The sequence below is a fragment of the Cibotium barometz genome, chromosome 4, assembly GCF_041138505.1.
Source record: "Cibotium barometz isolate CiBa-2024 chromosome 4, ASM4113850v1, whole genome shotgun sequence".
NCBI lineage: Eukaryota > Viridiplantae > Streptophyta > Polypodiopsida > Cyatheales > Cibotiaceae > Cibotium > Cibotium barometz.
The window spans coordinates 30,861,555-31,005,733 of record NC_141049.1 but is presented as its reverse complement, the minus strand read 5'-3'; the positions used below and the strand labels follow the sequence as shown (position 1 = coordinate 31,005,733).

Here is a 144,179-nt window from a genome sequence, read left to right as displayed (position 1 = left end):
GATAAAATCCTCCACAGAGGGCAACTTGGCCGTACAATCCGAAGTAATAAGTTCCTTCTGTATGTTCGGCATCTCAAGATCACTGATCATGTATGTCATTGTTGGCCATGACCTTGATCCCATACAATGTTGTTTCGTACACCTCTGTTTTGTTTTTTTTCTGTCAGTTTCTGCAAGATAAAATCCTCCACAGAGGGCAGCTTGGCCATAAAATCTAAAGTAATACATACCTTCTCTATGTTTGGCATCTCGAGGATCAATGATCTCGTATGTCATTGTTAGCCATGAGCTTGATGCCATACAATGCTGTTTTGTACACCTCTGCCGTCAAAAATTAAATATGCATTGAATCTAGGAGCAAATGCTGTGTGGTTTCATGCTTAAAAGGCTGATGCTGTGATTGACACATAACGGTGACCAGAAAAAACCCTCATTTGCAATGGTCTGGTAAGCTATTATCATCTAGATTACACCGGCCATCCTTCCATGGAAACTGCTGTGTGGTTCTATGCTTAAATTCCAGAGCCATACGGTTTATTCAAATGATACAGCACATAAACCCTTGTTTCAATGGAATGCCAAGGTTTATGTGGTATGATCAACCTCATGTGGATGACATGCCAAGGATTATGTGGTATGTCAAATACATACTAGTAACCATATAAAACCCTCATTTGGATTGTCTGGCATGCCATTAATAACAGACAACCCTCATTAGCATGTCGTGCGAAGTGATCAACACATACTAGTATGCCAAGGTTAATGTGGTATGATCAACATATACTAGTACGTATAGGTAACCCTCTTTTGGATGGAATGCCAAAGTTTATGTGGTATGATCAACTCGTACTAGCAGCCATAGGTAACTCTTATTTGGATGGCATGACCAGGTTAAATCAACACATAATAGTAACCACAGAAAACCCTAATTTGGATGGTATGGCATGCCATTAACATCTGAATCATGCCATTCATCTTTCCACAGCAACTGCTGCGCGCTTTCATGCTTGAAATCTGGAGCCATGAGGTAGGTTACATACTAGTAACTACAGAAAACCCTAATTCGTGAAACATGCAACATCTATGAAGAAAACCGTGATTTGCGACAACAGTGCCCTTAATTTTTAACATGTAGACAGGCTTACCTATACGGGTTCTTCTGACCCGCATTCTCACACTTCGAAGTCTTTTGCCACCCAAACCTATCTTGAGTGGTAAGTGTATTGCATTTGTTTATTTTATAGCATTATTTCTAACTTTTGTTTTTTATAAGGTTGCAGGTTCACACTCATTAATGAGTGGGCGGCCTCCTCAATATTTTATGGTGCCCTTTGTAGGGTGGGCACCCATTATGGGCCCCCACACATGGGCCATTGTGGGGAGGGAAGCGCTCCCTTAATCGTGTGTGTGGGGGTGGGTACCCACCCCCCCTTGGGAACCTTGGAACTGGCCACCCCCATGCAAAGGGTGGGCCGGCCAACTGTTCGAGGGGTGCCCCCACCATCGCTTGGCGCCTCTCTCTTGCTTGCACACAAGCAGGCTACACACAGGCGACGCCTTCTTTCCCACAAGCGGGCAGCTATAGGTGACTCGCTTGCATTTCATGCTATCGGGCAGCTGCTCTGCAGGGCGACCTTCTCTCTTGCACACAAGTGGGCAGCTGGCGACCTCCTTCTCTTGCCCACAAGCGGGCTGCACCTAGGCGCCTCCTTCTCTTGCCCACAAGCGAGCTACACACAGGCGTCTTCCTCTCCCACAAGCGGGCAGCTACTACAGGCGTCCCTCTCTACCACGCAAGCGACTGCAGCTGGTTCTCTCTCTCTCTTGTGGGCGGCTAGCAACAGCAGCAAATTTGCCATCTCCTCTCATGCGTCGGTGCCCAGCTGTATTAGACTCCCAGACTACATCATAGGGAGATCACAGAGATACGGGCTCGACATTAGCACCATCTCCAAGAGTGGCTAGCTCACTTACACTCACACCCAGAGATCATGCTCCGAGGTATTTTTGCCTCGCCATCGCCTATGTATCACATATTACACCCCCATTATGGTACTGGTTGTGCAGCTGGATAGATCTGCATTGCATTCTTGTATACGCTACGCATATAGGTTGCATACTGAGCCTCTAGCAGTAGTGCTCCACACCCCCCCACTAGCTCAGTACTTTCATAGTTTATTTCATGTTCATTTTGTCCCTTTTTTTTCTGGACATCCAGACGACATTGACAATTGTACATTGATTTGTCTCATAGGTCGAGCTCGGCCTCTAGTAGACGTTAATACGGCTATACCTTCCCTGATATCCTCCATTCTTTTCAACAAACCTGCAATTGAGGAAAATTGCAAACTCAAGCAAGAGGGAATGTTACAAGAATATATTTTAAGCTCTCTTAAAAATATTATTCTACCCTCAGGTAATTCGGGGTGCTTGGATTATCTTTGCATCATGACAAATCATGGGTGATGCCATTATAAATATTAATGCGTTTGGTATACATTGACGTATGGTTGGGGCTCCCAATGTTTATTACAGTTAGTTTGTATAGAAGGGTAACTCCTGGGTTACTTATGCTTGGCAAACATGTGTGTGGTGATGGTTTGTATACTTATGAAATATTTGTTTACCAATTTGTTGTTGGTTATTTTATAGGTGAAGAGGATTTAGAAGATTGAAGAGAATACGAGTAATATTATTTATTGGCACACATTTTTGTAAACAAGCTTTGTATATACATGTGCTAGCTTGTGCACATTTTAATTTATTTTGGAAAGCTTTAATTTATCAAGCTTAGACTTGAACTTTAATATTTTTGTAAAGCGTGAGATGCTTTAACCCTAGCCTCAATTTGTGGACACTGTATTTTGAGCATAAGAGAGTGCCGTGTAAGTAAAAGCACTTTTTTTGTATTTTTGGAGGCTATGACCTATTTTGGAATGAAGAATTACGAAAATACTCATGTGTGGCCACACATGAGGGGGGATGACTGCACCTAACGTTTGAGTTGTTACCTTGAGCTAGTATTTTGTTTGTTATTCATTCAATTCTTGAATATGTTGAATTTGTGTACTTGATAAGTTATTTGGGTTGAATAATCTATTTTCTTGCAAGTTTCTATTTTCTCTATTTTCTTAGAATTAGATCCGTGTTATGAGCAAAAAGAGATTCAGAAACAAGTACATGAATTATTAGAGAAAGGACTGATGCAATTCTCCATTTGGTGCTCCAGTTCTTCTTGTTAAAAAAAAAAGAATGGGACAAATCGAATGTGTATCGATTATCGTGCTTTAAACAAGATTATTGTGAAGAACCGATATCTGATACCATGAGTGGATGACTTGCTAAACAAGCTCAAGGGAGCACAAGTTTTTAGCAAAAGTCTAGTTACTATTAGATTCATATGAATGAAGGGGACAATTTCAAGATTGCTTTTAGAACCCAAATCGGTCACTATAGGTTTTTAGTTATGCCATTCGGTTTGACTATTGCTCCAGTTACTTTCGAAAAAATGATAAACAGAATATCCTTGAAACATCAAAATTTTGTTGTAGTGTTTTTTGATGATATCTTAGCTTTCAGTAAGAATCTTCAAAAGCATAAACAACATTTGGAAAAAGTGTTGTCACTTCTTCGAGAGAATTAGCTCTATGTCAATCCTGATAATAAAGAGCGACTTCTTTCAAGAGGAAATTGAATACTTAGGAAATATTGTATTTATTGATGGTATTCAAATGGACCCTAGAAAGATTAAGCAGGGAAGAAAAATGTTGTGGTAGATGCTTTAAGTATATGTCCTAGTGTTCACAACATCTCTGTGATGATTGAGAGTGAACCTTTGAGTCCTATGAGAGAATCCTATGAGGATGACTCTAATTTCTCTTAAGTTTGGATCAAACTTAGAGACAATGATTGGAACCCTATTGGTGACTACTTGTGTCATGATGGTTACCTTTTCTTTTAGAAGAGACTGTGTTACACAACCTTTCATACATTTTATATTGGAGGAAATGCATCAACCACCATACATGGGTCATCGAGCTGTTTTTGGTACTTTACAATTAGTTTCTAGAGAATTATTATGGCCTTATCTTAAACAAGATGTAGCAAAATTTGTGGCTTAAATGTTCTATTTGTCAGAAAAATAAAAGCTATAAATGTAAGATCCAATGAATTCTCACACCTTTACCTATCCCTAATTATACTTGGGAACATATGTCACTGGACTTCATCACGGGATTAGCTACTACATCTGTTCATATGACATGATTTGGACTGTTTAAGTAAGTAAGCCTATTTCTTACCTCTTGTAAAAAAACATTGACTTCTCAGTAAGCTGTGATTATCTTTATCAAGCAGATCTTTACGCATCACGAGTTGCCAAAGGTCATTGTTTTTGAGAGAGACTCTATATTTTATAGTAATTTTTGGATCACTCTTTTCTCCAACTTAGGTACTGAGATAAAATTCTCCATCGCTTTTCATTTGGAAATGAATGGACAAACTAACGTTACCAGTAGTACTATCTTGGATCTACTTAGAGCCTATGTTTCCTAACAACCTAATTCATGGGACAAGTACATTCATCTTCTATAGTTTGCATTCAATAATACTCTTCATTTGGCTACTAGTCGAGCATATTTCAAGATTGTGTATAGAAAAGGTTTGCCTATTTCGGCTATTAGACTTTTCCACTTTCAAATTTTTAGGATAAAGGATCTATAATGATTTTCACTTTTGATGGTTGTGGTCTTTTATATCTATTTTTGTCTTAATTGGGAGCTTAATAGAAGCTCTTTTGGTTTGAGGTTAGGTTATACAATGTAAAAATAAAATAAACTGAATTACTTTCAATATACCCAAAATTTAAAAATCATATAAACATACAATAATGGATGGCTACCTATCAATCTAGTAGCTTTGATTAAATGGTAAAATGAAGATATAATTTAATGAAATTCTTTTAACTATTAAAAATTAAAATCCTATAAGTAATTGGAATGAGATTAAAAGACATTGCTAGAAAGAGGTTTAGATGAAATAAGGCCGAAATGTAGAAATTTTGGTCATAAGATTAAATGGTTAGCGGTTATAGGTAGCTAGGTTGGACTTGAGGTTTGTACAAGCTTTAAAGAAGAGTTACAATCATGAACTTTTGTGTGCTAACAAGGTTCCTCTTGAGAATCCACATTTTGTGTAAGCCTCGTGTAAGCCAAGATAACAGGTAAAGGTTAGAACCTCCTTTACATGCATTGCCCCACGCTACGTTAGAATTGTCTTTTGGTCCTTTACTATTTGTTCTGTTATATATAACAGGTTATTGAAGGATCAAATTCTACCAGAAGACAATGAGATGCCTTTGGACCGTTCACGAGCAAAAGAAATGTTTCACTCAATAGTGATGGACTATAACACACACCATGCTTGTCCGAATAATTGTATTCTCTTTTGGCATGAGTACGCCACTCTTTACGAGTGTCCATAGTGTGGTTCATCGCGATATAGTGTGGTCCCTGCTAAAGTTTTACAACACTTCCCCATCATTCCACGTATTCAAACAATGTTCAGATGCCATCTTTAATGACTTGGCATTAAAACACTAGATCCATAGATGACATTATGCGTGTGCCCGTCGCTGATTCTCCAGCATGGAGGCATATCGAAGAGAAGTGGGTGGACTTTGGGAAAGAGCCTCGTCATATTTGTCTTAGATTAGCAATGGATGGAGTCAATCCATTTGGCTTAGAAGTTCATCATGGAGTACATGGCCTATTTTCCTAGTGAATTATAACATGCCACCATGGTTAGCAATAAAGAAGGGGCACCTTTTACTTTCCTTGATAGTTCTAGGGAAGTACAAGGTTAAGAATATGGATGTCTACTTGGCTCCATTAGTTGATGAGCTACGCACGTTATGGGATGGTATCCAAGTTCATGATGCGTCTAAGGTTTGGGGAAAGGGCTAAAACAGTGAATACTTATGTGGACCATGCATGATTGGTCGGGCTATGGAGACTGCTCTGGTAAGTTAATTATTCTAAGATTTCTTGATCTGATTTAATTTTATGATTTTGATATTTTTGTGTTATTTGCATATCTCATCACAATTATGAGCATGTTTGGCAGGGCTTTCAATATGTGGTTATAATGCATGCTCTATATGTGGGTATGGATAAGAGGCTCGATACTCAACAACTTTGAGCAAGGTTGTCTATGAGGGCCACAACTCCCCGACAACCATGAGTCGAGAGAGATTTCGAGGGAGGCCTCCTTGTGTGCTTAAACCAAGTGATTGGAGGAGGGCATGGAAAGTGGATCCAAGTTGTTCACCCCCCGGAATGAAGCGGCTATCCATCTTCCATGTACTCCCATACTGTAGTGATCTTCTAGTCAATCATCTTCTTGACCCTATGCACATTTTCAAGAACATAGCCGATATGCTTTGGAAATCCATCACAGGTGCTAAAGAGAGCAAGGCACAAAGGGATGATCTAAAAGAGGTCGATCGATGCAGCACTTATGGACACGGAGTAGACCTGATGGGAAGGTGATTCTCCCTAGAGCACCTTGGGTCTTAACCAAAGAAGAGCAGTGACATGTAAAGAAGTGCATCAGTAAGTTTTTTACTCCCACTCGTTGAATGCATTGCTTGAAGGGAGCATTCACAAAGGATGAAGGAGTGGCTTGAAGTCTCATGACTAGTACGAAATTTTATAGTTTGTGCTACCAATAGCCATTAAGGTTGCCTCAGAGCGAAGACATAAGAGAGCCACAATATACAAGATTAGTACAGTGGTATGGTGGATATCAAAGAAGGAGATTAGAAGAAATACGTTGGAAGCAGCTTGTCTAAACTTCATTGAAGCAGTACAATGGCGAAGAAATTCTTTCCACCAACAAGTTTTCTGACCATTCAATTGCACCTACTTGTTCATGTGGTTGACGAGGCTGCTATAGCAGGTGTTCTTCATAGCCGATGAATGTTTTTCCTTGAGAGATTTAAGAAGACACTGAAAGGTTTTGTTTGTTAAAAAGCTTGCCCTAAGGGCAGTATGGCAATGGGATGGCTTATTCAAGAATCTCTTGTATACATAACGTAATTTCTTAGTACGTTAGACCCAGATATGCCACAATTATGGACATAAGAAGAGGAAGATCGGCTCGTTGGGGAAGAGCCTCAAGGACAAGGGCTTTAGAGAACGATGGATATGGCATTGTCAAAGAAGATTAATGAATTTTGCATCCTTAACTTAAGTGCTATGGAGAAATGGATCGAGAGGTATAACCTAGCAAAGAGGGAAAGAGACCGAGATCGTTTGAATTTTAGAAAGATTCAAAGAACTAGAGCATTTCCATACCCAGATTCACTCGCTCAACTTCCAAAATTTCCTTCTAGTAGATGGATTCACAGCAAACCATACAACAAGCAAAGAAGAGTGGTGAGGTTATAACAAGGAGGAGCTTGCATATGGTTGTGATTACCATGTAAGTGAGTTTTTATATGTACACAAGAAATCGAAAGACATAGTCTTGTATAAGTTTTTGTTCTTGATATAATTTCATGATCTTCTTTTGCTTGCAATATTGAAAATTTGGTGCACTTTGGTCACGTGGTCATCACTTTCGAGTGGAGCGAATAGATAAGGAGAGAATAACATTTGATTTTGGTGTCAAAGAAAATTTCATGCAAGAAAGTCGTTCAAGTGCAAGTGATCTAAGTAGTGAAGTTGGCATGCTTAATTACTGTGAAACGATGTAAGACATTATCATGATTGGGTTCAAAAAGTTTTCTATATTCATTTTTTATGTGAAGTGGTTCAAGATAGTGACTCAAGGACCACAAGCAACCATGCGCAGAGATAAGAGCGAATTTGTTCAAGTAGACTCCACAAAGATATGGACAAATCAAAGGGATACATTTGTGCTACTAGAACATTGTGAGCATGTCGTCTTCAAGGTAGACCCGAGAGATCATATGTGGTTGTTTGTAATCCAAATTGATCCGTGTAGTATAAACAAATATTTGAAGATATGAAAATATCAGATGAAGTAGAGGTTGAGGAACCCACTCAAGAAGCACAAGAAACAGATATTGATCTAGTTGAACAACTAGAAGAAGGATCAAATGAAGGTATAGTACTTTAACAATTATTAGCACTTGAACCAGAAGCAAACACAATAACTAATCCAGAATTTGAAGAAGAAATAGAAGAACAACTTTCAACACAACCACCTTTAATGCCCGAAATAGAAGAACAACTTTCAACACAACCACCTTTAATGCCTGAAATAGAAGAACAACTTTCAACACAACCACCTTTAATGCCCGAAATAGAAGAGGACAATACGGAGGCTATACCCATTGACGAAGATGCAGATGGAGAGGTATTTTTGGAAATAGATGTATTCAGAGCCAAGGATCTAGCTGAGGATGAGAGAGTTGATGATGAACTATAACATCTTATTTCATTTCTATTTACCAAGAAATACTTGGTTCTTGTCAATGTTTTTTTTTTGCATACTTGAATTTTTTAAGAAGTCACAATTTTTTTTTAAAAAAAAATTGACACGCTTTTCGACGCTTATACGGACCCTTATTTCGATGCACATTTTGACACTTATTTCCACGTTCATTTTCACCTGTTATTTCGATCATTTTGACGTTTTTTCCAACGTTCATATCGATGGGTATTTTGATGACTCATCCACCATCAAAACTAGGTGTTAGAAATGGGTCACCCTGTAGTACTGACTTCAACTTAAAAGAACCCAAGCAACTCCACAACCATGACTACCACTTGCACTATTCATTTCCTTGGATGCACCTCAATCACTACACTTGAATGAAGGAAAGCTCATGGATACCCTGATGTGTGTTCCCCCTAGTGACACCTTGTGATGACTGTTATTCACCAACAAACCTTGGAAATCAAATCTATTTATATTGGCAAAACATTTCAACCATAGAAAAGAAAGCCCTTATACTTAGCCCCCCTAGGCAACGAGGGGTAAAGCTCCTCATTGTCACTGAGGTCGAGTAGGGTAAGTTTTTTGCCTATAACCATTGACAACATGCTTAAGTGGAGTGCCAAACTGTATGCACCATTGTTTAGCCATTGTAGTAAGCATGCACAACCTTGAAAGGACCTTCCCAGCTCACCATAAGCTTGGCATTAACAATTATTAACCTTGCTATCATATGTGAGAACCACCAAACCCTCCTCAAAGTTCTTTTTCTTCACCTTGATATTAAAATGCTCTCTTTTCTTCTGTTGAGTGAAAATTGGACCAAGAAGCATACATGGTTTCATCCAAGGCTTCCAACTAAGCAAAAAGCCTTTGTTGCACACCTTTAGAATCACCCAAACCTCATTGCATAGAAAGCCTAAGAGATTTGATTTCTAACACTACTGGAAAAAAACCTCAAAATCACAAGTTAGCTAAAAAGGAGTAAAATCTAGTGATTGCTTATGAGTAGTTCGATAAGCCCATAAAGAAAAAGGTAGCCCGTTGATCCCGATCCCTCTTCTTTTGCTGGGTTAGTTTAGTGATGATTTTGACATTGGTCTTCTCAAAAAGACCATAACATTGAGGATAATAAGGAGAATAATGTCTATGTTTGTACCTTGCGTCAAGCCAAACCCTCAAAACATTCCCTCTCAAGCCTAGCCCCCAATCAAAAAAGGATTTCCAATGGGCAACCAAAATGAGTATAGATGTTGGATCAATAAGAAAAAACTTAACCACAATCTTCTCCTTAGCATTTAAGGTGGCTTTGGCCTAAAACTTAACCAAAATATTCTCCTTAGCATTTAAGGTGGCTTTGGCATAATCCGTGGCAACAAGAACATGTACCTTTCTTGAAGGCCTAGGAAAAGGACCAATGAAATCAAGACCCCACTTCTCAAAAGGGCTAAAGTCTATAATAGCACACATAGGATCACTTTTTAAGATACGTTGGCCAAAACATTGGCAAGAATCAAAGCATGATATCCTTGTGCATACTTGGTCACCAATAGTACCCTACAAGTGAGATCTTTCTTTGTGTGGCTTCTTGAGCATAATGACCTCCATAGAGGTCCTCATGAAGACAGGCTTCCATGATCTTCTTAGCTTCCTCTTCATTGACTACCCTCCTCGAAACACCATTACTACCTTGTGTATATACATGACTTCATCTAGCATAGTGCACTCTTTCACCATTTTAAGTAAATAATTCTTTTGAGACATCTAAATCAGATGGTAATCTTCTCGTGCTTAAGAAACGAGCAATATTATCCATTTGAAAAGGGGAAGATCTAACTTGACCGCCCTCTTGTAGACTTGAGGCAGCCAAAAAATTGAGCTGCCGAGATTGCTTCATTGTCTTTCTTTGGTATAAAACAAATAACCCAATGTGGAATTAATGATGTTTTCTCTATTACATGACCATACAAGTACTCAAGTGTATACATGTTTGCCTACCAAGTACCCTGCAATTGTTGTACCACACTGACAAGGCATCACGAGGACGCTTGGAAGTCCAACAAATAAGACCATTACTTAGCTTTATTATTAGTGTGGAAATATTCTAACCTTGGCCTACTTATCAAGCACCTTTGAATTTGAATTTTTAAGCACTACCCCAATGCTACCTTTACCCTTACCCTTTGGAAAATCCCCCTCAAAATATAAAACATATGCACCTTCCATATGTTCCTCTTAACTATTAAAAGACGAGTTCTTGCCCTTACCCTTTAATTGCACTTCTTCTTGAATCTCCTTATGAGAAAGAAGATCGGCGAGAGTGGCTGTAGTTGATCATTTAATGAAAGAAAAAAGGTCATGCTCCTAGATCTCTACTAGCCATTTGAACAACTAACCATGAGGTTGAACTTTCTTGGCTAGAAAATGCATAAGAACTCAAGAAAATAAAATGCTTAGAAAATAAGTAAGACCAAAATTTCCTTATAGTAAAGATCATTGGAAAACCCATCTTTGTTGCTATGCCTAAATAGTGAAGCTCATGATCTATCATCTTTCTGCTAGCAAAGAAGATAGGCTACATATATCCTCCTTATCCTAGAGTAGCACCAATTACATGAGTGCCCACATTGAAACTAACATAGAAATTATCAAACCAATTAGGAGGACTCAATACAAGCTTTAGAAACTAGTTTCGTAGTTTTCTAGAAAGGCAACTTGATGCTCCTCTTCCCACACAAAAGCCTTCCTCTGGTGAGTGAGTTGATGAAGAGAATGAATTGCATGAGCTAACTCATACAAGAAACGACCAAGATAATTAAATTTATGTAACATGGACTTGAGTTGTTTAGTAGTGGGGGTGGCTCTAGAGCTAAAATAGCCTAGACTTTGTTAAGATCCATTGTAATACCTTCTTGAGACATCATATTCCACAACAAGGTAACCTTCTTCTCCCCAATGTGCACTTCTCAAAGTTTAAAGAACCCAAAGCATCATCCAATGTCTTCGAAGCAAGGTAAAGCTTTTCCATATGAGTCAAGATTAAACTATAAACACAAAAGTCCTCAAGCTAAACTCATATGGACTTACCCATCCAATTTTTTAACCTTTGGAAAGTGGTTGTGGTATTGGTAAGATCCAATTTTTTAACTTTGGAAAGTGGTTGTGGCATTGGTAAGACCAAAAGGCATTACCTTGTAAGCAAATGTTCCCCAATGTGTCACAAATGTGGTTTTTATTTGATTCTCCTTAGCAATAAAAATTGAAAAATACCCAAAACCACCACACATAGTATACCTTTTAGCAACTTCATCCAAGATCTTATCCTAGAATGGAAAAGGAAAAATTGTCTCTCCTTGTATAAGAATTGAGTGGTTTGAGGTCAATACAGATTCTCCACTTTCCTCCCTTCTTGGGAGAAACCACTATAACTGAAACCCATTCAGAATCCTCCATTGGGAGGATAAACCCTACATTCAAAAGCGTGTTGACCTTCTTCTTTAAAGCCTCTCACCTTATTGGTCCCAATCTCCTCAAATTTTAAACTAGAGTTTTGAAGCCTCCCTTGAGATTGATGTGATGCTCTGCTCACCCCTCAAATCCTCATATCTAGTGACAAAAATCCTAGGAAAACATTCCAACACATTCACATACTCCTCTTTCTCTTGGTGAGAAAGGTCTTCACATAGCATCTTGTCATACATCTTCTTTCTCTTCTTAACAGGATGCCTTATGATGAGCATACAAAGAGATTCCATAAACTTCTTAGATCTAGAACCATAGTTAGATTTTGAGTCATACCTAAAGGAAGAATCTCCATCAAACTTCTTAGTATTGAATTGCCTAGCTTGGTACACCTGCTTCACATCACACTCTAACCCTACACTTTCCATTATCTCTTTAGTCATGTCATTGATTTCTATCTCTTTAGTCAAGCCATTTATTTTTACACCTCCATCTCTTAACACCCCTCGCACCCATACACCAGTCACATGCACATCAACAATTGGCACTACGTAAGATAATGTTGGATTAACCTTGCCTCCCCTCTTCTCCTATACTGACCTCTTTTACCTCTATTTCTCTAACCTTCTCTTTCTTCTTCCTAGCACTCAAAAGTCTAGACATCTCTCTCCTAAGAGAAGAACTCAAACCCAAAAGTAAAAGCTTGATTAGCATAAAATCTTCAAAGGTTGTTAGAGGGAGGGAGGGTATACCAATCATGGGGTCCTTGGGGTGATGAAGATCACTATGAGGTTCTCTTGGTGATGAAGATCACTATGGTAGCCTCATTATAGCAAGATGAGGTGGTAGCACTTGAAACTACCAAGTTGGCATTACTCTTCAAATCAAACTTAGAGGTGGTAAAGGTTAATATATAACCTTAGTGGTATACAATAAAAAGTACTTCTAAAAGGGGTGGTTCACACACTCACTCTCTCGGCTTCATTTGTCATTGTGCAGGTATTTGTAGGAGGAGGGAAGAGGTATTGCAAAACTAAAACATGAAGATACACAAAAAGCAGCACCTCTAGGCTCGAGGAACATCATCTCCCCTTCCTAATCCTTAAGGCTAGATCCGCCCAACTCCATCCTAGCCAAAGGCCAGAGCCACCCAACTCCATCCTTAAGGCCAGAGCTGCCCAACTCCATCCTAGCCAAAGGCCAATGGTTAGTAAGCACATCAGTGATACACAGGTCGGGCAGATGATGTGAAATCTCAATGGCCTGCCCCTATATAGCAGTGAAAACCAACTCTATGCTCTACTCCATCCCCTATGCTTCAATCAGGGGGGAGGAGAAGATCATTGCTCCACTCTCTAGGGTGGAAGGCTTGGAGTGGTATAACATGACACAAATGTGGATGGGAGAGCCATCCACATTTGTGTCATGACACAAATGTGGATGGGAGAGCCATCCCCTATATAGCAGTGAAAACCAACTCTATGCTCTACTCCATCCCCTATGCTTCAATCAGGGGGGAGGAGAAGATCATTGCTCCACTCTCTAGGGTGGAAGGCTTGGAGTGGTATAACATGACACAAATGTGGATGGGAGAGCCATCATCTCCTCGAGCATGCCAGCTCCATCAGTAGAGTGAGGCATCGAAAAAAATGTAGTCGACTAGTTATCCCAACACCCTCGAGGGGCCACCTGGCAACTTGTGAGGGAGAGACTGGACTAGAGAGGAAGCGATGGTCATCTCTACTAGCGCCAAAAAATGATGAATCAACCAGCGCTAGCCATCCAACATAAGGAGCTAGCCGGCTGTAGCTCTAGATCAAGCGCAATACGAGTGCTCTAAAGAGGCTTAGGGGGGGAGGGAGGGGGTTCTAGTACTGCCAGAGAGTAGAGGGAGCTAGAGGAGGGAGAGTTGGAGCAAACGACAGGGAGGGGGAGGAGGCGCGATGGGGGGGTGGGATGGGGTGGCAGAGGGAGGGGGGGAGAAGGGTTCTCCTAAGTAAGGGGGGAGGAGATGGCTACAAGGCCAGGCTTGCTACATGCTATGGAGAGTCAACGATCCCCACAGGAGGCTCAAAACCTAGAGGGGGTCCCGATGAGGTAACGGTCTCCAAAAGGGAGGGGTGGGGGAGTGGGTTCCTTGAAGGAACAAGTTTGCCCATCACCATCGGGGAGCCATTGAGATAAATGCTCAAAATGGTTCTTTGACACAATCGTATCCTCCTGGATCCTACAAGGTTGATGTGCCTGCCAATGATGTCACTCAACTCTCAATGTCGAAGACTGATGATCCCGCCTCAGGATAATAGTCTACCACTCTCCTACATGTCGGCCTCAACTGGGGCCTCGAGCTTTGGTACCTGGGGGCCTATGTCCTACGCTCCTCAGGAGGGTCTTAACGGGGGGTAAGTAGAGGCGGCCTCCTAGACTTCCAAGTGAGGGTAGACTCTAGTGAGGTGCCCATCTAGCGACAGATAAAACTTTGGCCTAGGAGGTCAATGTACCCAACTCTTTGCAAAATCGGGTCTGTCCATAGACTAGGTAACGAAATAGTGTGAGGAACCAAGTCTAGGGAGGTGATGCAGATATGAAGGGATGGAATCCCAGCCATCTATGTAAGAACCAAAGTGCCGGTGGGGAGGGGGGGATTCCATCAGCCTCCTGATCGCACCACCTATCACCGGGAGGAGAGAAAGGTATTCCTTCCTAAGACCTAGAAAGCAGATTGTCACAAGAAAGCTTGAGATGCTAGCCAAAGGGTGGAATGCTGGGTTGAAGAGTGTCGGAAGAGACTTGCAAAGCTGAAAGCTGATGAAGACTCTACAAAATTTGCTACTTCTACCTCCAACAACAAGAAGCATTAGCCATATGAAAAAGAAAACATAGTCCATGATGGGATTTCTAGCCACATAAAACACTAATAGTGATTTTACTGATTACTGATTACTATGGGAATAAATGAGTTCTAGGTGGGAGGAATGTTAAAACACTAATAGTGATTTTGATTACTATGGAAATAAATGAGTTCTAGGTTGTTGTGTAAACAAGCACTCTAGTGTGTGTAAGGTTAGGCTTTAAATAAAGCAGTTCTAATGTGTGTGAACAACCACTAGTGTATGTAAGTTCTTTGTGGGGGAACAACCTCTTAAAAGGATCTTATGTAAGCAATGATGTGTGGAAAAATGACACCTATTAGGGACACTTTGCATCATAATTTTATATGTGGCACATGTGTATGCACCTTGTAAAGGGGGTCTCTCCTATAAAGGACCATTATCATAATGATTAAGTGTGCCTAATCTTTGAGTTTATGTTAAGCCCCCTCTTGCTAATCACTCTTGTTTATCCTTGTGATTAAACCCTAATACCTAACATGTTAAAATAACATCGTTCAAAATGAATCATGTCAAATAGTCATCTCAGCTTGCACTCATCTAGGAATTCACTCCGTATATTGAGGACTCAATACGTGGTCTAGTGTCACCAATCGGTCATAAGCCCCATGATTATGGATTACAAATTACGAATTATGCCTATGAGAGTTTCACATAGGATAGTGATCTAGTTTTCCATGTTGGGGATGATTCATTGAAGAGACCTGTCTAGAGAGGTATCCACTCTTGACAAGTATCCATGTTGGCATTGACCCATGGATTGGTTTCGTTTTCCGGATTGGGAATCACATGTAGAAGAGACGATGGGGTCATGTTCGGATTAGCACACTCTGGAAATGGGAGATTGTCTTGTCAACATTGCCATTTTGTGCATGTTTTCTTGAGAATGGCATGCATGAGTGAATTTGTTTTCTTGAGAATGGCATGCATGAGTGAATTTGTTTTCCAGTGTGTGCATTGCCTATGAATGTCCATAGGATTAGAGATGCCTAGAAACCATTGTGTGCATGTATGGATGAAGTTGTTTAAGGCCAACCACGTGTATTTCGAGAGTTTTGTGGTGGATAATAAGTATCGCCCCCTAGGCTCATTTTATTATTTGAAGGTTTGTGTAAGCTGCATGTTCACATGATAATTAAATGAGGGTGCACAACCCCAATTTACATATGACACTAGACAGCTTAAATAAAAGTGGTAAACCAATCGCATATTAAATTCATGTTTAGAGACATAAGGGGGACACTTGCCAAATGGTACAAGCGGTGGCCTAAACAATGCTATCTATCATTTCACAACACATGGGCATTCCACAACCAACCATGTGAGTCCATTCTCCATGGTTCTTGCTAGGGTAAGTGGAGGGCTTCACAATTTTGGCATTCTCACACCTCGAGCTACGGCTGTATGAAGCCTTGATTTGCTAGGGTAAGTGGAGGGCTTCACAATTTTTGGCATTCTCACACCTCGAGCTACGACTGTATGAAGCCCTAATTTGCAGCTGTACAAAAACCCATATTTGTTGCTTTATAAAAACCCTACTTTGCTAATGTATAAAAACCCTAATGTTGAGGTGCTCGTGTCACACCAACTTGATTTGGAATTGTTTGGGCTATTTTAGCTGGTGACCACTATCACACCGACTTGATTTGGAGTTGTTTGGGCTATTTTAGCTAGTGACCACTATTAGATATTACGAAGGTTAAGTGCAAAGCTCAAGGTGTGTGGATAGTGGCATACATCAAAAATAGAATAGATATAGACAAGAGTTAATTGATCTCAAGGCAAGGCAAATTTAGACTTCTATTAAGTATGCATAGACCATATAAAATCATTGTTAGAAGCCAAGACAAGTCTTATAGCTATTTTGGGTGCCAGTTGTCTTGGGATGAATCTTCTTTTGTCTCTGAGGATGATAGATGGGCTTTAGTGTGTAGCTTGCTTAATGGAGGTTGATTATCTGTTGATGATGGGGCTGACTGTGGTGGGGTTGGAAGGATGCAATGTAAAATTTTTCTTTTTTTATAATATATATATATTATTGGTCAAAAAAAATAAAAATAAAGGGAAGTTTCCCTTTCCATAATCCGCAACACTTCATCTTAGAACTTGTGCATACTCTAATTGTTAATCTCAATTAAGCCTTAAGCTCGTTTTTGGTTATTACAATAATCTCCCACTCCATGGGTTTTTTCCAAGCTTTTTTATCCTGGTTAGCCTGTAAATCCTAGCAGTGATATAAAGGTAGGCTAGATCTAGGTTATATTCAGTTTAGCATCTCTATACTTTCTCAATCAACATCAATTTTGGCTTAATTAGAGCAGTCATTAGTCCTTTACTCTTCCCATTTTGGTAACAGCAAAGCACAAGTGTGATGTGGTACTCTTAAAAGCAACAAATCCGGGCTACACACAAAGCAAGAGGCTGGCCTTCAGCACAAGCATTATCTTGGTTTCCCGGAGCTTAGCACAAAGACCATTGTAGCCAGGGAAAAATCACAATAACCGCTTTTTTTTTGCTACGAAGCTCTTAACCTTAATATATTAACGTTTAAAAACAAAAATTAAGCCTTATTAAGAAGCCATCCATCTCTCGGCGTAGCATCGTGTTTAGCAAAACTTCTCGAGCAAGAGGTGCTTTGTCTTCAGGTCATTTTTTTTTTTCGTTTTATCAGACTTATTTTGTAAGGTTAATACAAGGCTTATTAAACCTTAATCACCAGAATTATTGCAGCGGTCAAGGTGGTAACAATCATCCAGCAGCACCTTAAATCTGACAAACCTCCAGTAGACGGGCACAAGAGCATGTCAATTGTCGGGAGAATGTCGTAGTGTTTATTTCCGTTGGTATTGTTGGGTGTGCTTTACGATTTGCCTTTCCAAGGTTAAAAGCTGCCCTTCAGCCTTTTTTTTCCAAGGTGGTTAATATGCCAAAAAGCTACACACTATTTTCTGTGCTTTTTTCATTATTTTGAAGCTCCTTAACCCTTTACACATTGTTTTTAGCAATGGGGGCTTGTCTCGATGGGGTGGTCCTTGGTACTACCCATCACTTGGATCCCTATTAAATGTGTTGAAATCTCAAAAGATCTCAACTATAATCAACACAACAAAAACCTCACCACACTTAAGATGCAACAAGCAACAACGAAGAAGCCCAACCTCAAGTACCACCATAAGATGTGGGACCCGTACACTAACACACCAAAGAATTTCAGACCACCATCAGTAATAGCCAATCAAATGCAATTAATCCTGACACAAGAATCCACAAAGCAAAGACCCATCGGACCCATTCTACCTTTTTCCTTCTCTTAATGGGCCCAAACCACTTACAACCTCGAAGACGAGGCCTTGCATCAAGCGTTTCCGTGGAGCACCCTTGAGCTATATTGTTAGATCAACACCATGACCTTGCTCATCACCTATGAAATCTGTGATGATAAGACAGTGGAACCTCCCTTGAATCTCATAATATCCGGTGCACCTACATATGAAGTGCTCCTTTGACTCAATCTCCTGCTGGCATACAGTGCATCTCCTCTCCTCACAAGGAATCTGCATGGCTCTCCTTGTCTCTATCCTCAGGCGGTGTGATCACACCCACAATTGGCCCATTGGCAACCTGCATAGCATATGACATGTATGTGTCAAGATATCTGTCCCTCAGTATTAAACCATCCTTTGTAAGCCTCATGAAAGTATCCATGTAGTACTGTTGTTTATGTGAGAGCGGCTCATATGTTGTGATCCATGTATCCTATATGTATAGTGCCAATAAATCATATTTTATCACCCAATTCTTGTCATCCTGAGAGAGCTTGATGAATAAGGATTTTGGGTCATACTAGAGTGGGGGGAGGCGATCCATCCTGAGTCCTTGCCTCATGAACCAAGTGCATACTTGGCTATACCATGACTTGTGCCCATCTGCTCTGCTAGTTGTTGGGAGGATTGTAGGGTGAGCCTCACGAGTCTCAAGGGGGCCATGGCATTGATCCTATGAATGTAATAATGTGGCATCAGCATCAGCATTGACACTAGCATTAACTTCATTGGAGGACATGGGAGCCCTATCATAGTAGATGCTGCAGACACTAATTGGTAGCCAATAGGAATCCTAGTTAGTAGACAAGGCAACCAAGCATTAGCATGAAGGCCAAAAAGTTTGCGTACACATGAAGTAAGCGTTGGCATGTCATGGCATTGCATCTAGATGTTATTACATGTGCATGTCATTGCATGGTACTCCATGCCCTTTGCATGGTACTCCATGTCATTGCATGGTACTCCATGCCCTTTGCATAGTATTTCATATCATTGCATGGATTTATTATCCAATTGCATATCAATGCATGTATGTGCCAATACAATACATTGCATTGCATGGCATTTGAAGCCTTTGCATGTGACGGCATATCATTGCATGTGAGTACAATTAAAAAGGTGAACAATGTAAAGAATTATACATACAAGATAATTTCATTCTAGGTAAGATATCTACTATGCCTTGCGTACTGGATATTAAGAAGCAGTGAAGAATCTAAATTTATTAAGGTCAATAATTTTTCAATTATGATTGAGATCATGGTCTAATTATTTGAGAGGAAGAGGGAGAGAGAGAGAGAGAGAGAGAGAGAGAGAGAGAGAGAGAGAGAGAGAGCAAGAGGGAGAGAGAGGAAGAGGGAGTGAGAGAGATAAGAACATGACGACATTACATCCTTAGGATTGAAAATACCGCTTTCAATTATAGATAAAACCAAGTTCATTCACATACACCTTCCAAATACAACTCTTCTATCATAATTGTTATTCAAATCATACAACAAACCGAGAATTTGACATAATTAATCAACACAACAATAACAAAGCAAAAATTTGCCAAGGCAATTAATACAAAAGATAAGGTGATCTATAGTTGAGACTACTTTATTCCAAAAAAGGTTATTACATTTGTAACTACGTACTTATAAGGGCTACTGCAACAATCAAACATTGTTTAAAATTGATAACATACCATAACTACCTACGGTTCCTACACCTATATGCTTTTTTGGCTACTCTATTCTTTAAATCCTCTTGTAGGGGTTCCTTTGTCTCTTCGGCAATATACTCGTAACTTCGCCAAGTGCTGATAGCGCTTCCAATCTTCATGTTCCACACATACAAATATCCAGAATCAATAGGCTCATCCGCTAGCATCTTTGTCCTAAGATTGTGGGCCTTTGTTAAGATTTTCATGGCATGCACCTTTAGTTTATTTTTAGGGATCTTCTCTCTATTAAAGAAGATTTTGTAATAAGAATTTAAACGAGGAAGAAACTATGTTATGACTCTCGTTCGTTCTGTAAGAACTGGGGAAGAATATGTGTAAGTGAAGTTAGCGTGAGAGAAGAAGAAGATAAAGCACTTGTGTGTATTGAGAGGAGAGCGTGTGCATGTTAAAATATTTGGAGTAAGAGGACAACTTTCAACCATGCTATCTTGTGTGTGGTTAGAGAGTTCCAACAATTTGTCTCCAAAGCAACGACTTGGCTAGCTTGCAGAGAAGCTACTCGTCGTAAATTTGTTGCACCTATGATGATGAGTTGGTAAAGGAGCATAAGCAAAGGGTGTTGTGAAGGGGCTACCATGATGTTACGCAAAGCAAAAGCAAGGGAAATATAGAGGCTTTAAATGCATGCGCTAGTCTGAGAAAAAGAGAGACTGGGACCCCCCTCCAACATAGAAAGAGAGAGAGAAAACTATCGTCTATATCTATTCCCCTCCTTGCAATACCTTGTAGTGATCTCAAATGAATGTATGTGCTTTCCTTTTACGAATCCTAGGAGATCTCTTTATTACATGACACTATTATATATATATACTCATAAATGTCTTGCTTATCATACCAAGTCTTCTTATCAACCCTTCATCGTTTCTCTTTCCCCTTCTTTCCCAATTATTTTTTGCATCATGGGGTCATTGGGTTTTACTCTTACTTTGAGAGTGTGTGTGCATCTTGGCAAGGTTGTTACCTTTCAGTGAGGGAGTAGAAGGTGCTATAGAGGTCATGTTTCCCTTTACTGCCTTCATGTTGGTTCCCCCACAAAGGAGTTCTTCATCATGACAATCGTCAGTTTACAAGGCTAATGTTGGGTACTTCTTGCAAAGCAACTACACATATGGCATCTTCTCCAAATTGATTTTTATTCCATCATGGACAAGATGAAGAGAACATTGGTGAGTGGATCTTTCGTATTACACAATAATTTTGGCAAATTGGGATCATTGATGATTATGACAATGTTATTTATGCAAGTTGGTGGCTACAAGATTATGCAAGAGATTGGTATCAAAAGCAAGTTAAGAACATTTAAGATAATTGGGAACTTCTTCAACACAAGCACTAGTGGACGAGTTTGGCTTTGCACAAAGGTGGGAAAGATTGTGGTGGATGAAACTTAAAGACATGAAACAAGAAGACCAAGAGACCCTTGAAGATTACGAAGATAGAGTTGTATTGATGAGGGATCATTTGGTAGCATTATTTGGTGACACTTGATCATTTCTCTTTCCCCTTCCTTCCCTATTATCTTTTGTGTCAAGGGATCATTGGGTTTTGCTCTTACTTGGAGAGTGTGCGTGCATCTTGTCAAGGTTGTTTCCTTTCAAATGAGGGATTAGAGAGTGCTATAGAGGTCTTGTTTCCCTTTGCTGACTTCAATGTGTGTGTGTGTGTGTGTGTGTGTGTGTGTGTGTGTGTGTGTGTGTGTGTGTGTGTGTGTGTGTGTGTAAAGCTTACTAGTATTGCACCCACGCATTGCTGCGGCCAAGACCAAGGTTCCAGAAAAGAACTATTCTCTCTCTACAACCATCTCTCTCTCTCTCACACACACACACACACACTCACACACATGCACATAACCCTCTCCCTCTCTCTGTCGTCACGTACACACACTCTCAAATGTTAAAACTCTCTCTCTCTCTCTCTCTCTCTCTCTCTCTCTCTCTCTCTCTCTCTCTCTCACATGCACACACATATACACACCCTCTCTCTCTCTCTCTCTCTCTCTCTCTCTCTCTCTCTCACATGCACACACATATACACACCCTCTCTCTCTCTCTCTCTCTCTCTCTCTCTCTCTCTCTCTCTCTCTCTCACACACACACACACACACACATGCACACATGCACACACTCCCTCTCTCTTCTTACACTCTCCCACACATAGAAGCTTGAAAATTTCACATAAATCAAAGCTTACAAGCCTTACTAATTTTAGGCCTTAAAAGCTTAGTTATAAGTTTGTAACACTCTCAAATGTTGAAACTCTCTCTCTCTCTCTCTCTCTCTCTCTCTCTCTCACATGCACACACATATACACACCTGCTCTCTCTCTCTCTCTCTCTCTCTCTCTCTCTCTCTCTCTCTCTCTCTCTCTCTCTCTCACACACACACACACACACATGCACACACTCCCTCTCTCTTCTTACACTCTCCCACACATAGAAGCTTGAAAATTTCACATAAATCAAAGCTTACAAGCCTTACTAATTTTAGGCCTTAAAAGCTTAGTTATAAGTTTGTAAGTATTACAAGCTACATTTTAAAGATTCTAGCCTTAAAGCCTTTCCTTTTAATCTTAGCAACCATAGTCTTCTACTTTATATTTACATATATGCTTAAGTACTTATCCTTGCAAGTCTAGAAATTTAGTATAGACCACACTCAATAAAATATAAGGACAAAATATGTCTAATATGACAACTTATAAATTTTAGTTTTCAAATGAATTAGTGGCCTCTCTATCATCCTTCGTGATGGATTATGCAATAGAGTGAAAATTGAAGTTGTCCGAACCTTGTGTTTATAGTCTTATCAAGGCACATCGTTGTGTTGTTAGTCCCAATCCTTCTGAAGAACCATTTATGTAAGACTCAAGCCATCTATATTTCCTTGGGAATATGAGTGCTGATGGTTACTAAGAGACCTTTAAATAGACAGACTCATGAATTTAGGAGGTTTAACATATATTTCTATTTAAATTTCCTATAGTCGAAACCCCATAGGAACCAAAAGACAATTCTAATGTAGCGTGGGGAAATGCATGTAAAGGAGGTTCTAACCTTTACCTGTTATCTTGGCTTACACGAGGCTTACATAAAATGTGGATTCTCAAGGAACCTTGTTAGCACAAAAGTTCATGATTGTAACTCTTCTTTAAAGCTTGTGTGACCGTCCTATAACCGCTAACCATTTAATCTTATGACCAAAATTTCTACATTTTGGCCTTATTTCATCTAAACCTCTTTCCAGCAATGTCTTTTAACCTCAATCCAATTACTTATAGGATTTTAATTTTTAATAGTTAAAAGAATTTCACTAAATTATATCTTAATTTTACCATTTAATCAAAGCTACTAGATTGATAGGTAGCCATCCATTATTGTATGTTTATATGATTTTTAAATTTTGGGTATATTGAAAGTTATTCAGTTTATTTTCTTTTTACATTGTATAACCTAACCTCAAGCCAAAAGAGCTCCATTAAGCTCCCAATTAAGACAAAAATAGATATAAAAGACCATAACCACCAAAAGTGAAAATCATTATAGATCCTTTATCCTAAAAATTTGAAAGTGGGAAAGTCTAATAGCCGGAACAGGCAAACCTTTTCTATACACAATTTCGAAATATGCTCAACTAGTAGCCAAATGAGGAGTATTATTGTATGCAAACTACAGAAGATGAATGTACTTGTCCCATGAATAAGGTTGTTAGGAAACATAGGCTCTAAGTAGATCCAAGATAGTACTACTGGTGGTAACCTTAGTTTGTCCATTCATTTCCAAATGAAAAGCGATGGAGAATTTTATCTTAGTACCTAAGTTGAAGAAAAGAGTGATCCAAAAATTACTATAAAATATAGAGTCTCTCTCAAAAACAATGACCTTTGGCAACTCGTGATGCACAAAGATCTGCTTGATAAAGATAATCGGCAGCTTACTGAGAAGTCAATGTTTTCTTACAAGAGGTAAGAAATAGGCTGGCTTACTTAAACAGTCCAAATCATGTCATATGAACAGATGTAGTAGCTAGTCCCGTGATGAAGTCCAGTGATATATGTTCCCAAGTATAATTAGGGATAGGTAGAGGTGTGAGAATTCATTGGATCTTACATTTATAGCTTTTACTTTTTTGACAAATAGAACATTTAAGCCACAAATTTTGCTACATCTTGTTTAAGATAAGGCCATAATAATTCTCCAGAAACTAATTGTAAAGTACCAAAAACACCTCAATGACCCATGTATGGTGGTTGATGCATTTCCTCCAATATAAATTGTATGAAAGGTTGTGTAACACAGTCTCTTCTAAAAGAAAAGGTAACCATCATGACACAAGTAGTCACCAATAGGGTTCCAATTATTGTCTCTAAGCTCCAAACTTAAGAGAAATTAGAGTAATCCTCATAGGATTCTCTCATAGGACTCAAAGGTTCACTCTCAATCATCATAGATATGTTGTGAACACTAGGACATATACTTAAAGCATCTACCACAACATTTTTCTTCCCTGCTTAATCTTTCTGGGGTCCATTCGAATACCATCAATAAATACAATATTTCCTAAGTATTCAATTTCCTCTTGAAAGAAATCGCTCTTATCAGGATTGACATAGAGCTAATTCTCTCGAAGAAGTGACAACACTTTTTCCAAATGTTGTTTATGCTTTTGAAGATTCTTACTGAAAGCTAAGATATCATCAAAAAACGCTACAACAAAATTTTGATGTTTCAAGGATATTCTGTTTATCATTTTTTCGAAAGTAACTGGGGCAATAGTCAAACTGAATGGCATAACTAAACACCTATAGTGACCGATTTGGGTTCTAAAAGCAATCTTGAAATTGTCCCCTTCATTCATATGAATCTAATAGTAACTGGACTTTTGCTAAAAACTTGTGCTCCCTTGAGCTTGTTTAGCAGGTCATCCACTCATGGTATCAGATATCGGTTCTTCACAATAATCTTGTTTAAAGCACGATAATCGATACACATTCGATTTGTCCCATTCTTTTTTTTTACAAGAAGAACTGGAGCACCAAATGGAGAATTGCATCAGTCCTTTCTCTAATAATTCATGTACTTGTTTCTGAATCTCTTTTTGCTCATAACACGGATCTAATTCTAGGAAAATAGAGAAAATAGAAACTTGCAAGAAAATAGATTATTCAACCCAAATAACTTCTCAAGTACACAAATTCAACATATTCAAAAATTGAATGAATAACAAATAAAATACTAGTTCAAGGTAACAACTCAAACGTTAGGTGCAATCATCCCCCCTCATGTGTGTGGCCTCTCTCCCCACACATGAGTATTTACGTAATTCTTCATTCCAAAATAGACTACATCTTGTCTGAAAGGTTGTGTAATACATAATCACTTCTGGAAGAAAAGGTAAATATCATGGCATGAATAATCAATAGTGTTCTAATTATTGTCTTTAAGTTTAGTTCAAACCTCAAAAAAAATTTGATCAATATCATAGGATTCTCTCATAGGACTCAAAGGTTCACTCTGAATGACAGAAATGTTGTGAATGCTAGGACGTCTACTTAAAACATCTACCACAACAATTTATTTGCCTAGTTGATATTGAATTATGAGTTGGAAACTCTAGATAAATGAAGCCCATTTGATATGTCAGTCAAAAATCAATGATTGGGTCAACAAATGATAAATGCTTTGTTGGTCTATCTTGATTAAGAATTCAAATCCCATTAAATAATGTTTCCAAAGTCTTAAAACATGTGCAACAACAGCTAATTCCTTGTCATATGTACTATAATTTCTTCCTATTGGTTTAAGCTTATGACTTTCATAAGCAATGGGATGCCCATCTTATATGAGAACAACATACATCAATAACTACAACAAAGAATGGTCATTGAAAATTTGGTAGTGTAAGAACTGGCATGAGTCAATGCTTTCTTAAGCTCAGAGAAGGAATGGTCCTATCTACTAGTCCAATCAAAATATCCAGCTTTCTTAAGGAGAAGGATGTGCAATATATGCAAAATTTCTAACAAACTTCCTATTGTAGCTACACAATCCAAGAAAAGATCAGAGTTCCTGAATATCATGCGATCTAGGCCAGTTAGCAATGCTTTCAATCTTTTTGGGGTCTACTCAAATACCATCAACAGATACGATATGCCCTAAGTTCCATGGTATTGAATATTAGTTCTTGATAGTAATCTTGTTTAAAGCACAATAGTCGATACATATTTGATATGTCCCATTCTTCTTTTTAATGAGAAGAACTAGAGCACCAAATGGAGAATTGCTTGGTCTAATCGATTCTTTCTCTAAAAATTCTTGTTTAAAGCACAATAGTCGATACATATTTGATATGTCCCATTCTTCTTTTTAATGAGAAGAACTAGAGCACCAAATGGAGAATTGCTTGGTCTAATCGATTCTTTCTCTAAAAATTCTTCAACTTGTCTCTGGATCTCTTTTTTGCTCAAGACTCTTCCCTATTTGTGTTGGTGAGACTATACCCTTGTCGGGAGCTCTACAGGAGGCACCGGCAAACAATCTCTGATTGAGGAGCTTTCTTCGCGGGAGTAAAGCTATAGGGCAACTACACTATCCTATCGGACGAAATTTTTTGGGCCGAAAACGCGTTTCGGGCGCGTCAGGACCTCCATTTTTCAGAAAGCAGGCGATTTTGAGCGCTGCGGGTAAGTCATCGATTCTCTGCAGAAATCTGTTTTAAGAACTGCATGAAGACATTGGCTATGCAGACATTGTGGGTGCTGCAAAGAGGTCATCACTGGTTGTGACATTTAAGAGTACTACAGTACCGCTGCAGAAAATACAGCAGTTTGTGCAGGATAAACTAGAGTGCTATTTCTAGTAAATTTGTCTGTCTGGCAAGATGTCAAATGATGGCATAACCCAGATTGTGGTTGAGAAGCTTGATAAGAACAACTTCCATGCTTGGAGGTTCAGGTTGACGAATTTCCTGATGGGAAAGGGCTATTGGGACTACATAGAAGGTGAGCATGAAGAGGCACCGGAGATACCGGATCCGACTGCTGCAGATGTGAAAGAGTTTAAAGACTGGAACCAAGGAGCCATGAAAGTTATGTATTGGCTCTCAATTAGTATATAGGACACCATGATTGGGCACATTCAGGATGCCAAGTCCCCCAAGGAGGCATGGGACACCTTGGTAAAACTCTATGAAACAAATACCAAGGCACGTAAGACACAGTTGAAGAATGAACTTCATACTGTGGAGAAAAAGAGCATGTCTATGAATGACTATGCATTGAATATAAAGGATATTGTGGAATCCCTTGCATCTATTGGTGTGTCAGTAGATGATGATGATAAGGTGGAAGTCTGTCTACGTGGTCTCGGGCCACAATACAAGGCGTTCAAGACGTCTATTCAGACTCGGGAAAACATTCCCAACTTTACAGATTTGGTGTCTATGCTGATTATAGAAGAGAAGAGCTTGGGTGAAGACCAACAATCTTCACAAAACAAAAACAGTTCAGAGCAACAGGCCTTCTACACAAGTTCGTGAAGAGGATGAGGTAGAGGAGGTCGTGGACGCGGTCAAGGAGGTGGCCGAACAGGTAATCAGAATTATGGCCAGCAGCAGCAACAACAACAGTCCCAGAATACACAACAACAACAACATCAACAACACACAGGTGGAAGAGGCGAATTCAGAGGTAGGGGGAGTCAAAGAGGACGTGGAAATTGGCAAAGGCAATATAATGATGAACGTGAATGCTTTTATTGTGGTAAGCCTGAACATGTGCAGGCAGAATGTTATAAGAAGCAAGCTGACATGCAAAATGGGAAAGTGCAACAGAAAAACTATGCATCCTCAAGTAGAAACAATGAGGATAATGAAAGGTTGTTTATGTAGCATGTCGTGAATGCCATGTCTGAAAATGTTGAAGTAGCACAAAAAGATGATGTATGGTATGTGGATTCAGGTGCTTCGAACTACATGACAAGTCATGGGGAGTGGTTCAAGGAGATGAAAAACCTTGAAAGACCAGGTTTTGTGGAAACAGGGGATGACACTGCTCATCTAATTGCCCATGTTGGAGATATGCCATTGTCTATGCTGCAGGATGCCAAAGTGAAGTACATTGCAGATGTACTTCACGTTTCGAACATAACAAAGAATCTGGTTTCAATTGGCCAGATGGTTGAGGAGGGTTTACAGGTTCGGTTTAACCCTGATGGTTGTTATGTTGAAGACTTTAAAGACAAGTGCAGGTTGGTTACAAAAGGCAACAGAGTGGGCAGAATGTTTACGTTGAATGTAGACATGCCTGAAATGAGTGCTACGATGTTTGCAAATGGTTCAGGAATTGTTGCAAACACAGACATTTGGCATAAAAGAATTGGACATGTGAATGTGCAGCGAATGAAGTCTATGCAGACTAAAGGAATTGTGGCAGGGCTGCCAAAGTTTAAAGTGGAAGGTATGCAGAGAATATGTGAAGCATGCCAATTTGGAAAGCAAACAAAGCATGTATTTCCACGTAACAGATATGTGAGCAAAAATGCACTAGATGTTGTGCATTCAGATGTATGGGGTCCTACGAAGACCATGTCTATGGGAGGCTGCAGGTATTATGTGACATTCATTGATGACCACACAAGGAAAGTGTGGGTATATTTCATGAAGGAGAAGAGTGAGGTGTTCACTCACTTTCAGAATTTCAAAGTTTTGGTTGAAAAGCAAACAGGGAAATATGTAAAGTGCCTAAGGTCAAATGGAGGGGGAGAGTACTTCTCCAATGAGTTCTCTGAATTTTTGAAGAAGAATGGTATTCGGAGACAATTTACATGCAGATACACTCCGCAGCAAAATGGAGTCGCTGAGTGGAAAAATGGGCACATTGCTGAGATTGCGCGAGCATTGATGGAAGAGAAGAATATGCCGCATAGCTATTGGGCTGAGGCTGTTTCTACAGCAGTATACATCATGAACAGGACTCCAACTGCAGCCATACATGATGTAACTCCAGAGGAGAGGTTTACTGGGGCAGAAAACCTGATTTGTCTCATCTGAAAGTCTTTGGATGCATTGCATATATGCATGTGCCAGATGAGCTGAGAACTAAGCTGGATCCAAAAGCTGAAAAATGTGTGTTTATTGGATATTCCCTTGAGCAAAAGGGATACAGGTGTTATAACCCTGCTACACATGAGTTGAGGGTAAGCAGGGATGTTGTTTTTGATGAGATGAGCAGCTGGTATGCTGCTGAAAAAGAACTTGTTGGGGCTGATGTGAGTGGAAGTGTGGTTGCACAGAATGCAAGTCAGCAATCACAGTCTTTGAGTGGACCAAGAGAGTCCTCATCTAGTGGGTCTGCTTCTGATAGACCATGGAGTGGCAGGCTGCGTCATAATACCAGTCCTGCAAATGTGATTAGTACATCACGTAAAGGCAAAGAGAAAGTGGTTGAGCCCCTTAGTATGCCTGACATTTCTGCAGGGCATTCTCATGTTGATGGTTGGAGAGTCTAGTGGCTCAGAGATGAGCCTTGATGAGGAGCTTGGGATCCTAGCTATGAGAACACCTGGCATAAAGAAGGCTATGGAAGCCATGAATGAAAATCTGCGAAGATCTAGGAGAGTGAAAAACCCTGTGCAGAGGTTTACATATGATGGTTATGTGGCACATCACTATGCATATATGGCAAAGGTTGTGCAGGTTGTAGAGACCACATGCATTGATGAGGCTGTTGAAATGTGTGTTGGGAGAAAGCTATGGATGAAGAGATGAATGCACTATATGGAAATGAGACTTGGGATTTAGTGCAATTGCCTGAAGGCAAGAAAGCCATTGGCTGCAAGTGGGTGTACAAAGTAAAACATAACAGTGATGGAAGCATAAACAGGTACAAGGCTAGATTGTTAGCCAAAGTGCGCAATTGCCTGAAGGCAAGAAAGCCATTGGTGGATGCAAGTGGGTGTACAAAGTAAAACATAACAGTGATGGAAGCATAAACAGGTACAAGGCTAGATTGGTAGCCAAAGGATATGCGCAGACATATGGCATTGATTATGAGGAAAATTTCAGCCCAGACCAAGATGGCAACAGTGAGAGTTGTGATAGCAGTGGCTGCATCAAAGCAATGGTCTTTACATCAGATGGATGTAAAGAATGCATTCTTGCATGGGGATTTGCAAGAAGAGGTGTATATGTTGCAGCCACCTGGTTATGAGGATGTTGCAGCCACCTGGTTATGAGGATGTGGGTCACCCCGAGCATGTTTGCAGGTTGAAGAAAGCCTTGTATGGCTTAAAACAAGCACCAAGAGCATGGTATGACAAGATTTCTGAATATCTTGTCACTATTGGCTTTCATGTAGCCAATGCAGATTTCTCGCTGTATGTGAGACATGGTGATAGAGGGGTTGTGCTTGTTGTCATCTATGTAGATGACTTGATCATTACGGGAGACCATGATGCAGAGATCTTTGATGTAAAGATCTTGCTTAGACAGAAGTTTGAGATAAAGGATATGGGGGAGCTCAGATATTTCTTGGGCATTGAGGTGATTAGGTCACCACATGGTATTGGATTACTGCAGAGACAGTATGGCTTGGACATGTTGTCCAAGTATGGTATGACAGGCTGTAAGCCTATTTCCGTGCCATTGGATCAGAATGGCAAGTTGAGTGCAGATTCAGGAGAGGTCTTGGAGGATCCTACTATGTATAGGCGCATAGTAGGAAGCTTGATCTACATGACGATCACCAGACCAGATTTGAGCTATGCTGTTGGGTTGGTTAGTCAGTTTATGCAGGTTCCACGGAAGCCGCATTTGGATGCATTGAGACGCATACTGAGGTATGTGAGGTCTACTTTGCATTGTGGACTATTTTATGAGACTAGGACAGAGATATGTGTACATGGGTACACAGATGCTAATTGGACTGGTAGTATCTCAGATAGAAGATCTACTAGTGGCTTCATGTTTTCTTTGGAGAGTGCTGTTGTGACTTGGAGCAGCAAGAAGCAGCCTACGGTTGCTCTATCCAGTACAAAGGCCGAGTACAGAGGAGCCGCTATGGCAGCATGTGAGGTAGCTTGGTTGAGAAAGCTACTTGCAGATTTGGGTCTATCAGTGGGTAGACAAGTTGTCATTTTCTGTGATAACATTAGCAGTATACAGTTGGCCAGGAACCCAGTTTTTCATACTCGCACGAAGCATATAGAGGTCCACTATCATTTTGTCAGAGAGAAGGTCTTGGCAGGAGACCTTGACCTTGTTTATGTCAACACACAGGATCAGGTAGCTGACATCTTCACCAAAGCATTGGGTACAGAGAAGCTCCGCAGATTCAGGGCTTCGCTTGGTGTACATGAGATGGAGTTGAGCTCGAGGGGGAGTGTTGAGATATCGAGCTCATCTAGTGAGGCGGTGGACACTGATGACCCGCCTGGGGGATAGGCCCCACACTTATACCACTGGCATGGTTGGTGTGAGATCATGGGTGATATGCGGCCAGTGGGATGACAGGCTGTGTGACAGCCATTCTGGAGACTAGCATAGTTATAGCGCCAGCTCATTTAGTTGGGTTCACACTATAGAGAACCCTTGTATTATGTATTTGGTTGAGTACCTTTCATATTGTGTGTACTCTTATCTTGTATATGGTGTGTTGAGTGTTGAGTGAAGTAGAAGAAGATTTTCAGCCTCTCACCTTGTGCATTCTCTATTAGGGTTTTGTGTGTGTGTGTGTGCTTGCAAGAGCTCAAGCTCTCTTCCCCCCTGCATCTTTTCACTGATATCTCCCTCGGATCTCATAATAGACTATACATCGGCAAATGTAGTGTTCCTCTGTCTCTACCTCCTGGGTGGTAGCATAGCTGACAAATGCAGTCATCCAAGATCTAATGCACATATCGCCCTGTCTCAATCCGCAGCAGCAGCTGGTGTGATGAGGTCCGGATCTGTCCAATGGCACAATGTATCCCATGTGATAGGTGTACATCCATGTACGCCGGGCGGGTGATAAAATCATCCAGTGAGAGGTGTAGAAAATGGCTCTTGTAATGAGCCATTTTCGTGCCCAAGGGCTCAAAGGGGCTAGTCCATGTCCTCTCTGTGTCCACTCTGATGATATCCATCCTGATCACGTGGTGTTGCTCTGAACAGGTGAGATCCAAAAATGGACAATCTAGATTGTACTGAAAGGGTGGTAGTGCCTCTATACACAAACCATGTAGGTCAAACCATGTAGGTCAAACCATGATCTCATCTGAGCGTACCAACAATGAGTATCTCCATCCTCTGCCAACTATATGGATGAGGTTAATGCCAATCGGGAGTTCCTCTGCTGAGGGAGCTCCCATAGCTGCTGTAAAAAGGTAACTGCCTGGAATAGGGCCTCGGTTACTACTGGCGGTGGAGCACCCAACTCAGCCCGAACAATCTCATGTGGTACTGATGATTTTCTCCGAATCATGCGGGCAATCATCATAACCAGTGGTCTCTCCATTTTCCTCCATCCCTCATCTATCCCACTCTAAGATCTGTGATGTATACTGGGGCCCCCAAATTGGAGCTCCGTATAGGAGGGTCGGTGTGACAAGCGTATCAAATAGCCACAATTTGGTGCGTGGCTCCTAAAACTGTATGTGTGCACACTGCCTCTCAAGTGCCCCCAAGGCTGCATGCCCTCGAGCTAATCTAGCTGTTGCGGCCTCCTTCAGGGAGAAACGCGGTCCTCTGAAAGTAACTCCCAAGTAGACATATGACCTGACGTACTCTACCGACTCCCCTCAGAAAGTGAACTGAGGCTCTGATCTCATTTCACCCATGCCTGTGTGGTGTTAAACACCACAACCTTGGTTTTCCCAAGGCTCACTGTTATATCTCTATGTGTAGAGAAAGCCTGTAATGCATCCAGGTGTCTTTGTAATCCCTCCGGAGAGTCTGAGATTAGAACAATATCATTAGCATATAACAAGATGGGTATCAAAACCCCTGCCAAGCATGCCCATTGGCCTCCCAATCTGTCTACATAATCAGAGACCGCATCAATGTATAGTCCAAAGAGGGTGGGCGACAGCGGGCATCCCTGCTTCACCCCTATCGTGCTGGTCACCCTATCAGATAGTCCACTTGGAGCTCGGACTCTACCTGTCATAGACTTATACAAAGCATATATCCCCCACCAGTGCATATCCTCAGGTACCTCAATGTCATACAATCTGTGCATAAGCCTGGCACGTGGTACGGTATCAAAGGCTTTGCGGAAGTCCACAAAGCAGCAGTATATCCTTCTCTTCTGTGCCCTGCCCGCTTCAATAAGTGCCCGAAGTGTCTGTATGTGATCCAAGGTAGTAAATCCTCTCCTGAAGCCAACCTGTCCATGTGCTCGATGACCATGCCTCTCTGCCCATCGGCTCATAATTTGGCCAAGTAATGATCAATCATGATCGTCCTGTGGTTGCCTAGTACCATGGGGTCCCCACTCTTAAAGAGTGGTACAATGAGATGCTCTGTCCTGCTTGTCGGGAAACCCTCACAAATGGCACGATTAAACACATGTACGATGAGCGGAGCCAAAGTGTCTCATGCATATGAGAAGTGCTCTCCAACTAGCCCATCATGATCCTGTGCCTTTCCATTCTGTAACCTGTCTATATTGCATCTAGCACCATCCTCATAGTAAAAAAGGTGCTGCTAGCCGGTCTAGCTCCCAATAAGGGGGGGTGGGGGGCTATCCAGGTGCATCATATATCTCTCTAGCATAAGTATGCCATGCCTCAGGTGCAATAATCAGAGTACTAGGCTGTCTCTCCCGAAACATCTTCCATGCCCTCTTGCTGTCCCTCCCCACCACCACCAAGAAGAGTTGGTAGATCTCCTCCTCTAGCTTAGCCAGATAGGCTCATTTCTTCCTCCGCACAAGGCGCCGAAAGATCATCTTGGCCTGTCGATGCGTGTGAGACCCAATGGCAATCTCACGCTGTAGCTGTGCTCGTGTCTCATGACACTCATCATCATACCAACTGTTCTGTGGGGTAGTGCTGCGGGGGTGGGTGGAAGGGATCATAGTGCAGGGAAACGCATATGAGGTGGATGCATGTAGAGAGAGGCTTAGATTTAAAAAATGGATCTACCTTTAAAAATGTAAATTAAAAGCAAGAGCAAGCAACATGCATTTAGATACGATAATGCTTGTAAGCAACATCATTTAGACATGCATTTAGATACGAGAATGCTTGTAAGCAACGTCATTTAGCTCGTTTCTTTCCCATGATGGTTACTATTGCATTTAGATTTCACACTCATCATTTAGATTTCACACTCATCATTTAGACATGCATTTAGATACGAGAATACTTGTAAGCAATGTCATTTAGCTCGTTTCTTTGCCATGATGGTTAGTGCTTACAAGCATTCTCGCATCTAAATGCATGTCTAAATGATGAGTGTGAAATCTAAATGCAACACTAACCATCATGGCAAAGAAACGAGCTAAATGATGTTGCTTACAAGCATTCTCGTATCTAAATGCATGTCTAAATGACGAGTGTGAAATCTAAATGCAACACTAACCATCATGGCAAAGAAACGAGGTAAATGACGTTGCTTACAAGCATTCTCATATCTAAATGCATGTCTAAATGATGTTGCTTACAAGCATTATCGTACCGAATTGCGTGTCTCTATGCTATTCCTTCCTTAAATGAAATATGTACATATGTACATAGTAAAGGAATGCACAGGAACTAATAATTATGTATTGTTCTTCCTTATATATTACCATCACCTCTCTGCTTCGCTATGTGTAGGTATTGAGAAAAATGAAAGAAAACAAAGGATGCTAAAAATTATATGCTCATCTCATATGTGTGTCATTAGATGAATCTTGATCATTGTTTAATGTTTTGTCTTGAGAATTACATATATATATATATATATATATATATATATATAAAGTGTGTTGCTAGATGAATCTTGATCATTGTTTCATGTTTTATCTTGAAAATTACATATATATACATACATATATGTGTGTGTGTGTGTAAATCTTGAGAATTGCATATTTTTTAAATCTTCCTTGAGAATTGCTTTGGTTAGGGAAGTATATATTTTATCTTACTTGAGAAATGCTTTGGTTAGGGAAACACTTTCTTTGATGTTTAGCTAGACAACTATTTTTGTTCCAACTTACGTGTTCTTTGAAACATATACTATGCTTTTGATGTAGAAAATGGTTTTTACCCAGCTCAAGCAATGATTTAGTTAACCATGTATACTTTGACATTTATGTAGAGAATTAGTTTTGTTCATGACTAGCTTAAACATGCTCGAGTTGGACAATAGATAGATCAAGGCTTACGTAAATAATTGCTTTTGTTAAAATCTAACTTGAGAAATCCTTAAGTTGGACAACAGATAGATTAAGGCTTATGTAAAGAATTGCTTTTGTTCAAGTCTAACTTGAGCAATCCTTAAGTTAAGCAACACATGCTTAGATGTTTATGTTGCTTTTAAAATAACTATCTCAAGAAATGCTCAATTACTATATATATATATATATATATATATATATATATATATATATATATATATATATATAGAGAGAGAGAGAGAGAGAGAGAGAGAGAGAGAGAGAGAGAGAGAGAGAGAGAGAGAGAAAACTACTTTTCAACTTGTAAATGTGTTAATTACAATTTCCATGTTTCAAGTCATAAAAATGTTAAATGAAATCTATGCCTAGATTTATTTTAACTTGTAAAGGTGTTGACTACAATTGCAATAAAAAAATGATATTTGTATTATAAAAAAGACACGTAAAAAAATGCTACATACATAATTAAGTGACAAAAAATACATTAATGCATAGAAACCTTGTCATGTGTACTCACTTTGTGTTTCACATTTTTGAAAGAGGCTTGCATAGCAAAAGGAAGGGGGGGGGGGACAAATAGTTACGAATAAAATACACGTGAGAGAGAGAGAGAGAGAGAGAGAGAGAGAGAGAGAGAGAGAGAGAGAGAGAGAGAGAGAGAGAGAGAGAGAGAGGCTCCAATGGAGGATCAAAAATTCATGTTCATGCTAACATCCTCTTGAGATTCTCCGTTATTATCAAATTGAGGCACACCATTTAACCTTATGAGATTCTCCTAATTTATTATCGAATTGAGGCACTCTATTTAACCTTTAAGGTTATGGTTGTGGATAAAAAGGAATACCCAACCTCTTTAGAATCTCGCTTTTTTCAAATCAAAAATTGAGGCACATTGGCTATGGAAAGGAAGGAATATGCTTGACATATCTTTGCTTTCCTCGATTTTGACAAAACTCCAATAAGGTGGGGTTCTTGTATAAAAAAAGCCCTACTCCTTTGATATTAACGATTCACTAAAGTAACCTCAATATAATAAAACTCATGCCTTGAAAAAGTGGCAAGAAAAAAGATGTGGAATGAAGAGGCATCATGAAGGATGCAAGGAAGGAAAGAAACAAGTTTACACTTTCACATTGGAGGAGTCCTTTTTGTGGGGTGGTTATATTGACTCATGTGTGTTGACATATTAGCTGGCAAAGTTTTTGAGACCCCTAAATGCAAGGTTTTAATTGCTTAGTACAAACATAGTTATGATATTCAATGCAAGCTGCATATTTAAATATAGCAACACGACGATTTAATTTAATGCCTACACTTGAGAGGTTCTTCTTGGCTTTATCATGGCACTGGCAGTGAAAGCTACGCCACCAATTTCGCTTGAAAATGTTTCATGGGCGAGAGTTTGACATATGATCTTGTAGGATGCGGATGGGCTAGGGAGCCTATCTAAACAAAATTTAAAGTCAAGCTAGCACCACATCTACATGTAAATGACCTTTAATGGCCGGTTCACAAATCTACATTAAACTCATGTGCAATTAATGATTGGGCAGCAACACCTACAACTCTTGTGAAGGGGGGGTAGGCTTGTGTGTAACACTTAAACCCCCTAGCAAGTGGAAGTAATCATGCTTATGGTGGATTCACATATTGAATTCCGAAAGGTGCAGTTCAGGCCTCTTGGGTTGTAGTGCAGCGGTAGCGCTCTCACCTCCCTAAGTTGGAGGTCACGTCCCTAAGTGGAAGTGATGGGTTCAAATCTACCCACTCTCATAGTGAAAAGTGATGGGTTCAAATCTACCCACTCCATAGTGAAAAGTGATGGCATGGAGCATTGTTATGGAGCAAAACAATGGTGCGGTTTAGATTTCAGACTCAAGTTAGAAACGGCCATGGGTGCTATATTTTTTGATGCGAGAAAGTGGCCATAATGTGAAACGGTCATAGCTGCTACTCGTACGCCTCAAATTAAGAGCTTCCCATATTTTTCAACTCCGGAATCAATTGCAGGAGCACGGAGAGTGCTCACCTTCCGCAGAGCCAATGCCTGAACAAAGCCAGTTTAATTAGCTCTAATCTCTCTTAAAGTCTACAGACTTGTGACCTAATCTAGCTTACACAGATTTCGCAACAGGATCAGCTGACTCTTTGAAGGAACAGTGATACCGATTTCTGGGAGGTGAGCTTCCGATTAAGTCATATAATTTCTTATTTGCATTTAATTCTTTGGCTTTTAGGGCTTTGTTTACTGCTGAATTCAGGCTTGAAATTGATTGAATATTTACATGAATTGTGTTGATTCTGCAATTAGAATGACCATTTCTTATTGCTTTGGGTGTAGCATTTAGTTTAAAATAAAAAGAATAATGACCATTTAGTTTATCCCAAAGAGTTTAGTGAACTTAAGTGCACTGCAAATAATGACCAATTGTTCTTTTTTGGACCTTAAGATTGTGTTGGTTTAGATGTAGTTATATATGATAAACTTTTACAACCCAAGTATTTAAGAATGCCTCACTTCACTTCTAATATTTCTAAAGTAACTAAATATGGTGTTGTCTCTTCTCAGTTATTCATTTGTTCAAACAAGTTTGCTTTTATTACTCAAGTTTGCCAACTCATCAATTTGCTTGTGCAAAAGGATTATTGGATTTTAAGCAAAGTTCGTTGCATTTTGAATCAAAGTAGATATATCTTTGAGATTTTTGCTTTTGGAATGTTTAAGATTATAAGTAATAAGTTTCACAAAAATGGGGAGCTTAAAAGCCCATTTTTTGTTTAGATCATTTTAGCTCTTAGTTGTTATTTATCATTGCTTCTAGTCTTGCTTAATCATTGCTTTAATAGGAAAGTGATTTGTTTTTGCTAGTCTAGTTGTAAGTGCTAGCCTTCATCATGGCTGAGTCTTCCCTTCACCTCTGGAGAAGTGATAGAAACTCAGCTTGTTGGTCTCTGTATAAAAATTGTGTCCTCTTGGTTGGGACAAATTTTTTATATGTAAACTTGCACCTCCTCTGGGGCGCTGATGATGTGAGTAGGGATGTCGTAGCACCTAGTCCATGCTATGCATGATGAAGTTGATGATCTTATACTTCATGATTGGACATTCTTTAAAGTTCGCACTTTTTGTACTCTTGTCTTTACTTGTTTTGTTTTAGTGAATTAGTCATTTAAAGTTGTTTTTGCTAATTAGTTATTAAATTGTTAGAAATTCTTTTGTTGTGGTTCAATAAAGAATTTGTGTGTGTGTATGTGGGCGTGTGTGATTTAGTTATGTATTTGTCTATTTTTGCAAGTTATTATTACTATCATTATTATTATTTTTTATCGGGTGTCTTTAATTTATTATTATTATTTTTAAATTTTGGTGATTCTCTTCTTTCTTTTAAAATTATTCGTAAGTTCAGATTCATTTGGCCTTATGATGGTATATAAAAAGAATATATATTCTCAAATTATATATATATGTGTGTGTGTGTGTGTGTGTGTGTGTGTTTTTTAAATAACATTGTTGTGCTAAGGTATAGGTTTTTTTTTCTCCCTACCTCGACAGTAAAATTTTCTTGTTTTGGGGAAGAAAAATGAAGATTGGAGCCCCTCAAGTTGCTTTTATCACTGGTGCAGGCTCAGGAATTGGTGAGTACATTTCGATCCATTAAAAAATCAATAGAGGAAAATTGTGATCATACACATATAATTGTTTTAGCAAATTTTGTTCACTCAAAAAAACACAAAGGTTCTGTTGTTCACTTCAAAAAATTTCAAACAAAACCATTTCAGTTATACTTTAGGGTCAATGCCTTTAAAGAAGTGATCAATCAAAAAAATTAAAACAAAAAGAGTGGATTCTATAGTTTTTTGTAAAGGTCGGCAAGGGGAAAATGGTTCTGTGCCAGGAAACAACAGTCCTCTATGCACAAGACCTAGGCAAGCCGAGGCACCAGGACGCAATTGGGCAGTAGGAGATGCACAGTAGCAGGGTAAGTTACAACAGGAAGGCTGGACAGCTGCAGCCTTAGTAGATTCCGTACTCGTACTTACCCTCCTCCCCACATATATGGTGTAGTGCCAATGGTACCATATGGTATTTTTGGTACTTTTCAGCTACATCTTGTCAGATGTAAAAGCACTAAATTGAGCTTATTAGATACTGGGTCCATATTTTGAAGACTCAAAGAGCATATATTGGAGAAGAAGACAAGACGCAAGGAGGAAGCACAAATGCCAAATACATACAAAAACAAGTGGGAAGCAAACGGGGTCAAACAACAACAAAATGGTTAATGAAAACCCTACACTCCCCCTGTGCACACATTCACGTCCATACAAGGCGATATGGGGAACTTCATGCATGTCCACCCTACTGTCAGGCATAGCAAGTACTCTTTGGCATCCATAGGGGCAGTAAATGGGATAGAATAGTAGCTAAGGTAATGCCTCAGCTTCCATTTGGACAACTCGTAAACCCCAGCCAGGGCTCAGCGTAACCATTTTGCTGGCCCACATGCTGATAAGTGAAGAATACTTCATGAGGTGTGGGCCCAACTGGTCAATTGGGACAAAGTAACAGTTCCGAGTGTGGATGAATCTGCGAAGCTCTGTAAGTGTTCTCCTCTTAAAAGCATTGAAAGCTTGCCTATATAAGGAAACGTTTCTGTTGGAGCCTGGAACACTTGACATTGGAAGATTGAATACCCTCAAAACCATACCCCCCTCTCCTTCCCCTACACCTACACCTACTCCTACCCGTTCCCTCCCCCCCTTGTTTATCTTGGCTCTAGTAGGTCTATCTGCTGTTAGCAAGCATCTAGGGCTCCTTGTTGTACTAGACTAGGGTCACAACCATGCCATAAATCTGCTGTGTTTTATGTTCTTTTGGTGTGCCCTCCAAGAGGATACAATGTGTAATGTATGTAAGTTATACTGACAAGAAGTAGGATTTTACAAAACTTACGCAACAACAGAGATGGAGAAGACTACTATATTATTGATGTCATATGATCGATGGCTGAGCTCCGCAACCATGTGCTTCTGTGTGAACCTTGATGGCTGATTGGAAATAGCTGAGATGGGAGGCTATGTACTAATAGAAGATAGGGTGCAATACCTGCACTTATGCCATGATGTTTTCCTCTATGATAACTCTCTAATCTTTGTATAAGCAAAATTGAATTTGGGTTTAAGACGGTCAAACCAGGGCATACCCAAAATTGAGAAGTAATGCTAGGAAAAGTGTCTAGGTGCAATGCGGAAACCATCTTAGTAAAAATAAAATTTTCAGATCCACCAAAATCAAGTAAGAATAAAGGGGATTGATTTTGAAGTTGTTCGCATGCTTTAAAACGCTGCCTTTTCTTTGTGGCATGTCCCAGATTGCCAATGAGGTCGGGTACTACAGGCACCATTGGTTTGGCTTGTTTCTCTTTCTCCAAAAGAGGATAAGCAATAAAGATATGACCCTTTTTTACCACACTTAAAGTATCTCCTATCTCAAATATAATTCCATTCTGGTTCAGTTAAAAGATGAGATGTAGTATCCCCTCACTTCTTTTTGTTTCCATTGTCTTTATGGCCGTTGAATGACTCCTTTTTGTCTGGCTGTCTAAACTCTTTTTCAGCTTCTAGAACATTGCTTTCGTGTCTGTTGAGAAAATTTTCATATGCCAGCTTTCAGAAGATCGGCTTGCATGTATTCAACCATCATAGGTGTCATGGCTAATCCCTGATTTGGCCGCAAGTGTAGGGCATTAGTAGGCTTTGACAAGCAAAGAAGAAGCCCACATGGTCAAAGCACTTGTGGGCCACGTCATATGACACCATACAGGGAAGTTGACAGCATTTAATGAAGCTGTGGTTTGTCTTCTGCTGGCCTACAGCAGTCGGATTTTTGTAGGGTTAATTCTTGGAGCCTGTAAATAGCAAGGTTAGTTCAGTCATTAGATCATCTGATCCCCCACATGGGGCAGGTCAATAGTCAGTCCATTTTGGAAGGCTTTGCAAAGGCCACAATCAAATACATCTTTTTTGTATCTTATCAATATACTAAAAACACAGTTCATCTCTCTCTTCTTTCTCTCTCTAATCATTGCTTTTGCATTAGTGTTCCTATCAGGAGGCTTAAGCCTGGATCAAGTAAGTCAAGGACTCTGCATGTCACATTGGTATCAGAGCATCAGGCTCAGCCAAGCTAGCACTAGAAGTCCTAGGAAGGTGCACGGATGCATAGCAAGAAATGCAGCCAGGGTAGTAGTAGTAATGGGCCTGGTCGGCAACAGGAAAGTAGCATTGGGAGTTGTATTCTCAAAGGGGCATACCAGAGGCTCTCAGGAGCAGTTCCAACTGTGGAGCAAAGGCATGATCATCCTTGGAAAGAAGACCATCGTTGTGTGAAGGGATAGGGATGGTAGGCAAGGAAACAAGGTGGAATAGATGCAGAGTTTTCAGCATCAATCGGAATGGCAGGGTTTTCAGTCAAGGTTGCCAGAAAGGAAGGACAACAAGTTTTGGAGTCCGTGTGTAGACAAGGGACGATGTTACTCATCCAATCAAAGGTCAAAGGATTGAATCCCGTCATCAAGTTTAGCAGGAGGGGATGTCACATGCACACATGTGGACATGGCTAATCCCTGATTTGGCAGCTAGTGTAGGATAAGTTCAGGGTAGTTCTAGGCCATTAGTAGGCTTTGACAAACAAAGAAGAAGCCCACATACTCGTCGGCCAGTTCATATGACACCATACAAGGGAAGTCGGAGCATTTAATGAAGAGGTGGCTTGTCCTCTGTTGGCTGACATGTAGTCGGACTTCTGTAGGGATAATTCCTTGAGCCTATTAATAGCAAGGCTAGTTCAGTCATTAGATCATCTGATCCCCCACATGGGATAGGTCAATAGTCAGTCCTTTAGGTTAGAAATCAATCCATTTTGGAAGACCAAAGGCCACAGCCAAAGACATCTTTTTGTATCATATCAATGTTCTGAAAACACTATTCATCTCTCTCCTCTCTCTCTCTGACTAATCATTGCTTTTGCATTAGTGTACTTAATCAGAAGGCTTAGGGCTGGATCAATTAGAATTGGTTATGGAGTGTGGGCATCCCTTTTCAAAATGTTTCGGAATATTCTTGAGCAGTTTCAAGGAGATAGTCCCATTCAATGCATGCTCCACGTTTGAAGTTCACGTGAGGACTTCTTGGTCTATTAGTGATTTATAAGACATGATTAAACACATAACAGTGAAAGTAAGATGAAGGTTTGAGGAGGTATAATTGAAGAGGCACATCCGGGATGAAAGGGTGTGACTCTTGAATGAATAGTTATGTCCTCTGGACGTAGAGATGTGCCTTTTAATCAATAGACGTGTCCTTTGGTGATGAGCCATGTGACAGGGTGTGACCTTCACTGGTGTCCTCTCAATGATTAAGAGTAATTAAGAGAGATTAAGTCACAATTCTTTCAATAATTAGGAGTAATTAAGAGATTGTAACATTCCCTCCCACTTAAAATAAGATCCTGGGTTATATAAGTGATTGTTGTTGATTAAAGAACTCTTGAAGTAGTTCTGGGTATTGTTGTAGATCTTCATCACTTTACTAAGTTGAATCTGAATCATCCAAATCTTTCCATTGTACCAAAAATTCTGTAATACAATCTTCTGTTGAGTTTCTTTTTGTCAAACATCAAGAATCTTCTCTGGGATCAAAATCACGTGTTTATCTTCAATCTCTGGAGCATAATTTGAAACGTCTGGAACAGTAGAATCTTCTTGTACAAACTTCTTGATCCATGATATGTGAAAAGTGGGATGAAGTTTTTCCCATGAAGGTCGTACCTGCAACTTATAACTCAAAGGAGAATTCTTCTTAATAATCCAAAAAGGACCATAGTAATGTGGTCTTAGCTACGGAAAAGTTGATTTCACTGTTTTATATCGATGAGGAACGACGAACAAAAGAACCGTGTCACCTTCTTGAAATTCATCATGTCGGCGATAGCAGCTAAGACAGCATGTAAGACATCATCATCATCGTCAGTGTCATCATCGTCAATAGCATCATTAGCATAAGCATGAAGAAAGGCATGAGTACCTAGTTGGTAGCCTCTAGTAAGTAGTCGGTAGCCAGTAGGAGACTCCGGCAGTAGCAAACAGCCAGGTGTTAGGCAGTTGACTAGTAGGTGTGGGCAAGCAGTGCATGAAGCACAACATTTATCAGATTTTATCCCATGAATATTTGTCCAGGAGCTGGTGGATAGCAGCATTAGCTTGCCGACCAGCAACCTAAGCATGTATATAAGCATATCTCAGCATTTGCATCAAAGACATTCAATCATTCATCATTTCATTATCATAGAAGTCTACTAATTCATGTAGGGGCTAGAGGTCACCCCTAAGGGGTTGATCAAGGACCTAAGTTATGTACAGACATTCATGCCACCTTTTTGTATCATATTAAATACAGAAAACCTGACACCAACTCTCTCTCTTCTTCTTCTCTCTCCTATGTCTTAATCATGTTCATTCAGCATCTTGTTCTTAATCAGGCTTAGGGTTGTGGATCGTACAGCAAGGCTTCCGCGCATGCAACATGTCTTGATGAAGCAAGAAGAGGGTTTCCTTCATGGTGGTTCTCACTCACAAGAGGTGGATAGAAGAGGGAAAGCTTACAGGTGGACCTATGGATATATTGCTCTTGCAAGAGCATAAACTGGATGCTAGTCAGTGTGGGAGATCAGGCAAGCTTCTCTCAGGACACACCTTTTGGTCACCGGGTACCAAGGGTGGTGTTTGTATCTCTGTTTCAGCTTTGATCTTGCCTTGCATCATTGGACATGGTGTCATTTTGCCTGCGAGAGCGCAGTGGATCCTTCTTACGCAGGGTACTACACGCATTGGTATTCTCAACCTCTATGCTCCTAACCATAGAGGTGAGAGGATTGCCTTTTGGAAATCTCTCACTACATTGATGCCTCTTGCCGACCATTGGATTATTGGTGGGGATTTTAACATGGTTGAGATGCCAACGGATAAAAGAGGTGGACATGAGGGCTTGGTGCATCCTCTTGAAAGAGCGTCTTGGGAGAGGTTTATACTCTCCATTCATGTTAGAGATTGTTGGCATGAGGATGACATTTTGAGGAGTCCATCCACTCTTCTTTATTCATGGTCTAACAGGAGAAGAGATGTAGGATGTATCTATGCACGGTTAGACAGATTTTATGTGGATCATTGGGTGCTTGACAGAGGTGGACATTGTCATGTGCACAGTGGGTATCTACCGTGTGCTATACGCATGCAAGACTAGTTTCGAGGCTTGGGGAAGCTTGGAACTAGGCAGGCTGATTGACGAGCTGAGTTAGGGATATACTAACGGGCGGGCACCCAAGTATGGACGGGCGGGCGGCCAAGTGTGGACGCCCGATGACCGGCCAAGAGGTTGAATAGGGTTGATTGCTTTTGCAAGGAAGAGAAGTCGTGTTTGTGCAGTCGCATGAGAGAAAACAGAAAAACAAAAAAAAAAAGCAAGTTTGCTTTTCGTTGAACGTTTGAGAGAGAGAGCAAGAGAAGTGCTGGATTGACGAGTTGGTTGGCCGAGTGCTGGGGACACGTGCTGGTTGATTTTGCAGGCGGGCAGGTGCGTAGCTAGGCGGGCGGGTGCGTTGCAAGCGGGCATGCCAGTAGCCAGGCGGCCTAGGCCTGTAGGCAGCTGGGCGGCCAAGCCTGCCAAGCCAGGCGGCTTGCACTGCCACCCCAGGCCGGCCAGGCTTGCGTAGCCAGGCGGGAGGCCAGGCCGGCGCCCAGGCCACGCAAAGCAGGCGCTTATGCCTACGCCACTTTGTGGCCATGCTTAGGTGAGAGAGGCGCAGCCCACTTGTGCGCAAGCAAGCGCCGGCAAGACAACACGCGCAGGCAGTTCCAGCGACGGCAGCCAGCACGCCGGCAACTATTCCTGGAGGGAAGAGAAAAAAAAAAAAAACAAGGAAAGCACTCGTTATTCTTGGGCTTTCGTTTTTTTTACTTTAAAATTTTTTTTATAAAAAGGTTTAAAAATCATCCCCTCTCCAAAGTTTAAAGGTGTTTATTTTTTTTAAAGACAAAAGAATATATATATCCATATATATGTATATTAATATATATATATATATATATATATATATATATATATATATATATATATATATATATTCACAAAAAAAAAACACAAAAGCTAAAGCAAAAGCTAAGCCTAGCTTTTGCAGTTTTTTGGCTTTTGGGAAACCTTTATAAGCCCCCTCACGTGGGCTTCTTGCCACGCATCTCTCGAGTTCTCAAGTTCTCGAGTTCTCGAGTTCTCAAGTTTTCAAGCTCTCAAGCTCTCGAGTTCGTTCGCACTTTCATTGTGCAAAGATCGAATTTTCTCTCCGCGTATCCTCTTCACGATGTCGACCCAAGAATCAGAGTTGGAGCCCCTCGTGGAACGCGAAGGCTTGGTCAGCTACGGAAGGCACTGATGCCGATCTTTTTGACGAGTTTGTGTCAAAATCAGATTTTCAAGAGTTCAAAGTAGCTCTCGAAGCTTCTTCGTCGGAACGTCAGGCACAAATCGCAGCCCAGATGCAGGCTTTGCAGAACTCCATCGCTCTCTTGACCACTACCCTCTCTACTTTCTCGGGAATGGATACCTTGGCTTCTGCTTTAGGCCCCAATATTACTCCGGAACCGTTCGGGGGCGAGCAAAAGCAGAGAACCAAGGAGATCGTGGACACTTGGCTACATAAGTGGCAAGTTCACTTTCAGTTTCATCCATATGATGATGGAAAGAAGATACAGTTAGCAGCAGGTTTCCTGTCTGGCAAAGCTTTGCTTTGGTGGAAGGAACTCAACCCTAAGCCAATGACTTGGGCACAATTCGAAGACGTTTTCAAGAAAGAATTCCTCAAGAAAGAGGATGATTACGATGTTGTTGCCCGGTTTTCAGCTTTGACCATGACCTCGCAGCACCTCACTTATGAGGTCTACCTCCAGAAGTTTCGTGACTTGCAGATGAAAGCTACAAAGATGGATCCCACTACTCTTTTGAGGTTTTTCGTAGCTGGTTTACCAGACTCGTACCGATTACAGGTCAAAAATAACAAATGTAAAACATTGGACGAGGCCATTCATTCAGCTCGTATCTATGATGATACGATGGTCTCTTCCAAGTCGAAACCCGTTACCGAGCAGGGGAACAAGCATAAAAGAAAGTTCTCCGCACCTATGGCTAACACGACTGAAGGAAAGTTTTCGGACCAACCTTCGAAGAATACAAGTTCGACACCAGCGAAGAAGAAACGACTCCTTAGGGCTTTAAAGCTCAAGAAGGAAGGACGTTGTTTTATCTGCGAAGAAAAAGGACACATGCGTAACGAGTGCCCGAAGCAAAAGGGTACCAAGTCAAACGCAGGACCCAAGCCAAAGGCAGCTAACCAGTTGTCTTTGACAGGTACGTCAATTACTGTACTTTCTCGCCCTAGTACTTGTTCTGAATGTCTGTTCAATTCTAAGGTATTTGGCATGCATGATCTTCTCCGAGTTTATGGAGAAGTGAATGGCCATAAAATTCACATTCTGTTAGACCCTGGCAATTCGCATAACTTTGTTAACTACAAACTTGTGCAGAAATTGAGTCTTGATACGACACTGAGCGACCATACCTATGAGGTACGTCTACCTGCGGGAAGACAAGTTTGGGATCGCAAGGTGGAGATGCTTCCAATCCAGATTCAGGACTACAAAGACACTCTGGAATGCTATGTTATGCATCTGGAAAATGTAGACTTGTTACTAGGGATTGAGTGGTTTAAGACTCTTGACGTCCAGATAGATTGGTCTAGTCATATTTTTTCTTTTCAGCATAGGGACACCAAGTATAGTATTTTAGGTGATTGTATTCATCCCTCTCAGGGACCTCTTGTAAATACAATTGATTTTGGAAATATAATGAATTCTTCTTTGTACACCGCTTTCCATTGTGTCTTGATTCCACTTTCTTCTTTTCTCATCCCTTCCATGGATGTGAATGAATTAAGTGTGTTTGAAAGCAAAGAATTACAGAAGATACTTGATTCGTTTCAAGATGTATTTCCTAAGGAATTGCCATTGGGTTTACCACCTGAACAGGCAGTAGATCATCGTATTGACTTGATCCCTAGTGCTCATCCTGTCAGTATTCCACCTTATAGGATGAGCCAAGCTGAGGAAGATGGCTAAACAACTCGAAGATTATTTGAGGATGGGCCAGATCCGTCCAAGTAAATCACCTTGGGGTGCACCTGTGTTGCTTAGGAGAAAGAAGGACAATACTTGGAGAATGTGTATAGATTACAAGAGATTGAACAAGCTGACCATTAAGAACCGTTATCCTCTCCCTAGATCAGATGACCTAATTGACCGGTTAGCAGGAGCGAAATATTTCACGAAGATAGATTTGCGTACTGGCTACCACCAGATACGTATTCATGAAAGGCATGTCGAAAGAACCGCCTTTCGGACTAGGTATGGCCATTACGAGTTTCTCGTATTACCTTTTGGGTTAACCAATGCTCCAGCCACTTTCCAGCAAATGATGAACGATCTTTTTCGTGAACATTTGGGAAAATTTGTGGTGGTGTTCCTGGATGATATTTTGATTTATAGTCGTACTCTTGAGGATCATGTCAGACACCACGATTGTCTTATCTCTTTTAAGACAGAATCGACTATATGCTAAGTTGAGTAAATGTGAGTTTTTTATGACAGACATCATTTACTTGGGACACAAGATCACTAGAGATGGATTGAGCATTGACTATGACCGAGTTCAGAAGGTTTTGGACTGGCCTATACCACGAACAGTGAAACAACTTCGTTCTTTTCTCGGTTTTGTTGTTTTTCTTAGGAAATCTGTACGGGAGTACTCTCAGCTCACACTACCGATGACCGACTTATTTAAAGGTCATGGACGTAAGTCCAATCAGCCTATCACTTGGAATAACGATTATTTATATGGCTCCAAGTTTGTGGTATTGACTGATCATCAGTCAATCAAGTATGTGTGTGATGCGGATGATTTGAGAGGCAGGAAAGCTCGTTGGGCAGAGTTAATGCAAGATTTTGATTTTGAGATCCGTTATCGGAAAGGGTCCATGAATAATATTGCAGATGCGCTTAGTCGGATTAGAGAGGTGAATACTTTGTCGTTCACCGAGATTTCTACTGACTTATTTCAGTCATTGAGAGGGCTTTGCAAGACTGATAGTTATTTTGGTCCATTTTGGCAGAAGATCCAGGACGGTGGGAGCTCATTGATTGACCAAGACTCGGTGACTGTGCAGTCTACCATTCAGGCTGCAGGAGGTCAGTGGATGATTCGGAATGGTTTACTATTCCGTAATGACAAAATTTGTGTACCACAGATCTCGGACATTAGATCCAAGATTCTGAGGGAGTGTCACGACGCTCCTTCTGCTGGACACCCTGGGGTACACAGGACGCTATCATTAGTGAAACACACTTTTTATTGGCCGAAGATGAAAGGGTATGTAGAAGATTATGTTCTCAAGTGTCAGATTTGTCAGGCAAATAAAGCTGAACGGTTTAGACAGGCTGGGTTGTTGCATCCTTTGCAAATCCCAGGTAATAAATGGGAAAGTATTTCCATGGATTTTATTACCGGATTGCCAAGAACACATCAAGGCCACGATTCTATTTGGGTTGTGGTAGATCGCTTGACAAAGATGGCTAGATTTTTACCGACCCGGAAGAATATTATTGCTACGCAATTAGCTCGGCAGTTTATCGAGCAATTGTTTAGACTGTACGGGTTACCACAGGACATAGTCAGTGATAGGGACTCAAGTTTACGAGTGATTTTTGGAAACTTGTTTTCGAGAAGTTGGAAACAACTTTGAATTTGAGTTCCTCAGATCATCCTCAATCTGATGGTCAGACTGAAAGAGTGAATCAGATTTTAGAGGATATGCTTCGAGCATATGTATCCAAAAGACAAAGTTCATGGGAGGATTATCTTCCTATGTTAGAATTTGTATATAACAGTACTAAGCATACGAGTACAGGGTTTAGTCCTTTCATGCTTATGTACGGTTTTCAACCAAGATCACCTGTTACAGTAGGATTCTCAGGACTTCAGCATGATGCAGCACGTAATTTTTTGCAAGATATGCAGGAAATGTTACAAGTTGCGAAGGAATCTATTAGAAGTGCTCAAGACCGAGACAGGTTTTATTCTAATAGACATCGTTCACCTAGAGAGTTCTCTGAAGGAACGATGGTGTATTTGCGAGTTCCGAAAGATTCCGAGACTTTACGAACAGGTAGATCTCCGAAATTATCTCCTAGATACTGTGGACCATTTCGTGTTACACGACGGATTGGTTCAGTTGCATATGAATTGGATTTGCCTTCTCATGTGAAAGTTCATCCTGTATTTCATGTCAGTAGACTTAAGGAAGTACTGGGTGGAGCAGATCAGTTAGTTACTCCTCAAGAAATTATAGATGTCCAGGACATGACATTTGTTTCGCACGAACCTGAAAAGATTCTTGGATTTCGTGAACGAAGATTGCGTCATACGCTTGTCACGGAATACAAGATCAAGTGGAAGGATCGTGTTGAGGAGGACGCTACATGGGAGACATTGACTTCTCTTTAGAGAGATTACCCTGGCTTTTTAGTGAGCTCAGGAGTGAGCTCTTAGAGGAAGGGGAGTATGTCATGTGCACAGTGGGTATCTACCGTGTGCTATACGCATGCAAGACTAGTTTCGAGGCTTGGGGAAGCTTGGAACTAGGCAGGCTGATTGACGAGCTGAGTTAGGGATATACTAACGGGCGGGCACCCAAGTATGGACGGGCGGGCGGCCAAGTGTGGACGCCCGATGACCGGCCAAGAGCCTATAAAAGGGTGGCCAAGGTTAGTTATTGTATATAGAGAGTCTCGCGAGTTTGTGAGAGCTCTATGGTCTTGGAGCCTGGATCTAGTGCAGACGTGCACCTGCTTTATGCAGTCGAGGCCGGCAGCAATCTCGAGGCCCGCGAGGGCAGCTTCGCGGCGGTATGGGACGTCGCGAGGAGGAGATTGGTCGGTACGTCAACCTAGTTAGCTCAGCTCGTGGCTCGGTGGGGACAGCCAAGACTGTGGGCTCGCCCACGGCTGTCATGGTTGGGAGGTGAGTCAGGCCTGCACCCCCTTGCTTGTTTGTTGTTCGTTTGTTTGCAGGATTCGAGTTTCGAACCAAGATCGATCACGAGGGGATCCGTGGGGATTTGACAGACATACTTTGATTGCTACAGGCACCTCCAAATCGGATCATTGCCCAGTGGTTTTATGTATTAGAGATCCGAATTGCCATGGATCAGCACCCCATGTACGCATCCCTGATCATTTGTTTTCAGATGCAGAACTATCGCGTCGTATGCTTGATATTTATAATCTAACACCTCCTCTTCAGTGCCAGAGGGGCGGTCCAATACCAGCACGTTGAAGTTACACCTCCATAGTAGCTTTCAGAAGTGGTTTGGTGAAGAGATTAGCCACATTGTCCTTGTTAGAACAGTAGGCTAGTCGAAGAAGTCCCAACTCAATCGAGTCACGTACAAAATGATAATGTACTTCAATATGTCTGGATCGTCCTCGTATCACAGGATTCTGAGCTAGAGCAGTAGCACTCTGAGAATTTGGTAACCGGGGAAGTATCGGCACAGCACAAATGCTCCAGAATCTGATAAATCTAAAGTGCCTTATGTGAGGGCAAAACAGACCAAAGGACCAAATATATGAAAGATCAGAGTAAAACACATAGTTTGCAATGGTGTTGTGAATATAAAAGATGAAGTCCAGTACAAGAGCTCTATGTGAGACTCCGGATAAGCAGAAAGAACTGTTGTCCCATAAAACGCGGTTAACAAAGTTGGAGTAACCCTGATGTAAGCGTCGATATAAGCTTGAAGCACACGTCGAAGATCACTTGATGTAGATGACAAAGTGAACTTGGTGTAGGCGATGTAGTAGGTGAAGTTAACGCTGCTGGTAACCTGATGAAGGTGACGAAGTCAACCTAAAGCAGGCGATGCAGAAAAGCTGATGTAGGCACCAAGACCAATAGCAGTTAACGCTGCGGTTGAGACTGGCTGTAGGCGGCATCAAGCTGCAGTTAAATTAGCGCATGAACTGGCTGTAAGCTGTGCAAGAGAAGCTGATGTAGGTGCCCAGACCAGTAACCGTCAACGCTGCTGTAGGCGGCGACTTGTATGCTGACCACCAAGCAATGATGATACAATCGTGAGGCGACCAGGGCACAAGTGTTGGAGGGTTGATGTGAGGTGACCAACACATGAGCGATGGAACGCTGCGATGATGAGAAAACGCAGATGCGCCTGCACGTTAGTTGGTCAATCGAGGACAAGCGAAGGGTCTCATTTATATATGAGAATTGAAGTGCCCAGCAAAGAAGTCGGCCCTTTTTGGGCTGCATGGTTTAGGTACATTTTCACATACCTTAGTGGAGGAGAGAAGGTAGGATTTATACTTAGCCTCGGTGGAAGAAGCAGAAACAGTCCTATGCTTTTGAGACTTCCAAGAAACCAATCCAGAACCAAGCATGAAGCAATATCCAGATGTAGACCTCCGAGTATCAATACAGCCTGCCCAATCAGAATTTGTGAAGCCAACCAAATCAGCAGCACAAGAGTAGGTGATGCCATAATCTACAGTACCTCGAAGATAACGAAGAACTCTCAAAGCTGCCTGCCAATGAGACCTTCAAGCGGCTGATGAGAACTGGCTGAGGACACTCATAGCATAGGACATGTCTGGATGGGTGTTGGCAAGGTAGAGCAATGAGCCAACAATCTGTAGGTACAAGGGTGTATCATCTTCCTTGGATAACTTGGCATTGGGATCCATGGGACAAGAGAGAGGTGTACAATCTGACAACCCAATTAGAGAGAGCAGCTTCCTCACATACTTCTGCTTAGAAATGAAGATACAATCATCTTTTTGCCTCCAGTCCAAGAAAATAATGTAGAAGGCCAAGATCACTCATCTCAAATGTCTCTGAAAGCTTGGAGTGAACCTGTGTGACCAACCCATGAGCTAGAAAGAATGAGGTCATCAATATACAAAACAATGACACAAATATCTCCATCAGAAAGAAGCACATAGAGATTGCTATCAGCATATTTCCTCTCAAAGCCAAGAGATAACAAGAAGGCATCAATCTTTTGATACCAGGCACGGGGTGCTTGTTTGAGACCATAAAGAGTCTTTTTGTAGAAGATATACATGGGTGTCCTGTCCTTGAATCACAAAAGCAAGAGGTTGCTCAACATGAACTTCCTCCTCTAAATCTCCATTCAGAAAAGCGGATTTGACATCCATTTGGAACACGGGCCATTTGAAGTGTCCAGCCAGAGCCAAAATAATCCTGATGGTGGTATACTTGGTTTAGGAGCAAATGTCTCATCAAAGTCTTCACCTGCCTTCTGAGCATATTCTCGAGCAACAAGGCGGGCTTTTTGTACTTGTCCAAAGTACCATTTGCATGAAACTTGACTTTGAAAATCCATTTAACACCAATAACATAACGATGTAAAGGCCGTGACACCAAAGACCAACTGTTATTCCTCTCAATAGAGCATCTCTGCATCCATGGCTTGTTGCCACTGTGGGTGTGAAAGAGCCTCATCTGGACTCTGAGGCTCATCGATCTCCTGGAGAGAACTCATGAGAGCATAATTCATTGTGTGATGAGTTGTGGAAGCCCGAGACGAATGGCAAGGTCCAGGAGTGATGGTAGAGATTCGGTTATGGAGCTGTGCATCAGTGACGAGAATCTCTAAAGAGTTGCTGAAGCCACCGAGGTAGGCCAGCCTTCCTCTCAAAGCGTGAAGAAGAAGATCCAGTTGCAGTAGAGGACTCATCTGATGCCGCTGGAAGTGGTGATGAAGTAAGCACTGGGGAGAGGGTAGTCCCGGAGTCAAAGCAGGACTCGTAGAGGGACTGGGAGTTGCAAAAGCTGATGCAACGGGAACGGGTGACTGTGAAGGAGCAGCTGGCACTGGGGTTGCAGTAGGGGAGGAGGAGGATCTGGACATGGAAGAGGTAAAAGATCACTAGTATCTGTTGGGAATGGATCATTCAGAAAGTCGGAAGATGCATTAGTTGGAGAGGAATCAATGCCAAACAAGCTCTCATCAAATTGAGCATCACGGGAAATGATGATGTCATCAACCTTCGGATCCTAAAAGTGATACCCTTTGGATCTGAGACTGTAGCATGTGAAGGTCATCCTCTTTGACTTTGGTGCGAGTGTGGTCCTTTTCTTATCTGGGACAAGCACATAAGCAACATAACCGAAAACACGAAGATGAGAAACAGAAGGCTTGTGGCCTGTAAAAGCCTCTTCCGGAGTCATCCCCTCAACCGCTTTTGTGAGAGAGCAGTAAATGAGAGAAATTGAGGTAGCCACAACTTCACCCCAGAAAGCAGGAGGGACACCTGCATGATGCAACAAAGCACGAGCCATCTCTTTGACAGTCCGGTTCTTTTGTTCCAAAACTCCATTCTGCTGAGGAGTGTAAGGAATTGTAGTTTGTCGCTGAATGCCCTTCGAAGCAAGGAAGTCATCAAATGGTACAAACTCGCCACCATTATGAAACTCTACCCCCAGACTGATTTTCCACCATCACGATCCAAGTCCTGAAACTGGCAAAAGCATCTGATTTGCAAGCCAGAAAACATACCCAGACTTTGCGAGTGAAATCATCCACGAGAAGAAGAAAATATCGAGCCCCGCCAAGAGACTCAGCCCCCGGAGGTCTTGCAAGATCTGCATGGATAAGCTCCAGTCTTTGGGTTGCTTGATGAGTGGCCTCCTCTGGAAATGCATCTCGATGATTCTTGCCCATCATGCAGGATGAACAGATGTGTGAGAGAGACCTGAGTTGAGGTAGTCCGCAGACAAGTTGCTTAGAATGGAACTTTTGGGTACATGACCGAAGCGAGAATGCCATAGAGAAGTATCTGCCTCAAAAACCAAAGCCGTCAAGGGGGAGAAAAGATGATGAATATGGGAATCAGTGTGTGTCATGGCCCTGTGAAAATGGAACAGCACAAGTGTGGGCATGGTGGTTGCTGAGCCAAAATATTAAATGATTCACATTTGGGGTGACCGGATAGAGTTAATGATGTGTGGACATCTCCAGGTGTGAAGGGGGGAACTAGAACATTAATATTTTAATGTTTTATTGAAGGTTGTCCCTAGGCCTTAGTGGCCCCTAGGGAACTTTAATGATTATTAAAGTTGGGGCCCTAGGATAAGTTTGGAGAGGGGGCAACTCCACTTTTGGAGTGCATGCCTCTCTCTCTTCACTCTCTCTCTTGCTTTTGGGAGGCGTGTGACAAACGTGTATGCTCAAGCGTGGAGAGGAGAAGGAAGCTAGTCGGCTGCTGCAGAGAAGTTTGGTTGCTGAAAACTGTGTGAGAAAACAGGCCATATAGAGCTGTACGACAGGTACAACTGTACGACTGCAGGTACATGCGGCGCTGACAGGAATCCGTACTGTGGGTGCTGGCGGCAGCTGTTTTTGCAGGTGGCTGCAGTTGCTGGTACAGGCAGCGCAGACAAGTACGACTGCAGGTACAGTACTGTACGATTGCAAGTACAGTGTACGGACAGTTCAGGAGCAGGCGACGCTGGACAGTACAGTTTGCAGGCTGAGTTCACAGGTACAGTCAGCAGGTGGCTGCTGTTAGTTACTGACTAGTGCAGAGCTGACACGTGTGGAAACTGTATGGACTGGTACGGTGCAGATTTTCTGGTCTGTACAGGCAGGTACAGCACTGAGATGGATGCAGGGAGGAAGGTACAGACAGGTACACTCACACGTGTGAAGCAGAGTTGTTGAAACAAGTGTCTGTAAGTACAGACTGGTACGGTCATTTCCTCCGGTGCAGATCTACGAGCTGATTTTGGTAAGCTCTGAATTTGTTCATCTACCTTTCTTTCCATTAGCTTATGTCTGCTGATTTGTGCTATCTGGCCCCTTGTGAGAGGAGGGGTATGGCAGATTGAAAAGGGTGGAAACAGAGATTGGGATAGTGAATGTATGTTTGTGCTGAGTTGTGGAATCATGTGCATGAGATATGCCAGATGTATGCTCAAGGCTGTGCTGCTGACTGTCTTGGCTGATCAGAGGGAAGCACAGAGTGTTGCTTTGAGACACAGATCTGTGTGTGTGAATCCTCTGTGCTAAGAGGTATTGTGGGCTGCCAGATTGGACATACAGGTGTAATCTCTTGGCTGGTTTTGTTGTACTCAGCCTTGCATATTTTTGAAATTGAATAAAGAAATACCGTAAGGGGCGCCAAGCTTTGGGGCCAACAGGTGTCGTTTTATTTTCAGATTTGGGGCACTCTAGCTCCAATCCAATTTGTTTTCATATCTAGACTACTAGTGGAAGGGTGACTACCGCACTTTGGTTTCTACCAGAGGCCGGTTTCAAGGTTCCGTTGCTGGGACCAATCATCAACTTTCTTAAGGGGGTGAGCTCGTGGTTGCCTCGAGGAAAGTCATCGCTGAAAAATTCAGCAACATGTCTGATACAGAAGATGAGTTCTATTATCATGAAGAGGAAGAGCAAGAGACCTCTCCTTAGAGAAATGCATCTGAGGATATTTTTGGAGGAGAACAGGCTGCAGATGATGAGCATTATGAGGATGTAACACAGCCAGAAGATGTACTTGGTAAAGAGGATGATGATGCTCGGTTTAAAGATCGTTTGGCTAGTGTTATGGATGTGTTTATGCAGCTCACACAAAGTGAGAAGTTTGTTGAATTTATGAGATCCTGTACAGAGCCCGAAAAGAAGAAGAAGAAGGTGCGTTCTAAGAACCTTGCTCAGGGTCATAGTGGTGCCATTCCACAGGATCCATCTTTTGGACAGTTTCTGAACATGCAGCATGCTTATGGTGTTAACTCTCAGAGTTCCTTCTTTGGATAGCCATCTATTCCTCAGCAGACTATGCATCTAGGTTATTTTGGTGGTGGCTCGGTGTTCCAATCTATGACTGGGGGTTATCCTCAGGGAGGCATGGGTATGCCAGGGCCTTTTGGAGCAAATTTCCAGCCTGGTATGCAGGGGAATATGTATGGTGGTATGCAGTCCGGTATGCAAGGAAATATGTTTGGGAGCATGCAACCTGGGATGCAAGCAAATATGTATGGTGGCATGCAGCCAGGTATGCATAATGGAATGTTTGGAAACATGGCTGGAATGTATGGTATGCCAGGTGTGGGAATGGGAAATGTTGACCCTATGATGGGCATGAATGTTGGGGGCAGCAATCTTGCGAAGCCACCTCCATATGATAATCTAACGCCTATGGGTAAGGCGAAAGATTATAAGGAAGGGGGAGCTGCAGTGAAGTTTGATATATTCAGTGGAGCCAAAGATAAATTGAAAGCACTTACCTTTTTACAGCAGTTTGATGCTGTAAAAAGCAGTTTGATGCTGCTTTTTCTGGTGGGAATTACACAGAGTCCTCTAAGGCGAGGAAAGCTGCCACTTTTCTCAAGGGCAATACTTTGCAGTGGTGGTCTACTCTTCTTTTGCAGGGCATAGCACCCACTACTTGGGTACAATTTAAACAGGTCTTCTCTTCCGTATGGCTCACATCTACATTTGAGGTGGATGTTATGATTGCATGGCACAAGTTGGATGCTTCAAAGTGTGAGAATTTGGAAGATTATAACAAGATGTTTTGGGAAGCTTTACTCCCAGTGACTTCTTACCGTGCAGTGCCTTTGTCTGAGCAGGTAGAGAAGTATTGTTGTGGGCTGCCCAAGGAGGTGCGAGATTATTGTATCAAGACTCGAGTAACGAACATGTCACAGATGATAGAGAATGCTATGACAGCTAATGCGTTACTCACTGGAGGTTCATCTAGGTTTAAAGGAAGTAAGAACTCGAGCAAGAAAGTTGAAAAATCTGGGCATGCTCCTCGTGATACTAAAGGGTCTTCAGAGACGAGGTATAAGAAGTTGCCAATGCCCAAGAGAACTTCTGAGGAAAGACAGGCTTTGAGAGATGCTCGGAAATGTTTTTACTGTACTGAAGAGGGACATATGTCATTTAATTGTCCCAAGAGAAAGTCCCAAAAGGACTCTGACAATAAAGGAGAGCCCAAGTCAAAGAAAGTCAAAGAAACCAAAACCTTCTGCAAGGTTAGTTCCTGATCTTGTGGGAGAACAGCCAGGTGGTGAAGAGACAGAGTTGTGCAGGGCATGGGTCAAAGTGAGAGATCAGAATGCCTTGATATTCTTTGACACAGGTGCTAGAGCCAACTTCATTTCACCAGATTTGGCTAGCCGATTGGGGATTCGTGCAGAGGAGATGGGGCCGTTATATGAGGCTAACATGGCTTGTCCAGGGTATGCAGAACCCGTCACTCCTATCATTGGGAAGCTCAGGCTTCATTTGCAGGGTTATGTGGACAGCGAAGAGTTTTTCATCATGCCTCTGGATGGCTGTGATGTTTTGTTGGGTATGCCATGGTCATGCGGTGGTGGATACATGTAGAAAATATGAAAGCAATAAACTAGAAATGAAATGATAACAAGACTGAAAGACCAAAGGTTACCTTGAGATGAGTGTAGACAAGACACAAGCTTGATTGATTTCATTGATGTGACACCTACAATATATAGGTGAGAAGTACAAGATTGAGTAGACTGACTTATGGGATAAATGTAGAGATGCCACATGGCACTAGACTCAAGACACAAAGACTTAAGTGAAACTAGACTAGAAATAGTACACCTAGTGTGCACTTATTTCCAACACCCTCCTTAAGTGGACACTAGGAGGAAGACAAAAAGACAAGACTATGGCATGACAAAAGATAAGACCAAGACAGAGAGACTAGACAAGGATTGAGAGACAAGCTAGAAGATAAGATGGACAAGACTAGAAGACAGACATAAAGACTGATAGACTGAGAGACAAAAGATCCTGAGACACCCCTCCTCAAGTGATATCCTCATATGGGTTCACAAGGGTAGGGACAAGGTGGATCTAAAACAAGACACAGTCAGATTGATAGACAGATAGATAGACAACAGATAGACAGACAGACAAGACTAGATAGACAGAAGACTGACTGTAGACAAATAGATGGACCTTGAAGACAACCCCTCCTCAAGGGCAATCTCTGCCTCTTGGGTAGGGACAAGAGAGAGGTCAAAAAGCAAAAATGAGTAAGACACTAGAACCCCTTGACCTACATCATCGGTGGTCAAAGTGGTAGACAAGAAAGATGAAGTAATCAGAAAGCCCATTCCTCATCATGTGAGGAATGAACAGCAAGATCTGCTGATGTAGATGTTGCAGCAACATGTGCTGCGGGCAGATGCAGGGGCTGATGTAGAGGTTTTAGAGTAGCAGTCCTTCTCCCGGTGATTATCATGGCCACAAATGGTGCATGGATGAGCCTTGAAGCAGTCCTTCTCTAAATGATTAGTTTTTCCACAATGGGTGCAAGGCTTTCTTACCTTAGATCCTCCTTTCTTTGCTAAAAATGCAGTGTCAGTTACCTTTTGTTGTTTTGTTCTTTCCTCTTCTTGGAGAGCATTGATGATACCTTCAAGAGTAGGATTATTGTGATACTTGAAGGTAGTGACAAGAGTAGCATAGGTGTCAGGTAAGCTTTTGAGAAGCACAGCAATAGCAATATCTTCGGAGATGGGGGACTTCAATGATGCAAGCTGAACCATAAGACTGCGAAAATAATTGACATGAGAGGCTATAGTAGCTCCCTCCTGCATATATAGATCAAAGAATGAGATCATAAGTGCAATCTTAGAGTTTTTAGAGCGGGGTCCAAAAAGGGTATCCAAAGTGATCCATGCTCGAGAAGCAGACTGTATGTCGGAGATGTGATGAATGTAATCATCTCCAAGACCGAGCAAGATGATAGCATAGGCTTTGTCATTCTTGGCAGTGGGAGCATAAGTGATAACTTGCTCAATGTCGGAATCTTCGGGAGTAGCATGATGAACAACATCCCACAGGCCTTCTTTCAGAAGATGGCACTTGATTTTGATTTGCCAAGTATGAAAGTTGGACCCATTGAATTTGTCGATAGACATGAGAGAATGGGTAGAAGATGCCATGTGGGAAGGTCTTACCTCTTGCTAATGATGCAAGGGCAGTGTCTATTCCCTTACAAGAGAGAGTTCAGTTTTGAATTAATTTTGAGGAAAAATAGAACTGAAAATATTGAAGCATACCACTTTGGTTTTTTTCCTCGGGTCTTCCACCATTTCAGGGGTAACCCGAGAGAGAGAGAGAAAGAGAGAGAGCTGCGAACAGAGATTTTTGCAAATAAAGAGAGATGTAGTACAGGGCCACGATACCTAGAGAGACCGGAGAGCGAGCAGCGGTGGAGAATTTGTTGCAGAACCTCGGGCAGCTCCTGGAGAAGTGCAGCCTCTTGAAGAAGATGGCGCAGAATTTCAGGAGCAGCACGGGGCCAGGAGCAGGAGCAGATGTCGGGGCAGATACAGCACAGAAAATAGCAGACAGAAATCTGTGCAGATAGGCAGCAGATGTAGAGGCTTGCGCAGCAAATGCCGGGGCAGAAATGTGAGCAGCTCCGGGAGAATGGCGGGCAGCAGTAGGGTAGTGGCAAGACTAGAGGAGCAAACCCTGCTCTGATACCATGTAGAAAATATGAAAGCAATAAACTAGAAATGAAATGATAACAAGACTGAAAGACCAAAGGTTACCTTGAGATGAGTGTAGACAAGACACAAACTTGATTGATTTCATTGATGTGACACCTACAATATATAGGTGAGAAGTACAAGATTGAGTAGACTGACTTATGGGATAAATGTAGAGATGCCACATGGCACTAGACTCAAGACACAAAGACTTAAGTGAAACTAGACTAGAAATAGTACACCTAGTGTGCACTTATTTCCAACAATACATACAATAGGAAAATCACTTTGACTCATAGAGGGAAAGAACATGTTTTGGATGTAAAACTTAAAGGGGAATTTGTTCATATTGTATCCGCTTCGGCAATTTCATCAGTAATGAAAAAGCATCTTTCCGCGTACTTGATTTATGTAAAGGATGCACAAGATGATGAGTCTAAGTCTAATTTGTCTATGTTAGATAAGGACAGGACTGATTTCTTATGTGGGTTCCAAGATTGTTTTTTCGAGTCATTGCCAGGAGAACTTCCTCCTAAGAGGCCAGAAGATCATGCCATTGATCTAATTCCTGGTAGTATTCCACCAAATAGACCGCCGTACCGTGTTAGTGCAGCCCAACAGGAAGAGATTATGAGTCAGGTGCAGGAGCTTTTGAATAAAGGGTTGATACAGCCTAGCTCATCACCCTTTTGCTCACCTGTACTCTTAGTGCAAAAGAAGGATGGTTCTTGGCGCATGTGTATCGACTACAAGGCGTTGAACAAGAATACCATCAAGAATCGATTCCCCATACCGAGGATCGATGACATTTGGGACCGCTTACAGGGCTCCACAGTCTTTAGTCGCATTGACTTGAAAAGCGGGTATCATCAGATATGAATTAGACCCGAGGATGTGCATAAGACAGCATTCCGAACCACGTTTGGGTTGTATGGTTCTTGGTTATGCCCTTTGGTTTGACAAATGCACCTACCACATTTAACAGAATGATGGGCAGGATTTTTAGGCCTCATAGAGCGTTTGTGGGCACATTCTTTGATGATATGATTGTGCATTCACAAACTGAGGAAGAGCATAGAAGGCATTTGGCCATTGTGTTTGCAGAACTCAGAAACCATATGCTGGTTGTTAATGGCAAGAAGAGTGAGTTCTTTTTGCAAGAGATACATATCTTGGGGCATATTGTATCTAAGCATGGAGTCCGTATGGATCCAGAGAAGGTGGAAGCAATTCTTAATTGGCCAGATTTGAGGACTGTGCATGACGTACGCAGCTTTCTAGGATTGTGTTTCTATTACAGGCGGTACATCCGGTATTTTGCTGAAATTGCTTCGCCTCTTCATGCCTTGACAAAGAAGGCAACTCCGTTTAGATGGGCTGATCAAGAAATTACAGCATTCAAAAAGCTCAAAGAAAAGCTTACTTCGGATCCAGTATTGGTGTTACCGGACCTCCGAAAGGCTTTTGTTGTCCAGTGTGATGCATGCGGAAGTAGCATTGGTGCAGTTCTCATGCAAGAGGGACATGTGATCGCCTATGAGAGTAGAATATTGCAAGATGCCGAGAAGCATTTACAGGTTTATGAGAAAGCGATGTTGGCTGTAATTCACGCTCTTTCTACATGGAAACAGTACTTGCTTGGGGCTGATTTCACTGTGCAGACAGATCATCAGACCTTGCGTTATTTCCTCACGCAAACTAAGCTTTCAAAGAAGCATATGCGTTGGGCAAACTTTTTGTCTATGTTTCACTTCCAGATTGTGCATGTGGAAGGCAAAAAGAATGTAGTGGCAGATGTTTTGTCACGCAAGCCACAGGTCTCCGCAGTTTCACTTGCTTAAAGGATGATAAGTTGCATCATCCTCATGACTTGTGCTTCAAATGAATTCCAAAAGTGAGTGAGAAGAAATAGGTGGTGGTTTTACACTAAGACATGGGTCTCAAAAAGAGGAAACAAAGTACAATTAGTACATTGTTTGGATGGAATGTTGTTCAAATCATGAGCTTGATGAAATGAAAGAGCAGTATGCCCATGATGAGGACTTTGAAAGGTTGTATGATCAGATGTCTGAGGGTCAGCGGCATGAGCATTACACTCTCAGAGATGGGTTTTTATTGATGCATGGCAGACTGTGTGTTACTAGGCCATTGCGACTCAAGGTTATGATTGAAAGTCATGCTCCACCGTATGTAGGTCATAGAGGTATTAACGCCACGGTAAAAGCAGTGGAGACTTTCTTTTATTGGCCAACCTTGAGAAGAGATGTTGATGCCTTTGTGAGGCAATGCATCGTATGTCAGAAGGTAAAGTTTGACCGTCAAAAGACACCGGGGTTATTAATGTCTTTACCTATTCCAGATAGACCTTGGGAGAGCATTGCCATGGATTTTATATTTGATCTTCCACGGACACAAACGGGCAATGATGACATTTGGACTATCATATATAGGTTCAGTAAGCAGGCTCATTTCATTCCCGTGCGTAAGACGATCAAAGTGGATCATATGGTGAAGTTGTTCATGGTGAACATCTTCAAGTATCATGGCTTGCCTACGTCTATCATTAGTGACCATGATCCACGGATGACGAGTTTGTTCTGGAGAGGGTTGTTTGACAACATGGGTACAACTCTCAAGTTTTCATCGTCATTTCATCCACAAACAGATGGTCAGTCAGAAGAGGCTAACTCTACAGTGTTGGATCTTCTTAAGTGTTATGTGTCAGAGCACAAGCAACAATGGGAAAAGTATCTTCCTTTGGTGGAGTTTGCATATAACAACACTGTACATACCTCGATAGGCAAGGCGCCTTTTGAGATTGTGGAAGGAGGGAAGAAGGTACCACCCATTTTGCACACAAAGGATAAGATCTTTGGGGCTGATCAGTATGTGCAGAGTATGGATGAAGCTTATCGGAGAGTTAAGTTGGCACTCCAGAAAACTCAGCAGAAGCAAAAGAAAGCCGCAGACCGTCACAGACGTGTTTTAGAGTTTGCATTGGGTGATTGGGTTCTTTTGCGCTTTGAAAAGGCTAGACTCAAGAAGATGAAGGGTAAAGAGCGCTTATTCCCTAAGTTGAGCATGCGTTATTATGGGCCTTTTCAGGTATTGGAAAAGATTGGTGAGGTAGCCTATCGTTTGAAGCTACCAGATCATTGGAGGATTCACAATGCTTTTCACGTGAGTCTCCTTAGACCTTTCCGTGGGGATGTGCCTGAGGATGTATCAGATGAGGCTCAGCCGGAAGTTGAGGAACTTGATGAGGTTCTTATTCCAGAGCAGATACTGGCACATAAGGAAAGAAAGGTACGAGTTAAAGTTTCCCGTCGCTATCTTGTGAAGTTCAAGAACTATTCACCGATGGATGCGAAGTGGATGGAGGAAGGTGACTTAACAGATTCACCTTAGGTTTTGCAGCTTTATCTCGATGCGTTTGAGTTAGAGCCGACTCTTGTTGTGGCTCATTCAGGTTCAGCAGAGCACGGGTCTAGAGCATTACCTGATGCTCAAGAGGGGGGTAGCACCTCCGCTCCCTTGATACAGACAGGCTCAGATGACATCTAGAGGTCGCTTGGTGTAGTTTTTATCTCACCCGAAGGTACTGATGGTTGACAGTACATCTGTTTATGGGACTTCTATGATATATGTGTACTAGTCACATGGGATATTGTGGTTGTGTATGGTTCACAGTGGTATACAACTTGGACTACTACTACGCCATTGGTTTGCAGTGAATGATATTGATACATGTGCATGGCTTAGAGAGATTGGGACGCTGATCTTGCCATATTGTATATTTCACTTTGGATATTTTGCTGTATCACCAGAATGCAATCGAGGACGCTTGCCATTTTTCAAGAGGGGGGTATGTCATGGCCCTGTGAAAATGGAACAGCACAAGTGTGGGCATGGTGGTTGCTGAGTCAAAATATTAAATGATTCACATTTGGGGTGCTCGGACAGAGTTAATGATGTGTGGACATCTCCAGGTGTGAAGGGGGGAACTAGAACATTAATATTTTAATGTTTTATTGAAGGTTGCCCCTAGGTCTTAGTGGCCCCTAGGGAACTTTAATGATTATTAAAGTTGAGGCCCTAGGATAAGTTTGGAGAGGGGGCAACTCCACTTTTGGAGTGCATGCCTCTCTCTCTTCGCTCTCTCTCTTGCTTTTGGGAGGCATGTGACAAACGTGTATGCTCAAGCGTGGAGAGGAGAAGGAAGCTAGTTGGCTGTTGCAGAGAAGTTTGGCTGCTGCAGAGAAGTTTGGCCGCTGAAAACTGTATGAGAAAACAGGCCGTAAAGAGCTGTACGACTGCAGGTACAGGCGGCGCTGACAAGAATCCGTACTGTTGGTGCTGGCGGCGGCTGTTGCAGGCGGCTGCAGTTGCTGGTAGAGGCAACGCAGACAAGTACGACTGTAGGTACAGTACTGCACGACTGTAGGTACGGTGTACGGACAGTTCAGGAGCAGGCGGCGCTGGACAGTACAGTTTGCAGGCTGAGTTCACAAGTATAGTCAGTAGGCGGCTGCTGTTAGTTACTGACCAGTGCAGAGCTGACACGTGTGGAAACTGTACGGACTGGTACGGTGCAGATTTTCTGGTTTGTACATTCAGGTACAGCATTGAGATGGATGCAGGGAGGAAGGTACAGACAGGTACACTCACACGTGTGAAGCAGAGTTGTTGAAACAAGTGTCTGCAAGTACAGACTGGTACGGTCATTTCCTCCGGTGCAGATCTACGAGCTGATTTTGGTAAGCTCTGAATTTGTTCATCTACCTTTCTTTCCATTAGCTTATGTCTACTGCAGATTTGTGCTATCTGGCCCCTTGTGAGAGGAGGGGTATGGCAGATTGAAAAGGGTGGAAACAGAGATTGGGACAGTGAATGTATGTTTGTGTTGAGTTGTGGAATCATGTGCATGAGATATGCCAGATGTATGCTCAAGGCTGTCTTGCTGACTATCTTGGCTGATCAGAGGGAAGCACAGAGTGTAGAGGGAAGCACAGAGTGTTGCATTGAGACACAGATCTGTGTGTGTGAATCCTCTGTGCTAAGAGGTATTGTGGGCTGCCAGATTGGACATACAGGTGTAATCTCTTGGCTGGTTTTGTTGTACTCAGCCTTGCATATTTTTGAAATTGAATAAAGAAATACCGTAAGGGGCGCCAAGCTTTGGGGCCAACAGGTGTCGTTTTATTTTCAGATTTGGGGCACTCTAGCTCCAATCCAATTTGTTTTCATATCTAGACTACTAGTGGAAGGGTGACTGCTAGTCTACCGCACTTTGGTTTCTACCAGAGGCCGGTTTCAGTGTGAGGGATCTGGGAAGAAAAATTGATGATCTTGTAGAGACTCCCATCATGGACTCCATTGGCAACAACCAAGAGAGTCTTCCTGTCAATTACTTCGATGACCTCATCATCAAATTACACACCAAGTCCCTTCTGAGAAGCTTTGTATACTGAAAACAGATTTTTGGAAATCCGTGGTACATAAAGAACATCATGTAAGGTGGCAGAGGAACCCAAAAAACATTTCCAACACCGGTGACAGGAAGCGAAGAGTTGTCGCCAATACAAACTGACGAAGAGAGTCTGGTAGTCCTCCAAGATATGGACTTGATTGGTCATGTGGGCAGAAGCACCACTATCACCAACCTATTCCACGGCTTCGGGTGTGTCACTAACCTCTTCAAGAGAAGGTCATATCTGTGATCACGAGGAATGAATCCTGTAAAGAGGTGGATGAATCTGTGACTGCCATGTATGCTGCATCTAAGGGCATCAAAGGCACTAGACATGTGTTCCCTGATGATAGTGTGAAACTTGTGATACCAATAGTAATTGGATGTGCTATGGATCTGAGCTCTTTGGTTGAGATTCTGAAGAATATTTGGGCCTTCTATGTGGGTATTGCTGTGGTTTTTGACACGAAATAAGGGTTTGTACAATGGGGTAGTCTTATACATCCTCCCGATGGCATGTGGTGATTAGCTGACAAGTCATTATGTCTTGGTTGTATAGTTTGTAGGACTCTTTTATCTTGTCTATGGTGTATGAAATAATGACCGTTTAACAATTCAACATTGTTACTGAAACTATGCACAGGGCGAGCCTTGGCTTTGGCCTTGGCCACAAAAGGTGTTCAACTCTCTGTGGTGGATTACTCAGAATCAGCTGGTTTAGAAACAGTGAAATTAGTGCAGGATGAATATTTGAAGCTTGGACACTCAGACAACCTCAAAGCAATATTTATCAAGTGTGATGTCTCAAGACCTGGTAAGGGGCTTTCAAATACATCTCTGAGCTTGTAAAATCTTGGTTCCCTACTCGTAATTAAGTGCAGGTCATATGATTTGCCTATCTTGTGTTGAAAGCTACATGTGGACATTTATTTCTTTTTGGCTTTTGGTGTGAACAGAGGAAATCACCTTAGCTTTTCAACAGCACAAGGACTCTTTTGGAAGATTGGACATCTGCATCAACAATGCTGGAATAAGTGAGAGAGAACAGTTTATGAAGGACTACAGTAAAAACCGAACTGGTGCCTGGCGTAAAGTGGTAGATGTGAATTTGATTGCCGTGATTGACTGCACACGGCTGGCTGTAAGCTTGCTATCTAAGACACCTGATCTTTAGCATGCATTTACAAACAAACAAAAAGAAAAATGTACCTTGAAATCTTGTGACTGGTGCAAAATCGATGAAGCTGTAATTTGAACGCATGGCCTAGAATGAGGTGTGGTGTCTTTTCTCTGCAGTCCATGGCCTTCATTCTTTATGAAATCAATCTCAAAAATATTAGTTTTTCCACAAATCATGTAAAAGGATTATGGCTAACATAAGGAAATGAGCCCTGGCTAGCCCAAGCAGCCCCTCCCCTTTCAGCCCTTGCTGCACTCCCTTACTATGTCTGAGCCCCTTTCTAGCCCCTGTCTTGCCCTTCCGCCCCTTCTCTATCCGTCCTGCTGCCCCCTCCCCAGCTCTGGTCTTGCCCTTCTATGCTGAGGTTTAGTGTTGCTTCATGTTGCATGAATATTGTGGAGACTACAGTCTATGTTGAACCAGAGAGCCTTGGGAAGAATGTTTTGAACATTTTCAAGACCGATTTCACCGATGAGATTTTTTGCCTGTGAATGTGCTAAGCATACGCTTACTTCTGGTAACAATTTGTTTATGTCTTAGTATGGGTATCAGCCCCAGTTCCCTCAAACTTAGAACTTAATGGTATGTATCTAGGCTTAGCTTGGTCTTCCTTGTTGGAATCATAGTTGTGGGAAATGGGGAAACAGAAACGAAAACGAAAACGAGTTTTTCCAAGGGAAGGAAATGGAAACACCACATCAACCGGGCGCGCGCGCGCACGCGCCCGCGCCCGCGGGGGGGGGGGGGAGATCAAATAACAATGAATCGAAACATGTTATAAAATCAAACTTAGCATTTGAAAATCCAAATTGCGCACACAAATTTGCCTATGAATGTACTAAGCATCTGATAACTATTGGTAACAATTGGTTTATGTTTTAGTCTGGGGATCAGCCCGATTCCCTCAGAATTAGAATTTAATGGAATGTACCTTGGCTTATCTTGGTCTTCCTTGTTGGAATCATAGTTACCAGAAATAAAAATGGTTTTTCAAGGGAAGGGAAACGGAAACACGATGTCAGAAAAGGGGGGGGGGGAGGGAGAGGGGGATCACATAACATTAAATTGAAACATGTCATAAAATCAAACTTAGCATTCCAAATTCCAAACGCCACACACAAAACAAAAAGATACAAGAGTGTAGACTCTACACTCAGAAATCTAAGACAGAGATTCCACAGCTTGACCTTGAGGAAGGAACATTTCGTGCTCCTCAAAGTCTTCTGACTCATCATGATCGGTTGGAACATCTTCTTGGGCCTCCGCAGGCTCTTTGCCAACATCCTCTGGCGCCTCCACAACCTCCTGTGAATGCTCATTGAGCAAAACCAATGACATGATTTGTTCTCAAGTTTGAGGCTGAAAGCACTCACCTTGACTTGGTCTTCTATCATCTCAAAGGTCTCGCATATTTAGTTGAACATCCTTAAATGAGGTATGGGATCACTAATTTTGTCAAATTTGTTCATTAGTTGACGGGCTTTGTCCTCTCTAGGGCTCTTGGTGCTGGCATAGGTGGTGGTGGTGTAATCTCCCCTCAGCCAACCAACCCTAAAGGCCAGCCAACTAGCCCGTAATACACGATAAATAGAGGGCTAGGGTTGAGGGTATTTCATGAGTGGGCAAGCACGATAAGGCCATACCCAACATACCGTGAGCATCATCAAGTTCTCATTATCAGCAATCATTGTAAATATTCATTCATGTAAGTAATAAATAATAGATTAGTTCTACATCTATCTTGTCTATTGCTTGCTTTTATTCATGCTTCCCCATAGGGAGATTTGCATTAATGTGTGTCTTTCCGTTAATCTGCATTAAGATCTAGAGGACTACCGTCATGTTACAGCGCATGCACATTAATGAATTGGCCCGCTAGAAGCCAGCTATACTAGATGCAGCTTATTAATGATTTGCATTAATATGTGTTTTTGCATTATTCTAGAGGGCTGCCGCAGGTACATTAGCGAATCGGCCGCTGGAAGCCAACTAGATTAGATGCAGCTCATTGCTCTTGAATTTTGGTTTTTGTCTCAAGTGCCTCTAGATATGCATGTATATAGAGAATAAGAACATAAGTTCTTAGGGACAGGTATGTAGGTACGTGCTTGTGCAAAAGTGTAGGTACATATGTGGATATGTTCTTTGTGTATGTTTGTGGACATGTCTAGGTACGTACATACATAGAAAGAAAGAAAGAAAGTTATATTAACGTCCACGGGGGGCCGAATCCGACCCATGGGACTGCTGGAAACGTGTGGCTAGACTACTGGGTGCTGTGCGTATCCCCTCGTGAACGTGCATGGGTCCGTCTACAAATGCACTGCTTGCAGAGAATTATGGACATGGACATGCACAGTGTAGACACAAGGGTAAGTTGTGTAGAAACGTGCATTTCTAGCGTAGTTGCTAGGCATTCCATGAAAGGTGTTTCATATAATGTTTCATACGTGTTTCATACGTCTAGCCACTTTTATGAAACACAACTCCCAAAAAAACTATGTATGATGCTTATTTTATGAAAGAGTGTTGTACAAAACATAGTAGCTATGAAATAGGCATTATTTAAACTTAAAACAATTAATAGAATCATAAACGTTGCCTACACCTACCTACAACCTGGGCCTTGGTCTAGACTCAAGACAGGAGTGTCCAGGCTGGAGGAAGCTCTATCAAATACCTATAGTGGGATTTGGGAGAATGGGAGTGGGATATTGACATATAGGCCTCTCGTAGTAGCAGGTCTTTTTTCAAGATACAATTCGGAATGTCGCAGGGTCCAAAAAAGGGTATAAAGAAACATGTATGAAAAGCATCGTTTTATTGCTATTATGGTTCCTAGGGTGCAGCTCTCTGTGGGTACGCACATGTGTTCTAGCTAGGTTTTAGATTAGATTTGGCTGGATCCTTTGTTCCGGCTAGGTAAATGCCTATGCAGGGCTAGGAACATACGTTTGCAGCCCCAGTCGATCACGCAAAATAGAGAAGTTTTTACAGGTTTTCTCCTTGATGCTAGTAATTGTCCTAATTACTCCCATTTTCTTTTTTTTTTTTTTTCGTTGGGAATTTTTGATTAGATAGTGTGTTGCCCTGCTCCTAAGCTATTTAATCACATAGACAATGTGTGGTAATGATGCTTAGATTGATTAGTCTCTAATATTTCGAAAAACCTCAAAAACCCAGAAATTTCTTAATAAAAGGGGATAGGATTGGTCACTTACATGCTATGAACAATCGGAAGGTTTGTTGTTCCTCACTGCTCGGTTGCTTCATTGGTAAAAAAAAAACAACCAAGTTTAGCTCACAAAACCGGTGGATTTGTACTCCAACCGAGCAACTTAAACACCATTCAACAAGGAAATTGCAAGGGAGTCCTAAGCTAGGGCACCTCCCTAGTAACAGCACCAAGGATGTTCACCGAATCGGGAACAATCTAATGCCTTGCACGAGGAGAAGAAGGGACTGGGGAGAATGGAAGCGTCAATGATGGGGATTTTGTCTCTAGCTTTCTATGGAGACAAAGACAACTCCCTCTTGTGGAAAGCTAGGGTTTTTTGCCGTGCACACGTCCTCTTGTGGGAAGCTAGGGTCCTCTACCTTGCACACTGACGGTGTCACGCCATTGTTGCCTTGCAAATGGCTAGAGAGCAATGGGGAGAGAGCTATGGAAGAGCTCAACCTCAACCCAATGCCTTTGGAGCTTGCAAGATGGGAGGAGAGAGCAATGGGGAGACAGCTATGGAGGAGCTCAACCTCAACCCGATGTCTATGGAAGAGCTCAACCTCAACGCAATGCCTATGGTGCTTGCAAGATGGTGGAGGTGAAAGAAAATCTAATGAGAGAGAGAGAGCATACACAAGCGTAGCATCAAGCAAACACACAACCATCCACAAGTATGCATACAGAAGAGAAAGCAATGATGCAAATTATTAAAACACATGAGCAAGAGAGAAGACTCTAGACTCAATTGTGATTAATGGGATAGTCCCTTTTCTCATTACTCAAAATGACTTATAGACATGGCCTCATATTTGCAATGTCCAGCCGCCCATGGAATGTCCAAGGGCCAAGAAAGCTAATGTGCTTAATGTAGGCTCAATGTATATATAAAATCCATCTAAGCTGGCAATACACATGTCATAGGCCCGGCTAAATGCCATAATTATAGATCATGAAGCGCTTAGTGCAGTTACAAAAAGTAGTTACAAAATGGTGTGACCACGCGTTAGAAGTAATGTTAACCAGTGTGGTTGTTAACACTCCCTGGCCTCATTCATACATCGACCGGTTTTATCCAGGAATGGAGTATCCTGGAATAATATTTTCACCTTTTGGGAGGCAACGGTCTTGACACAGTTTTGCCTGGTGGATCTAGCACTCCTCCTTGACCTCGAGAAGGCCTATGATGGAGTTGATTTGACCTCCTTGGAGAGTACCATGCTGTGGATGGGCTTTTAAGCATCCTAGATTTTGGGGTTTCGGCTCTCTACTCATTGGCCCATAGCTAGGTCCTTATTCAGGGTTCGAGAGGGGAGCGCTTTTCTATGTCCCACTCAGTGCATGAGGGCTGTCCATTGTCCTCCTTTTCCTCTTCATCATGGAGGCCATGAGCAGTTTTTTGTGCTTGCAAATAGGGGCCCAACCTGCCCTTTTGTAGCCTAAAGGAGATTTTCTAGCAGAGTTTGTGAATGACACTGCAGCCTACCTTTCTGGTGTGGAAAGGAATCTTCAGTGTTTTCTGCAGCTATTGAGGAGTTTTGCCTTGCTTTTGTTGCACACATGAAATGGTACAAGTCGTATGGCTTTTGGGTCCTACTCTGACTTCCTGTTCAGTTGATGCCTTCCTCTGTGGATACCCAGAGGCACCACAATTTGGTATCTTGGATCCCCCTGCTCCGCAACTTAGTACCTCCTTTGAGGACAAGTTTGCAGCCAGCCTCTTCCGTGCTTGGGGTTCTCGTTGCCCTTTCCTCTTCTAGTCACCACCCACCTGTGATAAGGAGCGCCTCTGCCAGCCCCTGATGTGGAACGAGCTCGCCAGCTGTGATGCGGCTTGGACTGCAGCTCACGGTTAGACTAAGGTACCGGTTTGGGCAGGCACAGTCATACGGGCCAGTCCGGCAGCCATATGGGCAGTTTGAACGGGTCATAGGCAGCCTGGACTGATGTGGGCAAGTTGAGCAGCAGGCTGGGCATCATAAACATGTGTGAATACCTTTTGTAGCAAGTTGTGAGCAGCAACAGGTTGACCAGCATCCTCGCCCCTAAATAATTAGCGGATAGATATTCAATGCATAATCTCTTTTTCCTCAAGTGCACAGAAGTAAAGAGTGATCTCTGGAGTGTGCGTTTGAAGACAATATTTAGCAACAGTGTTGGCCTGAGATCATGGGATTACATTCAACGTTTTAGTTTTGTACGTGAACATTTTCATTGTACATAATACAAATAGTAGATTTAGGGTTACTTGTGCGAGCTTGTGTTTTGAGTTCCGTTGCACTCTCCTCTTGCCATCTTTGTAAGCCCTTGCACATAGGCGCACACACTCTACTGGAGCTTTCTTCAACTAGATTTGCGCACGGGTGGTTCTAGTGTGCAAGTACTCGACTGATGGGATACGTGGACACTCTACAGTTGACCTCCCTTCCAGCTTTCTCATGGATTTTTGGCATCGGTTTTTGGGAGAGCTGTAGCCACTGTGGCACCCTCTAAGAGTTGCATCATCTCAACCTTTGTAATTGCTTAAAGGTGCAATAGGTTTGGTGGAAGATTCTTTGTTTGTTGACCTCCGAGCCTAGCACTGCCTGCTACATCACGCATGGGAGGTGGAGTGGCTCTACTTTACGAGGACAATGGCACAGGTCTTGCCCCTCAGCTCACACGCTTCTGGGTGTCAGTCATCCATGCCTCCTTGGTCCTAGTGCCCTAGTGGACCCCAGAGACCCCTGTGAGCAGCATTGCCTCCCTGACGCCATTGACAAATCTGTCACCTAGCCGATGGAGACTGGCTGCTACATTTGGACGGGCATCATCCACACCCTCGGAGGGCGATGGGAGCGCCTCACTGGAGTTTCAGATTTGATGCAGCGGTGCTGTGCAGCCTTCTGCACACTTGGAGCCCAGGCCTCTTGACTTGGGGGGATTCCGGACTTGTTTGGAATCAAAGCACCCCCCCCCCCCCCCCCCCCCCCCTTGGGGGCGATAGGAGTGCCTTACCGGAGATTCAGATTGGATGCAGCGGGCGATAGGAGTGCCTTACCGGAGATTCAGATTGGATGCAGCGGTGCTGTGCAGCCTTCTTGTGTACTGAGCCGGGGGCCCTTGACTTGGGGGGATTCGGGACTCATTTGGCATCAATGCCTCCTGCCCTTTTTTTCTCTTCCTTTGATGTAGCCTCTACCTGAGAGCGGCAAAATGGCATGAGGCCATTTACAAATCCGTTACCTTGCTAGCGGAGACTGTCTGCTACGTTTCAACGGGCATCATCCACACCCTCCGGGGATAATGGGGAGCACCTCACCAGTGACTCGGATTGGATGCAATGGTGCCGTGGCAACATTCTTGCGCACTTGGAGCCCTGGCCCCTTCACACCTGCGAGAATTCCGGACTTGTTTGGCATCAAGGCACCCTCCCCTCATTCTCTTCCTTGGATGTAACCTCCCTCTAAGAGCAGCCAGCCGGAGAGGGAGCCCTCTTGTTCTTTGGCTTTTTTATTTTTTTATTTTTTATTTTTTTATTTTAGAAAGAGACTTCTATTAAGTATGAAAAAGACATACAACAATCACAACAATCACAACTATAAGCCGGAAAAGAATAGAATCACCCCAATATGTAAGGTGATTTCAACCACCGAGGAGCATCATGATATGAAGACCCATGGTACTAGAGGAAAAGAAGATGCCATGGTCCCACTCCCGCATAAATATCACGCGCTTCGCCTGCGCAGAACGAGAGGGCCCCTGAATGCAAGCCCAAGTAGCCATAAGAGTATGGATGATATCACCCCATATAGTACTAATGCACTGAGACCCAAAAATCTAGACACCCTCAATAGCCTCTGTGCATCTAGCTCTCTAGATCTGCCGTGCTATAATATTGGCAACAATCTCCCAACTGGTGTCAATCCTTTGTCTGGGGGGTGTATAATCAGAGTGAGGAACATCCTGCAATAAACCATGCTGGGCAATACTTCTACGAATGAAAATAGGAGAATCTGTACCATTGTCCTCATAAAAAAGCTGCGGACCAAATTGGGAGAGCCAAGCAACTGGCCCCCAAGTCACATGCATGGCTCGGCCACTCAATTTGCCCATAAGTTGGGCTACAGAACCCCAAGTCTGCTGTGCAGTGTTGCATCCCCATAAACAATGTTGTATAGTCTCAGAATCTGCTGCACACCTAGGACAGGAAGGTGCTACACCGAAAACCGATCTCCACTGATTGGTGGGAAGATCACCATGTAAGAATAACCAAAAGAAATGAGAGATTTGGCTCCTTCTGTATGAGTGCCAAAGTCTATGCCAATATCTGCGTTGTATCACTGGAGAAATATCATAGCTCTCCCAATGAGGCCTGAGAGTAGGGATCCTATGCATCTATCGAGTGAGGAGAAGCGTGGCATTCCAGACAGTGAAACTGAAAAAAGGAAGGCTTTTCAAAGGATCGAAGGCATCAATCCACTCCCACTCTCCTGGATCCCAGTGAAGATATCTGATAGGACTACCACCATATAACCACAAACACCAAGAGCCATGAGTCACTATCTGAGGAGAAGGGTCAATGAACCAATGCTTCCTTGAATGACCAACAATCCTCACTCGACTAAGCCTAGTATCTAGGATGATCTCCTCCATACTACATCTCCTCAATCTCCCTCCAGGCATGATAGAGTAAATGATGCAATTTGTAGCCTCCTGGCCCGGGAGAGCAATGACCTGCAGAGGTATGTCTATCCTCGAAAAAACTCCCAGCCAACTCGGATGATAGTCTCCATGAAAGGTCCCAGAAAGCCACTCATGCAGAATAGCTGCATCAATCTGATCAATACGAATGCGAGAGCCCCTAAGATACTGAATGGATGCAGCTCTCTGATCCTCCGGAAGACTCTTAAAGGTCTTCCAAGCAAGAACTGTTCATGCACATCTCTCCCATCTGGACCATTGCATATAACCAGATGCACCAAGTGGGCGACCAGCCTCATCCCTGATGAGCTCGTTCCACATAATAGGTTGTCGGTCAGCCTCATCCAAAGACCTAGGAAGCCTTTGTCGCAAAAAAGATCTCATGCTTCTCCATGCTCTGACAATGGCTGCAATAAGAGGGGAAGATGGTGCCCTGATATCAGCCTCTGTGAACAAAAATCGTGTGTTGGGCATCCAGTCTCTCCTGACCCTGGGTGTACATCCGGAAATTTGAGACAAGAAAAAATCCTTCCAAGGCTTAGTGCCTGGTAGGAAACTTTTGACCACAAGTTTGCAAAGCAACGCCCTGCACTTGACATCCGGATCGATAATATTCAAGCCCTCCTCTTGTTTGGGCTGAATAACTGAGAGCCAAGCTACCTTGGCACGAGTGTCTGAGGTGCCATCCAAACCCGAACAGAGAAAATCGCAGATCAATCTCCGCAATTGGCCAATGCACGCACGAGAGAAGCACCAACAAGAGGCAATAAACCAAGCTGAGGCAAGCAATACTTGATTAGCCACCAAAGCTCTGGAAGCTAAATCTAATCTCCTGGAGCTCCAATGGAGGAGCTTCTTCCGGATACTCATAAGTACCAGAGCAAACTGCACTGCAGGAGAAATATCAATCCCAACTTGGCATCCCAAATATCTAGCAGTGCATCCTCTGCTAATCCAAGTAAAACCAAGCTCTGCACCCCAAGCAACTATTGGTGAATCACTAACCCAAAAACCAACAGATTTGTGCCAATTAATGAGTGCCCCTACTGCCAAACAGAACTCCTCTAGTGCTACCCGGCAGGAACATACGCATATATGTTCTTTGGCTTTTTGGCCTCACATGAGGGGCAATTTGAATCTTATTTCTTCTCCCTCTTCGTTCGATGTAGCCTCCCTCTGAGAGCAGCCAGCTGGAGAGGGAGCTCCCTTGTTCTTTGGCTTTGACCTGACTCGAGGGGCAATTTGTAGCTTATTTCTTCTCGTTTGTATTGAGTAGACGTTTTCTTTCATGTTGATAGAAGGATCTAGTCTTGGAAAGAAAAAGAATATGCCGAAGTGAGGCAGGGTTCACAGGCTTATGGATAGAAGGTGCCGAAGTGGAAGATAGAGGACAGATGGACAGGGGGGTTCTTGGGGTAGGTGTCTAAGTGGTCTTAAAAAAAAAAAAAATTTTTCCCTACGATTAGTCTGTAGTTGGACATGTAGACGGGTGCCTGAGTATAGAGTGAACTAGGTGTTGCATGGGGAGCTCTAAACAGGGTTCAAACTCAGGAGCCCCACTCACCAAGTGAAAACTTAACCACTAGGCTACACTGCCATCGGTGTCTAGGTGGTTCACCCAATGAATATAGTTAAAGTTTTCTGCAAGCGAAATTAAGCAATTAAATTGCTTCCATGGGATGCCATTTTGCCATGCCTGTCTAAGGTTAGTAGGCCTCCGCCATCATGCAAGGCCTGCATCACTTTTGGCCAATGAGTTTGCCTTCAGCCTGGAAAGTTGTGAATCAAGCCTATGTTCAAGATCTTATTGCTAGTGGTATGTCACTAGTTTTGATTTGACTAAGCCTCAGGGTTTCTTGTGTGGCTGAATCGGGAAGAAAAAATAGACTCTCTTTATGATTTTGGGAGTGATTTTATGAGCTGAGAGTTTTTAAGGTTTACTTAGTGCGAGAGATTGGTGGTACACTGAAAGTACGTCTTAATTTTTGCAGGTTCAGGCAATGATTGGATCAGGCAATGGTGGAACTATCTTGAATGTTGGCTCTGCTGCTGGATTATATCCTTCATATGATGGGCCTGTATATTCAGCAACCAAAGGTCATTAGAAATCTTGTAATGTTTCTTTGTAGAGCATGATTCTCATAATCTTTTCATGATTGTGTCCAACAAAAGGAAATCTCAAGCTTTTTTGTTTATAATACAGGTTTGTCCTCCCTGGCAGAGCACATTGAGTATCTTTTTATTTTGGATGAAATAAATATTATTCAGTTATAGACAGTGCATCCAGAGGGTGTAGGCTGGGGGGTAATCAAACCCCGGTCCTTACATTGTGCTGCAAAATTTTTCACCACCATGCTACACACCCCTGGACATTGTTGTATCATTGTCAGTTTAGTTAAGGCAATTTTTTGTTAAAATAAGTGTGGTTCAATTGGTTTTGATTGTGTGGCACAGGTGGTGTGGTTCTTTTCAGTCGGTCCCTTGGAAGTCTTGTGAAAAAAAAGATCCGTGTTAATGTTATCTGCCCAGAGGTATGTGTATGGATGAATCTCTTAGACATGCTTACCACGTTCCGTAGTATCCATGATTAGTTTGGTAGAGTAGCGGTTTAACCACTGCAATATGGTGGGTTCAGGCTTATCACATAATTGAATAGTTTTCATTTATAAGTCCGTGACGAGGGTTGTGAATTATGCATCACGCTTTTGCATGATTTATGCATATATACAGAGTATGTATGTATGTATACCATGTAACGTGATTATGTGTGTGCGTGCATCCTTCGCTATGCGTCTCTTCCTCTCAAATTGCACTTTCCTTTGGGTTGATTACTGTGCAGTTCTTAGCAACAGACATGACGGGACCTCTAAATAATAAATTTATAGAAGCATTCGGTGGATTCATTCCCATGGAGAAATTCCTTCAAGGTGTGCTGGAAATCAATCTTCATCAATCTTCGCTTTGTGTGTTTTCTCTTTTGAAAAAGTGATTGTATGCTTCTCCTATAGAACAGCTTGTCGATCATAATTATATGTTAATGAAAAGTTTCAATTGTCTTTTGAAGGTGCATTTGAGCTTCTTGAAGATGAAAGCAAGGCAGGTGCTTGCCTCTGGATTTCCAATCGACGCGGTTTGGAGTATTGGCCCACTCCAGAGGAAAAGAAGAAGTACTTACTGAAGAGTAAACCAGCACAAAAAAGCATGCAGCAGAAGTCTCAAGTGTACACAATAACATTGCCAAAAGAGTTCCAAAAAGTGTAAGAGCCCCCCCACCCCCCCACCCCCCCCCCCCCCCCCCCCAAACACTCTGATTGGCCTAGGGCCCAAGATCCTCCCGTAGTTACCATTTTCTCACCGCCCCTAGGTGCCTGCCCATAGGCACTTTTTTATCCGCCAGTAGTAGGTGATCACTGATGCCGCAGCGAGGAAGCACCATGTGGGGTTTTGAACCTAGGACCTCTTGGTCCTAGTCAAACATCTCTACCACTTGAGCTATCACCTCATTGGCAAAAAGTGTAAGTTGTATAGCAGGGCACATTATGGCTTTTCCAATTATAAGCTCATGTTGTATGCATAGCTGCAATGGTTAGCTATTGAAACATGAGACTCTGTATTCTAATTATTAAGCATGATTGTAAAAGCCAAATATTTGTTCTTGCTTTTATAAACCCAAAACTTGTCTAGCTCTCTCTCTCTCTCACACACACATATTTACCTGATCCTTTCAAACATTCCCTCCCTCTACAATGGGAGGGTTTGTAGATGACAAAATCAGCCAGCTTGATCATATCCTTAGGGATCTTATCAAGGACCAGAAGAAGACATTGGAGCCATCAAGAAGGACTTATTGACGCGCATGGGAAAGCTGGAGGCCGAAGCGGAGATATGGAAGGAAGAGAAGCTTACCATGCAAGAGGAGTGGGAGAAGGAAAAGCTCGCCATGCAGGAGGAAATCAACCTTTTGAAGGGTGAAGTGGCTCCTTACGCGATCGTCCACGGGAGGAAGGAGAGACTCTTGAGGTGGACAAAGAGGCAATCAAAGAAGAGATCAAAACCCTCACCCACACAATTGAGGGGAAAATGGAGGCGGCCCGCGAAGGATGGGTAGAAGTGATGAAGAAGAACATTCAAAAGGAGGTGCAAGAAGATGTACAAGTTATGGAGAAGAACATCAAGGAGGTACAAGAAGATGTACACATGATGCAGTCTACTCTTGATGAAGAGAAGATGCGACGGATCCGGCGCCTAAACATCCGAGTCACAGGGATACCAGAGAGCACTGTCTCCAGGCCCGAGATTGACGGGCGGAACCTATGTACCAAGCTGGGACTAAAGGAGGATGAGCCGCTCCCATTCACTAGAGTATGGAGGATAACCCCAAAGGACTCCACCAAAGGCAAGGCCTTAGTGCTACAGTTTCCGGACAAGGAGAGTAGGATGAGCTTTATGAGAAGACGGGCTATCTTGAGGAGCTTGCCAGGGAATCCCATCTACTTCGATGATGACCTCACATGGATGCAGCTGGAGCACAGAAGATTATGCATGCCGAAGATCAAGGCGGCACGCAAAGAAGGGAAGAAGGCACATTATAGGGATGGTCACATCTACATTGATGGGAAGAGGGTCGAATAGCGCCATCTGGCCTATGAGACACGGAGGAAACAACATGAAGACAAAGAGATACACATAGGAGTTTGGAACTGTAATGGAGTCCTATGGACACATCCAGGGAGACTTGAGGAGGTGATGGAGGGCCGGGATATCATCTTGATGACAGAGACACATGAGAGCCCGGAGACGGGCTTACCACGGGTTGAGGGCTATCAGTGGGAGTCAGCTCACCGACAGGGGATGAGACAGGCCACCTCCCGAGATTCAGGAGGTATTGCAGTGCTTTTCAAACATGGGTTACATGAGCATGTTCAAGCCGTAGCACGAGACTCGGAGGCGAGATACATGTGGATTAGCTTACGCCTCTCGGAGACCAGACTGCAATATAGTTTGGACATGAATTTTGTATTTCAAAGTTGGTTTAGGCTTGTCCCAGGCAGTCTGATTTTCTTCAAAATCTTAATGTAGTACATCGAACAGGTATTGCGCATCAGGATTATCATGGTTCACAGTTACCGATTCTTTGAGTCTCTTGGGATCCATGTCCTTGGGAACCTTATCTCTACGAAGAGAGTAGACAACTTTAGGCTGCCAATCCATAACAAAGATAGAAGAGGAAAAGAAAATCAGAAACACACTAACAGAGGTGAATAGGTAGACAACAACTATGGAAGAAGAAGCCACATCAAGAGACTCAGAGAGTAGCAAGGGAACAACAGAAGAAAGAGATGAGAAAGAAAGAACACGCAGCACAACAGGAGAGTAGGAAGACGACTAGCAACACAATACAGCGAAGATAGAAAATCAGGCGACAAACCTCGGGCGAGGAGGAGGAGTAGGCGAGCACAGGGAGAAGAAGGACACGAAAGGCGAACAGCTAAACAATGGAAGCAGTTGAGCAGAGGAACAATCGAGAAGATGCGAACCTCCAAGAACGGCGAACAACAGACGAGAACCTCCACGAAAGGCAAGCAGCAATCGAACAGACGTAGAGCGCGCGCGCGCGCTCTCACACACACACACACACACACACACACACACACACACACACACACATTTTTTGGTGAAACCACTGTTTCATTATAAATGCAATGTACATTCATAGCTGTCCCAACATGGAGCAGCTACTACGGGAAAACTAGAAACAGTGATAAAACACGTCCAATTGGGCCGTGGAAAAGTCTCCAAGAAAGTGGGCATCTTGGAGAGACTGGAACAAGGAGAATTTGAAAAAGGCAAAGACATTCACCGAAGTGTGCCCAAACCACTGAGTGTTGCGGGCATGGTATAAACTTCATAAGGCCCAATAACGGCACCATGAAAAAAAGAGAGCATAATCGGGTGTAGAGGGATATCTACTAAACAGCCAAAAGTGCCTGCCAAAGGAAAGGCCCGGAAACCGGACATGGAGAAGAACTGTTAAACGATCCAGGAAATCTTGAGCGGTAGGACAAGCCCAGAGAAGATGCAAGACCGTCTCGCGCGGATGCGAACAAGTAGCGCAAATTGAGGAGGCAATATGTCGGACAGCCAGAAGGACACCCACTGGGAGGGCCCCCACCATATATCGCCAGAGAAAGACCTGCTGCTTGAGGGGAAGCTTACTTTTCCATATACAATGAACACACGTTTTTCACCACCCAAGCGGCCTATCCAAATGCCAAAAACGATTGCCTTGCTGTTGAATCCATGGTTGCGGAAGAAGAAGACAGTAGGCTTTTTTGGCAGACAGATTGGCAAAATAGAAAGTTGAATAACCTGGTAGCCCCTGATCAATCGTCCAATCACGTAGTGGAAGAGGAGAAAACATGCGAGGCACCAGCTGGAAAGGCTGAAGCAACTCAACGATAGCATGCCATATAGGCCGATGATGCATCCCCAGATGAAACCGTGTCCGGGCCTGTGGAAAAGAGAATGCAGCCATTGTCATGCACTACATCATCCACTAGAGAAATGCCAAAGCGATGCAGAAAATAAGCCTTATGAGGCTGAAAAAGTGCCAAAGGGGAATCAAAGACCCGACTCCAGTGTACACTCTGTCGACGAAGCGAGTTGCCCTGGATCCGGAGGGCGGCTGGACCAAGATAAATATGCCAAAAGCTGCTGCCAATAGGAAAGCAAACGGGTAGAAAAAGGACAGCCAGGAATGCGGCCTTGAAAATGCCTGAAAATAACATTTGGGACAGCTGGTGTCCAGTGCCCAAATGCTGTTGTCCTGAGAGAGGCATAAGTGAGAAAGCATGAGTGTCTAGGGCTGACGCTGTTCCAAGAGAGTAGGCAAGAGCTGGCCTGCATAAGCTTGGCTAACAAAAGGTGTCCCCCAAGGAATAGCAATGCCATGCAAGCGTTGCTCTGAAACCAAAGCATCCATGTATACCAGCAACAATAGATGAGTGGCGATAGCATATAGCAAGGCACTGAGAGGACAGCCTTGGGGGATGGAGGGGCCCAATGACCAGGAGGAAGGAGAGAGCATCAGCCAACAGGCAGCGTGTAGAGCCATCCGCATAGAGCCAATGCACCACATGTTGCATGCAACGACTGAAGCCCAACTCGGCGAGGACAGCTGCATTGAAATCCCATCGAACGGTATCGAAAGCTTCCTCAATGTCTACCTGCATGATGAGAACATCCTGACCACACACACACACACACACACACACACACACACACACACAATCCCAAGCCTTTTGGATTGATTTCTTTACAATAAAAGAGGTTTTCTTGTGAGGAGCCAAAATTGATGTTTTTTTCCGAGCTGAAGCTAAGGTAGCCATCTCAAGCTGCTTGGGTTGTTTTTTTATTGATAGAAGAGCTTCTCTTGCAAGCAACGAGGTGAAGAACCTTCCTTGGGGACTTCCTCTAGCTAGGAGGATTCATAGGCGTGAAGTTAGGGAAGCTGTGATATCAAATCAAGAAAGAAAGAGAGGGTGTCACAATGGAAAGATGCACATGTGTATCATAAAGATGAAACTCTGATCCTGACCCAAACTTTGAGTTCACACTCGATCAATGCAAACTGCCCGAGCCCCACAAATGAGGTCGTATCTAGCATACAGAGATTTATCGACCACACATTTGTATACCAAAGCTATGTATAGTTTGTATACCAAAGCTATGTATAGTTTGATAAATAGTAAATCTACTCAACAAGAGATATCTTGAAGGTTCAACGCCATAGTATATCACCTCGTTTTCAGCTAGTCCAACAGAGTGGTGCAAGAGTTTCTATATTTGTCGTATTTAGGTATGGCGTTTTTGCATTCTGATATAGTTATTTTTGTGTCGGCAGGGTTGTACACACATTGAGCAATAGATTCAGGGTAGCAACAAAGCTGGTTTCGGTTCCTTTCAGTGCAGTTAAAGATGGTCATGTGTTGGTGAAATATATATATGCCGGTGTGAATGCAAGCGATGTGAGTTTTTGAAGAGCTTTTGCAAAGGGAAAGAAGCATTGTGATTTAACATCGTAGGCTTCCTCATAATGTTAAAATCTCGATAATTGTATGTGGCTTTCTTTTAGGTAAACTATAGTGCTGGACTTTATTTTGGCAGTAAGCAGGAAGCGCTCTCCAAGCTTCCTTTCGATGCTGGATTTGAGGTTCCATTTCAAATGTAGATGATATGTTACATTTTTGTCCCCCTGCATGTGCACACCATGTGGTGCATATGTATCCATGTGTGTATTTGTTACATGAGAATAATGGCATAAACATGATATGTGTTCTATCACAGGGTGTTGGGATTGTCGCAGCGATAGGAAAGGGTGTTACTAGAGAAGATCTGTTCGTTGGAGCTCCTGTTGCTACACTTAGCTACGGAGGTTTCGCTGAATTTTCGGAGGTTGTTAATGTTGTGTGCATATCTAGATGGGATGCATATCCTTTCTATACACATACTTAGCAATCCTTCTTTGTTTTGGAGTGTAGGTTTCTGCAGCTTACGTGATACCTGTTCCAGCAGTAATACCTGAAGTGGTGCCCATGCTCACTTCAGGCCTGACAGCCTTACTTGGTTTAGAAGAGGTCCTTTTCTTCTGCACTTATGGATTAAACAAATGTTTTTGTGTTTTACTTTTAAAAGCTTTTTGTAATAGCTATATTTTCTCTTCCTGGTTCAATAAATTCATCTTTGAACAGGCAGGAAAGATGAGAACAGGAGAGACCGTGCTAGTAACTGCAGCTGCGGGGGGCACTGGTCAGTTTGCAGTTCAGGCAAGAAACCATTCACTTACAGAAAATTGCTCCATATGTTTATGCAAAATCTCTGATGGCTTTTTGTGAGCTAGGCTCTGTGACTTTTGCTAGACATTATATTTTGTAGATCACATTCAGGTTGTTGTACCAGAGAGGTAGGAAGATGGCTATCAAGATATTGTAACCCAATTTATACTGTGTAGTCAAAGAAGGAAACGATTTGTAATGGTATGAGTATCACTCACTTGCATCCCACTGCAGAGCACTGATAGGTAACTACCAAACATCCAAAGTCTTGTTATACACTATGTGAGGGGGCTGTAGGTGCGAATGCAAAACACATTTCCTTACTTAAATACATAAAAGAGTGTCTTCAATATATTTTCATTACATGTTCTCTATGTTGTAAGTGCTCTTGAGATGGTCCCAAGTCACGTACTTCAAACTTGTATCATAAAGAACCCAGATTATAAAGCTAAACACTTGTAAAATCTTGGTAACTAGTGATGGCTGTCTCTAGTCACTTACTTCCAAGAGGCCTATTGGGAAAAGACATAAAGTTTTATATCCAGTTTCCTCATGTTTCTAATATCTTCTTCCATTCGTGCAATAGAGCTAGTGTTCTCTCTACTCTCTTGGAACTCTAATGCGGTATTGTAGTTTAGTGGAACAATGCTTTGTCACGATGGGCAAGTTTGTACAAAACACTAAGCTATATAAGATAAGCCACGATGATTTTGTCCACGCGCTTTTTTTTTTTTGGTAATATCTAGTGCAGTATGTTTATATGCTCATAAATTTACATGATGGGAGGTCTCCGAAATGGAGAGTATCCCAAAGATCAGAAACATAAAAAGAAAAGCTTTATGCAAGAAGCATCCATATCACCCTCATGGCAGGCATCATATAAGGATTGCCGCAATGAGGCTCGGAAAGATTCATATGACTTGTGAATCTGCCGACCCAAGTATGCCAAATTATGCTCACTCCAGATTGTCCAAAGAGCCCAATATCTCACCCAAGAGAGAAATAGTGAGTATTGAGACAAAGATTTTGCCCACACACACACACACACACACACACACAGACACACACACGCACACATAGAAATCTATCTATATATATATCTATATATAGATATATATAGATATATATATATATCTATATATATATATATATATATATATATATATATATAGAAATCTATCTATCTATATATATATATATATATATATATATATATATATATATATATATATATATATAGAGAGAGAGAGAGAGAGAGAGAGAGAGAGAGAGAGAGAGAGAGAGAAATGAAATGAAATGATATATTAACGTCTTCAAAAGGCCAAAATGACCTATGAGACCAAAAAGGTTACAACAATTGGTGGATCTGATACAATGTCTGTGTAAGAAAAGCTAAAAACAACTAACTGAAACTGAAATAACTGTGAGGAAAAGTACGGTACTAGGAGCTCCTAATGGATAACATCTGGAAGGAAAACTCTAGCAACAAAGGTAAGCATCATACACATCACTATCCAAAGATGTGTCTCATCGGTCGATGGCGGATATCCTCAATGTCCTCCATGGTGAGTACTCTGACTGGACGTCTCCCATGCCGTGCTAGTATGGTCCTGATCCTCTGTTGTAGTCTCCGTCGGTGTCGAGATGGGCCTCTCATCTTGGGGCACCTGGACCGCCCCAGCTCTATAGCCCGATCAATCAGTGTACCTCTAGTGCGGCTATACTCTGGGGCTAGCTGCAATGCCTGTTGGCCTGATTGCTCAATCTCTGGTCGAAAGAAGTCTGTAATCTGCCTCTGTAGGTGTGTCTCCCTCTCTGATCCCGTCCCTCTCAAGAGACCCTCTCTATGTCTACGAAGCTCCAGCAAGTATAATCCGAGGCATATCTGATCCTGGTATCTCATGACTCTAGAAAGTGGTCCGAAACCCTCTCTAAACAGGCAGTGAAAACGGCCTCGTATCTCATAATATACTGGACAATGACATATGTAATGTAACTCTGTCTCTGGCTCCATCTGGCATAGCTGACAAATCCTGGCCTCAGCTGGTACTCCTCTGAATCTGCCAGTCTCAATCTCTAGCAGTGTGAGGATGTGCGCATCTGACCAATAACACACCGTACCCCATGAGAAAGATGAGTATCCATGTAGCTGGGTCTAATCACAAACCCATCCTGCGTGAGCTGGAGAAGATGATCCCTATAGAAAGCCATCTTCGTACCAAGCTCCTGTGTCGGTTGTATCCATGTCCTCCTAGTGTCCAGCTGAATCAAGTCCTGCCTGATAAGTCTGGTAATCTCTGCCCGTGTGAGAGAGAGGGAGGGTGCATCCAGGGAGTACTGAAATGGAGGTAGCCTTTCCATACTAAAGCCATGCAACTGGAACCAAGCTGTCATCTGTGCATACCAACATGATCCGTCTCCCTGTGATGCCAACTGTCGTGAAGACTCCAGGGCGAAGCGAGCATATCTGTCTCTAGGGAGAGCCCAAGTGCTATGTATAAAGGAGACTGATCGAGTGAGTGCCTCTACCACCAATGGGGGGGCAGCCATCTTTGCACGGATAATATCATGTGGTACGGAGGCCTTGGCCCTAATCATCCGTGAAATCATAGAAACCAAGGGCCTCTCCATATGTCTCCATCCATCAGTGCTACCAGCTCGGCTGTGGTGATCTCCACTCCATACAGCATGGCTGAAGAGAGAGAGAGAGAGAGAGAGAGAGAGAGAGAGAGAGAGAAATGAAATGAAATGATATATTAACGTCTTCAGAAGGCCAAAATGACCTATGAGACCAAAAAGGTTACAACAATTGGTGGATCTGATACAATGTGTGTGTAAGAAAAGCTAAAAAAGCTAAAAACAACTAAACAACTAAATGAAACTGAACAACTATGAGGAAAAGTACGGTACTAGGAGCTCCTAATGGATAACATCTGGGAGGAAAACTCCAGCAACAAAGGTAAGCATCATACACATCACTATGAGACCAAAAGTTTACATCATATCCATGAGGTACATAACCCTGGGTACATAACCCTGGGTACAGAATAGTAATAAAGAAAGATAACAAAAATCTAGAACTTGAAAATCTGATCTAGGTACATGAGCAGAGAGCTCTCATATCACCCTAATACATCCCTCATGGGCCGCTGTGACATGGTGCTCAAGGTGGTAAAACTGAGCTGGCGCGAGAAGGTCCTACGATGATGGGAGATGATGGCCCGGATCTTCCTGTGGTGGCGTGGCCGTGGGCGAGGGCCATGGGGTCTGGGGCATCGAGCTATGCATAACTCAGTGGCTCTGTCGAGTGTCACACCCCTTGGCCGAGCTCCTACACTAGCGTGTGGTCTGGGTATGATGGGTGGATCGGCCCTCGGAGTGCTGGTATGGAAGAAGTCAGTGAGAGCTCTCTGTGCTGGTCCTCCAGCAAATCTGGATCTCACTAAGGACTCCCTGTGTCTACGGAGCTCTAGAAGCATCGCGAGGCACAGTGTCAAATGCCTTGTGGAAATCCACAAAGCAGCAATATAATCTAAGTCTCTGTGCCTTCGCCTCCTCTATGAGACTCCTGAGTGTGAAGATATGATCAAGAGTGGAGTGGTTTTGGCGGAAACCAGCTTGCCCAGTAGCTCTGAATCCAGAGATCTCTGCCAATTTATTGAGCTCATGCTCAATGACCAACCCATAAAGTTTGGCCAATGTGTGGCCTACCATCAGAGCCTTGTAGTTACCCGGATCCATAGGGTCGCCAGCCTTATGGATGGGGGCAATAATGTGTAAAGTCCATGCGGGCGGGAACCCCTCTACGATAGCCCTGTTAAAGAGATGTGCTATAAATGGCACCACCGTGTCAGCTGCATATGAAAAATGCTCACCTCTAAGGCCTGTGTGGTCCTCCGTGCGTCTGTGCTGGAGTCGGCGTATATCACTCTCCACCATATTTGCTGTAAAGAAAGTAGAGTGAGTGGGCCGAGGCTTTGAAGGATAGGGTATAGGCGGCTGATCTTGCACATCATATAGTGATTGAGCATACGTATGCCAGATCTCGGGGTCAGAGATAGGGCAAATGGGAGAGCTGAATAAAAACAGTCAATCAACCCTATATGCTAGGCAAGGGCCCACCAGCCAGGATGTCCATCATGGGTAATACAAGAAGGCTAGAGGTTTTGATAGTCTGCTATGAGGATGAGGCTGCTTGATGGCGGGCCAGGATCTCCTGAATATAGGTTTGATGAGCTGGAGTTGGTCGGGGTCCGATGGGATGAGGATGTCTAGCTCTCTGGAGTGTGCGTGCCGAATCTGATGTGACGCCCATGGGCCTGCTGCGAGGGGGCAAGTGGTATAGGCACCCGTATCCACTGTGATGGCCTTTGGTGCCTCCCTATCCAAGATGAGAGGAGGGCTATTGGGGGCGAGGATCTCTTAGTAGTGACTCCCTGTGTCGGCTGAGCTCTAGTAGGAAGAGTCCAAGGAACCTCTAATCTAGGTACTCCATGATCTGGGATAAGGGTCCAAAGATCTCTCTGAATAGATAGTGAAATCTCCCTCTGATCTCATAGTAGACTAGGCACTTGCAAACATAGTGCTCCTCCGACTCAACCCCGTCTGATAGAGCCTTCATGTCCTGTCCTCTCTGGGTATCTGCTCAGCTCTGCGAGTCTCTATCCTTTGTCTTTGGGATGATACAGTAAGCTAGCCAATGGCTATCCTCATAGCATGGGACATGAAGGCATCGAGATAACTTGGTCTCTGTATGAAACCATATGCTTTGAATCTCAGGGGATGATCCCTATAGTACTGCATCTTGGTAGGTAATGGGCCTACTCGTGTGATCCTTGACGGCAGCTGTTTCTACCCTTCTCCCCCTCTCCTATTTCCCCACCTACATCCTCTTTTACTCCATCAGCTGTTTCTACCAACCCATCCTCGACATCAGCTGTTTCTACCTTCTCCCCCTCTCCTATTTCCCCACCTACATCCTCTTTTACTCCATCAGCTACTTGGGAGACATCCTCGATGGTGGCCGCCACCATCCCTGCAGCCATCCCTACCATTGCTCTTGGAGGGCCATCCGTGTGTGCCCCCACTCTAGGTTCCCCGCATGAGGTGATATTCCGTGTTGATCAAGAGGAGGACACAGAGTGCATTGAGCTTCTTGATTCCCCATTTTCCTCCAGTGCTCCTGACATTTCTGTGGGAGATCTTGCCTGCCGACCCTCTAGAGCAGCTCTCCTTGCCACATCCTCGTCGAGCTTGTCGTATCGTTCGGGGTCTCGACAACCTCTCAGTTGATCTTCGCATGTACTTTGTGTACTTCACTGACTACATTTTTGAGCTCTTCAGTGATCTCCGCTGCCAGAGGGATCGCACCCGCCAGGCTGCCGACACCATACGCAGTCTGCACGTTCAGGTGTCCACATTAGAGCAGCGCTTGCAGTCACCCATCTTCGCTCTTCATCTTCCCACGGCACTGAGGTGGTGGTATTACACAATCTGTTGGAGCAGCAGAATTGAGAGTTGGTCTCTTTACGGGCCCAAGCAACCGAGTTGGATACCCTCTAAGCATCCCTCCGCGCTCTCCAGTTCCTTCTCTCTGGTGTTCCCACGTCTTCAATCATTGGTGCTAGCACTGGCAGTACTTACAAGCCCTACTATCATGATGGACATTTTCAGTTATTAATCTCCTTGTATATACCATCTTTATATGATGTGTGTGTGTGTGTTTTTTTTTGCACCATCTTCATAATGTACTTAGTGCATGCGTGTATCTTTCCATAATGTAATAACCACATCATGCATACTTTCCATATATGTAATCCTTCTGAAGGCAGCATACTTCCATCTTCCTCACCAAGGACTGTGAGCACCCTAGTGGTGGTTTCCTTGTAGCCACCAAGGGTGCCCACATGGACTGTCCACTGCAACACGGACTGGCCACCGCAACAATGTGACACTGCTGTCCACCTCAACACGGATTGTCCACTGTAACAGCGTGTCTGTGTCACACTACCACACCGTCACATAGTGAGTCAACGGAGGTGCCAAGCATTGGGATTATCCGAAGTGGAGAAGCACCACCACAGCCGACACACACAGGTGCATGCAGCACTGAAGACTCCAACGAGACTAACGGCACCGACTGACACTTGAAGCATAAAGCTGCAAGCTGTCCCCCTTGGGATAGAACAAACTAAAATCCAGGGTACCCTGAAGATAACGAAAAATGCGTTTGATTGCTTGCCAATGCTTGTGCCTGGGCTGTGCATGAATTTGCTCAACAAAGACACCCCAAAAGATATGTCAGGCCTCGTGTTACACAAGTAAACGAGGCATGCCATTGCCTGGCTGTAAATGCCGGTCTCAAAAGGCTCTTCAATATCATGCATAGTAAGCTGTACACCTGGTTCTACTGGAGTAGAAATGGGCTTACATTCATCCATGTGAAACCTTTTTAGCAAACTTTTATGTACTTAGTTTGCCACATAACGATGCCATCATCTGCATGCATAAACTGTATGCTGTGATAGTAGTGTAAAGGCCCCAAATCTGACATATCAAATTCAGCTTTCAAATCAGCTTTGAAGTCTGAAATTTGTGCTTTTGTGCTTTGATAGTCCTTGTAATGAGCATGTCATCTACATGCAAGATGACTATGAGAATATTGGCACCGGTTTTCTTTACATCCAATGTGCTTTTAGCTGGACTATTCACATAACCTTGGCTTGTTAGATGAGCATGTATTTTATCATACAAAGCTCTTGGAGCTTGCTTTAACCCATACAATGCTTTGTGTAACCTGCATACTTTATGTTCCTCACCAGGAACTACAAAACCAATGGGCTGATTTACATATACTTCCTCCTGTAAATCCCCATTTAAGAATGCAGTTTTGATGTCCAATTGATGCACTTTCCATCCTTTATGTGGAGCCAATGCAATCACTGATCTTATTGTAGTCATTCTCGAAGTAGGAGCAAAAGTCTCGTCATAATCTATTCCCTTTTTCTGAGAATAGCCTTTAGTCAGACTTCCTTTTGACTTTGTACACCCACTTTGTTCCAATGACATGCTTGCCTTTCGGCAAGTCCACAAGATCCCAAGTATTGTTCTTCATGATAGAAGAGATTTCATTTTGCATGGCTTGCACCCAGTGTTCATTCTCATGTGCTTCTTCATAAGAAGAAGGCTCTCTGAATCAAAGAGACCACCCATGGCTAATGCAGACTCCCCATGATGCATATTCAATGCATGGTTGGAACTAGCCCTTGTTCTACCTGTGAATGAAGCTGCAAGTTTGCTTTCTTGCAAAGTTTTCAACAACCATCTTGGCACCGACTTGGCTGTGTCTATGGCTATTTGCTCTTCCCTGACAAGATCTTCTACTTCTTCCATAGAAGGGGAGTTGAATTGCTGGCTGTTCCACATGTTCTACATGAGGATTTTCTTGTGTAGGGGCTGGCTGATCTGAATCCCCCCCTAATTGCAATGGGTAATAGTCCATGAAACATGTCTTGTATGCGTGTATCATGACTTTTATACAAGCTGTACATGGGCTGTACTGAATTTTCAGCAAATACCACATCTCTACTGACAAAAATCTTGCGTGTTGTTGGATTATAAAGATGGTATCCTTTGCTCTCATTGCTGTAGCCCACAAAAATGAATTTCATTGCTTTATCATCTAGCTTTGTTCGGAGTTGTTCTGGCACATGTGCATATGCCAAACACCCAAATGTACGCATATAATCCACTTTTGGCTTTCGGCTATACCAAGTCTCAAATGGTGTTATGGTTTTCAAAGCTTTTGTTGGACACCTGTTCAACGTTGCACACATTATAGCTTCCATCCAAAAATTGTGAGGCAACTTTTGTGCTTTCACCATGCATCTTGCCATCTCCATGAGAGATCTGTTTTTTCTCTCGGCTACACCATTCTGCTGCGGTGTATGAGGCACTGTACATTGGTGTTTGATGCCCTTTTGAAGCATATAATCCTTGAATGCATCTGACATGTATTCTGCACCTCTATTTGAGCGGAGTGTTTGGACTTTACATCCACACATATTTTCCGCCATTGCTACAAAGTGTCGAAAGCATTTAAACACCTCTGCTTTCGCTTTCAAGGGGTAAACCCAAGCAAACCTGGAGTAGTCATCAATGAATGTGACGAAATAAAGATGCCTCCCTATGGATGGTGTCTGCATTGGATCACATACATCACTGTGTATGAGCTGTAATTTACTTTCAGCTCTAATAGCTCCATCCTCGGGGAATGGTTTTCGATGCATCTTTGCAAAAATACAGCCCTCACATACATGTCCTGTTGGAGACTCAAGAGGCGGCATATTATCAACCATATGATGCTTCTGCAAAAGTATCAAACTCCGAAAATTTACATGCCCAAAACGAGCATGCCAATAGCTCTGCATCATGCATAGCAGGAGTGTGGGCAGCCACTGTATTTGCATCATAAGTACGCTTGTCATAGCTGTCCAGCTTATACAAGCCTTTGTATCGTGTTCCAGAAGTGACTATTTCATAACCCTTTGATAGGTCTTTTACCAAACACTTCCCATCTTCAAATTCAACCTTTAAACCTTGGTCATTTATGGCTGAGACGGAGAGCAGATCTTTCTTTATCCCTTTTGCAAGTAGAAGAGGCTTAATTTGCTGATTTTGAGCTTAATTTGAAAAACCCCCAAATTCCAACCAAAGTAGCATGTTCAATTTTTGGCAATTATGGTGCCCCCTGCAATTGTCGATGCAAAGGGGAATTTTGCCAAACCCCCGAAATTCGCAGAAGTTGCACACTAGAATGTTTGCAAAATTTTTTTCCTTCTTGAATTTAAAATACTTGCAAGTGAGATGACGTGCTTGAGATGACCAACTACAGAGGGGTAGGGCCTGTTGCAGACAGCTGGTCAGCTGGTGACGTGTGAGGGATTGCAGACGGACGGAATTGCAGGGTGCTCGCGGGAGGGGACAGGACGCGAGGACGGGAATGGCTAACCGGACGCTTCACATGCTTCGAGAACAGGGCGGGAGGCGGATGTTTCCCCAGTATCCCCGCCGGTGAACAGGGCGGGAGGCGCCTGGTAACTGGATGGCGGGAGGAGCTATCACCAGTAGCGCTGCCGGTCGGGGAGGCCGAAACGGGCGGCAACGGTGGCGGAGCTCTCTCCAGTAGCGCCGTCGGTTCAGAAGGCAGAATCGGGCGGCGGCGGACCTATGTCCACTAGCGACGCTGGCTGGGAGGGCAACGTGGGCGGCGTCTGTCGACGGCAGCGGTGGACGGACTGCGGCACTGCCGAATGGACTGTGTGTTGCTGGACGGACTGTTGCATTGCCAGACGGACTGCGTGGACGGAGCAGACTGTTTGCTGGACGTACTGCTTGTTGCTGCCGGACGGAGTGCTTGCTGGATTGCAGCTGCGACGGGCGGATGCAGGTGACGGAAATCCACAGCTATGATACCAATTGTTGGTGGACTCACACACTCACACACACCAATGTTTCTTGGAGATTAGGACTAGGTGCAGGAAGAGAGAGAGAGAGAGCCAAAACACCAAATGTGTGGTAGCCACAAAATGCAAGTTAACCCTTGCATGTGTGTCACATCCATATAATATAGAAGTACAAAAGTTGTATGGATAGAGTGTCCTTTCACACTTGATATCCAAGGGGAAAAACCACATGGGAAAAAGTGCCCTTGGTTAAGCCCTGTTCACACATAGCACTACCATAAGTGAGCATATGCCTACAACTGCCACCTCAAGGCATCCACCAAAGATAGGAGATGCCACCATATATGGCTCCTTGACCCATCTTGGAGGACATCCTTATCTCGTCTTGGAGGACATCCTTTATCCATTATCCCTCACTATCACTTGAGGGACATCTTCATCTTGTAGCCTATGTTCTTGTTCGGTTGAGCTGTGTCGTCCTCTTCACTGTGACCTTGGCTGAGTGTGCACGGTACAATGAAGGACATGTATTAGTGTTCTCTGAGTAGTGCAAGTGTTCTCGTTTCTTTTGTAGTCTTGTCTCTTCTTGTGTTGTGTTCCACTCCATAGTGTCTTCTATGTTGCGCTGTGAGCATCGAGGACTCCGAAAGCATTGTCCAAAGAAGAGCTACCACGTAGTGTGCCGGGCAACCAGCCCTGATGCACTTACCATACCAAGATGAATGCTCTCCTCTGGCCACTCTTTGCTATGATGATTGTAGTGCAAGTTGGGGGACTCGAAGTGGATCCATCTCCCTCAACCTGTGTATATAAGTGACTGTCTAGAACAAGGCCTCCAGCAACATAGGAGCGGCAACAAACTCTGCCTATATGATTTGGTGGGGAACAAATGGCTTGCTGTGTATCATCCGTGATAGCAGCATGATCATAGGACGCTCTATGCTCTTCTGATTTGTTGGGGATAAATCTGGTGCCCAGAAGGGAGTTGCATACATAAGTGCCAGTGTGACTAGGGTGTCAAAAGCTAGCCCTTCGTCCTCGGCCCTTGAAAATGCACCTAGAAACGCTGCCTCTCCAATAAGGCTAGAGCTGCATATCCACGATTGATCTATCCTCTGTTGCTTGTCTCATAGAAAAGCGTGGACTAGTGAAGGTAGCTCTGAGATATGAGTGCACCACTTCACATGTAAGTGATCTCTGTACGGCGTGCAATCGGGTAGGAGGTGTGGAATACCATAATCTTGGTTTTGCCAAGGTTGACGGAGAGCCCCGTTTGTGTGCAAAAATCTTGTAAAGTATCCATCTGCTTCTGTAGCCCCTTAGAATTTGCAATGAGTACAATATCATCAGCATATAAAAGGATGGAAACAAGAATACCTCCTAGCAATGCTCCTCCACCTCCGGTTTTGTCAATGAGGTCTGGAGATCTCATCTATGTAAAGTCCAAAGAGGGTCGGAGATAGTGGGCATGGTGCTAGAGACCTCCTCAGATAGTCCTCATGGGCATCTCGCTTTGCCAATAACTGACTCATATAAGGCAATGATAGCCCATATCATGTCAGAAAGGACCCCAAGGTGCAGTATGCACTGTAGGCGACAGGCTTGGGGCACTCCTACTTTGTGGTACTCCACAAAGTAGCAGTATAGTCGACAGCCATCTGCCTTGGCCTGTTTGCTGAAGCGTGAATATGTGATCCAATGTGGAGGAGGTCCTCCTGAATCGTGCTTGTCTTGGTGCCTTGTATCTCTCTCTCTCTCTCAGCAAGTGTGCTGTGTTCAGACTCAAGTATAAATCCATAGAGCTTTGCCAGGATATGGCCGATCATGATGGTTTTGTAGTTATTAGGATTCATGGGGTCTCTTGCCTTATGGATAGGTGAAATTATGTGTGATGACCAGGTGGAGGGAAAGCCCTCTGAGAGGGCCCTATTAAACATATGGGCTAGGAGGGGTGCAAGGGTGTTGCTTGCATAAGAGAGGTGCTCAGCCATACGCTCCTCATGATCGGCTATCTAAAGCCTGCGTATAGCCTTCATCACCATGTCTCTTCTGAAAAGGTGGATGTGGGAGGGGGGATTGGTGGGGTATGTGGTATAATGCGTATGCATATGAGTGCCAGATGTGTGGGTCTGTTATGGGGTTGGGTAAGCGTCGTTCCCGGATCTCACGCCAAGCCTTGTTAGAATTCCGGCTCCAGAAGAGTTGGTACAAGTCATTGTGCTGTTTTTTTTTTCAGGGAAAAAGATCCTTCTATTAGTTAATAAAAAAACTGCCACGAAGGGCTAAATACAACCATGAAGGGCTAGATACAAACTCACCTCCATGTACGGGGTGGGGATCAAATAATCAAGAGGTGGAGAAAGATGCTCTTCTCCTTTGGCCAACCGCTCTATGAGAAGGCTATCTCATATAGGGGAGGGGAGGAGGGGGATAACCACACAGGTGGTGTGTAATACCGAGTGGGATCACCACCTCTATCGGCGAGAAAAGGACCAGGCCGCCAGAGCCTCAAGAAAGCTTTCTACAGCTTCCGCATGCGGTCAGAACCACAGTGTAACTTCCCCCACTGATCGTGGAGGGTATGGATGATGTCTAGCCAAATGCTCCTAATGGACTCCACAGGCGGAGTGTGGGTACCCTCAATGGCTTTGTTGCATCTAGCTCTCCATATGTGACAGGCTGCAATGTTACTGCAAATCTCCCATCTATGACATGAGCCCGGTCTCTAGTGGTCAGTAGATGAGGTTGGGACTAGTACTGCTGAAATGTGAAGATGAGAAACTTGAAGGGCTAGCCCCCCACCTTCCTCCTCATAAGCCTTGACAACCTCAGCCTCTGTGGCCAAAGCGACTGTGCCCCATGTGATGATACGGGTCGAGGTCCTGTCCATTATGAAGATGCGAGAATCTGCTGCCAAACCTACAGAGCCTTCGTTCAATCCCAAAGAAAGTCTCGTTGAGACTCCTGAGGGGGGCCGCACCTCGGACAAGCAGCTGGTTGACCACCAATGGCCAACTACCTGCTGCTGTGGCGTTCGGGGCATAACTTGAGGAAGCCCACACACTCCTCTCTAGTCATAATGGTAACCCATTGTGCTTGCCTAGAGACAATGACACCTGAGCTTGTCACTGTCGGCAAGAGTTGCTTGCTGACAAAAATACAAACTCCTCCCTATGTCTCGGAGGGGCTGAAAGAAGGGGACCAAAAAGTGTGGCTCTTGCGTGATAAAATCGGTTACAAGTACGCCCCTCGGAAAGATGATGCTCTTGGAGGAAAAGAATGTTGATGGGTCCCCTAGCTGTAGCTCTATGAAGCTCTCCTCTAAGGACGCCTTGCCTTTGAAAGCACCGAGGCCCCCTAAACCTTGAATGCTCCATGATACTATCCGCCTATCAATCTCTGTGGGAGGTAGAAATATCGGAAGTGCCCGCTAGTCGAAGAGTCTTGGGCGTGGGTTTGGATGGGGAATAATCGCAATCAGTCCTGGGGCGAAGCACCAAGTGGGTGCGGATCTTGTCCTCCATATGTTGCCACTCTAGCCAAGTGTGAGAGTAGGCATACTCTGAACTCCACTGATCACAATGGAGGTATCTGTAAGAGGGGGAGAGGGGTACTGCAACCGAGATGTGAAGGAACACAAAGAGTAGCACCTCTACGCTAGAGGACACCACCTCCTTGTCCTGATCTCTATGGCCTGAGCCTCCCAGCTCCATCCTAACCAGGGGCGAGAGGTGGATGAGAATGTCGGTGATGCGAAGATCATGAAGATGGTGTGAGAGCTCTATTGCCTGCCCTTGGATGGCGGTAGCCACCGACTTCGAATCCCACTCCGTCCCTAGGGTTGCGCTCAAGGGGAAGGAGAAGATCATTACTTATAGACCTTGTGAGTCACTTTAAATGGTAAAAATCCCATGTTGCTTTTGTTCAGAAGCCATCTTTCAGGCCAACTTTGTTGGTGAAAGTTTCAGCGTTCTTTTGTAGAAAAATCCCCGTTCACATCTTGGCTCTACTCAGTGTGTGAAACACTTGTCAAGGCTAGTGAAGAATGGTGAAAGAGGGTGCTGGGAGGGGCTCGCCGGGGTTCAGTGGGGCACGTGCCCGTCTATGACATTGGTATCAGAGCAAAGGTTTCTTTCTCTGGTTGAGAAAGGATGATTTTTTGGGCATACAGAATTTCGGCTAAGCATACAAAATAGAAAACATCAACGCTCACGTTAAGCCTCTTGAGTACGAGAGGGCACATGCCGAGGGATATATTAGAACTGCTCATATTAGCCTAGTGGGGCATGCTGTGACGAATTCTTCTAGGTGTCCAAGAGATAAAGATATATAGAGAGAGAGGGGGGAGAGAGAAGGGAATAGGGATCTCGCACAGTACACCACGCTGAGCGGGGAACAGACCCACAAGAATCTCTCAACCGGCTAGTACCAGATCCAATACCGGAGGCCGGGCCGGGGCCGGCCGCGGTTGGGGAGCCGGGGCCGGCGGAGCCCGAGCCCCGAGTTCCAAATAGAATTCCAAGTACAAGTCCCAAAGCCAAGTCCAAAATTTGAATCAACTCCCAAACCTCACATATGTCCAAGTGAACTCAATACCCGATCTTCAAGAAAATCCTCAACAAGCTTCTCGGAAAAGCAAAGACTAAGGTGGCGGATATATGAGTTTGATAGCCAAATCTCCCTGCTGAGGATTTGGAGGAAATGCTGACTAGTGGCTATGGACGACGCTGCACAGGCGGCAGCTGGGCTGAGCGGGGCGACGGCGGCCAAGTTGAGCGGGCAGCAGCGTAAGGAGGTGAAGCCGGAGGTGAGGTGGATGATGAAGATGACGATCCCCACAACTTTATGCACTTGCTTTGCTTTTTTCTTTTTGTTTTTATATTTTAATAATAATATAATATTACTCATCTTTTGCCAAAGTTGTTGATTTATTGCCTTTTTAGCTTCAGGGCCTTGGAGCTACTTTTTGAAAAAGCGGTTTTTAGCTTTTTGATCCACCTCAGTCTCCTATTTCCAATGGTGCCCTTAGCACGTGGTCAACTTTGTTTGACTTTTTATTTTTTCTTGCTTTTTGCCCAAAACTGGTGCTTTTTCTTGAGCCAACTTCATGAATTATGTTTCCATGCTTTCATTAACCTGTCCATGTGTCCGGGCATGAGTTCCATCATGTGAAATAGAGCTAGGAGGGCCAAATAGTTACAACATCTCATACTTGCCTTGAGCAAGAGAGGGCATAAGCAAGAGAGACTACTGGTACTGCTCATACAGTTCCTCTTGATGTAAGGTCTGAGTTGGAGGCCTTGAGACGCCAATTTAGATGATATCGTGATGAGACAACAGAGTGGCGATTTTTGAGAAAAGATCCTGATGCTCAAAAAGGCTTGAGTACAAAAAGGAAAATTTCTCCAAATAATGCAGCCTTTGAGGCCATGGCAGTAGAGATGGGATATAAAGATCCTCACGAATTGGCCATGTCTTATATGAGAGGACAAAAGGATGTATCCGAGGACTTCAATGGGAGAAGGGCTTCTCAACAGGAAGCACATGCAGATTTTGGTGATTTATTAGAGACCATATCTCATCCTCATCATACTGTCCCATGCCGAGAGTGTTCTCGCTATGCTGATTCCATGTGATCTACGAGTACCACTTGAGATAGTGGAAAGAGGGCTCGACATGAATCCCCTAACGCTAAAGCTGATAAGCGTGGTAGATCTCACTCAAAGAAGAAAGCCAAAGAGTTCAAGGACATCAAGTTTGAAAATTTCTTTGGGAAGATGGAAATTACGAAAGCTCTTGCTTTCATATAGCAATTTGAGATTGCTTTTTGCAATGAAGGCTTCTTGGAGAAGTCTAAATTGAGGAATGTAAGTATGCATCTAAAAGAAACTGCTAGTGATTGGTGGATGGCCAAACTTGTGGATCATAGTGCTGCCCGCACATGGGCTGAATTTAAAACTCAGTTTTATGCTCAATTCTTACCGCCTAACTTTGCTAAAAATGTGCGTAAAGAATGGGATTGGCTGAAACAGGAATAAGGGGAGTCGGTGCAGACTTATATCGGCAAATATTGGAAGGTACTGCTGAAAGTGACTCCTTTCATGACACTCTCTGATGAGGAGAAGAAAAGAAAGTTTTAGTCTGGTTTCGTCCGATCATTCAAGAGAGTCTTGAAGTGTATCCAAATCAAACTCTTCAGCAGATAACACATTCGTCTACCATAGCTGAAAAGTTACACTTAAAACATGGCAAATCTAAGCCAATTTTAGATTCTTTAAACCTCAAGAAGAGGGCTGGTTATGACCAGAAAAAGGGTGTACAGCCCTAAAAAAGTGATTAGAAAGATGCCTAGAATACAAAGGAACGTTCATTCAAGAAGCTGTGGGGCAAACGTAATGATCATGGACTGTCAAGACAACATAGGATTGAGTATGCACGTGATGGAAAATGTTTTGGATGTGGTAGTAAATATCACATGTATTTTAGGTGCCCACAAAACTCGAAGAGCATATAGTGGCACCGAAAAGCCTCAGATTATGGCGCAAGTAAATGATGTGTTCTATTGGTGCAAAAGAAGGATGGTACATACAGAATGTGTGTCAATCATCGTGCCCTTAACAAGGTTATGATAAAGAACAAATTTCCTATTCCGCGCATTGATGACATTCTGGACAAGCTGGAAGGTGGAGCTTGCTTTGGCCAAATTGATCTCAAGAGTGGCTACCATCAAATACGTGTGGCACCACAAGATGTACATCAAACTGCTTTCGTACACAATTTGGACTTTATGAGTTCTTGCTAGTCCCGTTTGGACTTACCATAGCAACGGTCACATTTTTTTTTTTCCATAAAGAAGACTTCTATTAAGTATGAAGATTTTTACAAAATGGAGATTTCACACCAAGCAAGGTGGAGATCTCAACCAATGAGGAGCCCTGTGCTGCCAATAGGGTCCCGAATGAGAGGATGTGAAAAAGATACCAATGTCCCACTCTCATAAACTGGCCGCGCTTCCTCTCCGCAGTCCTTGAAGATCCCTGGATTCTGGCGCAGGTAGCCATAATGGTGTGAATAATATCACTCCAAATCTTGCAAAGACAATGAGAAACAAGAACGGGAGTATCCTCAATGGCCTCAGTGCATCTAGCCTTCCAGATATACCAGGCTGAGATATCTCCCAAGAACTGTCTAACCTTTGTGCCGGAGGGACAAAGTGTGAAAGTGGCAAATCCTGAAGACAACACTGCCGAGCAACTCCTTGCCCAACCATAATGGCCAAGCTCCTATCAGTCCCCTCGAACCTCAGCTGAGGCCTAGATTGTGTCAACCAAATGATAGAACCAAAAGAAATGATAGCATCCCTCTTAATCCTACCAAAGAGGTGTGCAATGGTAGACCAAACCCTCTGTGCTTCCCTGCATTTCCATAAACAATGGTAAACTGACTCCGAAACTCCTGCACATCTAGGGCATGCTGGGCAAGCACCAGTAACATACCTGCATTGATTGGTGGCCAGACCACCATGAAGGGAAACCCAGATAAAGGAGGAAATCTGTGGCTTCCTATAAGAATGCCACAATCTCCGCCAAAATACCCTCTGAATGTCAATCGAAATGCCGTAAGACTCCCAATGGGGTCTAAGAGTAGGGACACTCTGAATGTGTCCCAAGATAAGATGTCTGGCATTCCGCACCGTATAACTGAAAAAAGCATGCTTTTCAAAGGGTTACAAGCATCCTTCCACTCCCACTCACCGGGGTCCCAATGCAAATGTCTGATAGGGCAGCCACCATACGACCAAAGGCTAACACTCTCTGTGATCATTCCTGGGGGGGGGCGGGGGGGGGTGTGTCAACAAAGATGTGCTTCCCTAACCTGCCAACAACTCTGACTGGACGAATTTGGGGGCCCTCAATAAGGTCTTGTACATCACATCTCTCCAGCTGCCATCCATCGTGTACAGAAAAAAAGACCGGTACATCCTCCCTAGGCAAGGAGATACCCATAACATGAAGAGGAACACGTGTCCCAGAGAAAACCCCAAACCAAGAAATGATGACGACCATCCAAAAAAGATCCAGTAATCTAGTGGTTGGGAATGGCTGCATCAATCTATGCAATCCTCCGGCTAGAGCCTTTCAAATTTTGTGCGAAATCCAATCTCTGCACCTCGGTAAGGCTGTGAAACCTCTTCCAAGCCAGCACTGTGGGGCATAGGGTCTCCCACCCAGCCCAAAGAATATGCATAGCTGCCCCAAGAGGCCTACCATGCACATCTAAGATCAAATCATTCCACAGAATGGTTTGCTGGTTAGCTTCCTCCGCTGAACGCGGGGGGATGTGTACCAAAGAACTCCTCAGGCAGTCCTAGGCCCGTAGGAGGGACCTAACCAAGGGGGACGAAGGGGAGCGGTGAATTGCATCCGAAAAATAAAGCGTGAGTTGAGAGTCCAGACACCTCCGTGAACAGGGACACACTTTGTGATCTCGATATTCAATCCCCCTTCTTGCTTAGGCCTGATAATGGTTTCCCAAGCAACTCTAGCCCTGGTGTGTGCATTTCCATCAAGCCTTGACCAAAGAAAGTTCCGAATAAGGCGACGAAGCTGGCCAATTCAACCCTTGTGAAAAATCCAGCACGAAGCAATAAACCAAGTCATGGCTAGCAAAACTTGGTTAACCACCAAAGCTCTAGAGTCCAAGTCGAGCTTCCTCCTACTCGAGTGATGAAGTTTGCTTTTAATGCTTAAGAGTATTGGAGCAAACTGTTGTGCAGGGGAGATGTCAACGCCCACTTTTTTTCCGAGAAAAGATCCTTTCATTAGTTATGTAAAAAAAAACGCCCGTAGGGCTACAAAAGAGATCTCTCCTGCTCCTAACAGAGAGAGGAGCAGTGAATACATCAAGGCAGGCTGGGAGACTCTCCCTGGGTGCTGCAAAATACAAGCATCAGTCTAACGGACTGAGCGGCTAAATCATACAATGGGGGGGGGAAAGAGCCAAACAGGTGGCCTGTAGTGCCAACGGGGGGATCCCGTGTGAAGGGTGTAGAACGGACCACAGCGCCAAGTGGTATGGAAGGCCTGGCGCCGTAAAATCGCCTCATCCGAGTCTCCCCGGATGCGGTCGTACTGTCCTCGCAGGGTGTGGATCAACTCCTGCCAAATCCCCCGAACAGTCTCTGCTGGTGGCTCTAATCTCCCCTCAAAGGCCGTAAAACACCGGGCCCTCCAGGTGAACCAGATGGTGAGGCTGCTGAGGAGCTCCCATCGTAAATCCCTCTCCTGTGTCCAGCTGGCGGACGAGAAATCCGGTGCCGGAACCAGGCGAGGCTGGCCCCTAATAAATCTGATGGCCTGACTGCCCTGCTCCATCTCATAGCCCATAGCAGGCCCTGACGAAGTCGACCAAGCAGCGGCACCCCACGTAAACATACCCTCTGGAGAGAGGGGGGCCAGAATACGCAGCATCCGCAGCCAAATCTGCTGTGCCTGAGGGCAGTCCCAAAGGCAATGTCTCTGTGTCTCCATAGGGTGGCCGCATCGGACGCAGGCCGTCGGAAGACCGCTGTAAACAAGCCAAGTGCCAACTGCTCAGCCCCTGTGAGCGACCAGCCACTGAAAAGCCGAGATCCTGCGGGCCTGTCGACTAGCCCAAAGCCGAGCCCAGAAATCCTCCAGGAACTCCTGTGATAGTCCCTGCAATCGCCAATGCCCCGCTGCCGCTGGAGAAACCGTCCTCCTCGCCGTCAAAATATGCCGTCCCAGCCGAACAGTATACTGGAAAAATGTGATCTCTGTGGCCTCAAGGGATGCATAAGGATCATGCCACTCGTACTCTCCGGGGTCCCACTGTAGCCGGGCCAAGGGGCGCGCTGCATATGCCCATATACGCCAATCCGGGAGCACGTCAGCAGGGTCGGGGTCAATATGCCACTTCCGAGAAGCGGCAGCCACTACCCGAATCCTCTGAAAGGTGCACTCTGCAACCAAAGGCGACTCCACCTCCACTCTCTGGAGTCGGCCCTCATCCTGAATCTCATAATAGAGGCATCTGCCATCCTCAGTGCTAGCTCTGAGAGCAATCAGGATCTCCCACTGTGTAAAGGCTCCCATCCACCGTGGGGCCACTGGCTCGAGAGGTGTGAACCACTCCTCTGTAAGTGCCTCCTGAATATCATCCCTCATAATCAACCCCCCTCTGAAGTGACTCAGCCTCTCCACCTGGGTCTCCTCTGGTAGACTGCAGAAAGCCTGCCAGTCTCCAAAACTACGAGCTGGGCCTGCCGCTAAAGGTCCCCAGGCTAGACGAGGCCGAGAACCCAGCATATGACCCTGCTCTGTACGAACCGCTGGGCTCCAGATAAGCGGCTGCCTGGCCCGCTCCTCAACACAAGACGGAGGCCGCTGAGAGAGCCCCGGTCTCAGCAGCTCCCAAGCTCTCAGGATACTCAAAGCAAATCTGTCCTCCCATCCTCTGCTGAGGCCTGTCCTCCTCATCTCTATGAATATCCAGCGAATCTCTGGTGCCCAAGTACCCCCTGCAGGAGGCGCCCGGGCCTGCAGTCGCTGCAAGAGGAGCTCTTTCCAAGGCTCAGCGCCTGGAAGCAACCCCCGAACAATAAGCTTCCCCAATAAGGCTCTACTCTGATCGACTGGATCTATAATGCCCAAACCGCCCTGAGCCAGCGGAAGTGTAATAACTGCCCATGCAACCTTTGCCCGAGCTGGCTGACCGTCCCGCCCAGACCACAGAAAGTTCCTGATCAGCCTCTGTACCTGGCTGATGCAAGAGCTCGAGAAAATCCAGCAAGACGTAATGTACCACATAGTCGCTAACAGCACCTGATTTGCCACCACCACCCTCCCAGCCAAGGATAGTCGAGCTGTACTCCAATACAATAGCTTCTTCCGAATGCTCAGAAGAAGCGGGGCAATCTGCTGCTCAGGTGACAAATCAAGGCCAATCTGGCATCCCAAGTACCGCACTGCTGTGCCGGGAGGAATCCATCTAAAGCCGGGGTCCGGACTCCATGCCGGAGTGGGAGCACTACTGATCCAAAAGGCCACTGTCTTGCGCCAATTGATCAATGCTCCCGAAGCTGCACTAAAGACCTGGAGCGACTGCTCTGCCCGAATAAGATTGGCCTCTTGGCCATGCAAAAATAAGCCCGTGTCGTCTGCAAACTCAGCATCAAGCAAATCCTCCCCCCGGACTGGGAGCTGAAGTCCTCTCAAACCAACCTCCTCTGCCGTCAAATACATACTCATAGCCTCCGCAAAGAAGAGAAAAAGGAAAGGGGCGAGAGGACACCCCTGACGGACTGATCTGGTCAGCTCAAAACTCGGCCCCCGACCTCCTGCAATCAGCACCTGGCTGCGAGCTGTGGAGTACAAAGCTGCCACCCCTCTGATCCATCCTGGCTCAAAGCCCAGGCGTAGCATAGTGCCCTCTAAGAATCCCCAATCAACTCTATCGTATGCCTTCTCAAAATCGAGAAGCATCACGACCAAGTCCTCGCCAAGAAACCTAGCTCGGGCCGTCGCCTCCCAGAAAGTAAAGATGTTGTCAAGGATACTGCGCTCCTTGACAAATCCTGTCTGAGTAGCATGAATCAACTCCCCCAGGAAGGGCTGGATCCTCAAACTCAAGGCCTTTGCCAAGACCTTGTAGACAGTATTGAGGATCGTAATAGGCCTCCAATGCCGAATATCATCTGATACTCCCTCTCCCTTGGGGATAAGATAGATCAAGCCCTCGGAAAAGCTCTGCGGCATCATCCCAGTGTCCAAAACATGCTGAAAGCCCCTGCGGAGGCCTGGCCCCAAAAGGTCCCAATAGCGCATAAAAAAGGCCGGCGTCAGTCCGTCCTCCCCTGGGCAACTATGTCGCGGCAGGACCCTCAAGGCCTCGGCAAGCTCAATCTCTGACAAAGGCGCACCTAGAACTGTGCGCATATGGTCTGTGACCCTCCTCTGCACATGGGCCCACACAGTCTGTCTGCATACATCTCGATCCTCAGTGGCTGGCTCCGCTGAAAGCAAGTCACGATAAAAAGCAGTGGCAATGGCTCTGATCTCCCCGAGCTCAGTAGCTATCGATCCATCCGGTCTACCAAGCTGGCGAACCCCTGCTCGCGCATGACGGGGTCCAGTGATCTCAAAAAACTCCCCAGTCACTCTATCACCAAGCTGTGTCCACTGAGAGGCCTGACGACGATAGTAAAACTCATGTCTCTGCTTCTCTGCCTCTCTAACCTCCTGGCGTGCCTGGCTCAGCTGGGACGCCACCCACTCACATGCAGGCTGCTGCTCCTGAAGGCGCTGTAGCGAAGCAAGGCTGCGTCTCAGCCGTTGCTCCCGCTCGCGAATCTCTCCCAGTCGTGTCAAAGCTGCAGCGTGTAGAAAAGAGCTAAGATCAATGAGTCCCTGGGCACACTGGCCCGCTGCATCCTGGTCAGAGCACTGACTATCATGCCAGATCCTCTCAATGTCCTTAGCGAGACTGGGGTCTGCAAGTACCCTCTCTGGGATCCTCAACTGCAAGCTGGGCTCCCTTGTCCCCTCCTCCAAAGTCAGTATAACTGGCGCATGATCTGAAAATGAGGTGCCAGCAAGAATGCCGACGGAGCCCCCTCGCTCCCCCAACCAATCGCCCACATAAAAGCGATCAATCCGAGATAGATTAGTCCCTCCCTGCCGGCGATCCGACCGAGAGAAACTAAGACTGTCCTGAGACCGGGAGAAAGCCCCATGCTGCCATGCATCAGTGATCCTCAGAGTCATACAAAACCGGTCCCAAGCTGCAAGCTCCGTGTCGTGCACTGTAACATGACTGCCTCCCACCCTATCTGCCGGGTCCTCAAGCATGTTGAAGTCTCCCCCAACACACCAATGTGCGGCCTCTGGCAATGCATCTGTAACATGAGTCCAGAACTCTGCTCTGGCACTAGCATGATTGGGCGCATAGATGTTGAGCACACCCAATAGCTCATCATGCATCCTCAGAATGACATACTGTGCTCTACCAGGCACAATGATCCCTCGATCCACAATGGCTTGCCGCCATGCATCTGCAATAACCATGCATACTCCTCCCTGTCCACCCAAAGGACCAAACCCTGCAGACCAGAAAGTGTCCCATCTACCAGGCATCACCGAACCATATCTCCGGATCCTGCTCTCACCCAAGTGGTGCTCCTGCATCATCAGAATGTCAATGCTGCCACCAACCAGGCATCTCTGTAGCTCCTGCCTCAAGCAGCCTCGATAACGTATAAAGTGTGCTCCGCCAAGGCCCTGTACATTCCATGAGATGATCCTCATGGATGTCATACTGAGGTGGGTGCTGTCTCAGCCGTGCGGCGGGCCTTCGCAAGCGGCTTGGATGGAGAGTAGTCCCCATCCGAACGGCTGCGAGTCTGCCCACCCGGTGTACTGCAAGAATCCCGGATCAGACGCCAGTGGCTGTGACCCATGGCGACTGCCTCCTGCTCTGACATAGTAACCTCGTGAATACTCACATATCCTGGGTCGCGTGCCAGATCTGCAACTATGCGCACGACCAAATGCCGAATCCCGGATGTATCCACACTCCCGGGATCCAAGACAAAATGAGCCAACTCCCAAAGTCGGCCTAGCACATCTGTAACCTCCAAATCGCTCATGTGATGAGAAAACTCAACTGCCTGAGCCTTCAACGTGCTGAGAGCGAGCTCTAGAGTCCACTCCCGGTCACAAGGTCCACATAGAGGGAATGAGAAGGCCACCGCTGAGTCTAGTGCCTCCTCTCCGCGGGCCGGAGGTATCACTACATGCACTCGGATGGGTGCTGGCTCATGGGGGCCCTCTGCTCCAAAAAGCCGTGTGAAGGTATAATCAAACGCCGCCGAGCGCTGTCGAATGCCGAGGCGACTCAGCCGACTGCGGATAGATGAAATCCGTGAGGCCCTAATCGGCATAGGTCTCCTCTGTGGTGCTCGAGCGAGGTCAGTGCTCAGCGCCCTCCGGACTGCAGGTGAGCGCCAGGGAGCTGCCAGGACCTCCCGGGAAGGCGAGGCGGGCGGAGGGGGAGGAGGGGGAGGCGAGGGAGGAGGAGAGGGAGCCGCTGCCGAGACCGGAGCGGGGGCGGGAGGAGGCGATGGTGGAAGCGAGAGGGTGGGAGGGGATGGGTGTGGGGGAGGTGAAGGAGGGGGAGCTGGCATCTCCTGGTCCTCGGTCGCTGCAGGGGTCTCCTCCTGAAGGGGAGCAAATCTGTTCCTCACGGGAACCCAGTGAGGCTGAGACTGTGGCTGCTGCTGCAGCGGTACCTGGGCGTGCTGCTGTGGCTGTCTCCCTCGACGGCGCCCCTGTCCAGGCTGCCACTCCGAGGTCTCTGTGGCCTGAGCAGGTGTCCCTGAGGCAGCCTGCCGAGCCGAATCTGTGGGCGGGCCATCCGTGGCCTGCTGCTGTGGTGAGGGCCGAGGTCTCCTGCGAGGGCAGGCCTTGGCCAAATGACCGACCTGCCTGCAAATGAAGCACTGGTTCGGGAGCCCCGAGAACTCCACTCTCTGATCTATCCACCCCCCCCCCCCCTATCCTAGGTAGCTGAATGACCTTAGGAAGGGAGGAGATGTCAGATACCAACACTCTGACCAAAGGTAGCCCCGCTGCTCTGGCCACCACTGAAGCTGCTGAGGGGCCCGTCTCAAGAACCGAGCCCACCAATGCTCCGAGCCTGGAGAGGAGCGGAAGATACTCCCGGCGGAGACCAGGGAAACAAACTGTAATATGGAAGAGGCGCTCTCCCTGCTCCGCCGCAGCTGGGTCAAATCCATGCTGCCAAGGCCTGAAAAAAGCCCGAGCACCCCTGATATCCAGAGGACTCATGGCAAGGACCTTGGCAACGCTCTGGGCGGCCTCGAACTCGATCTGATAATGTCCCCGGCCCAAGAGCTGTACATCCAGGATCTTGCCCACATCTGCAAGAAGGCGAGCCTGAAGTAGATCCCTGATCTCCCCTCTGCTGGGGCGAGTGCCGACTATACGGCAGATGGTGGAGTGAGCCTGAAGGCGTTCCACCTCTGCGGTGAGGCTCGCTTCCTCTTCCGGCGAAAGAGAAAGCCTGATGGGGATGACCTCGGGGGCGGGCGAGGGGGCTGCGGAAGAGTCCCTCTGAGGCGAGGGGGGAGGAGTCTCCATCAGAGTCTGAAGCTCAAGCGAAGGCGAGGCGAAAGCGGAAAACCTGCAAGAAGCGGGCTGCACACCAAGAGGCGGAAAGACGGATGACGATGAGGGGAAAAAAATAAAAAACCCCCAAGGGGTGAAAAGCAGCACGACAGAGGAGGGAGTGGGGGGGGCGGCGACAACGCGAGAAGGAGGGGGGGGGGGCGCTGCTGAAAGGAGGCGGGCGAGAGGAGGCGAAGAGGCGGGGGGGATGGCGAACAGGCGGCAGCGGGGGGGATGGCGAACAGGCGGCAGCGGGGGGGAACAGGCGGCAGCGGGGGGGGGGGATGGCGAACAGGCGGCAGCGGGGGGGGGGGATGGCGAACAGGCGAAGAGGGGGGGGGAGGCGCAGCGGCGAGGAAGGAGGGGGGGGCGGCGCAGCAGCGTGAAAGGAGAGGGGGGGCGCAGCGGCGAGCAGAGGGGAGCAAGCGGGGGGCGGAAGGAAGAAGGCGCGAGGAGGGGGGGGAGCGATGGTGCGCAAGCAGGGTGGAGGCGGGAGCTTCAGCGAGCGAGAGCTGTAAATCTCACCGATGTCAACGCCCACTTGACAACCAAGGTATCTGGTAGAGCATCCTCTCTCAATCCAAGTAAAACCAACATCTGCACCCCAATCTACAAGAGGAGAATCACTGATCCAAAAACCAACTGGTATATGCCAATTGATAGTAGCTCCTGCTGCAAAACAAAAGGCCTCCAAGGCTGTCCGGAAAGCACATAAACAAGCATGTGAAGCCTCAAGGAACAATGCCGTATCATCTGCTAACTCAGAGTCCAAAAACTCTTCCTCTGTGCATAAAGGCAACCTGAGACCCATAACACCAGGGGCAGCCCGAAGAAACCTGCTCATAGCCTCAGCTACAATGAGGTACAGGAAAGGGGCAAGGGGACAGCCTTGCCTCACCGAATGGATCCACGGGGAAAAGTCCACTGACATGCCCTTGTCCGGGCCCTGCACAGTAGCTGCATATGTACGAGAAACCTGCACGCCCTGCGGGGCATCAAGGGCAATGGCATCATGCTGAAAATCCTGCAATACATGATCCCCACTGCACTGAACATCTTGTATATCGCCCGCTCCAAGTAGAGAGGACTCAACAAAATCATCCTGATCTGATATATCATCTCCCTGCAAAGATGCATCATCTAGAAACATCATCTATTTGAGGTACAAGATCCGAGGAGGTCTTCCCATCAATCGCACCAGGGGGCAGGCGTGAGAGACAGCTCGCCACACGTAGCGGGCTGTAGGACGGGAAGGATCCAAGGGAGGTTGCGCCTGAGAAGCACGCTTGCGAGGCCTCCTGCGACCCCGAGCCCGAGGGCAATCTCGAGCAAAGTGGCCCTGTTGGTGACAAACCCGGCATTGATCGGGTTTACCTGCAATCTCCATACATTGCTTCAAAGGACCACTAGGGCCCGGAAGCAAAACACAGTCCTCAAAGAGCTCACAGTTACGGGCAAGAACCATGACCCTGGGGACAGCATCCGCCGAGGTAGTGACCACCTGGGCAGAAGATGTCGACAAAGCGTGGAGGGGGGGCACTTGAAGAACCAGCCCAAAGGCGGACCCGACGGCCTCTAGCATAGGCCAATATGCGCGAGGGAGACGTGGGAATCTGAGAGTAATCGGGAAACGTCTTCGGTCTTCCTCAACAGGGTCAAAATAGCTGGAGTAGGAAAGAAAAAAAACCTTCTTTGGGCCCAATGGCAAAGGGCTGCCCTTCAAAACCTCTGAGGCTGCATCCTCGGAATCAAAGTCCACTTGGAAGAAACCTCTTCCAAGCAACCTAACATCTCGAAAGTGTGGAGTGAGGTCGGAAGGCAGAGCCGCCAGGACCCAATCCCGAGCCTGGAGACGGGAAGGGTGAGATCCAAAGATTCTAGCAATGAGGGTTGTCTTGGAGTCTTTCTCGATTTCTGCGAGGAGGACCGTGAGCTCGGCTTCGGAGAAAACGATGGTTCGCCCGACCGAGGGAGAATGATTAGCCATGATGCTAATCGAAGAAGAAGGCAGACTTGAACCCAGATGAGGAGCAACCCGAACCAAGGGGAAGAGGCAGGCAAGGAGGCGAAGGAAAGGAAGGGAGGGTGGAAAAGGGAAAAGCAAGAAGAAACGGGAAGCAAGGAGAGGGGAATTGGACACACAGACGAAGGGAAGAGCTGCGCAGAGGGATGAGGCGGAGGAATGAGGGGAGGCAGAGGCAGGGGCGAACAGCAGAGGAGGAAGGATGGGCTGCGCATAGGGATGGGGCAGAGGAATGATGGCGGGCAGAGGCAGGGGCAAACAGTGGGAAAGGACAAATGGGAGGTTGAGGAAGGATGGGGCGACACAGGCATAGAGGCGAGGGGCGTAGGCCAGGGTTCGGGGAGCTACACGGTCATTCCGCAACGGTCACGTTTAACTACATGATGGACAAGATCCTTAGAAAACACAGACAATTTACTGGAACCTTCTTTGATGGTATCATTGTGTTTTCCGAAGATGAGGAACAACACCGAGAGCACTTGGCTATAGTGTTCGAAGAGCTTCGTTGTTCCAAGTTCTACATTCACGGTAAAAAGAGCGAATTCTTTTTATTAGAAATCCACTATTGGTCACATTGTATCTAAGGAAGGGGTGCGTATGGATCCGGCCAAATTGTAAGCAATCAAGGATTGGCCAGAGTTGCGGATGGTTCACGAAATTCAAAGCTTTCTAGGATTATGCATAAACAAGATATGACTGAGAATGTCTCTCATGCATTTCATGATGGCAAAGTGCATGGTGGACAGCCGTCCTATGCTAGAGAGGAAGCGCATGTAACACATGTACATTTGGGACAGCCGTCCCGTGGAAAGGGGAAGGCTTTGGAGGAAACTGGACATGAAGCAACTATGTGAAATGCAAGGCCAACCCAAAAGCATGCATGAAGGTTCACAAACTAAGGATGTATATCATATGTCAAGGCAGCCCGCCTTTGTGAATGATGCATTAGAAAATATTGCATTGGAATTGGGAGTGCAGCCAAGAGATATGGCCATCTCTTATCTTATGGGACAAGGTGATGTAATCACAGGTGGGCTGATGTTTAGAAAGCCACCTAATGTAAGTCGGCCTTCTCTTGTGGCATTAAAGTTGAAATCGGTTGTGCATAGGAAAAGAGCAGAGGTGTTTGCAACCTCTCATTATGCCTCTACCACACATGCCACTTGCTCTCGTAGGTCTCGTCCTATACCACTTGAAAACGTTTCCAAAGAGCATATGCATAAATCAGCCCCTCTAAGTATGGAGCATGAACGATACGTGACTACTTTGGATACAGGGAAGCGGCCAGCCATGGCACATGAAGAAGAAACCCACCGCCATAGAAAGAAAGCCAAAGAATTTGACGTGGGTGACAAGCATGTAAAATTTGAGGTTTATCATGGGAAGTATGATTCGGCTAAAGCATTATCTTTCATCTCCCAGTTTGAAATTGCATACCATGAAGCCAACTATTCTAAGAGTTCAAAACTCAGACATGTGGGAGGGCTGCAAGTTTATCCCAATCAAACTTTACTATAAACTCCGTCTTGGCTTTGGAAGAGCTAAATGTTATATGGGTGCAATCCAGGATTGATGATTGCTCTACTAATAACTTCATCTCCACTCATATGGCTGCCGCCTTGGGGATTGAAGTAGGTGAAATGGGACCTGAAATAAATGCATGTTCAGCCTTTTTTAAGAAGGATGTGAAGGTCACTCCTCTCATTGGAAAGTTAAGAATACACATCCAAGGCTATCTCAACCATGAGAACTTTCTCACTGCGCCTCTTAGTGGATGTGATGTGTTACTTGGAAAACCATGGCATGCACGCCTTGAGCTAAAAACTACAAAATCAACAAGATCTCTTTTATGTACAAAGGTAGAGAGCATTGTATAGATGCCGGTGTGTCGGGTCACACTTTACCCGTTGTATTTCATGTACAAATCAATAAAGCAATGAAAAAGAGTGTTTGTTCGTACTTGGTTTTTGTACGTGATGAAGTGGAACATGCTAATGTACATATGGATACCCTTACACATGATAGGGTGAATTTTTTAGGTGAGCTTAAGGATTGTTTTGCCGACTTTCTTCCGGATGGTATGCATATGAGCATCATTGTGTACATTCTCTTCTCCATGTTCCACATATACATATTGTCTTGCATTTACAGCTTGCATGGTATCTGACATGCTTGCCATAGTCTAACAATGCTAAATGCTAGTGTTTGCAAGATTTTGGATCGTCTTCCTTGTAAGAAGAGAGAAGATCCTAGGCTCTGATACCAATGAGACTCCCCCGTTCGGGGTTGAGTACAATCTAGTAGATTGTATTAATCAAGGTTCCTGTTACAAGCTTCACAGGCATTCACATGCTAAACTGTCCATAGGCATCCATGCAAATGAAAACAGCATTGCAAACATGGTTGTTGATGCAGTTGATTGTTTCATAGCTTCCATTTGATTTCACTGTCTCACTCCTCGATCCCTCAGAGCTAGTCAAATGCAACTATGCTCCATTGGCATCCATACACAAACATTGACTAGTATTCGGACCTTGAGTAAGTGAAAGAGGGCTTCAATTGGCATTGGCATCCATACACAAACATTGACTAGTATTCGGACCTTGAGTAAGTGAATGAGCTCTTCCTACTGCAATTCAGCTTCTTGCCTTTAAGTACAACCATCGTATGGTTGATGTCCATGCTTCCTGGGGTCCATCTCCACTCCTGGCCGAAGCAGATGTAGATTCTGGTGATTCAGAAGAGGCCATATCTCACCTCATCATACTGTCCCACGCCGAGAGCGTTCTTGCTATGTTGATTACTCAATCTACGAGTACTGCTCGGGATAGTGGAAAGAGGGCTCGACATGAATCCGCTTACCTCTAAAACTGATGAGTGCGGTAGATCTCACTCAAAGAAGAAAGCCAAAGAGTTCAAGTCAGGAGATAAGGACATCAAGTTTGAAAATTTCTTTGGGAAGATGGAAATCACGGAATGCCCTTTGCCTCAATCCGTAGGCGGCATGATGAAAATGGGACGGCCAATGACTCGTGAAAGGGCTCATGGTGTTCGTACTTTGCCAGTGAGTGACTCGTAGAGAGCCATCACACAAAGTCCACAAAGCAGCAGTGGTGCTTTTGCCTTCCTAAAGTCCACAAAGCAGTAGTATACATGGTGCTTTTGCACCTTCGCGTCCTCAATGATAGCCCTAAGGGTAAATATATGATCGAGTGTCAAATAGTCCCTCATGGAGCTTGCCTAGCCATCATGTAGCTTTAGCAAGGCTTGTGTAACATTGGCAGGGGTTAATCCAGTGCCACATAGACATGATTATTCCTTACGGCCGCCTTAAGGGAAAAGTTACAGGTTGTGTATGGGCAGTTTGGAGCCAATTTGGTGGCTCTATAGGTGCCCGGAGGTGCCCATACATTGGTAGGGGTTAAATGGGTGGATGCTATGGGATGAGGGATATGTAGAATATGTGGTGTGGGCCGATCCAGTACATTTATAGATGTCATGCATAAGATTGCCAGATGAGGGGATCTGTGATGTGTGTAGATGGCCATTTTTCCTGGAGGATACAGTAGGGTTCTGAGCTCTCCCTACTTAGAAAGAGTTGGCAGAGTTCCACCTTTCTTGTTTAGCTAAGAACTCACGTTTTTCCTTGACGAGTAAGGCAGTGGAAGGATCTTTGCATTTTGCATACAGAGAGATCCTCCCACATGCCTGTTCTCATAGCACTTGCTTTTGCATTCCTCATCGTACCAACCATTATGCGGTTGGGAAGCCACAGGGGGTGGTGAGGTGGAGCAAAGAGTAAGGAAAACTGGTTTGGGCTGAATTGTGGATGATGGTGGAGAGTTATGGTGTGAGAGTTGCAATGGGTAGTGTCAGATCAAGTGTGGATGTGTGCTGGGAGAGATGGAGCTTATAAAGTCCACCGGGGACATAGTCAAAGTGGATCTGGGTGAAAGTGGGTATAGGCTTTTTTGGGGTAGATGGGAGGGCTGGGCATTTGATTGTGAAAGCAGGTTAAGTGTGATCTTCCCCAATGGGTGGCGGTTGGATGGTGAAATTCTTGATCTCTTGCAAGAGTGCAGGAGATCCCATGAGATAGTCCAAAGTACTAGATCTTCCTTTATATGTAAAGAAAGTGAGGCTGTCCAAGTTAGGCCAATGGGACATCCCATTAAATACTAATAGCTCATGCATGGATCTCATGTCCAACAAATGCCTGCCATATGTAGTGATACTTTCTATATCCTGGGAAGACTGCTGTGACCCTACATCCTGGGTGTCTATTTTTGTAAGTATCACAGAATCTGAATGGAAATCATAACATGTGCACTTGCTGTAACCGGCTGGGGTTTTCATGTATGACCACCCCTTGGAATTATTGGTATATTACCAAGGAAAAGTTATATGATAGAAGCTTTGGGGATGCTTCATGAGTCTTACACCATATTATCCGGATTACTAAGATACAATGTCCCAAAAGATATCCACATATCCATGGATTTCTGTGAATCCAAAAAATCCATAAAGCATAGAATCTTGTCTTCAATCTCTACAACTCTTACATGGTACTGTGGAGGTACGGGGTGGAGGAAGAGAAGGCAGCCAAGAGAAGGCAGCCAAGAATGATATCCAAAACTCTGAAATGGAGTCAATTCAAAACACCAACTTCAAAACTTGTAAGCTTTTATCCAATGCTCTGTGAGGATTCTATCTCTTGATGGGGTAGTTTGAACATTCTAGTCCCATCACCTGATTGCTTTATGTCACATGACCCATGCAAATAGTGTATAATTTGTGTGTGTTATGTTATATGACGTACCATAGCTTAGAAAAAAGATAACCCAAACTCATCGTCTTTGTGAAGACATTTTGAATGGAAATGGACTAGATGTCTATGGCCTTCAGATTATAGAAATTGATACTTTGCTTAAACCTCTTGGTTTCTGTCTAGATTTTTCCTCGTTATCCTTGGATCTTCCCTTTTTTCAATATAATTTTAAATATTTTCCCTTTTATTTAAGTATTTTCCCTTTCTCATACTTTTGTTTTGCCTTAAATGTATCACAAGAGATATGGGCATGCTTAAGATTCGGAGGAGAATTTCTGGAAGTAAATCTTGTCAAGATATATTCCCTTGATGAATCCCCTCAACTTTTGAAAGTCATTTAAGTGTAAGCTTTAGGCAATATTTGTGCTCAAGCTCTATTAGCTTCATTGCTTATTTTAATCCTTTAAGCATAAGGATGATGTGCATGTTGCAGAAATGTCAAATCCATTGAGCTCCATTCAAATATCCTTCTTGCATCTTTGCTGTAGAAGTGCAGTTCTCACTTTTCATAAGATACTTTGTCCAATTGTACAAATCTGTAGTTTCTAATTTGCATTGATCTGTCATTTCTCAAGATAACGACTTTTACCTTTACAGCTTGCAAAATTAGCGGGCAACAAAGTAGTGGCCACTTGTGGAGGTGCCACGAAAGCATCGTTGCTGAAAGACCTTGGAGCTGATAGAGTAATAGATTACAAAACTGAAAGTGTTTCTGCGGTATGCCCTGACATTTTTTGTTTTTCCTCAGTTGCGTTATTAGTATTGTATGTAGTCAAGCTATGTTATGGAAGTAAAGCTATAATACACTGCTTTTTCTGCTCTCAAGCAAATTTCGGCATGTACATATGAGCTTTGTTCCAGGAAAACTGAATAACTGCTCAAGGCAAAGCACACATGAGAGTTCCCGAAGGAGTAATACCAATGCAGCTCTCATGGATGCCTTTGATTTCTTGCTCGTGGGTGATTTCCTAGCAGAAAACAAAATGTAATGGCCACTTTAACATCACACTGCAGGTGGATCATTGTGCAGTGCAAGGAGATCATAAAGAGTAGCTTCTTCTAGCAAGCTTAAGACTTTGCCCTTGAGTGCTAGGAAATTAATACTATATCAAAATTGATTTTTTAAAATTATATCATAATGCTATTAATATTCTATTTGAAATACTAATTCAATGAACAAGATACTGTTACTAAATTACATTTTATGTATGATGTAGTTGTATTGTTTAATGAGGACTTTTTACATTCTGTAATATGTTGACATAATGTACTGTTAATTTACTATATATAATTAGATTAGCGTACAACTAAATTATAGTAATCAGAAGATGCAGTATTCATTTCAAAAATAAGAAGATTTTTATATTATTCTTCAGAAAAGAAAAAATGCACCCAAAGGCAGGCCTACAGTGAAGCCCCCACTTATTTTTCTTGGTTTAAAAGCAAACTGCAAAACAAAAAACACACTTCTTAAGAATGCACTGGTTAAGGAACACGGAGAAATGAATTTGCAGCTTGTGCCATTTGTAGTGTGAAAAGGAAACTCTCGAAGTTGAAGAGAAACCAGAGCTAACTTCTAGCTTGGTAAGTCCACATGCAGTGGCATTTTGTCTGGATTTTTGATGCCTTTGATGGCTTGTATTTTTACAGTTCAAGTTACCATGCCAATCTGCCTGCAACAGTTTTGGAATCATTCATGGGCAGACTTCAAGTTTCTATCAGGAGTGAAATATCCCGCCTAGAGCATAGGTGCATGCTAGCATAGTGCATAGCTTAGTGTGCGAGTCAAGTTGGGTGGTGGGGCAAAGCTTCTGGGAGAAGGTTATTTCCACTTACAACTATACTTAAACATTTTGGAAATCAAGAGCTAATGAGGATCATAGACAAGTTAAATTCATGATTAATATAATCACAAAGATAGACTCAATGGACAAGATAATCTCAACTCATAATCATCATCATAAACTCATTGCTAATCAAGCTCTCATATTAGTTTAGGTCAAATACAACTTTTATAGCTCCATATATCACACAAATGAGTGGTCCAAATCAACCCGTACATGTTGTCCACTGTGTCCACCATTACAAATACAACATTTTACCAATCTTGTAGCCTCTTCTACATCTTTTCCCTTTTTACATGTGACTAATCAAATCAACCTTTGTTTTAATGAATCATATCCAAACAATAATAATCAAAGGTAGACGCTCCCCCTCAATGACACATTGTCCCCATCACTATCTTTTCCAACACCAGTGGACAGAAGAACCGCTCAGCTCAAAAGGGAAGGTGATACAATCAGAGTACCACTATGGAGCACCATTAAAGCCATGGAGAAAGTCATCACAAACTTTGCAAGATAATATTCCTTCCCAGTTCTCAAGTCCTTGTAGCCTCGCCGGAGTCTGTACCCATGGTATATCTATTCCTAGCCTCCAAGGTGACCCCATACAGCAGCGTGTGGAGTATTCTGGCCTTCCAGGCCAATGCTTCATTTGCACACAGACGGGTCATTTAGCTAGAGCTTGCCCTAGGCGGCAGTCCAGGAGACTGCTTTTCGTGTCGACAGTGATCTCTACTCTATTTTCCATCTTCCTCTTGTTTATTTAATATGGTTTATTTAAAGTTAAACTTTAATTTGTGCAATTATATGTTTTGCTCTAGTTTTTGTGTTGACAAATTAGAATTCCTTCTCCAAGGATCTTTAAGGTCCTGACAGTGCACAGGATCCACTATATGGGTGTCCTCCTCCTCCTATTGGGTTGGGTAAGGAAGAAGTTGGTGATGGTTGGCTGGCGAGGGAGAGGATGGGGTGGCTGGGGCTGAAGCTCTCTCTTTCCTTGTGTTTGCGGAGCTCGAGCAAGAAGCATCCTAGGCAGTGCTAGTCCAAGAAGTCAAAGATTCTAGAAAGTGGGCCAATATCAAGCAGCAACATATGTAATGCTCCTCTGTCTCAACCTTTGTGGCATACTGGAAAATCCTCTTCTCCTTGGGTCTCATTAATGCTAGAACAACATCAATGTTTCTTCTTATTTTTGGGGTTCTATGGGTTCTAAACCCGATCTCTGTTGGTTTTATAACTGGCTCTAGAGCCATTGTAGCTATGTGTCTAGGTTCCATTCTGGGAGGTATCTATGTATAGAATTGTTCCACATATCCATAGGCTGACACCCCAAAAGATGCCTCTTTTACTTGTTCAGGGGATATGAAGCCTAAATGCACCATCAAGTATCCATAAACCAGTGCTCCTTGAGTTGTTGGTATGCTTGAGCACTCCACTACTGGTTCAACTGAGTTACCGACCTAGTCCTTCCGAAAGGCTCTCGCCTTACCGTTCTCATCCCTGTGGAAGTTGAATGTTCTTCTCTGATTGGGTCTAATATGAAGAGAAACCTCACCTCAACTTCGGGTCTGTGGTTTGTTTCCCTTGTGGAATGAAAACAAATTCTCCCCTTGACCACTACACTTCCAGGCATAGTTGCATTCCATACTCGTACTCATCCATTCGGTACTTTCAAAACATACCATACCAGAACCATGCTTTTCGAACCCGTACTTAAATTTTTTTTTTACTTGTTAATTGATAAATTTCACTTTGTACATGCCATCTTAGCTACCGACTCTTTAAATCCCTATTCATGTTTCTCGAACCCTTCTTCCTAGCCCTCAACTTCTCCCAATTGCCTTGTTCCGTCAATTTTCCTTTTCAATGGACTAACAACGCAAAGGATCTATTTATATTTCAGCTTGTACTTGATCGTAACGATGATAGCTTCCTTATTTTCATACTTATTTGTTTGTCATTGACGATTTCGAACTTACACTAGTGTCTTAGATCTATTTGTGTGCCTTAGTGCATTTGCTTTCGTATGGTCCAGAGAAGCTTACGCATCCTACAGTTTAGGAGCTCTGGCGGTCTTTGGTTTCACCACTTGTTGCTTCGTCTGGTTCAACAACATAGCATATCCTAGCAAATTCTATGGTCCCACTGGCCCAGAAGCTTCTCAGGCTCAAGCTTTTACCTTTCTTGTCAGGGACTAACGTCTTGGTGCCAACATAGGTTCCGCTCAAGGACCCACTGGTTTGGGTAAATATCTGATGCGTTCCCCTACGGGAGAAATCATATTTGGAGGCGAAACCATGCGTTTTTGGGACCTTCGCGCTCCTTGGTTGCAACCCTTAAGGGGTCCTAATGGTTTAGATCTGAGTAAGCTAAAGAGGGGGTCCCAAGAATACGTCACGATGGACCACTGTGGTCCACGATGGCGCTGATGGGTAGTTTTACTATGATAGATAATAATTAGGTAACAATACTAGTTAACCAAGCAGAACGAGCTACCGAAATTGATCATGACGAAGCTCAAAAGAGTTTCTGGACGGCTCAAGCTAACTTAGCTAAAGCGGAGGGCAAGAAGAGAGTAATAGAAGCCAATTTAGCATTTAAGAGAGCCAAGGCGCGATTAGAAGCTCTAAATGCTAGTTAATACGCCTCTTCTTCTGACCCCGTGGGGATAAATAACAAAATACAATGTAGTACAGAATGTATTGAGTGACTTGCTAGTCTCATCATGGTATCATGGTACTACGGGGTTTCTATTGGAGGAACCACACCGATCCATCTCGAACTTGGTGGGGAAACTCTACCGCGGTAACTGATTTGAAGTTTCTCCAACTGCAAAGAATAGATTCAATCCCCTTAATAGACGTGGTCTGAGTATCTTGGCTATATTGAATTTGGAATAGAAACGATGTACTTGCTGGGTTCACAGCGAGAGATTTTTCTTCCAAATCCGAACGAACTCTCTTCGAACGGGTTTTCAAAAAAGAGGGTCTTTTTTAAAAGTTCCAAAGGGTACATCTGTTTGAATCCCCAAGCTGTTAAATAAGTAAATTGGGACCTTTTTCGTTCTAAGCTACTGCCATTTTTTGATCCTTGATCCTTGGTAGATTTGATCTTTATAACTTCTTCCTGGAGCGGCGATACGAAAGTATGTAAACTGTAAATACGAGTTAATGTAGATTGACCTACACTGACACTTCCTCGTAATAGCTCTACTAATGAAGATCCTATTAGAGGAATGGCCTCGGGTATCGGTTACTATCTTAACTACCCGATAACCAATTTGATCCCAGGGTAAGGAATATCCAACTACACCAAAAGACATAGTTAATACAGCTAGAATTACACCAGTAACCCGAGTTAATTCGCGAGGTTTCTTAAATCCTCTGCTGAGATAGACACGAAATACATGCGGAAGTATTTCTTAAGGGTGACTTCAATGCCCACACACAGTGCAGACAGTGTGAGGTGTATGACTATGACGACATGGAGATCCTCCACCCTGTGGATCTAGAGGAGATAGGGACTAGTCGGGCATCAGAGCGCACTGGACCAGATAGAGGACATTATGGGGCCCACTTACTAGAGTTGGGAGCCAAGCATCGTCTCGTTATTTATAACGGGATGCTACAGTGGCCGGGATCAGGAGGGCTGACATGCTTCCCACATGGGGGTCATACACGGACCGGAGGCATAGTGGTAGACTACATTATGGGGTCTTTGGAGGCATCATAGCTTGTCACCTCATTCTCCATCCCACCTCGTCCTATTGGGGCAGATCATACATACTTGGCATTTTCACTAGCTGGATCACCGGAATCACCAGCCCATCATATACCAACGCCACACACTACCATCTACTTCACACATGACATGGCAAACATATACACTAGCAGAGTAGAGGATGGGCTCCTACTCACGGTTCCCCTGGCACCTATGGATACCATTACACCCCAGCTGGCATCACTCCTATACACGGTTGCATTACAGAGCTTCCCACATCGTGTCTACTCAGGAGAGCCTGCGAGATCTAGGACTATGTCCCAGAACAGATGGTATGATGACGAGTGCAGAGCCCTATACTCACGTCTCCGCATACAGAGAGCCTTGGGAGCCATCACAGAGCAAGAGTCGAGGAGAGAGATGAGGAGACTTACTCGCCGCAAAAGGCGGGCCTTCGCAGAGATACAGGAGCTAGAGATCTTCCATTTCTTCATGAGTAGAGATAGCCCTATCTCATGGCGGCACTTCAGAGAGCCCCGGACACCGACACCCATTGCAGACCCACAGACATGGCACACATATGCAAAGGGCCTATACCATGTCCCACAGCAGCCACCTATACCTCAGCCCCACAGGAGCCTCGACGTACCACAGCTAGCTTCTTTACCCACTCCATGGTAAAGGAAGCTATCCGCCGCCTACAGCATGGACGGGCCGCCGACCATATGGGCCTACAGGGTCAGCATCTCATATATGCAGTAGATTCTTTGGCTCCTTTTCTTGCACACCTGTTTAACAGGGCACTAGCAGAGGGTTTGCCTGTGGAGTGGACGATGCACACCATTGTGCCGATCCACAAAACAGGGGATATGCTCGATTTGAGCAACTACAGGACGGTTATGGTTGGCCACGTGCTGGCCAAACTCTATGGTGCAGTGTTGGAGCAAGAGCTTAGCTTATATGTTGGGCGAGCAGGTTTACGCTCATCAGGGTAGGCAGGCTTCAGGAGAGCTTTCTCTACCACTGACCATGTATTCACTTTGCGATGTATGATTGATCAGGCTAGAGTGGGGAAGAGAAAGCTCTATTGCTGCTTTGTGGATTTCCGCAAGGCATTTGACACAGTACCACGAGAGAGGCTCTTTCAGCGCCTGCAGTCTCTTGGCATACCAGCATATATGACATGGGGCATCTATGCATTATATGAGCAGGTTTTTGGGCGAGTCAGATGCCCAGGAGGTATGTCCGAGACTATTGCTAGCACCATTGGTGTGAAGCAAGGATGCCCACTTTCCCCCACGCTATTTGGGTTATACATTGATGAGGTGGCTGACTTCATTACATGGGGAGGCGGAGATGGAGTGGATCTAGTAGGTACCTCAGTACATATTATGCTTTATGCTGATGATATTGTATTAGTGTCTGAGTCCCCAAGAGGTCTACAGCAGCATCTACATGCACTCGATGATTTCTGCACACAGAGGGGTCTTACTGTGAACCTTGGGAAAACCAAGGTTATGGTCTTTCATACATCGAGACAAGGCAGGAGTCAGCTGACATTCACTCTCGCAGGACGCCAGGTGGAGGTGGTGACATCATACGTGTACCTAGGGGTTACCTTCTCTGCCCAGCAGCCACGCGCTTCACCATGGGTTCAGCAGCAGCCAGAGCTAGATTGACACGAGGATATGCAGCATTGGCTATGCTAGAGAGACAGTGCCATCAGGTGCATTTTCAGGAGCCCCGGATGAAGGGTGGCTATTTGACACATTAGTCACACCGGCACTGATGTATGGAGCAGCGGTATGGGCGCCAGGCCTTGCTACCCATTGGTGGACACAGATAGAGAGACCACAGGTCCTCATGATGGCACGCATGATACATAGCAAACCGTCAGTACCTCATGACATTATCCGAGCAGAGTTTGCTGCGCCTCCTATGATGGTAGAGGCCATATTTCAGACTATATTCCTGCTAGACAGATTCAGAGAGATGCCACAGGACAGATTCTCATACAGAGCTTTTGAGGCATCTAGACAGCTGGCTGAGGCAGGAGACAGAGGATCATGGTATGCACAGGTCACACATTGGTTCTCACAGCATGGCCTAGACATGGATCATCTACCACCATTCCAGTATGACAGGGATGCACCACATATCTGTCTCTCTCATAGTGAGAGGAACAGAGTATTGAGACAGGACCTATGGCAGCTCTATACACGAGAGACATGGATATGGCCTACACAGCCTCTTCCACCGAAGATGCTATACTACAGAGATCACTTCATGAGTATCACTGATGATGGATTTATAGAGAGGCCTAGATACATGGAGGGCTTTTTACCACACGGCTCCTGAGTGGCTATTGGGCAGCTCAGTTTCACAGAGAGGGTGCGGAGCGACTGGCTCGCTTGAAAGCAGACCCAGGCATGTTCTTCAGGGAGCTGTGGACACCACCTTTATTGATGTATACCATTTTATACCCCCAGTATGGTACAGGATGGATCTAGCTAGGTTGCATATCATGATTGTATACTCCATGCATATAGCTTTGCATTCTCCTAGTAGTAGAGCTCCATCCCCTCCCCCCCACTCATTGTACTTATTGCACACCCAGATTCAGCTTTTTAGTTCAGTACTTTTTCATTTTGTTGGGATGACAGAGTATACCCCACACAGGTACACTGATTTGTCTCATAGGCCGAGTTCGGTCTTTTGGAAGACGTTAATAAAATCTTTCTTTCTTTTATCTAGACATTGTATCAGATCCACCATGATGTAACTTTTGGTCTCATAGGTCATTATGTCCTTTTGAAGACGTTAATATAACATTTCATTTCATTTCATTTCTCTCTCTCTCTCTCTCTCTCTCTCTCTCTCTCTCTCTCTTGGAAGAGCCGCCAACGCTGAAGAGGAGCAGCCAATGCTGAGGAAGTAACATGGACGAAGAGGAGAATGTCGCCGAACTCGGGGAGCAACCAATGCTGCATTTCATACACCGGTAAAGTCCCTTTCTGTTAAGAAGTTTTATGTGAGAAAAGGTAGGGAATGGACACTCTCCCCGGGGTCAAAGTGACTGGGGAAGACATCCAAGAGAATCGATGAAGCAATGTATGATGAGATACACAGATTGGTCAGGACAGAGATACGCCTCCTGTGTGAGGAAGTTAAGCAAGAAACACAGCCTGTTTGGCTGAAACGTATGCAGACATGTATGTAAAGATGAAGGGTGAGATGCAAGCCCAAGTACGGGCGGAACTGCAGGTTGCACAAACTTTCATGTAGGCTGAAATCAGAAAAGAATTGCATGAGGAAAAGCATGCAATGATTGCAGAGAAAGACAGTATGATCTTGGAATTAAGGGCAGAGGTGAATGCATGCAAGGAGAAGTTAGACCATCAAAATGAGGGACAATGCATGGCTGCAGCACCTCAAATGTAGGAGGAAATAAAAGAACTAAAAATACAGGTGGAGAAGGAGATAACCTTCGCCGAGGTTGCATAGCACACCAAGGCGGAGGTGGAAGAAAATGCTAAGTGGATTGATGTGGTAGAAAAGCACAAGGGAATGCTTGACAATAAAGTGGAGGTGAGGAATGCAACCCTCGAAGAAGAGGCTCAACGGTGAGCCAGAGCCCTACATGTACGGGTTACAGGGTGGGGGGAGAAAGGTACTCCTCAAGAAGATGCTAAGACACTGAGTACAAAGATAGGAGCCAGAGAGATTCCTATAGCAGAGGCCTGGAGAGTGGGAAAGGATGCCACCAGAGCACGAGCATTGATATTGAAATTTGCAGATATGGATAAGAAGAAGGCTGTGCTTTAGGGAGAGAGAATTTATCTAGATGAGGATCTTAGGCCGGCCCAAGTAGCACACTGGAAGGAAAACATGCCTCGAGTGTTCGAAGCATGTAAGGAGGGGAAGTGGGCTGTATATAGAGATGGGCAAGTATTCATCCGGGAGCGCCGGTCATCCTGACGGGGCGCGGCCTATGGGACCTTGAAGTTATGGGTTTGCGAGATACCGCACATACATCTATCACTGACTTCTTTGGCCCCCAACAGAGAACCCCAGCTAACACTCAGCCTGCACGAGATTCTCCGTGACACATGGACCAGGACAGAGCTAGACATCCCCATCGCGTAAGTGAGCACCCCCAAAACCTGTGGTAGGCTTAGCATTACACAACCAGGAAGTCCTCCAAGAGAGAGCATACTCCCTCTCGAGAGCCAGACGCCCCCGCTTCCAACGACCTAGACCATCCACTCACCAGCTGGAGATCTGGGACTGTTTCAGAGATATAGAGAGGCAGCCCCACAAATGATGGATATTTAGGCCTGGTACACGGTCCATGAGGAGGACGGCACATTATGAGCCTGGACACATGAGGTTCTTCTGGTGCCTACTTTATTTTACACAGAAGATCTTTGAGTACCTTGAACTTGTCTATCCTTTTAGCAGCTAGTATTTTACTTTTTTCATGTTGCCTTGACATCCAGTTTACTCATGGATCACATGTACAGCTGTTTGGCCTCATAGACTATAACATCTTTCTTTTCTCTCTCTCTCTCACACACACACACGCACGTGTAGACGCACATACTCACACAACGTCCCATCAAGAAAAAAACTGACAACCCCTATTAGGCAGCATGGTATGCAGCCACTTGAGCAAGGACCTGCTGACACATCAATGAGTAATTTATTGGCTGATCTAATTATTCTAAAGTCCAGTGAACTCAAGGTCTCTTCATGGTCACTTGTCAAAACTGGGTGAAACTTTGTGCTGGTAAAATGATGCTTTAGCATCAATTTCCTCTGTATTGTTGGAAGTCTCTTTACACTGTCTTGAATTGTGGACTTTGCAGGTGTTAAAGAAAGAGTTTCCCAAAGGTGTTGACCTTGTGTATGAAAGTGTTGGTGGAGAGATGTTCCAAACGTGCTTTAATGCTCTTGGGCTATTCGGCCGGTTAGTCATCATTGGTATGGTATCCCAGGTATGTTTTTGTTAACGATCTTGCCTTCTACCTCTATGGTTGTTATTCAAAATTTTGAATGTCATGAACACATTGTCAAGAAGTGAGCCGATCTGCTGGTGAACACATTCCCTTGTCTGGGTTTGATCACTGTCTCCATGCTAATTCCAAACTTGATTCTATCGAAAAGGTTTAGATAGGTATTCTGTTTTTCCCCTCAAAAGAAAGATCCTTCCATTAGTAAAATGGACATCATTTTCGAAGAGCAAATTACAATCCTCCAAAGAGATTGGGGCATCCTCCATGGCTGGCCACTCTTGGAGGGAGACTACGTCAGTGGGGAAATGAGAAAATCCACATTGGGAACCTATAGTGCCAGAATATACCACCATCACCCTTGGTGAGAAAGGGGCCTGAGCTCCAAGTGCGTAGGAAGGCTGTGCGACATAGTTTCTGAATTGCCCTGTGGGATCCGATGGTCTTTGCTGGAGAGGTAACCATGCCCTCTATTGTCTTACTGTAATGTGCCCTTCAAATATGCCAACTGCTTTGCTGGTGATGCGCTCCCACCGCGCATTTTTGTTGGGGTCAATGGGGTCCAAGAAACTGTGGGAACCTCAGTGGCAGTGATGGTAGTGATCCAGAGGGGTGTGAGTTTTAGTGCATTACCATTGCCGTTGTCCTGGGAGAGTATCAGTCCTGCCTTCATGGCGCATGCAATGGTGCCCCAAGTGATTAAAGGAACCACCATGGTCTATTGAGAAGAGGGGAACAATCCGTCACCCAACCTGCTTCACCTTTGAGCAGTTCCAAAGGTAGTGTCACTTGGACTGTTGGGGGTGCCATGTGACCACAGGTTTCCAGGACGGCTGGCTATCGCAAGCTAGGTGCCCACTGCAAGTCTGCTGTCCGTAAGCAACCAGAGAAAGAGGATATTTCATGGACGGGAACTGTTCACAGCCTCTTTCACACCGGTGACTGGGAATCCCATATGAACCATAGTGCCCTCTAGAAAGGCTCGGTCTACCGTGTCATAGGGCTTCTTGAAGTCCAGCAAAAGTACTGCCAAGTCCAGCAGAAGGTGGCGTACACCTTCACATCAGGTGTGAGGGCCAGAGAAATCAACGAAGTCCCCTGTCAACCTGTCCGTTGTCTGGTTCAAAAAAGACACTCACACATGGTAATGGTATGGGATTCCAGGGCTTTGAGTGGCCTTCATTTTGGTACAGATGGCCTGTCTGGTGGCTAGCCAGGGTTCTGTCTCTGCTGCCAAGGCTTAGGACCTCTATATTGGTTTGAGGGGGTGGCCAATTCAGCAAGGCTAGAGGAGCGTTGAGTGTTAGGGGTTACCTGAGATAATGGCCTGTAAGTGGAAGATGAGGCTAGGATGATAAGTTCGGGGTGTCCTTGTCCACCAAGGGTACGGTAACAATTCCGTGCAAGAACATGAAACATGAGAGAAGCATCAGCCCCCATTAGATGGTATGCCACTCTCTAAGATATCATGGGGCTAATGAGTATGGCTGGGAGGTCTCCCTCAGCTACAGCATTTGGAAAGGTAGCTCGATGGCGATGGAGCTGTACTGGGTTCGGAGCTGATGAGGGAATCATGGCCGACGTCCAGGGGGCCGAGGACGTCGGGCACATTGGAATGCAGAGGCCTGGTCCAAGGTAACTCCTCTCGGGTGAGGTGGGTCTGGAGCAGCCCGAGGTGGGTCCATGGGATCCACTATATGGGTGTCCTCTTGGGTCTGGAAGAATCAGGTGATGTTTGGCTGACGAGGGAGGAGTTGGGGTGGTTGGGGCCGAAGTTCTCTCAAGAAAGTGTCACTATGTATGCGGAACTCGAGTAGGAAAAGCCCAAGGCAACGTTGGTCCAGGAAGTCAATGATCTTGGAGAGTGGGCCAAATCCCTCATGGAACAGACAGTGAAACCTCCCGTGGATCTCATAGTATACTCGGCAGTGGCATATGTAATGCTACTCTATCTCAACCTCTATGTGGCATAATCAGCAAAGCCTCTCCTCCTTGGGTCTCCGTATGAGCTCCCTTGCTGTGAAGATGTGCTCAGATCTTCCTGTCTCCACTCTGAGGCAGTGGGATGAAGCCTAACCAGATAATCCAGTCGGTGTTCTCCTGACAGAGCCGGAGAAAGGGGAGTCCAATGTCCATGCGGAGCCCATATCTTGAGAACCAAGTGGAAACTCAGGCATACCATACTCCAGGAGGGTGGCCCCCTTCCAAGTGCTGGACTTCAAGGAAATGCCCAAAAAACTTTGGATCCCCATCATTGACTACGTCAAAAGGCAATCCATACAACCTGTAAAGCTGTTCAACAAATTGTTGTGCCAATTCGGTTGTCTTCACTGTCACTTTTGTAGGTAAAAATGGTGCCATCTTCGTCAATATGTCTACCACCACCCGGATAGCATCATGCCCTTTGCTGGTATGTGGCAAACCTACAATGAAGTCATGCCATCTTCGTCAATCTATCTACCACCACCCAGATAGCATCATGCCATCTACTGGTATGTGGCAAACCTACAATGAAGTCCATGGAAATGCTCTCCCATTTACCTGTTGGGATCTCTGGAGGATGTAACATACCTCTAGCCCTAAGGCATTTAGCCTTATTCACTTGACATTGACGACACGTTACCACATAGTCTTGAACATACACCTTCATCTTAGGCCAAAAACATCCATTTTACTGAATGATAGGTTCATTGTACCCGTTGTAGGAACGTCATGATATTCAATAGGATCCTTTTCCTAACCTGTGCGTTTTCCGATACACAAACCTTCTCGTTCTGGAACATCAATCCATTCCGGATAAGGAATTGACCACCTGCCACACTCTGGGATGGCATGACTCCTGAGTCTCGATCTAAATCTATGGAACTCCTTGCTTGGACCTACTGCCAATACTGACCAAAATGATAGTTGGTCTCATGTAGCCCTCTCAGAGTTATAAAGGTCAGCCTTAATCTTAGTGAAGCTCACGGAGTTCACCTCCTCTGCTCAAGGCATCCACCACTCTATTCAGACTACCCTTCCAATACTTTATTTCCATATCAAAGTCTTGCATTAGCTGAGCCCACCGTGCCTTCCTTCCCCTCAACTCAAGTCTTATCACATACGTAATTGATCGTTTCAAGATCGGTCAGCACAACAAACTTGGTTTCATAAAGATAATGCTGCCATGTTTTCAAAGTGTGTATAACCGCCTGTTGTTCTCTTCTCTTGAGTGTGCCATTTGACGTGGGTATCGTCAAGCTTCTTGCTTTCTTTCAAATGCCAGAGGTCAGCCCTCTTGGAACAATGCCGCACCTATCACGAAATCACTAGCATCTGTCTCGACCATAAATGGTTTGCGAGAATCTGACAAGGCCAATACAGGTGCTTCCTTCACCTTAAGCTTGATAGCTTGAAAAGCCCCATCAAGCTTCTCATTCCAAGAGATCGGGCTATTGGACTTACGTCCTCTTCCTCTAAGGAGGTCCGTGAAAGGTACGGTTAACTACGAATAATCCCTCGTTGAATTTTTAAGAAAGATGGTGAATCCCAAGAACACCTGAAGTTGCCTTACAGTCTAAGGAACCGGCCAATCAAAAACCTTTTGTATCCGTTCAAGACCTATGCTCATCCCATCTTGAGAGATCTAATGTCCTAGATAAATGAGTTCTCTTTTAAGAACTCACACTTCGTATGCTTGGCATACAACTTCTCCCGTCTCAAAAACCTCAAGACAATTTGGAGATGTTCGACGTGCTCCTCTAGAGTATGACTGTGAAGTCCTTCCCAAAATCTGCCCTAAACACAGCTGAAAACCAAGGTTAGTCCTAAACCAAATCATGAGGTAGCAAGCTAGCTCCACCCCCCAACCGATCCATTGATCTTCCTTGAGCCAAGGCTAGGGTTTCCTGCACAATCCCATAGGCCCGTGTCTAACTCTGTCTGGCATCCCATACCACCAAAGCTTGCCCATAGGCCTTTGCCATGCCAACCTACGTATTTGTCATGTGCGTGTCATGAGCATGTTTGCTCTCTTGGTCCAAGCCAGACCTTTAGTGGTGCATTTGCACAACTATGTCTCATAATAACCCAAGCTCTCACTTGTATAGTGATAACTACGCCATAAATAGCTAAATTGCTTTAATAGGCCATTAAGCTTGTTTTATCAATCAAGGAACCCTAGCCAAATATCAACCTGCTAATCCCTAATCTCAGGGTCCCTTAATCCCGCTAGATTAGATCCGTAATTCGTAGATTAGTGTCAAGGTATATAACATAGTGCCAGGACGGGCACGGGGTTTTTCCAAGATCGAGAGATGGTTGATGGAGGAGGAATGAGAGGCATCAAAGCAAGAGATGCGAAGGGTGCCCACCCGGAAGGAACCATGGTTAAATTCAAAAGGGAATATGCCCACCAAAGCAGAGATGCGAATGGTGCCCACTTGGAAGGAACCATGGTTAAATTCGAAAGGGGAGATGGCTTCAAGACTAAAGGCCAATCGGAAGGGGCTGAGTTGTGTAGTAGCTTTATAAGCAGTGGGATATGTCCATTGTGCGCCCAAAGGAGCATCCGGCCATTGCCTGATATGCTGATGACAAGCCTTGCGGAGAAGGTGACAGAGCACCTTGTTGGTGCTCTCGGCCTAACCATAGGCGAGGGTAGTAGGCACACAATTTGCAGTGGAATACTTGGTAATTGGCGAGGAGGGTGATGATGAGTTTATTGACGAAATGGGAGCCCCGATTGCTGGTGGGACAACCAAAGCGGGTGAGGATGTGCTCATAAAGGAATCGGGCAACTGTGGAGGCAATGGCATCTTTGGTGACTTGTCCTTTTGCCCATTTGGTGGCGACGTAGCAGCATCTGCTGGGATAAGCTATGGGATCGATGGGGCGCATAAAGTCAATATCCCCCCCATTGATCAAACAGAGACTAAGAAAGGGAGACCTGTAGGGGACGGTTGGATTGGTGGGTCGGTTTGGGTCCACACGGTTGGCAATTGTCGCAGCTCTATGCATGTGCTTTGCTGTCTTTGAACATGCTGGGCCACCATATGCCAGAGTGAAATAGGCGTTTTGCTGTGGTGTGCCCTGGGTAGTGACCACCTGAAGGTCCAGCATGAGCATCCTCCATCAGGTGTGGAACCTCATGAGGACTTGCATAGCACCACAGGATGCCGTCATGACCAGCTTTGTAGAGCTGCCCACCCATGAGTTGGTACGGCCGGCTCTTGAGGGGCAGCTGCCTTTTGTCCTTGGGGGACATACCTATGGGAAAAGAACGTGTAGAGACCAAGACAAGCACGTCACCAAGCAAGAGCAGTATCTACTTTAGAAAGCACATTGCTAAGAAGGTCATCGTCAATACCTGTAGATGTGGCAGGTTCACCACTATTTATGCGGGGAAGGTGATCCACCATGACATGATGCTCTTGGAGACCTTGGAGAGGTCGGAGCAGGATATCAAAGTCGAATTCTTGGAAGAGAAGTAGCGTTCTCTAGATGCAGCCAGCCACCTTGGGCTTGTTGAGAAGATATTTCAAGGCATGATGGTTGGAGATGACAATAAAATGGGCACCCAGGAGATAGTTACGAAACTTTTGGAGTGCATAGACAATTGCCAAGCCTTCATGCTCGGTTGTGTTGTAATTTTCTAGTGAATTGGAGATGAGAGATGGAAGAGTTGACGGTGAGGGAGGGGCTTCTTGGGTGTAGGTGGGTGGTGGGATTGGCGGGGTGGTAGACAAGAGAAGTGTAGGGGCCTGACAAGTGAGTGGCAGCTGGAGGATTGGGGATGAGAGGTGGAAGAGTTGACGGTGAGTGAGGGGCTTGTTGGGTGTATGTGGGTGCCGGGATTGACGGGTGGTAGACAGGAGTGTTGTAGGGGCCTGCCAAGTGAGTGGCAACTGTGGTTGTTGTTGGGAACGGCTGTTGTTGTTGCCCTAAGTGGTGGAACGCCTTCAGCTAATACTAGTCTTTCTCCTCGTCATGACCACCCTTTGCACAGAAGTTGCAATCTCTCCTTCCCAGACACTCCTGTGGAGTGTGACGGATGGCACACCAAACTGTTCTTTTGGCTTCTTGTCGAGCCTTAAACTCTTATATCTTCTTCTGGAGTTGGGCAAGACCACCTTCTACTGAGCCTTTTGGAGCTTAAGAGCGTTTAGTTCACGCTCGAGTTGATCATCTTCATTGTGTTCTGGAGCTTGAGAGCTTCCAAGTCCATTTGGAGCTTGGTCACCATATCATTGGCAGTGGCGGAGGACCCCCGAGTGCCAGCCCCTCTGTTGCCATCACCTTCGAACAAGAGGTGCATTTTTGAGTTGAGTAGCAAGTTCTTGCAAGATGGGCAGGGCAGAGCAGGCAATGGGCGTGAGCAGCTCAGCAACATTGTCGAGGTCACAGTAGGTTGAAGCAAAAGGAGCAGAAGGTAGCGGCAAAACGAGGACAGCTACATATGTAGCTCGAGCGGCCAGTCAAGGCAGCGTCAGCAGGCGCAAAAAATGCGGACGACGAGGAAACTCCAGTAGGCGGAAAAATGGAGGTCGTCGAGGAAGGTCAGCCCAGGTGGAGCTCCACCCAGCCGGTGGAGCCAATGTTGCATGACTCAATGTTGATTAGATTAATGATGTAAATCCTTCACCAAGTACAATGCTTTTATAGGCTTAGAGCCTTATATTTTGACTCAATCACACACTAATAGAGTGACACATGTCACATGTATGATATCACTGCATACTACATACACACACATAATATCTAGCCTTTAGAGGCTGTTCACACACATAGGCACACTTCCACACACCAAAGCGTGTGCAAAGTTGGCTTTCAATATCAAAGATTTTTTGGGCTAACATGCAATATAGAAGCCAATGAGGTGATAGCTCGAGTGGTAAAGGTGCTTGTCTAGGACTAGGAGGTCTTGGGTTCAAAACGCTGCAAGGTGCCTCCTCAGGGGCATCACCTATGGGTGGATAAAAAAGTGCCTATGTCGGTCCTTGTTGCAGTGTTTGTGCACAAAACACACATACATACACACCAGATACTCTATTGCATATCATTTTTGGATTGTCATGTTGTTCATTAAGTATCTTATGGTCAAGCCCTGTTGCAATTGAGCGGATAGACATTAAGTATCTTATTGCCATGCCCTGTTACAATTGAGCAGATAGACAAGGGATAAAAAACAATGCTGGTCATGATCAATAGAACCTGACTTGGCTGTCAATTTGCATCTGAGGTCAATGTCCATACAAGCGGCAAAACCTACGTATCTTATGGTCAAGCCCTGTTACAATTGAGCGGATAGACAAGGGATAAAAAACAATGCTGGTCATGATCAATAGAACCTGACTTGGGTGTCAATTTGCATCTGAGGTCGATGTCCATACAAGCGGCAAAACCTACGACTATCTTCTACCTGTTTACCTCTTCCCCTTGGGAAGTTCAGACATCCCACTAACCTTTGTAGAGAGGGAGCCATGGTCATTGCCCTATTAGAGGTCAACATACCCAAGTGCTTTTGGGTTACTCACCTATTGTAAATAGCAATGAATGGGTGCTTACTTGCCAAATAGTAAGGAAGCTCACGAGTCCTCAACGGTGCTTTGGAGTGAATGTGATGCTGAAATACAGCTGGTTTAGGGAATGTCTTCTATCATCAAGTTTAGGGAATGTCTTTTATCATCAAGTCACAGCTGGTTTAGGGAATGTCTTCTATCATCAAGCTCACGAGTCCTCGACGGTGCTTTGGAGTGAATGTGATGCTGAAATACAGCTGGTTTAGGGAATGTCTTCTATCATCAAGTCACAATTAAAAACTAAAAGATTCAAATTGAAAATGTATTCCATCGGGAATGGAAGAACTTACACTTCTTCCCTTTAGTTTTAAAACCTTGGTTTTGAGCCAGTAAATCAGCAGTTGAGCTAAGGTGTAAGTCATTCATATACTGAAATGTTATGCTCTTATTCACTCATGTCAATTGTATGACTTTCTCTTGCAGTATCAAGTTGGAGAAGCTTGGAAACGGTCTGTTCATCATGGCCTCTGTGAGAAGCTTCTTTGGAAATCTCAGTCCCTTGTAAGCATACTGTATCCTTGTACCTTTATTTGGTGCTGTTTTCAAACACTCTGTGATTAAGAAGCTAAGCAAATCAGTATGCCTATATAAGCCGAGTATGATGACACATGGAGACCTACATGATTATGAGTGTTTTCTATAATGGATGTAGGTGGGGTTTTTCCTCAATCATCATGTGAGTAAGTGGCGCACATCTCTTGAACGACTTTACAGTCTATACAGTGAAGGAAAGCTCAAGGTACGCAGTTGTCTCTTTCTTATTAGTTGGTTTTTGCATTTGTTTATGTTCTGCAGCTCTTCGAAATTCTGGCTTCATATGTTTGCTTACATCGAAATGCATTATATAAAAAAAGATGAATGCACAGATTATTGCTTGCATTTTTAAGTGTTTTCACAACTGTGAAGTTCTTCAAGCCATACGTGCATAGGCATGGCTCACAAAGGGCAGTATGGAGAATCTTAATGCTGGTATGAATCATGCTTCTTTGTAACCATGGTAGGAAGAAGGGTTGTACTTAGTTTCTTATCCAACTAGTACAAGTAGGGTGTTTTACTTTAAAATTATTTTTGTGATGAATATACTCTTTGCTAATGTGCATTGGCCAACTGCACTATCACATGCAGGCCTTACAGCCTGCTTTGTACCCTCCAGTCATCCCCCACAAGCCACCGTCCACATGGGTTTCAACACCGTGCCTCTGCTTGCGCTTTCCACTGCAACCCTCGTGCACTTGTCCTTCAGGGCCTTGTTGCCCTTCTCCTTTTCTTCACTTCCTTTCCTCCATTTTTCCTTCTTGCTATAAGTGCTCACATCCATGTGCTCAATATGGCCCAGTGGATCAAGAAAAAAAATAGTGGAATGTATATTAGCATAAGTCTTTCAGCCTAGGAAATCATAATAGCCAGTCTGACATAGAACCTTGTTAAGGCCGATCAAACTTTCGACATTCAGTCATTTTCCATCAGTTGATATGATGCTATCCATACTTTGTCGTTTATTTAGAACGAGAATCTCGTCAGCATGTTTTCCAAAATATTCCAACCCACGATGTTGCTTCTAGCAGTTTTGCAGCAGCATGAGCATTCCGTTGCCTTTGAGAGCAGGAAACTCCCTAGAACAGGGTTGTCATGTTCCATCTATAACCAGGAGTGGTGCCACTGTGATTGGTGCTGAGCTCCGATTCTTACTGACCACCAATCTTTTTAGTATTCGCTCACCAGGTCCCAGCAAGAGTTGTGCAGCTACAGCTCTTTGTCACACAAACACTTCAGATTCGAAGATTAAGGGAAAAAGAAAATGCCACCAAAGCAACCTACAAGGCCCTCTTAAGAGTCTGTATCATGTGCAGTCAGTGGAGTCTTGTGCCAGTGAGTATTTGTTTCCATTGACCATACTATATTGTACGTGAAGAGGTCCTTGTATGTGTAAGCGTAAATTGTGTGATATTGCACATTGTATTTTCCTACACCAGCTTTGCCTATGCTATTTGAATATCATGATAATTCTAGATTTTTTATTTTTCCTGTTGAAATTTGTACTTGCAATGTCTGTTTATCCATTTGTTAGCATTTAAGGAGTTCCTTATTTTTTAGCCAAGCAGTTATAGAACCTACAGGGATGAAACATTTTAATGTTGTTGATGGCGTACTTTCTAAATATTGGTGGGAAGGCTTGTGTATAGGAGCACATTGCAGGCTTTTTACAGCTGAGTGTAATGAATAGCTTGCTGGAGGCTTAATCAAGGATTTTATGGTGGTAATACCAAGTGATGAAGACCTTGAGTGTGAATATCTGTTTGGCAATGATTCTTTTTAATGAAAGTAAATGGCATAAAAGTTCCTTCTGTTCCTTCACCCTTCAGGTTGCAGTGGATCCAACCACTTTCAATGGTTTGGAAGCAGTTGCAGATGCAGTTGACCATCTGCATTCCGGGCATAGCATCGGGAAGGTCTGTAATCTCACTTCTTATGGCATGCAAAATCATGCAATGAATTTAGTTCTGTGGGAAGAGGCGAGATTAACTACTGTTCACATTTGATTTCTTGGATTTCAGGTGGTGGTGCAGATCCAATCTCAAAATCCGTCTTCCAATCATTCCCGCTTGTGATAAGGCTTGGGAAGACAACACTACGTCATCAAGCTGGGCTTTTCTGAGACGGGAGACAACACCCTGCTGCATTCTGTCTCCTGACAACACTATGTTATCAAGCTTCAATAGATCTTTTCTAATTAGCACAAGGTTCTTTTCCATCCAAGAAAGAGGGCTCCTGTAGTTCTTCATAAAGAATTTTGCTAATAAAAGGGAGAAGTATTATGGCTTTAACAGTTTTAATGTACATTCTTCCCTCAAATGAACGACATAAGTTTATATGCATCGTGGACTGCTTTAGGGTGCCTTCACAACACCTGCCCAGATAATTGCTCATTCCTGGATCCAATGTTTCTAGCACCCCTTTTGTCCCGCGGGAAGGGAGCCTGCCGCAGGGGTGTGTGTGTTGGGGGGGAGAGGGGCGAGGGTTCTGTCTTCAAGGGCTTCCGGATGAGCTGCCATCCCTTGATGGGTGCTCCCCTTCAAGGACTCCTGAGTAAGATCTTAGTTTTAGGTAAATAGCTACAGGCTTAGATGTTCACAAGTATTTGTCCTCCACAAGACCAAGTGGGAAAACTTTTTAGCGACAAGGCAAGGTTTTTGACAAACTTACTCATGTGAAACAGGTGATAGACAAACAAAAGCTGCTCAAAAGGGTGACTTTCCTCTTTGTTATATTCCTTCTTGTCCGATAATTGTATGCTTAGACTCTGGCAGGCAGACAATCCAACGTGGTAAAGAAGGGTGTCAACATATCTGCACGACACATTCATGCAGTCAGTTTTCAGATCATTCCAACCTGGATGATTGTATACCTAAAGTGTCAAAAAGCAGTAGTCATCAAAACCAACACAAAATTATGCACGGTGATGCAAAGGTGGTCTTGGTTGGGTTTTTGAACTCAATTTGACTCTTCAAGAGGGGTATTACAGGTCCATTGAAACTTTCACAACTGCTCATGAAAGTAGACTCTAGCCGTTTCACAAACAATATCTTGCGCGAGATATTAACAGAACTGTAAACAATATCTCACTACATGGTTTATAGTGACTGCATACGTGTCAGGATGGACTATGTGAATCGATCCCTTTAAATCTTCCTCATTATAAGGCCTCCAATTGCTGAGTGATGTGGTCCAAAAGAATAGGAATTGGAAAAATAGTGGAGTATTCCACAATGAGAGAATGTCACTTCAAGAATGTACTCACAAAAGCATTTGTGGTTGTGTATCACTGATCCACTCCAACAAACTCTGGATGATGCAGTAAAGTCCTCTCCTCATTCTAGACATAAGTTTGTTGCTAGATCTTTTGTGCCTTTGTGCACCTCCAAATGCCGGACAATGAAGAGGTGCACTTGTGACTCTGTCACCACTAATTACTGGTAGTATAGAGATTGGTAGTAGGTTTTGATAGCTATGGTTCTTGAGTAGCTAGTTGTGCAAAGCACTTCGGGGTGAAAGAAAAATTGACAATGGCCAAGGGTCAAGGAAGAGGAAGAGGCTAGATAAGTTTGGGAAAGAAAACAAGAGACTTGAGACTGGTGGATGGTGAGAGTTTGGGTGCCACTAGGAAGGAAGACAATAATGAGCATCATTTGAAGCAACAGCTCTTCACTGCTTACCCTCTGCAGCTAGAATGGGGCAAGGGAGTGCTAGAAGACAATAATGAGCATCAAGTGAAGCAACAGCTCTTCACTGCTTACCCTCTGCAGCTCGAATAGGGCAAGGGAGTGCTAGAAGGCAATGTTAGGTGCAGATGTAGAACACTTTAGTCTATATGCTTGAGAGCATTGCGACAAGTTAGTGTGTGTTCATTGTATTGATGGAATTTTGGATGCTAATGCATATGTGCTCCACAGGTGGTGGTGGTGGGCCGCCCTTGTGAACTGTTAAGAGGACTTATCTCGACACTGGTCCAAGCAATGGCTGACACTCGAGCTCAAGAAAAAAAAGCAATAATGTCCGATTTGGATGCCTTACCTCAGCCATGATATAGCTTCTTGGAGATACTCACTAAATTGGTTTATACCACACTAATGAGGTACAATTGACCTCCATCCAATGCACAGAAGCAATAACCATGCAATGCTTACCTTTAAGAACAAAAAAATATATAATTGCAATGCTTAGGCAATCCCACATTCCCAAAGGTACAAAGTTATGGATAACCAAAAAAATTGACACCAGCACAACTCAACAAAAACTGAGTATAGCTAGAGAAGATGTGTGTGACACAAAGCTAGGAAATGGGCAATACCTCACAAAAACATTGATACAGCTTGTATTGGTGACATAGCTCGTATATAGTCTCTTGTGGATGTTAATGTCATCATCATCATCATCTCTTTCTTGTTGAGCTCAAGCTCCCTTGGTTGGTGAGTTGTCCACATTCCAGCTATCAATAGCTTTAGCATAATAGGAGCAGCATTAACACACATAGTATGTGGCTCCAAATAACCTTAACCAAGAACATCAGAATTTGACTCACATCACAACAACACATGTTCACATTATAATCCATTCATCTTTGGAAATCTCATAGTGTCATCGCATTAGACCAAGTCCTGTAGTATTAGAATCAACATATACCTGTGTAAAATAACTCCAAGAGAATCTAATCTTCAAACATCAATCATAATACATAGAATCATCTCTCCCCCAAGAGTGTGATTCCTTCACTTGGCTCTCCACAATCTCTCCTTCCAAGCATCCTCTCGACATGAGAAGAATACTCGATCTCTGTAGTTATCTGCATGTCCTCCAAAAATTAACACATTCCATGCCAAACACCTTTGCTCTTTCCTTTTTTATAGTAATACCAGTCAATTGAGACTTGTGATATTGAATTCCTATCCAATACAACAAAATGCCAGTGTGATCTCACCTCCCATCCATGGCTTCCTCAAGTATTTACCTATAGTAGAAATAGGGTGTTACATCCACGAAAGGCTCTGTCCTCATATTCAAAAGAAATCTACTTCATGATTCTCTTGTCTCTTTAATCTTAAAACTAACTCTTGCAAGCTCACTATGTTCTAGTGTAATGTTTCTTTCGTTACATGGCATGTCAATTTTGTATCATTATGTACTCTAGGACAATGACCCATGCCTTGATACCATACTGCTCCAAATTACCTTAATCGAGAACACCAAAATTCCAATTACATCACAACACATGTTTCCATTACAATCCATGCACCTTTGGAAATCTCAGCGGCATCACATTAAACCAAGTCATGTAGCATTAAAACCAACATAAACATGTGGAGTAACTCGAAAAGAATCCAATCATTTACATAGAATCATGTCTCTCACAAGAGTCTGCTATGGTTTCCTCGATGTTGACAGGTTTGTCAACAAGCACTCTAGGAGGAGCTTAAACCACCTGACCACCCTTGAGCATAAATCTCACTCACTCGCACTCGCATTCACATCATGTCCCCTCTATAGATGTTTGATCACATTCATATTCACAATCTCCACTTGGTAGAGGTTTAATCACACTCAATCACAATTTTCCCTCCATAGATGTTTAGTCGCAATTTTCCCTCCATAGATGTTTAGTCGCAATCTCAATCACAATCACAATCTCCCCTCTGAAGGGGTTTAGTTGCAATCTCTATCACAATCTCCCCTTCACAAGAGGTTCAATTGCACTCACTCATAATCTCCCATTTGTAAAGATTCAATCACACCCTCCCTTTTGCATAGGTTTTGATGGTAGCGTAGCAGAACAAACCATGTATATCTCAAATGCCAAGAAATGTCGAGAAAAATCTCAAATCCAAATGCTCAAATCATCACCAAGAATCTTTCACAATATGAGATGCGGTTGAACAAGTTGGACACTTTTAGCTCCACCTCTAAAGAGATTAAAGTTGGTGACGAGAGATCCAATGTTCTCACTCTCCTTTGTCTACATATATTGGTTTTATCTTGTGTTCATATGTGCTAATCCATGCAAACAAGAATAATAAATATAATAAGAACATATCTCTAAGATCTCACATAGCTTTCAAACCTAATTACATAATCTAGCATCGACATTCATCACTATTTACCATACGTCTAGCCATGCATTCCTAGAACTCACATGCACTAACTCAATACATCTAAAGTTTGCCATGATCAACTTAAGATTACTAATTCACAATAATCTTTATCACCTAAACCACCTAACTATGCATACAAAGTATTTCCTTTTATAGCATCAAACTAGGTGTTTTCCTTTTATAGCATCAATTTAACCCTAATTCTCAGCACTTAAGTAAAATTAAAGTCTCAAATTTTAGCTTTGTTCTCTCTAATTGAACATATTATATATGTTGAATTAAAATGCATATTTTGAGATAGTGTCTCTTATTACCAAGCTTTCCGTGTAGTGGGATGTCTTCTTAGTTTGTGTTGCATATTTTGAGATAGTGTCTCTTATTTACCAAGCTTTAGGTAGTGGGATGTCTTCTTAGTTTGTGTTGCCCAAAGCTCTTCTGCTAGTTGTAAATGGTTGCCTCCATTATTTTAGTCAATATCTTCACCACCAAAGATCTTATAATCACCATAGAGTTGCTTCTCTAGCTTCAACTTTTCGTAAATGGTGAAGAAAACCTTGTGATAAATAACTCTGTTTCTCCAAATCATGAGTACATCTCTACTTTTCAAAAGATTCTTGCAGGAGACTAGATACTTTACCAAGAGACTCTTGTAAGCGACTAGATACTTTAGAGACAGCTTTGATTAGATTGGGCACACTATCGAATAGAGACTACATGCTATGGTGAACTGTTATCTTAGAAAGGTCCACACATAGAATAGGTTAGTGGTTTATTGCTATATAGCAATAATCAATGCCCAATAGTAATGTATTTATTGTCATATATGTCTTGGACCATTATGAGACAACATGGTCCAGAGTAGTGTGTAGCCTCCTTGGTGTGATAGTGTGCCAAATCTAATCCAAGCTCTCTCGAAACCATCTTGTTAGGCTACCTTCTTGTGTGAATATGGAGATGTTAGACATCTTGGCGGGTCAATAATGACTGCTTCTTATAATGGAGGCCATATAAACATGAGCTAGCTCTGGTGCCTAGACAATACAACATATGGGTGGAGCATTGATACCCAATACTCACCCTCTATGTCCACTTGAAGATGAACTACCTCTGATCCAATGTCGAGTCAATGAAGATGATCGATGAAGATGTTGCTCCATCTAATCTATTCTCTGTTGAGTAGTAGACCATCTCAACCTCCTTTAACACGATGTGCTCATACACAAAGTGAGAATAAATCTCAATGTGTTTTGTTTGCAAGTGATGGCCATGTAACTGTGGATGTCACATTATAGCTTTGTAGACTACTTTTTGTACCACACCCATAGCTTATAGAATCATCCTCGGCCACAATGCCTTACATGATTCAAAGCATGCAACTTTGTACTCAGCCTCTTTTGATGAGAGCGCAATAGTTGGTTGTTTCTTGCTAATCCAAGAAATGCATCCCGAAACCAAGAGAAAAACAATTACTAGTTACTAAGCATATGCTAGTGTCCAAATCAACCGCCAAATTTGACTCACAAAAGCTACTGAGCATATTACCTGCCCCGTAGCATAGGTGATGCCATACCTTGGATATATCGCAACACCCACGTAACTTCTTTTTTTAATTCTCTTGGGCTTGTTGTGGACAACCTACTCAAAGCACACAAAATAACTAGTGTTTGGTTTAGTATTACACAAGAAGATAAGAATACCAACCAGTTTTCTGTATAAGGTCTCATCCATGAGGTCTCAAGTGCCTTCGATGATGGGGACAACTTCAAATCAACCTATATTGCTAAATGCCTTAAGTATCGCACCTACATATTTTTGTTGAGAGAGAAAAATGCTATTTGGCTTCTGCCAGACATCATAATGCATAACTTCAAATCTCAAACACTGTTGCTGTGTCTGTGAGATCTTTTTTTGGAGATCCCTGTCAAGGTGAGATCATCTCCATGTAGAACAATGACCATATACATTTCTTGCTCACAAAAGACATTAAAATTTGCATATGAAGGGTTGCGTATAAGACCAATACTCATAAAATAAGTATCAATCCTTTAAAACCATGCTCGTGGGGCCTATTTCAACCCGTACAATGTCTTAACCTGCAAACTTTGCTTTCAAAATTGGGAACCATGAACCCTAGTGGCTGCTTCATAGATAGCTCCTCCTCGAGGTTCCCATGGAGAAAAGTATTTTGCATCCATTTGGATTGCCAATGCAAGAACAATGCAAATTGTGGTTAACCTAGCTGTAGGAGAAAAAGTCACCTGAAAGTCAAAACCTTCAAACCTTGCCTTGTACTTTCTCAAAGTACTATTAGATATGTATTTTGCCTTATAAATCCACTTAGTGCCAATTATCTTGTGTCCTTAAGGACTACTTGCAACTGTGGTTTTTTAGGATGGAGTCAAACTGCCTTGTAAACCCACTTAGTGCCAATTACCTTGCATCTTTAAGAACTATCTACAAGTGTGGTTTTTGAGGATGGATTCATATTGTCATCCCCTTCGGATTCCCTTGTGCTTCAACAAAGGTGGTAGGCTCTCGAATCTTGAGTATCTCTATCATGAGAGTAAAATTCACAAGATTCTCTTGTGCCCTATTTTGTTCCCCTTCGGATTCCCTTGTGCTTCAACAAAGGTGGTAGGCTCTCGAATCTTGAGTATCTCTATCATGAGAGTAAAATTCACAAGATTCTCTTGTGCCCTATTTTGTTCCCCTTAAGATTCCCTTGTGCTTCAACAAAGGTGGTAGGCTCTCGAATCTTGAGTATCTCTATCATGAGAGTAAAATTCACGATTCTCTTGTGCCCTATTTTGTTCCCCTAACCTTCTAAATCTGTGAATGTCGCCTGCAAATATCTTGAGGCATATCCTCAATGTGTCCATAGGTTCTACTCCAAAAGATGCCTATACCACTTAGAAAATGGCTTACTATTTTGTGGCACATCATATATGCTCTTATTCTTCATGTTCAAAATCCATCTTCGTAGGAAATGTTACAAGCCATCCTCCATCAGTATGGGATGAAGCGCATGTTGCATGTGGAGATTGTGTTGCTTTGGTGATTTCCTTGTTGCAAGAAGAAGAATAAGGAATCATATCCCTTCATACGATATGGTTGTTTTTGGAATACCTCATCACGGCTTACTATGATCTTCTTTGCCTAGAGCTGTAACTTAAGAAGATGCATTTTTTGCTTTTGGCATCCAATTTAGTTCTATGAGCATCTGGAACATGTACATATTATTCACACCCAAAAACTTTTAAATATGTAGCTGAAGATTTCCTACCCAAGTAGTAGCCCTGTAATGTAGTCATCCCTTTAACAGCCTTTGTTATTACACAGTCCAAAAGGATTTAGGTAGATTCCCGCCGTAGCCCAAAAGAATTTATGTAGATTCGTGCCATTAAACATGCTCCTTCCCATTTCCACAATAGTGCAATTCTTACAATCTACAATAACATTTTACTGTGGAGTGTAAGAGGTGAGCTAGTGTTTTATGAATTTGAATGCTAAAAGCTCATACAAGTTGTTCCTCCAAATGACCTTTACACAATGACCTTGTCATCTCTATCAAGTCACAGTCCTATGATGGCTAAGATAGAAAGGAGGTTCCTCTTTATATTTAGAACCTAAAGAACATTTGAAATAATTTTTGTACAACCTTCTTTAGACATAAGTGAAATAGTGCCTTTTATAGTCCCAAGGCTCTCATGCCCTAACACCACATGTGTAAATGCTCCTAAGCACCATGTGCTTAGGCCCATCCCTCATGTGCATGTGCAAGCTTAAACTACCTTTGTTACAAACCATTCCCTCCTATAATGATTTCATCCTTGAAATCAAAAGGTGGTTGTGTAAAAAAACATATACAAAGGTTATATACAAAAGCCAAAAATCAACCATATAGTCTGAACACACTCAAATGCGACTTGTGATGTAAGGACCTCCTGGATCAAATGGAAAACCAAAAATTTACACGATCAATTACATAGACCTTGTGCCACCTAGATCGAAAGGGTAAGTTGTATCACCCCTAGCCACGAGTATGCACAACTACTTGGATCAAATGTGAAGTAATGCCATCCCACTGTCAAAAGGTGGTCACCAGCAACAAGGATGGTGGCTGGATCAAATGAAATTCATCAGTCGTAGCATCAAGATCACAGTCTAGATACCCAACAAGGTCGAAGATAAATGTGTCATGATGGTGTGCTATAATGCTCACAAGATGATCTCCAATATAACAAAATGAATGCTCTGAAGCTGGCATCTATGTCAATGCATAGGCATCCATAAGCACCACAAAAGAATGCCTCATAATCTAAATCAATGCCTAGATCAAGAGCTGATGTATCATGTCTAACTATAGATAAACCCATGCCATCAACACATGAATCATCTCGTAGTTGAACCAAGGCATGTTCCCCATCACATATGACCAAACAAGCATGATCCATAGTATGCATATCCACATGATCTAACTCACACACATCACTATCACTATCAAATACATCATTATGTGCATGTGTATCATCATG

The 144,179-nt window shown here is 44.0% G+C and overlaps 1 protein-coding gene across 2 annotated transcripts; it reads left to right on the top strand.

Moving 5' to 3' along the window:
• Positions 1-37,099: 37,099 nt before the first annotated feature.
• LOC147639151 (ARP protein (REF)) lies at positions 37,100-135,825 on the top strand. 2 transcript variants are annotated; one of them, XM_086787809.1, is made up of 19 exons: positions 37,100-37,401; positions 38,776-38,858; positions 66,071-66,241; positions 66,384-66,568; positions 76,502-76,607; positions 76,965-77,041; positions 77,350-77,437; positions 77,575-77,767; positions 82,414-82,537; positions 82,645-82,722; positions 82,857-82,964; positions 83,051-83,146; positions 83,261-83,335; positions 115,463-115,582; positions 125,298-125,426; positions 133,424-133,501; positions 133,653-133,739; positions 135,364-135,450; positions 135,556-135,825. In XM_086787809.1, exons 2-19 carry the CDS (start codon positions 38,804-38,806, stop codon positions 135,607-135,609), a joined length of 1,911 nt encoding a protein of 636 aa, XP_086643935.1. In that variant the 5' UTR covers positions 37,100-37,401; positions 38,776-38,803; the 3' UTR covers positions 135,610-135,825. The 2 variants fall into 2 exon arrangements, with proteins under 2 accessions (XP_086643935.1, XP_086643927.1); XM_086787801.1 differs by having other exon boundaries at positions 83,051-83,335.
• The last annotated feature ends 8,354 nt before the right edge of the window (positions 135,826-144,179 follow it).

What these genes read in the sequence shown, in the direction of transcription:
- LOC147639151 (XM_086787801.1), top strand. Translation starts at nt 38,804, where the DNA reads ATGAAGATTGGAGCCCCTCAAGTTGCTTTTATCACTGGTGCAGGCTCA. An exon ending in TGGTGCAGGCTCAGGAATTG is followed by an intron (nt 38,859 to 66,070) that starts GTGAGTACATTT and finishes AACTATGCACAG; the next exon opens with GGCGAGCCTTGGCTTTGGCC. An exon ending in CTTTCGATGCTGGATTTGAG is followed by an intron (nt 82,723 to 82,856) that starts GTTCCATTTCAA and finishes GTTCTATCACAG; the next exon opens with GGTGTTGGGATTGTCGCAGC.